This window comes from Salvelinus namaycush, chromosome 19 (genome assembly GCF_016432855.1).
Source record: "Salvelinus namaycush isolate Seneca chromosome 19, SaNama_1.0, whole genome shotgun sequence".
NCBI lineage: Eukaryota > Metazoa > Chordata > Actinopteri > Salmoniformes > Salmonidae > Salvelinus > Salvelinus namaycush.
Window position 1 is genome coordinate 41276141 of NC_052325.1, and position 143453 is coordinate 41419593.

At 42.3% G+C, this 143453-nt stretch overlaps 8 protein-coding genes and 1 pseudogene across 11 annotated transcripts in view; 5 read left to right on the forward strand and 4 right to left on the reverse strand.

The window, feature by feature from the left end:
* The first annotated feature begins 9499 nt into the window (after positions 1 to 9499).
* LOC120064430 (ASNSD1 upstream open reading frame protein-like) lies at positions 9500 to 17836 on the forward strand. The gene is made up of 4 exons (XM_039015008.1): positions 9500 to 9699; positions 17399 to 17452; positions 17554 to 17629; positions 17719 to 17836. The coding sequence occupies exons 1-4, from the start codon at positions 9622 to 9624 to the stop codon at positions 17748 to 17750; spliced, it is 240 nt and encodes a 79-aa protein (XP_038870936.1). The 5' UTR covers positions 9500 to 9621; the 3' UTR covers positions 17751 to 17836.
* On the forward strand, positions 17781 to 21273 carry asnsd1 (asparagine synthetase domain containing 1). The gene is made up of 3 exons (XM_039015006.1): positions 17781 to 19218; positions 19399 to 19580; positions 20814 to 21273. The coding sequence occupies exons 1-3, from the start codon at positions 17803 to 17805 to the stop codon at positions 21058 to 21060; spliced, it is 1845 nt and encodes a 614-aa protein (XP_038870934.1). The 5' UTR covers positions 17781 to 17802; the 3' UTR covers positions 21061 to 21273.
* On the reverse strand, positions 21160 to 23459 carry zgc:136439 (uncharacterized protein LOC678627 homolog). The gene is made up of 8 exons (XM_039015007.1): positions 22984 to 23459; positions 22688 to 22777; positions 22501 to 22580; positions 22304 to 22419; positions 21961 to 22058; positions 21641 to 21709; positions 21502 to 21560; positions 21160 to 21417 (listed from the first exon to the last, which is right to left on the reverse strand). Exons 1-8 carry the CDS (start codon positions 23173 to 23175, stop codon positions 21297 to 21299), a joined length of 825 nt encoding a protein of 274 aa, XP_038870935.1. The 5' UTR covers positions 23176 to 23459; the 3' UTR covers positions 21160 to 21296.
* Positions 23460 to 23749: 290 nt separating this feature from the next.
* On the forward strand, positions 23750 to 34355 carry ankar (ankyrin and armadillo repeat containing). The gene is made up of 22 exons (XM_039015010.1): positions 23750 to 24464; positions 24653 to 25090; positions 25875 to 26038; positions 26154 to 26269; positions 26460 to 26640; positions 26759 to 26981; positions 27157 to 27403; positions 27799 to 28007; positions 28152 to 28256; positions 28496 to 28743; positions 28930 to 29098; positions 29184 to 29425; positions 29669 to 29822; positions 31195 to 31356; positions 31625 to 31731; positions 31882 to 32004; positions 32290 to 32448; positions 32616 to 32733; positions 33252 to 33361; positions 33542 to 33738; positions 33824 to 33870; positions 33957 to 34355. The coding sequence occupies exons 1-22, from the start codon at positions 23834 to 23836 to the stop codon at positions 34175 to 34177; spliced, it is 4371 nt and encodes a 1456-aa protein (XP_038870938.1). The 5' UTR covers positions 23750 to 23833; the 3' UTR covers positions 34178 to 34355.
* Positions 34356 to 34379: 24 nt separating this feature from the next.
* osgepl1 (O-sialoglycoprotein endopeptidase-like 1) lies at positions 34380 to 39990 on the reverse strand. The gene is made up of 7 exons (XM_039015009.1): positions 39474 to 39990; positions 38946 to 39333; positions 38656 to 38860; positions 38140 to 38288; positions 36738 to 36868; positions 34612 to 34683; positions 34380 to 34540 (listed from the first exon to the last, which is right to left on the reverse strand). The coding sequence occupies exons 1-7, from the start codon at positions 39677 to 39679 to the stop codon at positions 34456 to 34458; spliced, it is 1236 nt and encodes a 411-aa protein (XP_038870937.1). The 5' UTR covers positions 39680 to 39990; the 3' UTR covers positions 34380 to 34455.
* A 3012-nt stretch (positions 39991 to 43002) lies between these two features.
* On the forward strand, positions 43003 to 45628 carry LOC120064027 (annotated as a pseudogene).
* A 318-nt stretch (positions 45629 to 45946) lies between these two features.
* On the reverse strand, positions 45947 to 53184 carry ormdl1 (ORMDL sphingolipid biosynthesis regulator 1). 3 transcript variants are annotated; one of them, XM_039015013.1, is made up of 4 exons: positions 53102 to 53184; positions 48173 to 48353; positions 47184 to 47366; positions 45947 to 46911 (listed from the first exon to the last, which is right to left on the reverse strand). In XM_039015013.1, exons 2-4 carry the CDS (start codon positions 48344 to 48346, stop codon positions 46771 to 46773), a joined length of 498 nt encoding a protein of 165 aa, XP_038870941.1. In that variant the 5' UTR covers positions 48347 to 48353; positions 53102 to 53184; the 3' UTR covers positions 45947 to 46770. The 3 variants fall into 3 exon arrangements, with proteins under 3 accessions (XP_038870941.1, XP_038870942.1, XP_038870939.1); XM_039015014.1 differs by having other exon boundaries at positions 47215 to 47366; positions 53094 to 53178; XM_039015011.1 differs by having other exon boundaries at positions 53094 to 53178.
* Positions 53185 to 58221: 5037 nt separating this feature from the next.
* pms1 (PMS1 homolog 1, mismatch repair system component) lies at positions 58222 to 116832 on the forward strand. 2 transcript variants are annotated; one of them, XM_039015015.1, is made up of 13 exons: positions 58222 to 58324; positions 59098 to 59252; positions 62975 to 63157; positions 63253 to 63355; positions 63478 to 63641; positions 67156 to 67266; positions 75981 to 76103; positions 76853 to 76999; positions 77527 to 78341; positions 93547 to 94023; positions 95072 to 95202; positions 114010 to 114170; positions 116471 to 116832. In XM_039015015.1, exons 2-13 carry the CDS (start codon positions 59121 to 59123, stop codon positions 116666 to 116668), a joined length of 2745 nt encoding a protein of 914 aa, XP_038870943.1. In that variant the 5' UTR covers positions 58222 to 58324; positions 59098 to 59120; the 3' UTR covers positions 116669 to 116832. The 2 variants fall into 2 exon arrangements, with proteins under 2 accessions (XP_038870943.1, XP_038870944.1); XM_039015016.1 differs by lacking the exons at positions 58222 to 58324; positions 59098 to 59252 and adding an exon at positions 62413 to 62837.
* Positions 116833 to 142279: 25447 nt separating this feature from the next.
* Positions 142280 to 143453, reverse strand: part of mstnb (myostatin b) — a 4579-nt gene continuing 3405 nt past the window's right edge. Inside the window, exon 3 of the mRNA XM_039015017.1 lies at positions 142280 to 143453. This exon is cut by the window's right edge and continues 422 nt beyond it. The gene's annotated coding sequence lies outside the window, so the exon portion shown is untranslated.

A 143453-nucleotide genomic window follows, 5' to 3' on the forward strand; every position in this document is an offset into this window, starting at 1 on the left:
CCAAGTTGGCTAGAATTTAAATATAAAGGTTAGCTGGCTACTCACTAGCACATGGGCTTGTGCTTGAGAGATTGTTCATGAGACCTGTGTTAATTTTCTATAATGCCTGCTACAAGAAGTTTGCCACTATTAGTGGATATGCATTGTGCATGGTTCAGGTTAAATTTGTAACAAAAATTGCATTTTCATAGACAGACTTGAAAGCCAGATCAGTGATCATTGCCCATAAGTTTAAAAAAAAAGCTGCAGTCTGATTTTTAGGCCATATCGCCCAGCCCTACATACATAAACAAAAGACAAACAGACACACAAATTTCAACAAACATCAATGACATCACACTTGTTCAGACCCACATGTTCTCACCACAACCAGTCACACCCGCTTCTCGGGCATTATCACTTAACTATGCCATATGGCCTCAAATTGCACTGTTCTACTTTTCTCTGTAGCCCAGTTTTTCAATATTTAAGTGATAATGCCTGAGATAATGCTGGTGTATATTGGCACGGGTATCCTCTAGACACCTGCTTCAAGGGATGATCACTTTTATACAAGTTACCAACATATTCAAATAGTGATTTACATATTTTCATGAAAAAATATATTTGTATGAATTTATTTATACTATTTAAAAATATATAATTTTAAATAAAACCTTTATGTAACTAGGGAAGTCAGTTAAGAACAAATTCTTATTTCTAAGAATTGGGTCGCCCTATGGTATTTCATCCTTCCACAAGATATAGTCCGAACACAAATCTAGGGTTGCCCAAGCCGGCTGGTCGTTCGTTCTATCGGTTCAGTTGCCAGAAACGCGGCAGTCGTTAAGTATTTTTGTTCTGTATCCAGTCGTATGTTCTAAGTGTTCTATTGCGATAGTGGCTGGCAATGTTCTTATCCCTTGCTTGCTAGCCAACTATGGCTAACTTACAGTCATGTCAACCAGTGCAGCCAGAATAATAACAAAGTATCTGCATTTGAATTTGTTTAAGCTGTTTTCTAGTGACATTTATTTGGATACATCCATAACAATGAGCTATTGATGCGCGATTTCACCTGGCATAGAAAATGTGCTCTCTCGACACTGTTGTTCAGAGGAGCTAGCCAACAACACAGCTCACACAATCACTTCAAACTCAAGCTGGAAAGACTGCAAACTAGTAGCACTTCGTTTCGTTTGACCTTTTTCTATTGATATATCTTTGTATACAGTATATCCATTACATTATGCTGATTCGGGATTTCGACTTGCTGAGGAAAGCTGCCTGCCTGTCTGTCTGTATCATTCCGACTCCCAACACGTTCATATCACGTCTACTCCCACTCTGGCGCTCAACGTCACCGTTATACTAACACCGGTCCTGGCAACCCACATTGAGCACACCTGGCAACCATCATTGCGCACACCTTTTCCCCATCGTTAAGCACACCTGGACTTCATCACCACCCCTCAGTCTTCAGGCAGTATTGGTTTTGGTTACGTTCAGTAAGCTTCTCTTGTTTTTGTATTATCGTCATGGTTATTATTAAACTCACTTTCTGCACCTGCTTCCTGACCTCCTGCGTATATGTTACAGTTCATTACAATGTGACAGCCAGAGATCGAATTTGTATATTGAAACAATGTTGCAAATGTCGGAGAGACAGCAAGGTTTATACAAATCTCCACTGTTGAAAACGAAATGTTAGTCTAAAAGAAATGTGAGAATGTCTAGATGCTTTTTATAGTGGAGATCAAGTTTATAAATTGCCTGGCTGGGCTGATGAGATAGTGAGTTGCGCCATCAGATGGAACAGAGTAAATAGGCATTTTAACGTCATAGATTTAACTTGTGCAATAGACACCGGCTGGAATACGGTTTTAACGAATCAGCATTCAGGATTAAACCCACCCGTTGTCGTAGTGTTGACAGGTGTTTCTGATCGATAAAGAAAACTGTTCATCTGGCAACAGACAAGTGAATCCAGAGTGTTTGTCACATTTCTGGCAGCTGAGAGCGGGGATTGTGTGCTTGACCTCTCATGCCGTTGCATGTAGATCAAAATCAACATTTCTTGCAAGTAATGGCAGAGCAAACAACCACAATCGTCAGCCATTTTAGAGTAAGCAGCACAGCAAATAATAGCGAACCACATATATGAAGGGGCTTTTTACACAAGTTGACTTTGAACTAAGTCATGGTATGATGAGATCACAATATATCTCCTCTTTTGCAAGCAATGTAGTTGTTGAAAGGGGAAGGTGAATTAGGGGTTAAATAAGCAGTTGCAGCTGTAGATATGGTTTCAAAGTCCTTGACTCAACAATCATGGCTGTGCATGCATCATTAATGAATGATTATAGCCAAGTGCACTTGTTGCTCTTTAGATGGACTTTTCATGTTTAAATTGATCAGTTACTGATTAATAATTCTGCATATCATAATAATAATTTGTAGAGGTAAGTTTATATATGAGCCATCCAAAGTTGTGTGTGGAACTTCCCTCAAGAGGTAGCCTAGTGGATTATAGGGGTAGATCTCCAACTTGGTACTATCTAAGGGCAGCAAGTCATGTGCCATGACAGGATTAAAGGGATAGTTCACTTAAAATGTAAATAATACCAGATGTTTCCATACTTTATATTCAACAACTCATTCACCCACTTATGAAAGGACAACCTGTGCAGTTTTAAATCTGACACGTCCATTAACTCACAATCAATTTAATGCCAATGTAGTCAGTATACAAGTGACCATATGTTGGTTTTAAATGCTTTAAATCAGCATGATTTTGGCGGTATTTCCCAGGACTCTGGATAAATATGAATATTGATATTGAATATAATATTGAAATATTCCCGCTATTGAAACTTGGTAGATGTTCGAGAAAATATTAATCTTTAGTGTGGGCGGACTGGAGCTCCAACATCATGTAAAATTACGTTTTATCAAAACTAAGTGTCCGCTCCACAGGCCACATACAGTATCTAGATAGGGATCAGTGAGTGGATACCTTTTAAATCTGGAACGCAATCCCTCTAATCTTTTCATCACTACTTTATTAGCTAGGTAAATTAAATAAACATTCTTATTTCAATAAAGAATAGTGCTGCACTGGCCCTTTAAGTTCCCATGTGCGCAACGTCATCAGTTCTCCAGTGTCGACGAAATGGAGGAAAGGTTGGAGAAACGAGCTGTGTTGGAATGTGAACAATATGGGTGTCAGTTCTGATGATATGGAGCAGGAGGATTAAGGTCAAGGACCTGAATGGTCTGTAGTGGAAAGACAGGAATAAGATACTGAAAGCAATGGAGTGTCTAGTAAAGAAAGCATAAAGAGGGTCAAGGTACAAAGCAAGAGTAATAATGTGTCGGAGTGGAAAGTGGTGATGGTGTTTGGTGAGACCACAGGATCTCATTTACACCCTATCCAACTAACTAAGCCGTAGAGGAAGAGATAGATGAAGTCAAACTAGCCCGGTTCATTGGAAATAGTAGATTATTAATACTTTGTGGTAGCTAAGCTCAGCAAGGGAAGATTCTGCAAATGGAAAAGCTTTTTTATTTTTTTTATTTAACCTTTATTTAACTAGGCAACCCAGTTAAGAACAAGTTCTTATTTACAATTACTGCCAAACCCAGACAACGCTGGGCCAATTGTGCGCCGCCCTATGGGACTCCCAATCATGGCCAGTTGTGATACAGCCTGGAATCGATCCAGGGTCTGTAGTGACGCCTCTAGCACTGAGATGCAGTGCCTTAGACTGCTGCGCCACTCGGGAGCCCAAAATGGGAAGCTTAATGGGAAGAAGATTAAAAGCCATGTCCCTGATGCTAGGTTGAGGGGAGTCATCACTGGGGTCCCAATATCTCAAATCAAATCAAATTTTATTGGTCACATACACGTGATTAGCAGATGTTATTTAATTGTGTGTAGCAAAATGCTTGTGCTTCTAGCTCCGACAATGCAGTAATATCTAACAAGTAATATCTGACAAATTACAGAACATGTACCCAATACACACACATCTAAGTAGAAATGAATTAAGACTATACAAACTCAGCAAAAAAAGAAACATCCCTTTTTCAGGACCCTGTCTTTCAAAAATAATTTGTAAAAATCCAAATAGCTTCACAGATCTTCATTGTAATGGGTTTAAACACTGTTTCCCATGCTTGTTCAATGAACCATAAACAATTCATGAACATGCACCTGTGGTCGTTAAGACACAAACAGCAGGGCCTCCCGGGTGGCGCAGTGGTCTAGGGCACTGCATCGCAGTGCTAACTGCGCCACCAGAGTCTCTGGGTTCGCGCCCAGGCTCTGTCGCAGCCGGCCGCGACCGGGAGGTCCGTGGGGCGACGCACAATTGGCATAGCGTCGTCCGGGTTAGGGAGGGTTTGGCCGGTAGGGATATCCTTGTCTCATCGCGCTCCAGCGACTCCTGTGGCGGGCCGGGCGCAGTGCGCGCTAACCAAGGGGGCCAGGTACACGGTGTTTCCTCCGACACATTGGTGCGGCTGGCTTCCGGGTTGGAGGCGCGCTGTGTTAAGAAGCAGTGCAGCTTGGTTGGGTTGTGCTTCGGAGGACGCATGGCTTTCGACCTTCGTCTCTCCCGAGCCCGTACGGGAGTTGTAGCGATGAGACAAGATAGTAATTACTAGCGATTGGATACCACGAAAATTGGGGAGAAAATGGGATAAATTTATTAAGAAAAATAAAAAATTAAAAAAATTAAAAAAAAGACACAAACAGCTTACAGACGGTAGGCAATTAAGGTCACAGTTATGAAAACTTAGGACACTAAAGAGGCCTTTCTAATGACTCTGAAAACACCAAAAGAAAGATGCCCAGGACCCCTGCTCATCTGCGTGAATGTGCCTTAGGCATGCTGCAAGGAGGCATGAGGACTGCAGATGTGGCCAGGTCAATAAATTGCAATGTCCGTACTGTGAGACACCTAAGACAGCGCTACAGGGAGACAGAACGGACAGCTGATCGTCCTCGCAGTGGCAGGCCACATGTAACAACACCTGCACAGGATCGGTACATCCGAACATCACACCTGCGGGACAGGTACAGGATGGCAACAACAACTGACCGAGTTACACCAGGAATGCACAATCCCTCCATCAGTGCTCAGACTGTCCGCAATAGGCTGAGAGAGGCTGGACTGAGGGCTTGTAGGCCTGTTGTAAGGCAGGTCCTCAGCAGACCTCACAGGCAACAACGTCGCCTATGGGCACAAACCCACCGTCGCTGGACCAGACAGGACTGGCAAAAAGTGCTCTTCACTGACGAGTCGTGGTTGTCTCAATAGGGGTGATGGTCGGATTCGCGTTTATCGTCGAAGGAAAGAGCGTTACACCGAGGCCTGTACTCTGGAGCGGGAGGTGGAGGGTCCGTCATGGTCTGGGTCTGGGGCGGTGTGTCACAGCATCATCGGACTGAGCTTGTTGTCATTACAGACAATCTCAATGCTGTGCGTTACAGGGAAGACATCCTCCTCCCTCATGTGGTACCCTTCCTGACATGACTCTCCAGCATGACAATGCCACCAACCATACTGCTTGTTCAGGAATGTCAGTGTTCTGCCATGGCCAGCAAAGAGCCCGGACCTCAATCCCATTGAGCACGTCTGGCACCTGTTGGATCGGAGGGGGAGGGCTAGGGCCATTCCCCCCAGAAATGTCCAGGAACTTGCAGGTGGAAGAGTGGGGTAACATCTCACAGCAAGAACTGGCAAATCTTGTGCAGTCCATGAGGAGGAGATGCATTGCAGTACTTAATGCAGCTGGTGGCCACACCAGATACTGACTGTTACTTTTGATTTTGACCCCCCTTTGTTCAGGGACACATTATTCCATTTCTGTTAGTCACATGTCTGTGGAACTTGTTCAGTTTATGTCTTAGTTGTTGAATCTTGTTATGTTCATACAAATATTTTCACATGTTAAGTTTGCTGAAAATAGACGCAGTTGACTGTGAGAGGACATTTCTTTTTTTGCTGAGTTTACATATGGATGAGCAATGTCAGAACGGAATGGACTAAGATACAGTAGAATAGTATAGAAAACAGTATATACATATGAGATGAGTAATGCCAGATATGTAAACATTAACATTATGTAAACAGACCGTACCACCCTCTGGAGAGCCTAGTACATAAAAAAACAAAATACTGCAAAGTTTCCTAAGAGCTAGTCGCGATGCTGCCATCTCCGTTGGCACCATATGTCCATAGATGATATTAAAGAAAATGTGAAGGGAGGCAGAGTGATTGTGAAAGAGAGCGACCCGGCTCTACTTATTTTACTGGTTTGTGACTTACTGACACCGCCCCAGGTCAAAGAGGAATAAAGTAGCCCAAGTATTAACACACACAGGAACTTTAATCACACAAAGGAGAGGATGAACATGGTGAACAACGTATACAGTGCATTCGGAAAGTATTCATGCCCCTTGACTTTTTCCACATTTTGTTACGTTACAGCCTTTTTCTAAAATGGATTAAGTAGTTTTTCCCCCTCATCAATCTACACACAATACCCCATAAGGACAAAAAACATTATTTTAGACATTTTTGCAAATGTATTAAAAAGAAAAACTGAAATATCACATTTACAGAAGTATTCAGACCCTTTACTCAGTACTTTGTTGAAGCACATTTGGCAGCGATTACAGCCTAAATTATTCCTGGGTATGATGCTACAAGCTTGGCACAACTGTATTTGCGGGGGTTTCTCCCTTTCTTCTCTGGAGATCATCAAGCTCTGTCAGGTTGAATGGGGAGTGTTGCTGGGCAGCTATTTTCAGGTCTCTCCAGAGATGTTTGATTGGGTTCAAGTCCGGGCTCTGGCTGGGCCACTCAAGGACATTCAGAGACTTGCCCAAAGCCAATCCTGCATTGACTTGGCTGTTGCTAAGGAATTGTGGTCCTGTTGGAAGGTGAACCTTCGCCTCAGTCTGAGGTCCTGAGCGCTCTGGAGCAGGTTTTCATCAAGGATCGCTCTGTACTTTGCTCCGTTCATTTTTGCCTCGATCCTGACTAGACTCCTAGTACCTGCCGCTGAAAAACATCCCCACAGCATGATGCTGCCACCACCATTCATCACCATAGGGATAGTGCTAGGTTTCCTCCAGACGTGACGCTTGGCATTCAGGCCAAACGGTTCAATCTTGGTTTCATCGGATCAGAGAATCTTGTTTCTCATGGTCTAAGAGTCCTTTAGGTGCCTTTTGGCAAACTCCAAGTGGACTGTCATGTGCCTTTTACTGAGGAGTGTCTTCCGTCCAGCCACTCTACCATAAAGGCCTGATTGGTGGAGTGCTGCAGTGATGGTTGTCCTTCTGGAAGGTTATCCCATCTCCACTGAGTAACTCTGGAGCTCTGTCAGTGACCATCGGGTTCCTGGTCACCTCCCTGACCAAGGCCCTTCTCCCCCGACAGTTTGGCCCGGCAGCCAGCTCTAGGAATAGTCTTGGTGGTTCCAAACTTCTTCCATTTAAGAATGATGGAGGCCACTGTGTTCTTGGGGAACAGGCCCCCATTAATATCGATGGGGCTGAAGTGGAGCGTTTCGATGTCAGGAAGCTTGGCCCCAGTGATGTACTGGGCTGTACGCACTACCTTCTGTAGCGCCTTACGGTCAGATGCCGAGCAGTTGCCATACCAGGCGGTGATGCAACCGGACAGGATGCTCTCGATGGTGCAGCTGTAGAACTTTTTGAGGATCTGGGGACCCATGCCAAATCTTTTCAGTCTCCTGAGTGGGAAAAGGTGTTGTCATGCCCTCTTCACAACTGTTTTGGTGTGTTTGGACCATAATAGTTTTTGTTGGTGATGTGGACACCAAGGAACTTAACTCTCAACCCGCTCCACTTTAGCCCCATCGATGTTAATGGGGGCCTGTTCGGCCCTCATTTTCCTATAGTCCACGATCAGCTCCTTTGTCTTGCTCACACTGAGGGAGAGGTTGTTGTCCTGGCACTACACTGCCAGGTCTCTGACCTCCTCCCTATAGGCTGTCTCATCATTGTCGGTGATCAGGCCTATCTCTGGCTGGCCTACTTTATAGTCACACATTCCATGCACATATGTCTACTCAAAGACTGGAATAATACCGTTCAGGTACGGGCAATATTACTTCCTTGGAGAGCATGGGTCAGGGTGGCTGGCCAATCAGGGCGTGCACAGGGGTGAGACACGTGGCTTGTCCGATTGAAAGAAGCCATGATCTGGAGGAGATAACGATCTCTATAGTGAGTGGGAGAAAGGGTGAGGATGGGTGAGAGTCAGACACTGCAGCTCCAGCCAGATATAAACAACAGCACGCGCTGGAAATTAGTCCTACAGCACCCTCGGCAGGGGGATTCTGTAAGATTGAGGCCAAAGGGTTGATCAGTAGGAAAGAGTGTCAAAGAAGTGAAAGTTTATCAGAGCTGCTGAGGTTTGAGAAGGTTTCGCTTGGAAAAGTACAGATAGGATTCTTTAGTTTCATTGTCAGAGAATTTCTCCCATCCCCAGTGTGGTGTTTTAAATGCCAAAGAATGGGAAATGTTCAGTGTGAAGGAAAGAAAAGATGTGCCAAGTGTCCTCCACAACATGATTATGGTGAATGTGGGAGCAATGTGAAGGTTAAGTGTTGTAATTGGGGGGGGGGGGACATAGTGCAGCATTTGGTGGATGCCAGGCACAGAGAGAGGGTCAGAGATATAGAATCAGTCATGATGTATCATATGCACAGGCTGTAAGACACATTGGTGGAACTACAGTGCGGACTGATGGCGCTTCCATGGCTGCTCCTGTGCTAAGTGGACCTACTGTTGGGGTTGGTGCTTCTGCTGGTCCTGGCATGTTTTCGAGACCTGTTCAGAAATCTTGAGATCATGAATGTGCTGTGTCAGAGGACACTTTGATAGTGAATAAAGTTAACTTCATAGCTTTCATTGGTAAGGTTATCAACATGTGGAAAGCAGAAATGCCAGATTGAAGGTCATAGTGGATATGGCAAAATAATTATTGGGGGTAACAGATGTTAATGTCGAAATGGTTATTGACATGCTGAATAATTCTAAGGGTGGATTGTTTCAGCATCAGTGGAGGCTGGTGGGAGGAGCTATAGGAGGACGGGCTCATTGTAATGTCTGGAATGGAGCCAACGGAACGGAGTCAATCTTGGTTTCCATATGTTTGATACCGTTCCATTCATGGGAGCCTTAGGGGGCTGAAGAAATTTGGCTTGGCCACTAAGATCCTCAGAAACTTTTACAGATGCACAATTGAGAGCATCCTGTCAGGGGCACACTGCCTGCCTTCCAGGACACCTACAGCAAGTGATGTCACAGAAAGGCAAAACAGATAATCGAAGACATCAACCGCCCAGGTGGGTAGAAGTTTTATTTGTTTTTTACATTTTATTTTCGTAGTAGTACAGAATTAGGCATAACATGATTGATCGCACACTCCAACACAGTAGGTGGCGGCATGCACCTTAAACGGTTGTTTGCGGACCGCCATGATATATACAATTACTCAGTCCTCGTTGACGTCTCTTGCTTGTACAATGTTTTTCGTCTGCTAGTGCTAGCTAGGTAATAAATACGATATTATCTTCGCTGTGTGTTACCTTATCAAAATGTCTGCAAAGAACCAGCGTGCGAACGAAAACATTGCTGAGGGAGAGTCTACGCTGAAGGAGGAATTAAACAAAAAGGTAACGTTAGATAATGCCAGATTGTTGGTGTGAGAAATGAGCAGATAGGCAGCTAAATTAGTCAGAATCTGAGTTTCTGGCAGCCAAATACTCCATCTAAACTCTCAATTGCCTCAATACACGTTACACGCTCGAACTTTCCAAGCCCTCTTACTGGGGGAGCCGTTTCCGGTGCGTCAGGCATTAACCAACAAGGAGGATATCTCGTTAAATATGGTTTAAATTCGTCAGAATTACTACATTTATATTCACATAATTTAAAAGCTACAATACTGCGCTTGTGAGAAATGTAAGGACATTTTAAAACGAGTGTTTCAACATAGTAGTAGTTATAACCACTACAAAGCTGATGCTAGCTAGCGAGCCTCTTCCATAGACTTGACTGGTTGCTAACATCAGAGCCTTCTGGCTAATGTCATAGACTGGATCTAACGTTGTTTTACAGAGAAATCGGTCGAAGTACTTATGTTATTGTTAAGGTGTATTTGGTTGGATTTGCTATCTAGTAATTTTAGATCTGTGCGCAAGTTGGTCCAATGTTTTGAAAACAGCTATATGTAACGTTATCCTAAGTAATGTTATTTCTCTGCACCGTTTTTTTTGTCATTGACACGCTCTACATTTACCAGCTTATTCCCTGCGGTTGTCCGTGTCATTTACGGATGCGCTCCGTTTATACATCCATGAAGTCACTCACTAATTCTCCCTTCCGCCAATATATTCCATATTGCCCACTTCACTTCTTCAAAAGACAGCAAAAACAAATATTAGAAAGTGTTAATTTCGTTTACAGATCATAATCTAATAAGGCTGTTTCAGCATCTACAAAGTAGATTTTTTGAATTTTAGCAAACATTTAAAAAAGCAACAAAATAATCCAGGTGGCTCGTGACTGCATAGAAACGTCCTCACTGTCAACTGCATTTATTTTCAGCAAACTTAACATGTGTAAATATTTGTATGAACGTAAGATTCCACAACTGAGACATAAACTGAACAAGTTCCACAGACATGTGACTAACAGAAATGGAATAATGTGTCCCTGAACAAAGGGGGGGGGGGGGTCAAAAGTAACAGACAGTATCTGGTGTGGCCACCAGCTGCATTAAGTACTGCAGTGCATCTCCTCCTCATGGACTGCACCAGATTTGCCAGTTCTTGCTGTGAGATGTTACCCCACTCTTCCACCAAGGCACCTGCAAGTTCCCGGACATTTCTGGGGGGGAATGGCCCTAGCCCTCACCCTCCGATCCAACAGGTCCCAGACGTGCTCAATGGGATTGAGATCTGGGCTCTTCGTTGGCCATGGCAGAACACTGACATTCCTGTCTTGCAGGAAATCAAGTACAGAACGAGCAGTATGGCTGGTGGCATGGTCATGTCAGGAAGGGTACCACATGAGGGAGGAGGATGTCTTCCCTGTAACGCACAGCGTTGAGATTGCCTGCAATGACAACAACCTCAGTCCGATGAGACACACAGCCCAAGACCATGACGGACCCTCCACCTCCAAATCGATCCCGCTCCAGAGTACAGGCCTCGGTGTAACGCTCATTCCTTCGACGATAAATGTGAATCTGATCATCACCCCTGGTGAGACAAAACCGCAACTCGTCAGTGAAGATTACTTTTTGCCAGTCCTGTCTGGTCCAGCGACGGTGGGTTTGTGTCCATAGGCGACGTGCCTAGGCCTTGCAACAAGCCTACAAGCCCTCAGTCCAGCCTCTCTCAGCCTATTGCGGACAGTCTGAGCACTGATGGAGGGATTGTGCGTTCCTGGTGTAACTCGGGCAGTTGTTTTTGCCATCCTGTACCTGTCCCGCAGGTGTGATGTTCGGATGTACCGATCAGCTGTCCGTTCTGTCTCCCTGTAGCGCTGTCTTAGGCGTCTCACAGTACGGACATTGCAATTTATTGCCCTGGCCACATCTGCAGTCCTCATGCCTCCTTGCAGCATTCCTAAGGCACATTCACGCAGATGAGCATGGACCCAGGGCATCTTTCTTTTGGTGTTTTTCAGAGTCAATAGAAAGGACTCTTTGGTGTCCTAAGTATTCATAACTGTGACCTTAATTGCCTACCGTCTGTAAGCTGTTAGTGTCTTAACTACCGTTCCACAGGTGCATGTTCATTAATTTTTTATGGTTCATTGAACAAGCATGGGAAACAGTGTTTAAACCCATTACAATGAAGATCTGTGAAGTTATTTGGATTTTTATGAATTATCTTTTAAAGACAGGGTCCTGAAAAAGAGATGTTTCTTTTTTGCTGAGTTTATACAGTTGAAGTCGGAAGTTTACATACACTTAGGTTGGAGTCATTAAAGCTCGTTTTTCAACCACTCCACAAATTTCTTGTTAACAAACTATAGTTTTGGCAAGTTGGTTAGGACATCTACTTTGTGCATGACACAAGTCATTTTTCCAACAATTGTTTACAGACAGATATTTCAGTTATAATTCACTGAATCACAATTCCAGTGGTCAGAAGTTTACATACACTAAATTGACTGTGCCTTTTAAATGGCTTGGAAAATTCCAGAAAATGTCATGGCTTTAGAAGCTTCTGATAGGCTAATTGAAGTCATTTGAGTCAATTGGAGGTGTACCTGTGGATGTATTTCAAGGCCTACCTTCAAACTCAGTGCCTCTTTGCTTGACATCATGGGAAAATCAAAAGAAATCAGCCCAAAAAATGTAGACTTCCACAAGTCTGGTTCATTCTTGGGAGCAATTTCCAAACACCTGAAGGTACCACGTTCATCTGTACAAACAATAGTACGCAAGTATAAACACCATGGGACCACACAGCCGTCATACCGCTCAGGAAGGAGACGCGTTCTGTCTCCTAGAGATGAACGTACTTTGATGCGAAAAGTGCAAATCAATCCCAGACAACAGCAAAGGACCTTGTGAAGATGCTGGAGGAAACCGGTACAAAAGTATCTATATCCACAGTAAAACGAGTCCTATATCGACAGAACCTGAAAGGCCGCTCAGCAAGGAAGAAGCCACTGCTCCAAAACCGCCATAAAAAAGCCAGACTACGGTTTGCAACTGCACATGGGGACAAAGGTCATACTTTTTGGAGAAATGTCCTCTGGTCTGATGAAACAAAAATATAACTGTTAGGCCATAATGACCATCATTATGTTTGGAGAAAAAAGGGGGAGGCTTGCAAGCCGAAGAACACCATCCCGACCGTGAAGCACGGGGGTGGCAGCATCATGTTGTGGGGGTGCTTTGCTGCAGGAGGGACTGGTGCACTTCACAAAATAGATTGCATCATGAGGGGGAGAAATTATGTGGATATATTGAAGCAACAGCTCAAGACATCAGTCAGGAAGTTAAAACTTGGTCGCAAATGGGTCTTCCAAATGGACAATGACCCCAAGCATACTTCCAAAGTTGTGGCGAAATGGCTTAAGGACAACAATGTCAAGGTATTGGAGTGGCCATCACAAAGCCCTGACCTCAATCCCATAGAAAATTTGTGGGCAGAACTGAAAAAGCGTGTGCGAGCAAGGAGGCCTACAAACCTGACTCAGTTACACCAGCTCTGTCAGGAGGAATGGGTCAAAATTCAGCCAACTTATTGTGGAAGGCTACCCAAAACGTTTGACCCAAGTAAAACAATTTAAAGGCAATGCTACCAAATACTAATTGAGTGTATGCAAACTTCTGACCCACTGGGAATGTGATGAATGAAATAAAAGCTGAAATAAATTATTCTCTCTACTATTATTCTGACATTTCACATTCTTAAAATGAAGTGGTGAGCCTAACTGACCTAAGACAGGGAATTTTTAGGTGTATGTAAAACCTCCAACTTCAGCTGTATATATTTAAAACATTCCAAAACCATAGACCTGCTAAATACTCACATTTAGCATAAAAGTCATTAGAAACAACATGTATTCTGTATTTATTTTCAAAGATGCCAACAATTGTCCATGAAGCAAACATTGGATGATTTGGTGGTGTTTTCCTACCCGTCCTTCATCCGTGATGCTTGTTCAACATAACATTTGTAGAGTCCTGTGAACAGTCATAAACATGCTTTTTGAACAGTACCGTCTTCCTAATTGAGAACTTTGACATATTGCCATAAATGAAATCTGATGGGCAACAGAATGACCCCCATAACCTCCATAAAGCCTATATACAGTGGGGCAAAAAAGTATTTAGTCAGCCACCAATTGTGCAAGTTCTCCCACTTAAAAAGATGAGGCCTGTAATTTTCATCATAGGTACACTTCAACTATGACAGACAAAATGAGAAAAAAAATCCAGAAAATCACATTGTAGGATTTTTAATTAATTAATTTGCAAATTATGGTGGAAAATAAGTATTTGGTCATCTACAAACAAGCAATATTTCTGGCTCTCACAGACCTGTAACTTCTTCTTTAAGAGGCTCCTCTGTCCTCCACTCGTTACCTGTATTAATGGCACCTGTTTGAACTTGTTATCAGTATAAAAGACACCTGTCCACAAGCTCAAACAGTCACACTCCAAACTCCACTATGGCCAAGACCAAAGAGCTGTCAAAGGACACCAGAAACAAAATTGTAGACCTGCACCAGGCTGGGAAGACTGAATCTGCAATAGGTAAGCAGCTTGGTTTGAAAAAAATCAACTGTGGGAGCAATTATTAGGAAATGGAAGACATACAAGACCACTGATAATCTCCCTCGATCTGGGGCTCCACGCAAGATCTCACCCCGTGGGGTCAAAATAATCACAAGAACGGTGAGCAAAAATCCCAGAACCACACGGGGGGGACCTAGTGAATGACCTGCAGAGAGCTGGGACCAAAGTAATAAAGCCTACCATCAGTAACACACTACGCCGCCAGGGACTCAAATCCTGCAGTGCCAGACGTGTCCCCCTGCTTAAGCCAGTACATGTCCAGGCCCGTCTGAAGTTTGCTAGAGAGCATTTGGATGACCCAGAAGAAGATTGGGAGACTGTCATATGGTCAGATGAAACCAAAATACACTGCTCAAAAAAATAAAGGGAACACTTAAACAACACAATGTAACTCCAAGTCAATCACACTTCTGTGAAATCAAACTGTCCACTTAGGAAGCAACACTGATTGACAATAAATTTCACATGCTGTTGTGCAAATGGAATAGACAAAAGGTGGAAATTATAGGCAATTAGCAAGACACCCCCAATAAAGGAGTGATTCTGCAGGTCTGCAAAAGCCCTGCAAAATGACCTCCAGCAGGCCACTATTCCATATGCTGCATGTGTCAGCATATGGTCTCACAAGGGCTCTGAGGATCTCATCTTGGTACCTAATGGCAGTCAGGCTACCTCTGGCGAGCACATGGAGGGCTGTGCGGCCCCACAAAGAAATGCCACCCCACACCATGACTGACCCACCGCCAAACCGGTCATGCTGGAGGATGTTGCAGGCAGCAGAACGTTCTCCACGGCGTCTCCAGACTCTGTCACGTCTGTCACATGTGCTCATGTGCTCAGTGTGAACCTGCTTTCATCTGTGAAGAGCACAGGGCGCCAGTGGCGAATTTGCCAATCTTGGTGTTCTCTGGCAAATGCCAAACGTCCTGCACGGTGTTGGGCTGTAAGCACAACCCCCACCTGTGGACGTCGGCCCCTCATACCACCCTCATGGAGTCTGTTTCTGACCGTTTGAGCAGACACATGCACATTTGTGGCCTGCTGGAGGTCATTTTGCAGGGCTCTGGCAGTGCTCCTCCTGCTCAAAGGCGGAGGTAGCGGTCCTGCTGCTGGGTTGTTGCCCTCCTACGGCCTCCTCCACGTCTCCTGATGTACTGGCCTGTCTCCTGGTAGCGCCTCCATGCTCTGGACACTACGCTGACAGACACAGCAAACCTTCTTGCCACAGCTCGCATTGATGTGCCATCCTGGATGAGCTGCACTACCTGAGCCACTTGTGTGGGTTGTAGACTCCGTCTCATGCTACCACTAGAGTGAGAGCACCGCCAGCATTCAAAAGTGACCAAAACATCAGCCAGGAAGCATAGGAACTGAGAAGTGGTCTGTGGTCACCACCTGCAGAATCACTCCTTTATTGGGGGTGTCTTGCTAATTGCCTATAATTTCCACCTTTTGTCTATTCCATTTGCACAACAGCATGTGAAATTTATTGTCAATCAATGTTGCTTCCTAAGTGGACAGTTTGATTTCACAGAAGTGTGATTGACTTGTAGTTACATTGTGTTGTTTAAGTGTTCCCTTTATTTTTTTGAGCAGTGTATAACTTTTTGGTAAAAACTCGTCGTGTTTGGAGGACAAAGAATGCTGAGTTGCATCCAAAGAACACCATACCTACTGTGAAGCATGGGGGTGGAAACATCATGCTTTGGGGCTGTTTTTCTGCAAAGGGACCAGGACGACTGATCCGTGTAAAGGAAAGAATGAATGGGGCCATGTATCGTGAGATTTTGAGTGAAAACCTCCTTCCATCAGCAAGGGCATTGAAGATGAAATGTGGCTGGGTCTTTCAGCATGACAATGATCCCAAACACACCGCCCGGGCAACGAAGGAGTGGCTTCGTAAGAAGCATTTCAAGGTCCTGGAGTGGCCTAGCCAGTCTCCAGATCTCAACCCCATAGAAAATCTTTGGAGGGAGTTGAAAGTCCGTGTTGCCCAGCAACAGCCCCAAAACATCACTGCTCTACAGGAGATCTGCATGGAGGAATGGGCCAAAATACCAGCAACAGTGTGTGAAAACCTTGTGAAGACTTACAGAAAACGTTTGACCTCTGTCATTGCCAACAAAGGGTATATAACAAAGTATTGAGATAAACTTTTGTTATTGACCAAATACTTATTTTCCACCATAATTTGCAAATAAATTCATTAAAAATCCTACAATGTGATTTTCTGGATTTTTTTTCTCATTTTGTCTGTCATAGTTGAAGTGTACCTATGATGAAAATTACAGGCCTCTCATCTTTTTAAGTGGGAGAACTTGCACAATTGGTGGCTGACTAAATACTTTTTTGCCCCACTGTACATGTTTTTAAAGATTTTCAGTCAAGCATGTTGCCATGATATGTAGAAGCTGTTATTGACAAAAGGGAATGTTAATCATAAATACATAGAACATTTTGCTGATCCATGTACAATATGCTGATTGAAGAGAAGTGTTCATTAGAAAAGTGGTGGTGGAGTGCATGTGGATGGTGGTCATTGATAATGATGGCTGTTAGTCATCCTAGAAAATTATTTTAATTAAAATGTAGTCCAGATCAGATAAACATTTACATTTTGCAAAATAAGGATATACAAACACAACACTCACTGTTCTTGTTACAAATGCATGACTATTGTTATGGTAGATATTCACACTGATGTGGGCAGCTTATACAGGTACATGGTGCACAGAGAAAAGCTCCTGGGCCCCCCACCAAGCTGCAACAGAGAGAAATGGAACTTGCATTAATCAGGACAGGTACATGTGGTACCAAGGCCTACAAACACTGTTCAAATTTATTTATATAGCCCTTCTTACATCAGCTGATATCTCAAAGTGCTGTACAGAAACCCAGCCTAAAACCCCAAACAGCAAGCAATGCAGGTGTAGAAGCAGTGGCTAGGAAAAACTCCCTGGAAAGGCCTTTTCATGAAAGTTCTCTGAACTGAACTCATTTCTATATTATCTATGTTTTTTTTCTCACTTAAAGTCATGTTTCTGCAGATCAAGGAACAGAAAATTGTGTTTGATGAGCTCTCCAATCTGAAGAAAAACAGGGTAAGAAGTGGTTAATAAAATGTAAAACCTAGCTGTTTAATTTCTTTAAGATGTGATGTTCCTGTGAAGGTAATGCTAATCTTGATGCATATTCCTTTCAGAGGGTCTATGTTCAACAGCCCAACAGTAACATATTCTTCTTGGCAGACAGAGGGCAGACTCTTGCTTCATGCAAAAGTAAGAATACCATTTTTGTGTACAAGTTTTGTTTTCTCTTAACCATTTTTTATGTGAGATACACTACATGTGAACTTCTCTTCCCTCAGAGGAACTCGACAGCATGAAGAAGGATATGTAGAATCTACTCAATCCGGGACGGAACTACAAATAAGGCCTTACTAGCTATAAATATGTGTGGTATTTGCTGTGTACTGAGCTTGTCCCCCTCCCAGCTTGTGCTGGAGAAGAGTGTGCATGAAAACCTAAGGAAAAGAGGGCCTAACTCGAGTTGCAACATCACCAAAACAGCTTCAAATCCCCACTACCAGTGTCTGTTCTCTGCTCACGTACTTCACATGAGAGGTTGCCTTGCCCCTCAGCCAGCACAAGACCGTAACAGCAATGTATTGATGTGGAATGGAGAGGTTTTTGGAGGACTGTTATTGAGACCAGAAGAGAATGACACTGACGTTCTTTCCCACCACCTCGCAGCCTGCCACAGCCCTACAGAGATCCTGTCTGTCCTCGGCAATGTCCGAGGACCCTGGGCTTTCACTTATTACCAACAGGCCGGACACTATCTTTGGTTTGGGAGAGACTTCTTTGGCCGGCGAAGCCTGCTTTGGCAATATGATGCTGAGGAGAAGTCTTTGACTCTGACGTCTGTGGCTGCCTGTCTCCCTGGCTCTGACCGACCACCACAGTGGCAAGAGGTTCCAGCAGTTGGTGTTTACAGGATTGATCTGAGGGCGTTTGCAGAGTCTGGCTGTTTGACCTTTGAGGTTTATCCATGGGTTCACGCAGGCGAGAATCTATCGTCTGTTAGTCATGAATCTAAGTGGGAGGGTATACCAAGTTACACCTCAGCAATGATGAACAATTCAGGTCTCTCCCTCACGTCTCCAGTTTGCCCACTGAACATGTCAATCCCTCAGTTGTTGGAGATGGAACATGATCCAAGCTCACAGTCCTCAGTTGAAGACCTGGAGGTGTTGCTAAAGTCTGGTGTGAGAGAGCCTGTGGTAAATCGTCTCATTGATGTTCTCAGTGAGGCAGTACGGAGGCGTGTGCAGTGTCTTCCCTTTGATACACAGATGACATCACCACTGACCAATGACAAGGCAGCAATTGCAATTCTTTTCTCAGGAGGGATTGATTCCATGGTTCTGGCTGCCCTGGCCGACCGCCACATCCCAAACCACCAACCAATCGACCTTCTGAATGTGGCATTCAAACTGCAGGAACCAAAAATTGTGAAGGCGTCTACCAAAAAAAGCAAAAAGCACAAAACAAAGCCAATGGATTCTAAAACTGACGTTCCTGATTCCAATGTGTATAACCCCTTCGGCGTTCCAGACAGGATCACTGGTAGAGCAGGTCTGCAAGAGCTTCAGGACTTGAACCCAGAGAGAAGATGGAATTTTGTTGAAATCAACGTTTCTCGGGAAGAGCTGCAGAAAATGCGCCAGGAGCACATCTGTCACCTGGTGCACCCATTGGATACCGTGCTGGATGACAGCATTGGATGTGCTGTGTGGTTTGCGGCGAGAGGAACCGGCTTCCTTACAGAAGGCAACGAAGAGAGGGGGTTCACATCATCTGCCAAGGTACAGTAGAGTATCAAATGGGTAAAATAATAAGGAACATGCCATTTACAAGTTGTTAATAAAGTCTGTTTCATATTCTAACTTTTTTTGTTGAAAATGTTTAGCTTTGCAGTGGTATAAATCAGACCCAATTAACAACCTTTCAAGTAAATTGTCTGTTCCACTGCTCTGTGACGGCAGGTGATTTTGACCGGTATTGGAGCGGATGAGCAGCTGGCAGGGTACTCCAGACACCGAGTCCGCTTCAAGACCTCTGGGCAAGAGGGTCTGGTCCAAGAGCTGGCCATGGAGCTGGGCAGAATCTCCACAAGGAATCTGGGTCGAGATGACAGAATCATAGGGGACCACGGGAAGGAGGCTAGGCAAGTCTCGGTCATTAGAAGCAAGCAGATTTTCCAGTACCAAAAATACACTACATGACAGTATGTGGACACCTGCTCGTCAAACATCTCATTCCAAAATCATGGGCATTAATATGGAGTTGGTCCCCCCCTTTGCTGCTATAACAGCCTCCACTCTTCTGGGAAGGCTTTCCACTAGATGTTGGAACATTGCTACGGGGTCTTGCTTCCATTCAGCCACAAGAACATTAGTAAGGTCGGGCACTGATGTTGGGCGATTAGGCCTGGCTCGCAGTCGGCATTCCAATTCATCCCAAAGGTGTTCGCTGGGGTTGAGGTCAGGGCTCTGTGCAGGCCAGTTAAGTTCTTCCACACGATCTCAACAAACCATTTCTGTATGGATATCGCTTTGTGCATGTCGAAATAGCAAAGGGCCTTCCCCAAACTGTTTCCACAAAGTTGGAAGCACAGAATCGTCTAGAATGTAACTGTATGCTGTAGCGTTAAGATTTCCATTCACTGGAACTAAGGGGCCTAGCCTGAACCATGAAAAACAGCCCCAGACCATTATTCATCCTTCAACAAACTTTACAGTTGGCACTATGCATTCGGAAGGTAGCGGTCTCCTGGCATCCGCCAAACCCAGATTCGTCCGTTGGACTGCCAGATGGTGCTGCTCCAGATTCGAATGGCGATGAGCTTTACACCACTCCAGCTGACGCTTGACATTGTGCATGGTGATCTTAGGCTTGGAAACCATGGAAACCCATTTCATGAAGCTCCAGACAAACAGTTCTTGTGCTGAAGGTGCTATCAGAGGCAGCTTGGAACTCGGTAGTGAGTGTTGCAACCAAGGACATGATTTTTATGCGCTAAAGCACACGCCGGTCCTGTTCCGTGAGCTTGTGTGGCCTACCACTTTGCGGTTGAGCCGTTGTTGCTCCTAGACGTTTCCACTTCACAATAACAGCACTTAGTTGAACGGGGCAGCTCTAGCAGGACAGAAATTTGACCAACTGATTTGTTGGAAATGTGGCATCTTATGACGGTGCCACATTGAAAGTCACTGAGCTCTTCAGTAAGGCCATTCTACTGCCAATATTTGTCTATGGAGATTGCACGGCCGCGTGCTCGATTTTATGCAACGGGTGTGGCTGAAATAGCCAAATACACTCATTTGAAAGGTGTGTCCACATACTTTTGTGTATTTGAATTAATTGTGATATGCTGGATGTTTTTGTTGGCCTTGTATAGGTTTCCCTATTTGGATGAGGATGTGGTGTGTTTCCTGAATGCCCTGCCAGTGTCTGATAAGGCAGATCTGTCCCTGCCTCGAGGTGTAGGGGAGAAACTGCTGCTGAGGCTGGCTGCCAAGAAACTGGGTCTGGGGGCATCTGCTCTACTGCCTAAGAGAGCCATGCAGTTTGGTTCCCGCATTGCAAAGATGGAAAACAGCCACGAGAAGGCCTCAGACAAGTGCAAGAGACTCCTCACACCTTAGATCAGCACAACATTTAATCAGGAATGTTTTTTTTTTTTACACTGTATTGACATAAAGCAACTAAGTCATCCTCTTAATTAGGGTCACAGTGAGCCACAATATGAACAGACATGTTTTATTTTCCGATAAATATACAAATACACATTTTGATTGTAATATAATTTGAATATTTTCAAGGCACAAATAAAGTTACCATTTTCTTCACATTGCCAATCTGAAACATGGCTCTGTGCACGCTACATCATGTAAGACTTCACATCTTGAAGATTTTCTCTGAAGTACCGGTCACATTCAACATAGGAGGGCAGGTTTCCCACATCAAAACGGCCAGAAATCTGATGAATATACACAGGCTTTCTGTGGTGGGAAAAGGAAAAGTGTACTGAGAGAATGCATTGTTTTTGCAGCCGTGAATGTTGATCATCAATTTTGAATTAGTACCTTGAAATGAGCCACGACAAAAAGTTTCCAGGTGCGTCCTTTTCTTCGATTGGTGCTTCCTTTGAAAAAAGAGCTGCTTTAGTTTAGATTAATATCAAGTGATGGATTACCAGCACAAATTAAGGAAATTACTGTTTACCTTATTTTCTTCAAGAAAGGCATCCAATAGATGAAGGATTTTCTTGGAAAATAAGTAGAAACATGGACACTGCAAAAAAGCATACACCATCAATAGGCGAATATGTAGACACGGTGGGAAACTGGGAGGTTTAGTAGCAAGTCGAATACTTCTTGCGCTTATCAGCAAATAGATTACTTGCTCCTAGTTTGAGCCCTTAAACAAAAGGTTTATCTGCTGTGTTTAATGTTACAATTTATAAACATTCCAAAGCAAGAAAAGTCTTAAGAGGTTGGGTATATATTCTAGGGAGGGACAGAAAAGTGTTAGTATGCACATACTGCTCTCCTTGATTTTGTCTCAGAGGGAAGAGGTTTCTCCTTCATACAGCGCACCCGAAGGTCTTCATCGACTTCCAAAATACCATACTTCTGTGTCTCTATGGGAGCAAATACAGAAATACAACTCATTAGGAAGGTGTTTGGTATACTCAGTATGTAATGATAATCGCTCACAAATGTTATCCAACTGGATGTGCTTTAAACAAGTCGTGTGATTAGTGCAGCATTTGAAAGATTTTAGTGTAAAAAACAGGATAGAGATACAAAATATATTTTCTTGAGTTCTTTGGGGCTACAGCTAGCATGACAACTTCAAAAGCACACAATCTGACATTTCACTCACCCTCATCTTTACATTGGTAGGAAAGAACCAGACTGCTGTCTTCACACATTGCTTGCAGGTCAGAAAACTTCTCTTTAACTTTAATGAGACTGAAATCTTCCTTGAACAAAGTGTCTCTGTGTGGAGAAGAGCCTGTCAGTATGAGTCAGTAAATGTTTTCTACATTGAGTCAAGCGAAGAAGCTTTTTCAAACATACCCTCCGATAACTATTACATGGTCTTCAATCTTGAAGTGCTTGACTGTTAGCTGAAGACAGGCGACAGCACCAAGACGGTCCTTGTGGAATAAAAATTGTCAAATGTATAATTCATATTTGACCTGGACAATGCACATGGATCAACATGACAACACTATCCCAGGGAAAATCATGCAAGCTGACGAACCTCATTGTTCTTTGTTCCATCACTTAGCACTTTGACATTAGGGAAGTCCAGGGCCCACTCCTCAAATGCTTTGTGGTGGAGGGCATTGGTCTGTTAAGGTAAAAAGATAGTCATCGTTGACATTATCACCACACATCAGTCCTTAAACATGAATTTAGGTATTTCGAAATTCTTAAAATATTTATTGGGTTTTACTTTCCAATGAACTGATGAATGTTCAAAATGTTGGCCAGGTACAGTTACATGTGGAGTAAAATAATTCACATAAAATACTCTTAATGTACTTTGATACTTACAATGACAAAGACGGTGTCCACGCATCCAGTGGTATTCAAAGCTTGGACCCAGTGAGATATCAAGGCACAGTGCCCCACAGGAAGTAGTGGTTTGGCAATGCCAGCCAGATGTTTGAATCTTCTGCTCGTGTCGTTATCAACATCTCTCTGCAACCTTGTTCCATATCCCGCAGCGAGAATAACCGCTTTCATTTAAACAACCGTGCCAGAGTAGGCTACTTAGCGTAAGTCACTTATTTAGCTAGGTGGCTAAATAAGACGCTAGTTCAAATGCTGCTGTAAACTGCTTGTGAGTTATAGGTCAAGTAAACGTATCAAAGCAGCAATTATAACATACGACTTCACATCTGTGTTCAATAGTGAATACACGAACCTGTGTCAATCAGAATATCATTCTTCCACGACGTAAAACAATTTTGGGGGGTAAACCGACCATACGCTGTAGGTTACGGTACAAAGTCTCAACAAAGCAACGTCTTCAAAAGTAATTGAACAGCGCCCCCATATGTCATGAATTGGAAAACTTTATGAGGAGATCAGGGGTGCGTTCGTAAATTCACTCTGGCTATCTACTACGATTTCAGAGCACTCTCTTTGAGTGTGCAAGATAGCAGAATAACTGACGAATTTACGAACGCACCCCAAGTCTGTCTAGACATCGCGCGCCCGTAACCAAGGCTGAGCGTCTTGGTTGCCAAGAGCACGGAATCTTACACATTCATTTGGACTTTGAGGCAACAATGTTGTGCTGTGATGGTACCAACAAGTTTCACCCGTTATTCTAAAACGGTCTATGCAGTCATTTAGAGTGTAAGCAAAGGTTAAAATAGCCTGCTAGCTAACGTAAACTATGGAAGTAATGGCGCGCTCACTGACATCCAGTTCTTCGTCCAGATTACAACATTCTTCTGTTGAAGAGGAGGAGAAGGATGACACGGCCTACCTTGCTGCATTGACAGCTCAAAGAAATGCCAACGCTTTCTTTGAGAAGTACGAAAAGGGCGAAGTTCAGGAGTTGCTGAGCCTGACCTCTTGTAACTGGTTTCTGGGTGGTGATGACTTCACTCAGCCAGTTGAAATGCCGCCGGGCATAATCAAACAAATGAGGAACTTCACCGAATCAAACTGCATCATTCTCGCACCTGTGGATGCGCGAGTCCCTCTTGATTACAAGGTGGTCCATCAAATAGTCCGAGAGCTCACAGTTGGCATCTATTGTTTCAACCAAGTGCCATTTATAAGTCTTGAGCCAAACTTTGACCAGAGCACCTCATGCCAACTGTCTCCAGCATATTACGATACGAAAGTAGGACAAATGTTGGTTAATATTGACTACACTATCAAGGCTCTTTGGCATGGAGCCAACATTCCCAGAGAAAATCGCATTCGCTTCTCTGAACTCTGGAGAAGCAGCATGGGTGTCGACTCAAATGGAGTACCGCAGACGAAGAAAGATGTGTTTGCAGAGTTTCTCACAGCAGGTATTTGGGTGACAGAGAGAGAAATGTAATGTAATGCAAGATGAATACTGACACAGATAAATGTATGGCCTAACTTTGAGGCAAAATTGTGTCCGTTTTTTAATAATGATGTTGATTAGATTCAATTGAACATGCCTACTTTAGAAATAGGATTCCCCTCAACTGATGATGCTTGTTGCATCCTCTAGGTCTTCAGGACATCTCAGAGGAGCCCTGTTACCAGGGCATATACAACATGGAAGTCAATGTGGATCCTACCTATGACCCCAACAGTGCAGAGGAGGAGAGGCTTTTTTCCCAACACCAGGAGAGCATCCTGCTTAAGCTGACATCCTACCTATCCTCTGCCCGACAGCACAGCAACCTGTTTGTGTTCGAGTGCGCCCACAGTCTGGCCAGTGTGGTGAGGCTGACTGAGGAGAGGCTGGAGCTGGCCACCTACCAGAGGCTGCAGCAGAGGCTGGGTCTACAGGCAGGCCTGGTTAGGAGCTGCTTGGAGAGGAAGGCAGAGGTGTGCAGAGACCTGGCTTACCTGCGCCTCCTCACCTTCCTGGTGCCCTTCCTGGTAGGGCTAAAGAAGAGGATGAAGATCCCAGACCTGGCGCAGATGCTGCCGGCTTACTCAGGTCGGTTGCTACAGCGCAAAAAATGAAATATAACTTACAGGATCTCCATGAGCAACACTAGCTACATCTCTGTGCTACTTACTTACTGCGTTCATAACGGTATTTGAATTGTAGACTGAGGCCAATTTTCTGTCACTGAAACAACTAGGTTCCCCATTGCCTAATAAATCAGACTTTTATACCAATACTTTAATATACAGTCTGAAACATAGCAATGCAAAATCAAAGTTTTCCTTATAAGCCAGAATGTTGACTACAATTACTTTTTAACTTACTCTACCGGTTGTGTGGTTGGTCCTTCAGCTGCTCGAAACTTTTGACAAAATATTCACAGTAAAGCGTTGTTTCACAACTTTTTTAGAGCGCCAGTACTGCTGTTGAAATGTATATCACCTGACGTGTAAACACCTGTAGACTTCGGTTACTGTATTTCTGTCTTGTGCACGTGCCTTTGGTCACAAGCAAACAAATCTTAATTGCCACACACAGAGATACGTATTTTGAAGTCAGGCTAATAACACTTTCCTTTGAATATTGCGTCACATTTCGACCAACTGAAGGACCAACAGCACGGACAATCGGCAGAGTAAGTTCAAATTATGTTTATTCAACATTCTGACTTGTAGGAACTGTTTGGAATGTTTTAACATTAATGTGCGTGGCGATGCCTACATAATTTGAAGGCATTGCCACGTTTTGTGCCTAGGTTCCCTATGGCTATCATACCATTATCTTTGAGGTTGCAACAGATGTGTTTATCGTTGTTTTCATTCTGTTTTTGTAGATGATAAACTGAAGACAGAGAGGGAATTACCACCATTGCTCCTTGGACCTGCGTTCGCCTGTAAACATTTTCCGTACAAGTCAGATGAGTATTTTCACCTTCACGGTGGGATTGAAGTTGACATCGGAACCCCTCAGCTAGAGGAAGTCTCTGAGGAAACAAAGGTGAGAGTTAGATTCACTTACTAGTGAGCCGTCACAAGCCACATAAGAGCTATCTACTTCCACAGTGAGGCCCTAGTTTCATAATGAAATCAGGTTGTCTTGTGGTTCCCTCCAGGAGGCCTTTGCTGCACTGCAGAGTCTTGCAGTGGATCACCTAAGAGACCTGCTAAGTCAGGACACCACCTACAAAGAGCACTTCCCCGTACCAGTCCACAAGGCCAACGGCAATAAGTATGTTAAGTTCACTTGCAGAGAAGCTGTCTTAACATGCACGCATAAACACACACATCTCACTTACATTGAGCTCGGAGGCCTTATACTCCACACACTCGCACACAGATGCACTTGTAAGAGAACACAAACCCATGCTTTTCAGTGTCCAATGGTCAGGCTCTTACACGCTGCTTGATGTCTTTGGCAGCTATCATGTGATCTCCATTGAGGTGGGCTCATTCTACCCTCAGCCTAACGTGGTTCCATGGTGGGAGACCCTCAACACTGCCATCAAAACCCTGAGAGGGAAGAGACTGCCACTCTCTGACGTCCAGCTGCATGAGCAGTTCAAGAAGACATTTGGCTACAAAAAGGCCATCAATTGCAAGGTGATGACGAAAAAGAAGATAGGGCAATATAAGAAGCTGTTCTTTTTTTTCTTTTTTTAGTATTAGGTAAATGTAAAAGGCTTGTATGACCGTGTGTGTTATTTCTCACTGGGGTCAGAGTGTGCCATTCGGCATGCGTGCTGCGGCAGAGCGCGGCCTATCCGCTGTGTTCTACTCGCTGTGCCGCCGGAACTCTCCATCTCACCTGGGAGTCCTGGACGAGCAGGGCTACTCCCTGCTGCACCACGCCGCCAAACACAACCACACATACATCATCTGCCAGCTGGCCACCACCGGGGTCAACCTCAACCAGACAAGCAGCGGCAGGTTCAGCCGCACAGGTCAGAGACATGCCTCTCTCTCCCTTACTCTCATTTACACACTGTCCTCAAAACTGTTTACAAACACCTTTATTTTGCAGTGAAATCTGGAGGTGGCGTTGGGCCCCCAAAAGAAGGAGCTGGTAAGCACATACCAGTGTGAACATGCCAGCCTCACTCTACTGTAACGAAATAGGGCTTTCAGACACGGCTTTCCACTGTTTGTTTGTACCTGTTCCAGGCTCCACTCCCATGCACCTGGCTGCTCAGTGTGGTTCCCTGGAGGCCATCAGCTGTCTGCTGGCTCTGCAGGCCGACCACCGGCTAGTGGACCGCAGGGGCTGGATGGCTGTGCACTTTGCTGCCTACTACGGCCAGGTGGCCTGCATACAGGCCCTTTGCAGGAAAGACCCAGAGCTGGTGGAGATGCAAACCACTGCCGAGTGAGTGAGGAGACACTTCTAGGTTTAGAATAGATGACATGTCTAACAGGGATCAATAGGATGCAACAGCAGGCCACTGGCACCGTTACACAGACGCTTTCAGTGTCATTTAATGTAACACTAGCATGACATTGCTCTGTAATCAGCACATACAACAGTGGAGGTTGCCGAGGGGAGGACGGCTCATAATAATGGCTGGAATATCAACACGTGGTTTCCATGTCGTCGATACCATTCCATTGACTCCATTCCGGCCATTATTATGAGCCGTCCTCCCCTCGGCAGCCTCCACTGACATACAAGTAACAGACACCACTAAATGCACTGGAGGCGGTACGGATGCATCTTCTTCTACGTGCACACAGGTTGACGGTGTTGTTTTTTTGTCTCCTCAGGTACCGCAGCTGCCCGTTGCTCCTGACGGCCACGTCGGGCTCCGTGGAGGCCCTGGACTACATGCTGTCCGCAGGAGCCGACTGGCGGAGGAGGGACAGCAAGGGCAACGACGTCGTGCAGCTGGCCGCCCTCTACTTCCACCCCAAAGTCCTCAGGCACCTCATCTCGCTGGGCCTGCCGGACCTGCCTGTCTGGAAGATCCTTGTGGGTACGCTGCCTGGTGGAAAAGATGGAGATGGGAATTAGCTAGCGAGCGAGGGTTAAGCGAGGCCAATGTTTGGAACGCAGGTTGTATCCGTTAGATGAGTCTGCCCTGTTACTGAGGCGTGTGTGTGTGTGTGTGATGGAGCAGAGATGCTGCACAGCGAGGACCACCGCAGGCTGGAGATGGCCATCCGCTGCCTGGAAGCTTTGTGTATCACGGCCAAGTCCTTCTGGAGGGATATCATGGATGCAGGTGAGTTGAGTTTTTGGAGAGTTTGGGCCTATATCAGACAGGAATGCCTTGTTTTATACTATAGCCATGAAAACTACCTTTGTATTGCCAATTTATATTTTGCCAATTTTCAACCATCCTTAGAGTTATACTCCATATTACAGCATTAAACATTTTTGGTACTACGGAATACAAAGCTAGGCCAATTGCAATAGAATCAAAATATCGAAGGACCCTAAAGCAGTTGACCTATTCTGTAGGAGGGATCCCGGCCCTGTTGGAGCTAATGCGCAGCACGAGACCAGCGCTGCAACGTATGGCTGCCGCCGTGGTGTGTCACATCTCGGAGAGGACGCCCGTGTGTGAGGCCCTGGTGCGCTATGGTGCCGTGCCGGTGCTGGTCAATCTGCTGGGCAGCCAGCAGGCCGAGCTCCACTCCCGCTGTGCCCTCATACTGGCAGACCTGGCAGGGCACAGTGACCAGTACCAGTCCCTCATAGCCCAGCAGGTTAGTACTACTGATATAATCAGTCTTTCCCATAGCCCATCTAGTTAGTATTGCTGTAACTAATAGGTGGGTTCAGTTATAACCAGTCTTGTGTGTGTGAGCGTGCACGTGTGTGTGTCTGTCTGTATTTGTGTATGTTTGACAATTCGTGCATACGTGTTTGACAGTTCATTCGTGTGTGTCCAGGGTGGAGTGGCCCCGTTGGTGAGGCTCCTGGGCTCGGACCTACATGATGTGCTGGTGAACACTGTGCGGTGCATCAAGGCGCTGTGTGTCCGTAGCCCTGGCAACCAGACGGCCGTGGCCCTGGCTGGGGGGATTCCACAACTTGTGGAGCTCTTGACTGTCAGATCAGGTACATTGTTAAATCATGAGTAAGACGATGATGATATAGAACATGATGATGATGATGAATCGTCTTTTTGGCCGTGTATCTCCAGAAGTGTTGCAAGAGGAGGCGTGCGCGGCTCTGGCTGAGCTGGCTAAGGGACACCGGGAGAACCAGGACACCATCTGTGAAGCGGGCGCCGTGGCCCCGTTGGTGCTCATACTGCGGGGGAGGAAGATAGCCGCGCAGGTGACGGCGGCCAGAGCCCTTGAGGCCATCGCCGATCACAACCCTGCCATACAGGCCCGCTTTCTGAAGAAGTCGGCCGCCAAGCACCTCCTACGACTCTTAAAGGTAGGACCTGAGCAAGTCAAATCATTGTTTCCCTCAATTTTAAATATGCTTATGGAATTCTTGAACATTTTATATTCATGTACTTTAAGTTGTGTCCCCTGGGCCATGTTCAGGGTTGAGTTCAGTAGGGCACGCTGTATCAAACTGTTTTGCAACAGAAAATTAACATCTGTGTTCTTATGGGACAAATTCAGGTAGTACCTCCCCATTTCAATATTTTTCTCCCTATTGAACGTGACCCAGGTGTTCCAGGTGGAGGCGAGGGAGCAGGGGGCCGTCTCTCTATGGGCCTTGGCAGGACACACTCTGAAGCAACAGAGACTCATGGCAGAGCACATCGGCTACCACTTCATTCTCGAGCTCATCCTCTCCTCCTCCGACAGGATGCAATACGTCGGTAGGTTCTCTCATTTCTCATATTTTTGTTTTAAATGCTACCCCTCTGTACTTGCTAAGTCTCTTACGCAAAATAGGTCTTTTACACCAAAGTAATCTCTCTCACAAGAGGAAGTTAAATGGCAATCATCGGTTCATGGACAGAGTTGGCTTGCTGACATCAAGCTTTTCCAGACATTTTATTCAGTCAAGGGGATGCCGTCTCCGGGGATCGATGAAACTAAACACTGAGTGTCGTAAAACAACAAAACTTCCATGCGTTGTTGACAGGCGATGCAGATAAATGATTGACTGTACCATAAACAGGAACCCTGAGGTTTGTGCTGGAGCGAGCCTCACCTCTGTCACCACAAGACCAGCCGCCTCCTACCCCCAGACGGCTTTCCTATGCTAGACTCATCACCTGCAGCCAGAGCACAGGAAGGCATGCAGTCAGGAATGCCTGTCTGTCTATCCCTCCATTGGGAATCCCAACACCTTCAAAATAAGAGGAACACAATCTCAAACAAAATTGAATGTGACAAACATTTCAATATCCCAAAGTTGTTTTGGAAGAACTGGGGTATCAATTGGAATGGGATGGGTCACTCCCCATACCTCTGTCATTCCTTGAACACGTGTTCCCGGGTAGTTTTTTGCTGGAACATGTTAAGAGCCTCTACTCTTCCCTCAGGTCCTCGGTCTGTCACACATGTCTACAGAACATCTATTCTGCAGCTTCTGAAATAGTTTCTTTCCAGACAAGACGACAGATGGTTCTTTCATTCCAGCCTTCTTTTTCACCCAAAAAATGCCTGTCGTTCTCTTAAAAGGGAGACGAACTGAGGTTAATGATGTGGAAATGGTAGGCCAGCCCCTGACCACAATAACACCCCGACCAATGGTTTAAAAAGTGAATGTACAGATTAAATTGTAGGTAACACTTTACCTGAACCGTCTGTCACAAAGTCTACATAACGCCATCATAGTAATGGCATAACAGTCATGACCGCTAATGTCAACTTATAGGCCTAGCAACTAACTTTACACCCTGCTAACCTAAAATTGTTATTAGGGCCAGCTAATTGACAGGTCATAACTCTAGCCAACTAGCTTACCTAGATAATATTTTCCGCCATAACTGTTTCATAAGCTGACAGCTGGCAGCAACTTATGCCTTCGTCCTGTCATCTTTACACTGATGGACACCACTGCTGGCCGATACTCCATAAAGGCATCACTCACTCACATCCCAGCACTGCCACCAATTGTCAGATGTGGTGTGGAGGTTTCAGATCTGGTGAGGCCAGAGAGGGCCCTTATGAAAGAATTCAAGTCAAGGTTTACATGCAATTTAGCTTGGTAAAGTGTAAACAAATAATATTGTGTTTCAGGCTGCCAGGCAGTTATAGCACTGAGCAGGGACAGTCGGAGCCACCAGGACGGGCTGTGTAAAGAAAATGGGGTGCCCCCACTGGTTCGTCTACTACGGGGGTCCCGGACCACAGAGAGTACCCTCCTCAGCGTTATACAATCCCTGGGCATTCTGTGTATTGGTTTGTACATTCTCACTGTAGCCTTAATCTTATCTTGAGAAACACAGTACATGCACTCAAAGGTTTGCATAAACCATGCATTGGTATCAATGGGAGATTTGAGTAAACCTTTGTCATGATACTACTTGACGATTTTGCACATTGATGTTTTAACAGTGCTACAGTAGTAACATGGCTTTCAGACTTGACTTGGAAACAGGTCATAGTATACAAGCTAATAATATACCATGACTTCTAGTGCATGCATGTTTCGTACATCTAATTTTAGGAGGGGCACACACCAATAACCCAAACAGCCAGAGGGTCATAGCTGAGGAGCAAGCCATTCCAACTCTGTTAGAACTTGTGAAGCACCAAGAATCACTGCAGGTCAAGGTAAATACATTGGAAATCGAAAAAAATTGGTTCTCTCTCCTCTTAAATGTCCTTGGTAATGCCACAAAAGTCCCACAAACAAGGGCGTCCAATACTAGAATTTTCCATTGAAAGAATTGAGGCTTGGATGACATGTTGATTCTCCCTCAGGTCCAAGTGGCTCAAACGCTGGCCTGTGTGCTGCTGGGAAACCAGGACCTGCAAACAACCTTCTGGGAAAAAGAGGAGTTTACCTATGAAACAGTTCTAGAGTTGCTACGAGTGCCAGATCAGGTAAACCATTTGAAAGGCTGTTTGTGGGCTACTTCATAACTTTAAACCAACTTTAGCCCAGAACCTTTCGGTATGTCAGCACAGTCACTAACAAGATGAGGTGGAACAAGATATGGGTCTAGTAGAGATTAGAAAGAAAAGCATCCAATATCCAATACTGTTATCTCAATGTGCAATGAACTACTGGCACCTAATGGTCAAGGACTGCTCAAGCACTAAGGGGTGTTGACACTCCGTAAAGTGCATTCCCCATGGCAATTTGTCATGTTTGCCTTTTCCCAGCAGGACATCTGCCTGGAAGCTGGTTACGCCCTGTCTCTGTTTGCCTACAACAACACCACCCAGCAGGCAGCCATCCTGCAGAATGGTGGCATTCCCATAGCCATGTACGAGCCCTTCTTGAACTCCAAGAACGAGATGGAGAGGGCCAAAGCTGCTTTTCAGGTAGCCATGAAGCAGATCATTAAAAAAAAAATCAACTGAGGGCCACAGTAATATCAATGAGTCATTAACAGCTGCTGATTTGTATGTGTTTTCCGACTTGACACGGAATTAGCGTTAGGTAATGTCTTTTATCGCTACCTTTTCGTTTCGTGGTAACTGCTCTCCAGATAGTTGTGCTGGCCAAAGTGATCACGGACACAGACCAGGTGACTCTGTCTGCCAGAGGGGTGACTGTCCTTGTAGACCTTCTGCAGTCCACTAATCCCAACACTGTGGTCCTGACAGGTAACTTCAGCCCAGTACTATGTATGGGAAGAACATTATATTCACTGAGCAAAAATATAAACGCAACATGTAAACTGTTGGTTTCATGAGCTAAAATAAAAGACCCCAGAAATGTTCCATACGCACAAAAAGCTTATTTCTCTCACATTTTGTTTACATCCCTGTTTAGTGAGCATTTCCGCCAAGATAATCCATCCACCTGACAGGTGTGGCATATCAAGAAGCCGATTAAACGGCATGATCATTACACAGGTGTACCTTGTGCTGGGGACAATAAAAACCCAGTCTAAAATGTGCAGTTTTGAGTGCACAGAAATACGTGATGAGATCCTGAGGCCGATTTTTTAAAAAGGTATCTGTGACTAACAGATGCATAATTTATTTATTTCGATTGACTGATTTCCTTATATGAACTGTAACTCAGTAAAATCTTCAAAATTGTTGCATGTTGCGTTTTATATTTTTGTCCAGTATAGAAGAACACTAGTCTTGCCTTACTGCATACATTTCTGCCATAGCTCAGTTGCTAGCCAGTCTGGCTCACACCCGGGCAGGTATTCCTGATGCTATTGTCACCATGGGAGCTGTTGGTCACCTATGTGCTCACCTGTATTCTGAGGAGGAAGAGGTAAGGATGGGACTTGTGGTATGGGGGAGCATTCCTGTCTATGACTATTGTCTGAAATCTAACAGACTATCAAGATAATTAATTCTACAACCATCAAATGCTATCCAACTTTACATATTTCTGGTTACGATGTGCAGATTTTTGATACAAGCATGGTGGTAAAATGTTGAATATTTTCAGGTGCGAACGGCATCTTCAAGTGCCCTCGGCTACCTCACCTTTAACCGTCACGCACATCGCCTCTTGTTGGTGGAATGTCGAAACACTCCATCTATGTACGACCTTTTGACCCAGCATCTCATCGAGGACGCCAAGATCTCACACATTTTTACTGCGGAGTTTGAAAGGCAGAAAATAGTGGGGCTGCCATCACTAAGGTATGTTCGTTTTTTTTGCCCTAAAAAGCAATGCTTTCATATTTCTAGCTGGGATAACATCAATAATTTCTGTCCTTTTTAACAGTTTGGAGATAAATGGTGGCCCACCTGTTCCTCAGCGCAACAAAAAAGGTACATTTTGTTATGCTGTACATAATTATTTGAATCTATTTCATATAAAAAGTCTCAATCGTCTTTGTCGCCTCTACCTACGTCAGGTTTGACCAAAAAGACAAGCCGCACTCCTGGCCTGTCAGTGTCTGCAGGCCACTTTGGGAGGACCAGCTCGGCTCCAGTTCTCCAGCTTCAACCCCAGAGGAGCAGGACAGCCAACCCCAAGGTTAGGCTGCAGGGAGAGGGGCCAACCCATAGCTCTCAGCCCACCCTGGAGTCACTGAGGCTGGATAAGGACAGCCAGCGGCCCCAGCAAAGGCAGTGACCCTGGAGGTCAGCCTAGGATCTAACCTGACTGGGCTAGCTTAAAGTAGTAGTTAATTTATGACTCAGGGAGCCATTCTATTTATGTTCAAGATGAATATATTACATTTATATTATTAATGGAAATGACTGACTTAATGGTATAATATATTGGAAGTCGATTGAATAAAAAAACGAAATTAAACGCTTAACACAGAATGGAGTCCTTTCTGCCAGGATGTATTTCAAAAGTTTAATGGTAGGAATTATATGCATCATGGATATGCACATAAGTGAACCTCAGTCCGTAATCCTCAGCTTTAATGGTGGAAGTTTGATAGCTGCCTCCTTCACTTCTGCTGTTATGTTCACACCCAGGGGAGCTCTAGAACACAAAGAGCAACAATTAAGCTATAGAACTGTTATCAATAGAAGTTAGTCATCTTTTTTACTTACTTGGGCTCATAGTTGACCTCCTCAGTATGGGACAGGATGCCCTTTCCTTCCCTCAGTCTCTCAACTCCATTCCTGAAATAAAGTGTGGTTGAATGCACTGGACTCCAAAAGCTCCAAAGCCAAATATATACTATTTGCCAGAGTCCCACTCGACCTGTCACAACGCTCCTTCCCTGGCCATAGAGAACAGTAAAACTCCAGCCAACACGTTAAAAAAGGTCAAAGGTGATGCAAAATCTCCCAGCATTCCCTCTAACCATTTCCTAAATTCCTGTGTATTATAGCTTACTATCTTTTTATTATATATAGTACCAGTCAATTTTGGACACACCTACTCATTCAAGGGTTTTTCTTTGTATATGATTCCTGATTAAACTGTACAATATATTTGAGGGGTTATTTTGCAAAAACATATCTCCGTTTGTATTTATCCTAAATCACGTTTTATTTGTGTGCACTCCAGGGAACTCACATATGAAGTGAGGTAATATTTCGATTTATTTGACACAATGGTATCAATTTCAAAGCGTTTCTCGAGTTTCATCCTTCTGCCATCGGAGTCGCAGTTTCTCATTTCTCCAAGTTATGTGCGTACGTATGGGTCAAAGTGTCTGTGGAGGACCGCACATTCTCCCGTCAAGTTTGTTTTTTATAAATCCCAAAAAGTTTGCTTAGAAAGTGACGTACGCCTTATTTTGTGCCTAAACAGTGTTTATAAATGAGGCCCCTGGAATGAATTTCAATTAACAGGTGTGCCTTGTTAAAAGATAATTTATAGAATTTCTTTCCTTAATGCATTGGAGCCAATCAGTTGTGGTGTGACAAGGTAGGGATGGTATACAGAAGATAGCCCTATGTAGTAAAATACCAAGTTCATATTATGGCAAGAACAGCTCAAATAAGAGAAACGACAGTCCATTACATGAAGGTCAGTCAATCCGAAAAATGTCAAGAGCTTTGAAAGTTTCAAGTGCAGTCGCAAAAACCAAGCGCTATGATGAAACTGGCTCACATGAGGACCGCCACAGGAAAGGAAGACCCAGAGTTACCTTTGCTGCGAGGATAAGTTCATTAGAGTTAACTGGCACCTCAGATTGCAGCCCAAATAAATGCTTCACAGAGTTCAAGTCACAGACACATCTCAACATCAACTGTTCAGAGGAGACTGCGTGAATCAGACCTTCATGGTCGAATTGCTGCAAAGAAACCACTACTAAAGGACACCAATAAGAAGGGACTTGCTTGGGCCAAGAAACACGAGCAATGGACATTCGACCGGTGGAAATCTGTTCTTTGGGAGTCCAAATTTTAGAATTTTGGTTCCAACTACCGTGTCTTTGTGAGACGCAGAGTAGGTGAACGAATGATCTCTGCATATGTGGTTCCCACCGTGAAGTATGGAGGAGATGGTGTGATGGTGCTTTGCTGGTGACACTGTGATTTAGAATTCACGGCACTATGCGAGGCGATAGGCCATCCCATCTGGTTTGCGCTTAGTGGGACTATCATTTTGTTTTCAACAGAACAATGACCCAACACACCACTAGGCTGTGTAAAGGCTATTTGACCAAGAATGAGAGTGATGGAGTGCTGCATCAGATGAACTGGCCTCCACAATCACCTGACCTCAACCGAATTGAGATGGTTTGGGATGAGTTGGTCCGCAGAGTGAAGGAAAAGCAGCCAACAAGTGCTCAGCATATGTGGGAACTCCTTCAAGACTGTTGGAAAAGCATTCCCGGTGAAGCTGGTTGAGAGAATGCCAAGAGTGTGCCAAGCTATCATCAAGGCAAAGGCTGGCTACTTTGAAGAATCTCAAATATAAAATATATTTTAATTTGTTTAACACATTTTTGGTTACTACATGATCCCATATTTGTTATTTCATAGTGTTGATGTCTTTACTATTATTCTACAATGTAGAAAATAATAAAAATAAAGAAAAACCCTTGAATGAGTACGTGTGTATATATATATTTTTTAAATGAGTTATACTATTTTGATATTGATTACTGCACTGTTGGGTAGAACATGCAAGTTAAGCATTTCACTGGAGTTGTGCATGTGACAAAAAAACTTTACCTATATATTTTCAAAACCAAAATAACTAAGAGTCTTCGACATACCATGCGATCATGACTCCATTGTCAGTACAAAACTTGGATGGAGGACAAAGTAAATGTAATCCAGTGGTGTCTGTGACAATCTTCAAAGTCTTTCGGATGTACTGGTTACTGGCAACTCCTCCTGACACCACCTGACAGAGCAAAACATTGAGGACACCATAGGACACCGTATGGACACCACACCATTGTTTGTAGAAACACTGTGCCTTCAGAAAATATTCACACCCCTGGACTTTTTCCAAATTTTGTTGTGTTCCAGCTGGAATTTAAACTGGATTAAATTGAGATTTTGTGTCACTGGCCTATGCACAATACCCCATAATGTCAAAGTGGAATTATGTTTTTCAAAATTGTTACAAATTATGCAAGCCTAAATAAATTCAGGAGTAAACATGTGGTGCTTAACAAGTTGCATGGACTCACTCTGTGTGCAATAATAGTGTTTAACAGGACTACCTCATCTCTACCCCACACATACAAGTATCTGTAAGGTCCCTCAGTTGAGCAGTGAATTTCAAATACAGATTCAATCACAAAGACCAGGGAGGTTTTCCAATGCCTCGCAAAGGGCTGGAGTACAGAGCCAAAACAAACAAAAAAGTGTTATTGCCCCAATACTTTTGAAGCTCATTGTACACTGAGTATACCGAACAGTAGGAGCACCTTCCTAATATTGAGTTCCTCTTGGCCTCAAGACAGCGTCAATTCATCAGGGCAAGGACTTTACAAGGTGTCAAAAGCGTTCCACAAGGATGCTTTTCCATATTGACTTCAATGCTTCCCACAGTTGTGTCAAATTGACTGGAAGTCCTTTGAGTGGTGGAACATTCTTGACACACACAGGAAAATGTTGAGCGTGAAAAACCCAGCAGCGTTGTAGTTCTTGACACAAACCAGTGCACCTGGCACCTACTACCATACCCTGTTCAAAGGCACTGAAATATTTTTTATTGCCCATTCACCCTCTGAATGGCACACACACACACAATCCGTGTCTCAATTGTCTCAAGGCTTAAACATCCTTCTTTAACCTGTCTCCTCCCCTTCATCATCTACACTGATTTGAAGTGGATTTAACAAGTGACATCAATAAGGGATAGCTTTCGTCTGGATTCTATGTCATGGAAAGAGCAGGTGTTCTTAATGTTTTGTGTATATTAGTGTTTTATTCTTATTCATTTTTTTTTTTTTTTTTTTTTTACAAATGTTAGTATTTCTTCTTCCACTTTGACAGAGTATTTTATGTAGATCGTTGACAAAAAATGACAATTAAATCCACAACAAAGTGGAAAACGTCATGTGGTGTGAATACTTTCTTAAGGAGATAATTCAATGCAATATTGTGGATTAGATCATCTTGATAGCTGTGAAAACCACTATCCAATGATGGGATTTCACTCACCAGTGTTGGATTGCAGGAAGGCAGAAGGCCTTTGGCCTTACAGAACAAAATGGCACGATGTGTGCGCTTGGCAATGTGAGAGGCCACTGTGTGCTGCGTAGCAGCAGCTATGTCATTAACACATGACAACAAAGTTCCCTGCTCCACACCTTGGATGAAAAAAAACAAGTAGGTGCATTTTCACACAAAACTTGTCTTTTGGTATTTGTTTCATTAGTCCATTGTTGATATAGTCCCAAAATGTTTTGCATATCAGCGATCAAGATATAACTTTCAAAATAAAGAAATATAGCTGGGATTTCTGTATTTTTAAAGTTATATATCTTGAAACCTTGATGGCTGGCTGACATGCAAAACATGTTGGGCCGATATCAACAATGGACTAATGAAACAAATACCAAAAGATTGTTTTTTTGGGTGGAATTGTCCTTCAATTTAAGTGATCTGATTCTATTAGTTGATGAAGGAAAGGTTATGATAAAAATGTATATTATATCTTTATGAATTATTTATTACCTTCCTCTACCTCTTTTTTCTGTATTGACATCGTCACCTGATTTCGCAGACCAGCGAAGGAGAAGTTACAGTCATAGTGCGCTCCCATTGGTGGCTTGAAGAGAAACTTCAACCTGTCTCCATCTCGAGCCAGAAGCTCTATTGCTTGACCCCCACTTATCATGGAGCACTTTGGGTGTTTGATGAGTGACAAACGTCTTGCCACCTGTGAACACACAAATGTCACAAATTCAAGGCCAAGAAAACCCACCGGCCTCTGATAAGTGTTTCCTCAAAGTTATACTCTTTACCTTGTCCATAGTGTCCCCTGGAGCTTCATCCAGTGTTTGACCCAGGAGAAGAAAGTCATCGATTCCTCTGGCCAGAGCCAAGAGAGAGTGACCCCCGGAGACTAGGAGGACGAGGAAGGGGAATACTACAGGCTGGAACATCCTGACTGTCAGGGCATGGGCCTCCATGTGGTGGATGGGGATGAAGGGCTTCTGGTGTAGTTTTACAAAGTTCAGGCTAAAGTCCAGGCCTATCCCCAGACTCAGGGCCAGGCCCGGCTTCACTGTGGTGGCTACAGCAGACAGTTGACTCTGGGTGACGCCACTCCTCTCCATGGCCTCCTGGACGACGCGGCCTATGTTCTCTCTGTGGAGCCGCTGGGCAACAGTGGGAATAATCCCACCAGTCCTACAATCAAATACAAATGGAGAACATGATGTCATTTGCAAGGTTTTATCTTGATTCTTGACCAAGGAGGGCATTGCACTGATAAATAAGACAATCACTTTTATTGAATGAACATTAAAAAAATACAAGATTGTACCCACTTCATGTGCACCTCTTTTTGTGAATGAAGAGATTCTCCAAGGATTAAGCCTGTTTCATCCATTACAGCCGCACCTGTCTCGTCACAGCTTGTCTCAATACCGAGAACAAGCCTGGAACTAATTTTTCTTCTAAAAACACATTTGCTTAAAGTCTTGACTCTAAACATACGTGTGCCCTGTTGAGCCGAAGCTTTAAATGCAAACATTTTATTTCACTAAACCCGATTTTCCTGCACTAGCCAAAATACATGCTTAAATTACTGAAATTTGGTAAGCACCGCTATCCGTAGAGAATCGCAAGAGGCGAGGAAAATAGCTCTGCTACCAGGGACCATTACGATGGTCTATTAGTATTTTCTAAAGGTATGTCATTCATTAATAACTTTATTTTAAGTCTCACGACAATGCCACTGTCAAGTGACAATTAAATACGTTTGCATTTGTCGCAAAAGCTAAAATTGCGATGCTGAATTTTTTTTGTGCGGAGCTCCACGACCTTACGCTTGTACCTCTGAGGAGCTTGTGTCACATATAAACAATTCCTCCATGAAACATCAAATAGTTTTCTAGTTAGGTGCAGTTACAATTTTCCGAGTTGAAAATGTGAAAGAACATTTTAAAATGTTTTGCGGATATCGACTGGAATATGTTTTAATTGAATAACGACTTTTTTTTATTAACCTAGCAAACAAAACTGTGGGTGTCTCTGAATAGTGATAGCCTTTGTTTCAGGGGGAAATTATATGCAGTTGGACATCTAATCAAAGCTGGTCAACAAGGCACATTTAATTCGGCAATCAATATGCGATAGGAATTCAAAATGTGTACTTGTTGAATTTTGTTCGTCTGATGTTAAAGTATCCTCACATCTTTGCGGCATTGCATCCAATGTTTATCTTATTTGGATGATTTTGCAACTACGGGCACTTCTATGTCCTCGGGGTAGTACATTTTTTGAATTTTATAGAATTTTTTATTTTTTAATTCTTTATATGTTAAGTTCACACGACAATTACCCCATTCTTTTTTAACACCTCTCTATCAATTATTTTAGCATTTTTTCAAATGAATTTTATACCTTCATTTCACTTTTGCCCTTGTCCCTGACCCAGAATGTTGAACTTCTACTATGTTTTTCTATGGGAAAACATTGTATAATGTGTAATTATTAATGTTAACTACTAGTGAAAGAGTCAATGAAATTACATCTATATCAATATTTATTATGCGTATGCCCTTTTATATTGTTTTTTTACACAAAATATACCTGTCCTTTGGTAGTTGTGTAATTTCCAACACTGAGGACAAATTCCTCATTAATAAAGTTTTTTCAAAAGACTTAATTTAGTTACCATGGAAACTTATTGTGACACTGAAGCACATGGCTGCAGCTTACAGTTGTTCCAGATGTGATGTCCAGAAGTTGAAGAAAAATCTAGGTAAATATTGCTTGTGTAGAGAATATTTTTATTGTCAGTCATTTCCAAACAGGCTATACTTAAAAAATATATATATTTATATTTTCTTTTTATATTTTATGTATTTAGTGTAAACTATATGCTAGCTGTAATACTAGCGAAAGCATGCTAAGCAGCCTGTCATTTTTCTCCAAAAACTTTAGAATCATAATTTCCATCAGTCATTTCTATTACAAACTTAACAGTGGTGGAAATGACAAAAAACATTCTCTTATTCGTTTTAAACTTTAGGCTTATTTAATCCTGTTTTAAATTGGTTTAATCTCGAAAATTCTCTAAGGTGTGTATTTTTCTTTGTTTTTAGAAGATGCCACATAAAACAGCACAGAGGTCACAGACATGACAAAAAAAATATCCTATATGATACCAGGAACATTTGCAATAAGACAGGGAGAGATGCTGGAGGAGAAAGGAGAAGTGAAATCTATCTCTGAGCTGACAAAGCGAGATCAAAGAAGCAAGAGAAGGCAATGGAAATGCAACCAATGGAATAGAAGACAGGCTTGAAAGAGAACAGTTGCAATGGAGACCTACCTATCAGGCAACACAACACCTCAGTCAACAGATGACTTGCAGCCAGAACATGAGGCCAACATACCTGCCCCTGATGCACACCATTATACCCCTTCCTCATCGTCTGCAACAGGAATGAGAAGTCAAACACTTGCTGGAAGTAAAAAGGTTGGAAGAGGTCGCTCAAAAACATACACAGATCTTTGCATGACAATGTCAAACTTGATAATGCATTACGGAAAGCTGAGAAAAACTGATGAAGAAAATGGGGAGAAAGATTCCCCAAAGACAAAAAGAAAGGGAACTGAAGGGAACTCCGAAGAACTTGAGAAGGATTTTATTTTATTGTTTCAAAATGCCATCATTGCAGAGTTAAAGCAAAAATATCAAAAAATGTGCATTACCAAGGACAAACAAGTGGCTTAAAAAATGCTCAGAGGCAACATCCTGAGAAAGTATGACCTGGTCAAAGCCGCAAACGGATCATTTGAATTTTCAGCAAAAGCAATGAGGGCAAATGAAAACAGGCCAACAAGTCTTCAGTACTCCAGGAAAAGCAGTGTAACAGAATTAGCACAGCCACAGAAGAGAAAATCACCTGATTTTATGAACGTGATGACAACAGTAGAGCAACAACAGGGGAAAAGGACACACTAAGAAGAAAAAGCAGAAGCACTTCTTTAATGGCATAATTCAGAACCTTTTCCTACTATGCATTCTGCAAAATACGTCCTTTTTGGGTTGTCAAGCCAACAATCCAGGATAGGGACACATGCCTCTGCAAAACCTACGCCAACCTCCAGTTCATGGCAGACAAACTACAGCATCACAAAGTGATCAGCTGCAGCAACATTGAGAACCTTATTGAGTCTTGTGCTGTGAGAACCCAAAGAAAGAGTGCATGTACACAGTGTGCTCCCTTTGTCTAGCAAAATAGTTAAAAACATTTTACTTTGATTCTGGTGATCAGACATGGTGGTTTGAGTGGAAAAACAATGCTGAAGAGAGAGAGAAGAAAAACAAAGACATTTGACAGTAAAAGAAAAGGTGTGTGGCACACTGCAGATTCTACTGGAGGACTTCTCCAAAGGATTGAAAGAGAAGTTGGCGAAACACGTGCACAACATTTGACACCAATACTCAAAACTGAGAGAATTAAAAGTGAATCTGGAGAAAGAGGAGATCATCATGCATATTGACTTTGCAGAGAACTACCTGTGTAAAGACACCAGTGAAATCTAGGCAGTTCACTTTGGTGATTCATACAAGCAGGTGACCCTCCACACCTGTGTTGGATATACCACAATTATACTGTTTCACTTTGCTCACTGAGCTCTTCGATAACCCCTCTGCTATCTGGGCCCGTCTCTCAAAACACTGGCCTACTTTCTTGAGCTCTGCCCATCGGCTACTGCTGTACACTTTGAGTGATGGGCCTACAACCCAGTATAGGTCAACATTTCTTTTATACTATCGCTCCACCCTTCCGTTTGAAATGGGCTTCCAGAGAGTCACATGGAATTTCCTAGAAGCCGGACATGGAAAATGCCCAGCTGATGGGGTAGGAGCATCTGTGAAACAAAGAGCAGATGGAATTGTGGCACAAGGCAAGGACCTCCCAAATGGAAGAACTGTATTTGAGGAATTGTCAAAAGTTCAGTCGGCTGTCAAGCTCTTATATATCTCAAAGGAGATAAAAGAGCATGGAGGCCCTCCCATCAGATCACCTGGAGACAATCTGTGGGACAATGAAGATACACCAGGTAATAGTTGTGGGTTATTTTATGTCAAATCTCACATTTGTTATACAAACATTATCACTAGACTATGTATCACTAGACTATGCTATCATTACATATTTTGAATGTGCATAACTTTTAGAATAGATTTTTTCCAGATCGTCAGCGACAGTCCAGAGGATACTCAGTTGCCTCTGTTCCTTTCCACATCACTGCACTCCACAGACTGTTCCTTTCCACATCTCACAGCGCCTTCCAGCCCATTGAAGATCTAAGTGAAGCATTGATTGGAAAGTGGTGTGTGATGGAGTATGATCAGGACGTTTACCCTGGTATCGTGCAAGACGTTCACACAGAGAGTGGTGCTCTTGTTAAAACCATGAGTCGCGTTGGCCCCAACTGTTTTTTTTTTGGTACAGACCACAACATGTGCTTGGACTTGCCCCTGAACCCGTTCCCGTGACCAAAAGGCACATGGAGCTGGATGGTTGGTCTGAGAGGAACGTGGCTCTATTTCTAAGCCTTAGATACTCATATACAGTACAAAGCAGGACATAAAATCATGCCGTAAATAAAACATGTGCAGCTCTCAATTAACTTTTCCATCAATATATAGGTGCTGGAAGTTCTAGTTGTTGCATCTAAGTGTAGTCAAAGACAAAACAATGTTCTCATGTTAAAAAGGTGCTAGTTCCAGTGTTTTAGAATCTTACTTTGTCTTATATTATTTAAATGTTTAACAACGGTTGTGGTTCAAAATGTTAGCAATAAAATATTGTTTTCCTACGTTATTTTTTTTTACATAGATGTCATTTCCACCACAACACATATTTCTGAGGTAAATGAGTATATTATGTATAATTTACATTGATTTGTTTTAGATAGGGAAATCATATGGTTGTTATCATAATCTCACAAAAAGGTTGGGTGGAAATATCGTATTTTTCATGATAAACGTTTTCAGCTGTCACCAAGGCAAGTTCATACATTCAGGCGTCGTGTTGATTTATTAATTTTAGGAAAACCTTAATCACTTAAAATAATATTCAATACAAGTTCATGTACCCATAAGAAATGTGTTAAAAATAAGTTAATTTCATTTTCAACTGAAATGGATGATTAATGACATGATGGAAATTACATTTGTCTGGCTGTCTGGGGAAAATGACAAAAATAGTACAAATGCAGCCATTATCAGATATTGTTTCTAGACAAATCAAAGACAATTGAAATACTGGTAAAATGGTGTTTGAATAAGTTTAACACAGCCAAAGTGCCCAAAGTTGCAGAATCACCCATTTATGTAAACATTGTCTAGATCCGAGTTCTTTGACCAGATTTGTGGTTGAAAATCTTTTTAACACAGGTACTATGAAATGGAGCCACAGTCCAAACGCATCAAATAATCTGAGTGTGACATGGACTCCTGGTTCGCTTATCCTGTGCTGTCCAACTTTCACTCACATGACGCTGAGCTAATCGAGGCCTTTGCAGCTCCCATCGTCAACAAGAAAGAAACCTCTCGTTTGATAAAGGAGTTAGCCACAGTGTACCCGTTACCTGGACTGACACACATCGAGAGTACGGGCATGCAAGGATAAGGGCAACCCTCACCCTCTGGAGATCATTGTATGCCTTGCCAGTGATGCAGTAAGGACATGCACATATCTGATCTGCCGTCCTCAGGTAGAATAAACTGTGTTGGTCTAGGGGACCTTTTCCTGGTCAAGACACCAGCATGCCCTCCTTTGACCAGATCAAAGTTTGAGCAGGCCAGGAAACACTGGCCCACCTATTAGGAGGACAAGCAACTGACGGTGGCACTGAAAGGCCAGCTGTTCACCTCCTCTATGAAAGCCAAGATGCAGGACTACATGATGGCTGCTGTGGCTGCAGCAAGAGCAGGGCAGGCGAGATGCATGGAGGCTGTGGGGGCTGCGGTCGTTGAGCCAGAGGCAGTGAGGATTGTCGCTGTGGGACATGACTGCTGGAAAGGCGTTCACCCACTTAATCACACTGTCATGGTCTGCATTGACCTTGTGGCACGTGGGCAGCATGGTGGGGCCTACACCCATGATAAGTACCCCGCCTGCCAGTTTGTTTTGCGGGACATTTCGGGTGACTCCTCACCCTCTGAAATACATGGCGCCACCACCATGCCAACCTGTGGTGTCCTGCGGGACAAGGACAGTGCAGAGGAGAGCGGTCAGCCGTACATCTGCACCCGGAACAACCTGTATGTAACTTGAGAGCCTTATATTATTTGTGCCATGCTGCTAGTCCAGTCCAGGATAGGCAGTCTTCTATGGAACAGCCTCTACCGATGGGGCATTTGGGACTAAATATAAAAATCGATGCTCAAAAATATCAGACTTACCGCTTTGAGGTTTTCCTAGGAGTCTTGGGCCAACAGTACCAAAATTAATTCCTAAGGTTCACATATTGTTACAGGAATGCTCTACCTTTATAATTGTATAGTCTCACATGTCAGATTACTATGCACACACGGTTTATGAATGAGATCAAGGTGTAACGACATTTTGGATTACATCAATTGTTTTACTTTATTGCATTTCATTTTAAATTGTAACAAAGCTTTTGCCACTGTGACATCACTTAAAAAGCATTCACAGCTTGTTTTTATGCTTATCTCCCACTGTAGTCAGTGCATGTCAAAATATGGTTTCCATCCATTTCCCTCAAGAAATTTTGCCAGTTAAGACATACACACTGCTTTTAAGGGCACAAATGTTTTAATGATGTTAGATACAGGGGCTGACAAAGCTCCAAGAATATCGTGGATAAGCCATGACCAAACAAAACAGGACTAGCTGCCTTGGTAATACCGTCCAGGAGATCTCCTAAACAAGTACAGCTACATGAATATAGGTACATAGGCAAGCCATAGACCCGTCTCAGTAAACATTTTCATCTGACAAAACATCTTATGAAAAATCATCAAGAAAGACATGAACCTATACATACAACTATATACACTGAAAAAAATAACTGCCCTATAGAACTGAGTAACAATGAGAAATGATTCATATACCAAGGAAATCATGCAAAATGTGTATTTCATATTGTTCAGTTCTTTTCAGCAATGATAACCCATCTAAAAATAAGTGTCCAACATTGAACCATAGGCCCCTACTTTTATGGAGAAATGATCTTTAAAAATGTATCTGATATTTCCAAGGCTTTCGGTTACGATGAGAAACATTTATTGTAACAAGGAGGAACGCAATCTGTGTCACTGTGTGAAGTGGGGGCAAACAAAAACAGAACAAAAAAAGCTCCACTTTTTAAACATGGGCCAGCCCAGGTCTATGTAGATAAAAAAAATAATTAAATATAAGTTAGTAATGCACATGGAATTATCGGCGCTCTCTATGTCTCCCACTATAGTTTAACCTGGCGTATCTAAACAATGAGTGACAATTACACATACTGTACAAAACTGCTCAGTACAAACTCCAGTGGTACAGAGTAAATAGGGTTAACTATTCATCTTGCTATGAGCCAATAGCTCCTTTGAGAGTTTATCCAACCACTGACCCTCAACACTCAGCTTAATACTTGTTGATGCCAAAGATGCGGACTCCGTGTAGTTGTGGCAATTTGGGGATCAGCACACTCAAAAGGGAAGCAGTGTTTATGACAAAGTGTGTTGTGTCGTACTTCGTGTAGAAACTTGCAAGAAAATATCTAGGGGGAGAAACAAAATAAGACAAGTTAGCAAATATGTCAGTTAAAAAAAGCTCTGCAACATGGTCAACAGTTGGAATTTATAGGGCCGGTTTCCCCAGACACAGATTAAGCCTATCCTGGACTAAAACGCATTCTCAATGGAGGATTGAAGTGTTTTTTAGTCCAGGACTAGGATTGAACTGTGTCCGGGAAACCGTCCCATACAGTTTGCAATTATTTCTGCATTGGATGCTAAATGGGTATCTAAAGACAATGGACAAAAATGTAACCTCTTGTTCTAAATGACGGGAGGCGACGTACAAAATGATTGGGGAGATGGTGAAGAATTTTCTGGATGATGTGAACTGCACGCCATAGTCCAACTGTTCCCAATGTGTCAGGAGCCGGGCTTTGCCTTGGTCTGGGGTCTCAAACGGAGTGCCTTTCACTGCATGCATGAAGACATACATCCCCTGCAAGACAGACACATAGTGAATGAGTCCAAATCTTGATGGCGAGAGACAGTCCACTAAGACAAGACAAACTAATCATAAAGTAGCAAATGGTGCCTGAGACTGAGGGTAGATGTTGCAGCACAACTACGTGTCCTTTTGGTTCATTTAAATTAAATATTTATTTTAATTCATCCTTCCTTGGAAGGAGCTGGGATAGAATCGGAACTGTATTTATGATAAGAAGCGGAGTGCGTGTGAAATCTGCTTACTGGTGCAAAGCTGACCAAAGCCTCTCACAATTACCTCAACTGATACTTTATTAACTACTAGGTCATAAGTGGGACATTGGAGTGAGTATGTTCTGGTTAATCACTTCCTAAGTTCCTTCACAACACTTGGCACTGAGAACATCAGGTCATTTGAATGAGAATGCTACATTCGATGAAATAACAGGGTCTGTGAAAAGTCTTCATATACCAGCTGAACTAGCAGTTAATGGCAAGCAAAAGATACAGTAAACAATAAGCTGTTGAACTAAAATAGCAGGATATTGTGGTTGCCTTTTAATGGCCTTCCTTATGGCTATGATACAGAAGACTTTTCCAATATGGGGACAACAGTAAACTTAGTGAGTTGTCATGTCACTGACCTTGTTTCTTTATTCAACAGAATGCGCAAGGAACAATGAGAGGCCAGTGCATTGAGGAAGCAACAATTGTCTAGGCACCAACTTTGAAGGGTGGGGGGGTTACCATGAAATGGCTGAAAGTAAGAACAACAAACTGGTAATAGGTTATTAAAGCATGAGAAGAAAAATGACTTACAAAATTGTGTATAACATTTGTGAGAGTCCACACCACAGGTACACTGAAGAAGGGTATGCTCAAGAGCACAATGTGAAGCATTCCAACACCAAGGGCATAGGTGAGCCAGATCCCTCGACTGTTCATGACCCGAGTGTTGGGGTTCACCTCACTGTGCGCTACGCCAACATTCATTTTGTTTCTGTGAACGAGAGGAGTATGAGGATTGTGTTACTGATGAATACAATTTATTCCTTTGAAAACATCACAAAAATGTGTCACTCATAAATGATCCCAACAGGGAGCCAATTACTACTGCAATACACAAAGTTCATAGCCTGCAGGTACAAGAGAGATTACGCAAATAAAATGAACATGATCTGCTTAGGCTATGTAGTACACTTTCACCTTTCTTGCACAACAATACCTCTTGCTGTTGTTCAGACAAATCATTACATTACGCTTTCCACAACATGACATATGTAACCTATTTGGACTTTAATTGTCTGATAGTTGCTTTTCAGACCATTGGTTGGCTTGAGATTGAAAGTTTGAAGTTGAGTCATAATTTCTCAAGATTTCAAGCTCTTGATAATGGTGATGTCGAAAAACGTAACTGTGGGCAAGTAGCTATCCTTGTTTATATACCAGTATGCTTGGAATAGGGTTAGCTGGTATCGAAGCCATTTGGAGAAAGTGTAGCATTTTCGCTTTCAAGCATCAAAAGGGGAACCACCAACCTATTCACTTGCAAATGTCCCATGAGGGTCATGCATTCAAAAGCAGCTGCACTGAGGCTTTTCATTTGAAAAGTGCAGCAACAATGCTATGGCAGACACTTGCTTGCTCTGATGACAATATTCCCTAAAATGTTCCCTAAAACCCGTAATATTATAAGCTAAGATGGACTCTATAAAGCACATACAGTGCATTCAGAAATTATTCAGAACCCTTTACTTCTTTTAAGTTTTGTTACATTACAGCCTTGTTCTAAAATTGATTAAATTGTATTTTTTCCCCTCAATCTACACACAATACCTCATAATGACAAATCGATTACAGCCTTGATTTTTTTGACATTTTTGCAAATGTAAAAAATAAATAAAAATGAAATCACATTTACATAAGTATTCAGACCATTTACTCAGTACTATGTTGAAGCACCTTAGGCAGCGATTACAGCCTTGATTCTTCTTGGGTATGACGCTACAAGCTTGGCACACCTGTATTTGAGGAGTTTCTCCCATTCTCTGCAGATCCTCTCAAGCTCTGTTAGGTTGGAAGGGGAGCATTGATGCACAGCTATTTTTAGGTCTCTCCAGAGATGTTTGATCAGGTTCAAGTCTGGCTGGGCCACTCAAGAACATTCAGAGATTTGTTCCGAAGCCACTCCAGCGTTGTCTTGGCTGTGTGCTTAGGGTCGTCCTGTTGGAAGATGAACCTTCGCCCCCAGTCGGAAGTCCTTAGCGCTCTGGAGCAGGTTTTCATCAAGGATCTCTGTACATTGCTCCGTTCATCTTTCCCTCGATCCTGACTAGTCTCCCAGTCCCTGTCGCTGAAAAACATCCCCACAGCATGATGCTGCCACCACGCTTCACCGTAAGGATGGTGCCAGGTTTCCTCCAGACGTGACACTTGGCACTCATGCCAAAGAGTTCAATCTTCGTTTCACCAGACCAGAGAATCTTGTTTCTCATAGTCAGAGTCTTTAGGTGCCTTTTGGCAAACTCCAAGCGGGCTGTCGTGTATTTTACCGAGGAGTGGCTTCCGTCTGGCACTCTACCGTAAAGGCCTGATTGGTGGAGTGCTGCAGAGATGGTTGTCCTTCTGGAAGGTTATCCCATCCCCACAGAGGAACTCTGGAGCTCTGTCAGAGTGACCATGGGGTTCTTGGTCACTTCCCGGGACCAAAGCCCTTCACTCCCGATTGCTCAGTTTGGCCGGGCGGCCAGCTCTAGGAAGAGTCTTGGTGGTCCCAAACTTCTTCCAGTTAAGAATGGAGGCCACTGTGTTCTTGGGGACCATCAATCCATTTTTCTGGTACCCTTCCCCAAATCTGTGCCTCGACACAATCCTGTCTCGGAGCTCTGCGGATAATTCCTTTGACCTCATGGCTTGGTTGTTGCTCTGACATGCACTGTCAACTGTGGGACTTTATATAGACAGGTGTGTGCCTTTCCAAATCATGTCCAATCAATTGTATTTACCACAGGTGGACTCCAATCAAGTTGTAGAAACAGCTCAAGGATGATCAATGGAAACAGGATGCACCTGAGCTCAATTTCAAGTCTCATAGCAAAGGGTTTGAATACTTATGTAAATAAGGTATCTGTTTATTCTTAATAGATTTGCAAAAATGTCTAAAAACCTGTTTTTGCTTTGTCATTATGGGGTATTGTGTGTAGATTTGAGGGGGGGGGGGGGTTATGTAATCCATTTTAGAATAAGGCTATAATGTAACAAAATGTGGAAAAAGTCAAGGGGTCTGAATACTTCCCAAATGCACTGCATAAAATGCTTGGAGGATTGATTGTACATTAAACTTCCTCCATTTCCATAGAAATAACAGGCATTGTTGACATTGAGTGAATGTGTTCAATGTTTCTTTTGAAGGAGAGCTAACTTGTTGCCAATGATGGTTCCTAGGAATTTGTAGTCCTCCACTCGCTGAATGATCTGTCTGTTAATCTCCAGTGGTGGGGATGGTAGGTTGGTCTCTTCTGTAGTCAATGACCAGGTCTTTGGTTTTGGTTGCATTGAGGTCCAGGTAGTTCTGTATACACCACAGTAAAAACCTGTCCATTTCAGCCTGGAGGTGCCCCTCTGAGTTGCCTGCTGTGTCCATAATTACTGTGTCATCTGAATACTTGATGAACATCATCTCTGGGTCTGAGCTCCTAAAACAGGTGAGATGACGGAGCCTTGTGGTGATCCTGTAAAGATGGTTCTGGACAAGCTGCAATGAGACAATTGAATCTGACCAGCTGTTCTCTATTTGTCAGAAAGGAGAGGACCCAGAGAACCAGATGTCGATTGACATTCATGTTCTGGAGCTTTTAACCCATTAAGTGAGGACTATATTAAAAGCCACTCGAGAAATCCACAAATACCATCCTGACGCATGTCTTGGGTTTCTCCAGGTGGGTGTAGGCACAGTGCAGTAGGGACAGAACTGCATCATCAACACCCCTGTGACGCTTGTAAGCAAACTTGAGTGGGTTTGTATAAGAGCATACCTCCTTTTGTAGCTGAGGGAGAATCAGCCGTTCAAAGCTCTTCATCACCAAATATGTTAAAGTTACAGGGCGGTAGTCATTGTTGCAGTAGGGGTTGCTCTTGTTAGGTACTGGGTATATGGTGGATGATTTCCATATTGAGTGTTCTGCCAGAGTGCGGTTAAAAATCTCACAGAAAACACCTGACAGTTGCTTATGGCAAAGCTTTAGTAGGCAACCAGTAATGTTGTCTGGCCAAGGTACTTTGTCCTTTTAAATATGTATTTATATTTTAAATAAATATGGCGTCTTCATCTTTTGGTTGAAGCTCAACATTTGTTACAGTGTGTGACATGTTAGATAGGTCAAGAGATCAGCTCCTTCTTTTCCATTGCAAAGTCATATTGGTCAAATCTACAAAAAATCTTGAGATTCTCTGCAAAGTCAACACAATCTTTTTATTTTGGAGCAAGGGACAGTTGGGTGTTGTTAAGGCCTGCCAGTGTTCACACCCCTCCAAGCACCTCTGGCTTTACCTTCCTGAAAGAGCCTTCCACCATCTCTCTTGGCCCGATTCATCTGTTTATTTAATTTGGATTGAATTAGTTTACCTTCAATCTTGTTGCCAGTGGTAAATGCTATTTTCTTTTCATTTAGAGTCATTTTTAGATCCTTTATGATCATGGGTTTGTTGTTAGAAAATAACTTTTAAGTTTTGGAAGCAACAATAATATCCTCACAGAATTTCTGGCCTCAAGACTTGCTCCCTCTGAACACACTCCAGTCTGCACAGTCAAAGCAGCCATCTAAGGTCTCACTGGCATCATTCTCCCATTTTCTGACCACTTTCTTAACCACATCTTCCCGTTGTAGTTTGGTGCAATAGGCTAGGATTAGATGTATTGTGATCTGCTGTACTAAGGGGTGTTTTTTTTTTATCGCTTTGTACGCACTCTTTTATTTTTACATTTTACATAAACATATTAAGTCTTATGTATTATAAGTATATGTCCCTCATATTTCATCGGCGATAAACAAAATCCTTCAAATAAAAGATATTGTGGCAGTTTTGCACAGATCCATACAGCTATGGGTGCCTCCATCCGATCATGCTAACATTAGATAGCGAATTAGCACAAGTGGTGCCTAAACAAGCGCTGTAACATGGAAATATGGCCATGTGGGAACACTAACCATATAAAAAAGGTGTGTATCAACTTAAATACTTTTCAAAAAAACAAAAGGTTCTCACTGATATGAAAGATAAGATCCGTATGCTTCCAAAACCGTAGCGCAAGCAATGCGTGTTACTGTTCAGACCGAGCGTCGGGGCTCTTAACAAAACGCCCCCGTACAGAAGATGCCTTCATTCAATGACTTATGTTTAATGCAATGGAACTGAGAGTCGCGATCAATGGCCAATTTCTAGTTAGCTTAGCTAGCGAAGCCGCGCTAGGTAACTACCATTACTTTCACATTTTCTTAAGTGCCTAATGATTCAGCTGAAAACTAAGTAGCTAGCTTACGTTAGCCAACAGCCAAGCTCCAGCTACTTTCAACAAGTCAAGTGAAGTATTGTATGCTTGAAACAACACCAGTTGAATTGCTAACTTGCTAGCTAGCTATTTTTCGTGAAAATAGGAATACATAAGTCACAATATTTGCATATCAATAGTGTTATCAAATATTTTAACAAACAGTCAACATAGATATGGCCATGTACTTACTGGAGTACCTTGTTATGAATCGGTTTTTAAACGTGGCAGTAAGAACGACAGAAGGCCAAGCTCCCCTTCACTAGCGGCACAAACGATGACGTCACTTTTGAGTTGAAATTAGGAATCCTAAAAAAAATAAAAGCCAGCCTTTCAAAACATTGCAATGTGGATAACTCATTAAAAGATATTACATTTTAATCAATGTCAATTTTTTATTGTTCGTATAAGCAAATGCAAGAAGGACTTTATGGAAACAATTATACAAATATGCTCCTAAATAAAATAAAAAATAAGACCACTATCGAAAAATACAATGTTCAGATTGGTATGTTCAAAACATTGGGCTGTAGAGAAAAAACGATTCTATGTGCTGAGGTAAAAGTGGTGTTGGGAATACTTAGTTGGGTCTGTAGTATCTATATATGCAGTTCTTTCATGGGGACTGAGGTCTAAATACCCAGCAGCACTTTCTACTCCACTCACTCCATTGGTCCCAATGCAATACACTTTGGGCCTATAAATTACATATTGGCTTATAGAGAAAAAAAACTATTCTATGTGCCGAAGTAAAGGTGGGGTTGGGATTACACAGTAGGGTCTGTAGAATATATATATGGTGTTATTACTTGGGGGACTGAGGTCTAAATACCTAGCAGCACTTTCTATTCCACTCACTCCATTGGTCCCAAGCGAAACACTATGGGGCCGATTCCGACCCTTGTTAAGCAGTGCATAAATGGAACATAATTAACTTTTTATGCACTTTTCTCTATGGCCCTGATTCCGACCCGAGTTAAGCGCACGTAAATGGAACGTTATTCCCTTTTATGCACTTTTCTCTCTGAGTATTCTGCCCTTGAATTTAAGTATGAGTTATTCACCCGCTATTCATTCGTGGTGGAGATCTAAGAATTTAAGGTGTGGTGGATGTGTCTTCAGATAAGTCGTATTCTGACCTTGACTTAATGCCCTCATAATTCCACCACCTTTACACGCAAGGAAACCATGAATAAGGTAGAGGGAACCGTCCGGTTCCAAGTGGGAAAAGGTATCTACTTTTTTTTTCTGATATAAATAACAGCATTCTCCATGCACCTTAAGAGCTATTGATAAGAGCTAGGTAAGTTAGTAAGGTAAAGGGGGTTGTAAATAAACATAGCAATTATTCCTTATAATTTCTGAAGACGAATGGGAAACCAGCCATATGGAAGCAAATTTTAAATAATATCAACATTGCAGCCCCTTTTCCACAGTGAAATAGGCTGTAAATAGCTGTGCCGTTATTCAGAATTTTAATTGTGTGCCCTCATAATTTGCCTGGATAAAATTTGGACACCCAAGCTATAGGCTTCTGTTGGGCTGAACCTGATGAGAGGATGTATGCACATTAGAATGTTTTAATTATAGCCTATTCCCAGGCTTTTCTCTATTTTATGTGACAAATTGTATCATGTTAAATGTTAGCCACTTTCGGAAGCCACCGTCAGTAATACCCACATACATTTATAACTGTCACTTTAGTGTTTGTTTTCTTCAATTTGTAGCTTATCTTTTTGCATCATTCTATTCTATTCCATTTACCTGTCTTTGTTTAACCTGCGGGTCGCTAGCGTTAGTGGATCATATTATGCTAACAGTGTGCAATAATTTGGGACATGCAGCCAATTTGAATCATTATGGAATCATTATGAAACCTGGTGCATGGTTCACAACTACACCGTTGTCATACAGTTCTATGATTAGTGACAGATAGGTTCGATTTATAGGACTATTGTTCAACCCCTATTGTGCACTTTTATCCACCTTCCAATGTTCCATGGATTGAACTTGAATATGACAAAAGTCTGGATGAATTCAAACCACTGTATTTTTTATTCCTCAATATATTATAGTGTATAAAGGCTCTCCAAATATTTCCTAACCCTTAAATTTGCCTAAATAATCTACAAAATCAGAGTATTTTAAAATCTACCAGTTGGTACTGAGGCGGAGACAAAATGCATATATTTAGATGGCTTTCTTTCATTGATCCCTATATTCTGACACTGTTCTCTCAATGTATTCTAGTGTCTGTTGACAAACTTCAAATTAAAGGTACACCATATTTATAGGGATGGCTTAAGATAAATGTACTGAAAACCCTATTGAATGAAAATGCCACAAGAAAATCTGTTGGACAGCAAGTGGGGGGTTTTCAGTGATGAATGAAATGTCTTCAGCACGGAAGGGAACCACGCCTGCAAAGCCCGTTAAGCACCTGCATAAGGTGTCTGAATACTAACTACTGAGAAGTGCTGAGGAAAGGCGTGCATAGAAAAGGCTTACATTTCCTTAGTCGGAATCGGCCCCTACAGGCCTATAAATTACACATTGGGTGAAAAAATAAACTACTATTATATGTGCCGAAGTAAAAGTGGGGTTGGGAGTACTTAGTAGGTTCTACAGAATCTATGTATGGTATAAATGACATATATAGAAGTGCTCCTGAATAGAATGGACCCCCCCACAGGCAATGATGTAATTGTGTATGGTGAAATATGTATGTTCAATATGAAAAAAAGTACTGCATTTAAACTGATTGGCAAAATCAGCAGCAACGCTCCTAGGGGTGTAAACTCTGTGGATTTGGAAACTACAAGTGCACTGAGTAGAATGGAACCCCCTTTTACTGTGACACAATGTAGGTGCAATAAATTATAGAAAATACACACACACACAAAAAAAAACATTGTGACCATTTAGGCTTGAAAAAATATACAAATGAATCACATCATATCTTATGGAAATACTTTCAATTATTCTTTGTATGATAGCTATAAAATATATCAGTAATTGTGCACATTTGTCATTTTATTAATTTACAAAGTATACAGGTCATAACTCTTACTCTGAAGGAGTTCAAAAATCCATGACCCGGATGTACTTAGGTATCCTTGCTTCCTTCACAGTGGGGATGCAACGAACTTTCCAAACAGCCAATCACATGCCAAAGGTGTGAAGGCGCTAATTTGACCTCTTCCACCAGCAAGAATAAGGCCGTGACCTCCGCGATTTTCCTTCAAAATAAAAGTCCCGCAATGAAGATCGTAAAAAATTTATAAAAATGGTCGAATTTCATTACATTTTATGTGGAAATGTTAGCAAACTTAGAATTTTGTTTAACAATATGAAAAAAAGGGAAAAGTGAATTGCCTTTATAGCACAAATAATATTATAGCATTGATTTTATTGTTAACAGCTTTAAAAGTAATCATCCATTGCAACATCCATTTGACTTAATTGTGTGTGCAAACGCCCATTTTGATTCTTGACGATTAACTTATACATACGGCATGTGTTTAGTTCAACTGTCGTACCCCATCAGAACCCAAAATAAAAGCTTGTTTTACTCCAATGTTTAAACACTGTCTCAACGCTGTGCGTTACAAGGAAGACATCCTCCTCCCTCATGTGGTACCCTTCCTGCAGGCCCATCCTGACATGACCCTCCAGCATGACAATGCCACCAGCCATAATACTCGTTCTGTGCATGATTTCCTGCAAGACAGGAATGTCAGTGTTCTGCCATGGCCAGCGAAGAGCCCGGATCTCAATCCCATTGAGCACGTCTGGGACCTGTTGGATCGGAGGGTGAGGGCTAGGGCCATTCCCCCCAGAAATGTCCGGGAACTTGCAGGTGCCTTGGTGGAAGAGTGGGGTAACATCTCACAGCAAGAACTGGCAAATCTGGTGCAGTTCATGAGGAGGAGATGTACTGCAGTACTTAATGCAGCTGATGGCCACACCAGATACTGATTGTTACTTTTGATTTTGACCCCCCCATTTGTTCAGGGACACATTATTCAATTTCTGTTAGTCACATGACTGTGGAACTTGTTCAGTTTATGTCTCAGTTGCTGAATCTTATGTTCTTACAAATATTTGCACATGTTAAGTTTGCTGAAAATAAACGCAGTTGACATTGAGAGGACTTTTGAGTTCATTTAAGGACCGCAAAATGAGCAGCACGCTCCTCTGGGTGAAACTCTGTGGATTTGGAAACTAGAAGTAGTCCTGACTAGAATGGACACCCTTTTACTGTGACAAAATGTACAGAAATTGTGTACATGGTGCAATAAATTATAGGGGTACACACACAAAAAACATTGTTGACGATTTAGGCTTGAAAAAAAACAACTAATCAATCACATAATATCTTATAGAAATAATTTGTATCATTCTTTGTATGATAACTATACTGAAAAAAATATAAACGCAACATGCAACTATTTCAATGATTTACTGAGTTACAGTTCATATAAGGAAATCAGTCAATTGAAATACAATTCATTAGGCCCTAATCTATGGATTTCACATGACTGGGCAGGGGTGCAGCCATGAGTGGGCCTTGGAGGGCATAGGCCCACCCACTTGGCAGCCAGGCCCACCCGCTGTGGAGCCAGGCCCAGCCAATTAGAATTAGTTTCCCCCCCCAAAAAGGGCTTTATTACAGACAGAAATTCTCCTCAGCACCATCCCACCCTCTCTCAGATGATCCCACAGGTGAAGAAGCCAGATGTGGATGTCCTGGGCTGGCGTGGTTACAGGTGGTCGGCGGGGTTGTGAGGCTGATTGGACATACTGCCAAATTCTCTAAAATGAAGTTGGAGGTAGCATTCAATTATCCGGCAACAGCTCTGGTGGATATTCCGGCAGTCAGTTTGCCAATTGCATGCTCCCTCAACTCGAGACATCAGTGGCATTGTGCTGTGATAAAACTGCACATTTTAAAGTGGTCTTTTATTGTCCCCAGCTCAAGGTGCACCTGTATAATGATCATGCTGTTCAATTAGCTTCTTCATATGCCACACCTGTCAAGTGGATGGATTATCTTTGCAAAGGAGAAATTCTCATTAACAGGGATGTAACCATATTTGTCCACCGAATTTGAGAGAAATACACTTTTTGTGCGTACATTTCTGGGATTTTTTAATTCAGCTCATGAAACCAACACTTTACGTATTTTTGTTCAGTGTAGTATACAATATATCAATAATTGTGCACATTTTCCATAATGTTCGTCCTAACTATTATTTACTAAGTATACTGGACGGGACTCTTATTCTGAATGATTCAAAAAATTCGTGACCTGGAAATACTTAATTGTTCTTGCCTGCTTTACACACTGAACGACTTCACAGTGTCTAATTTTTTAGCACGTGTATTTGCGTTATTGTTATTGAACCAGACCGGACGCGGAGGTAGGAGACAGCTGTCTTTCAAATAAATAACTACACAGTCCACCAGTTAGTCACTATTGTGTTAAAATGTATTGTAAATGTATTCATCGTTTCGAGAGTTCATGGCTGTCAGGTAAGGTTAGTTAACTAGCTAATGTTATTCACTCAGCCAACCATGGGTATAATAATTAGCTGCAACTAAAACGATAATTTATATTGAACAAATTAATTTAAGTCCCCCTCCGTTCCGTTTAACAAACTTTTAGCAACAGAATCTGCGGAATGAATACACCCTTGCTAGCTAATTTAACCCTAATCAGCCAACCAGTTAGCTAGCAATTGTGTTGTGAGTGACGTCTCATTGGACTACAATCAAAGATTGTTATAACTAAACCAAGATAGACCACAGCCTGTCGTTTCCAATTGGAATAGATGAGTCATAGTGGCAGAACAAGCAAGGAGGTGGGCAGAGCCAAGCGAGATCCTATTGGCCCGTTCTTGCATACACTGCATATTTCCGTTCGGGAACGCCTACTCGTGAAATGTGCGTGTACAATAAGTCAATTCGACTTTACACTCCTAAACAATGTGATTTTTAAAGACGTTCATCGATGAGAACATTTGCAGGTTGTAGGCCAAAATCAATCTCGTTTCATCTTCTCCCACTGCCCGCCATATTTGGTAGTGAGTGGAAACGCCAAGCGGATGCTTCATATTTTATATTCCAGTGAAATATCTCTCATTGTTCTATCTGTGCTACAATGTGATATCAGTTTTTTTGCTCCATATTGCAGGTGTCCATAAACAGTAACAAATCATGAAACAGCTGCCTGCAGACACCGTGAGGCTTCTGTCCAGCTGTCAGGTCATCACCTCTGTGGTAAACGTGGTGAAGGAGCTGCTGGAGAATTCCTTGGATGCTGGTGCCTTGAGTATCGACATTAAACTGGTAAAATATTATTTTAACCATTACTGTGGCCAGGGAAGCACATGAAAATCCCTAATGGCATGATGAAATTGTCACATTGTAAAGCACATATTTGACTTGTTTTCCCTGGTGAGAATTAGGCATACTTAAAGGGCAATTGCACCACTTTTCAACCTAATTTTCATTATCTCCAGCACAATAAGTGTCTTCATATGTGAAAATGATGTTTTTCTACATGGGGTGGCAGGTAGCCTAGTGGTCCGCAGTGTGCACAGTTCCTAAGCAGTTTTAATGAACTTTTATGACTAGAAGGAACTTTTAGTTTGGAACACAACCCTGCATCCCTGCCATCACAAAATTAATGTTTACGCGATCCAAAAACAGTCCATTATATTATAAATTGCAATCTATCATGATTTGAAAGCTTGTTCTATTGCCAACTTGACTAGCTAAGTTATAAAATACGATCTTACAGTGTTAGGCTTTCACAATGCAATTCAGAAAATAGATCGTCATTTTGGTGCGCATAGAAAGGAGTTATGAGTTCATTCAGGTAGGTTTGCCGTGGTAATTAAAAAAAAAAAAAAACGGGTAATTCTGTTCAGAACAACCCAGGGTATGACACCATGTCATCTTGTAACTGTACATCAAACATAGTCTTCATAAAAGTTGACACTGTATATGACATGAGTTTGATGATTTGGAAATATGAAGTGCACATTTGGACTCATGGCTTACTTTTATGACATCAAAGCAGTATTTATTATAATACTCAACGTCTCATCTGTCAAAATACACAGTCATCTTAATTTACAGCATTTCATTCTTGCAGACAACAAAAAAATGTGCAAAAATTGCTAGGAGGGATGGGGGTAACTTCTTGTTGCTCGCAGTGTTCAAATTCAGAACGGCTGTCAGTCAACCATACAGCACTGTGAAGCGCAGAGCCAGAGCTCTGACGTCATGTATAGCATGTTACTGTACAGCCACTACGTTCCAATTTAGGAGGCTTATAATTGCCCAAATCTGCCATTTTCAAACCGTATACGAGAACGAGCGTTAAGGGTTACTCCTACCCTGCATTTTTTTTGTACCTTGTCTTTTTAACCACAGATCATAGAAACGTTTTCACATACAGTGCAATCGGAAAGTATTCAGACCCCTTTGACTTTTTCCACATTTTGTTAAGTTACATCCTTATTTTAAAATGTATTAAATGTTTTTTTCCCATCAATCTACACACAATACCTCGTAATGACAAAGCAAAAAACATTTTTGGGAAATTTGTGCAAATTTTTACAAAATGAAAAACGGAAATATAACATTTACATAAGTATTCAGACCCTTTACTAAGTACTTTCTTGAAGCACCTTAGGCTCGCTGCAGCCTCCAATCTTCTTGGGTGTGACACTACAAGCTTGGCACAAGCTCTGTAAAGCTGGATGGGGATCGTTGCTGCACAGCTACAGTACCAGTCAAAGTTTGGACACTACTCATTCAAGGGGTTTTCTTTATTTGTACTATTTTCTACATAGTAGAGTTTAGTGAAGACATCAAAACTATGAAATAACACATATGGAATCATTTAGTAAGCAAAAAAGTGTTAAACAAATCAAAATATATTTCAGGTTCTTCACAGTAGCCACCCTTTGCCTTGATGACAGCTTTACACAGTCTTGGCATTCTCTCAACCAGCTTCATGAGGTAGTCACCTGGAATGCATTTCAATTAACAGGTGTGCCTTGTTAAAAGTTAATTTGTGGAATTTCTTTCCTTAATGCATTTGACCCAATCAGTTGTGTTGTGGAAGGTAGGGGTGGTATACAGAAGATAGCCCTATTTGGTAAAAGACAAAGTCCATATTGTGGCAAGAGCAGCTCAAATAAGCAAAGAGAAACAACGGCGCCCCGGAGCAGGTTTTCATCAAGGATCTCTCTGTACTTTGCTCTGTTCATCTTTGCCTCATCCTGTAGTCTCCCAGTCCCTGTCGCTGAAAAACATCCCCAATGCATGATGCTGCCACCACCATGCTTCACTGTGGGGATGGGGCCAGGTTTCCTCCAGACATGACGCTTGGCATTCAGGCCAAAGAGTTCAATCTTGGTTTCAACAGACCAGCGAATCTTGTTTCTCATGTCTGAGAGTCTTTAGGTGCCTTTTGGCAAACTTCAAGCGGGCTCTCATGTGCCTTTTACTGAGGAGTGGCTTCTGTCTGGCCCTCTACCATAAAGGCATGATTGGTGGAGTGCTGCAGAGATGGTTATCCTTCTGTAAAGTTTTCTCATCTCCACAGAGGAACTCTATAGCTCTGTCAGAGTGACCATCTAGTTCTTGGTCACCTCCCTGCCAAGGCCCTTTTCCCCCTATTGCTCAGTTTGGCCTGGCGGCCAGCTCTAGGAAGAGTCTTGGTGGCTCCAAACTTCTTCCATTTAGGAGTGATGGAGGCTATTGGGTTTTTGGGGACCTTCAATGCTGCAGAATTTTTTTTGGTACCCTCCCCAAGATCTGTGCCTCGACACAATCCTGTCTCGGAGCTCTGTGGACAGTTCCTTTGACCTTATGGCTAGGTTTTTGCACTGACATTTACTGTCAACTGTGAGACTTTATTTAGACGTGTGTGCCTTTCCAAATCATGTCCAGTCAATTGAATTTACAACAGGTGGACAATCACTTTGTAGAAACAGCTCAAGGATGATCATTGGAAACAGGGTGCACCTGAGCTTAATTTTGAGTCTCATTGCAAAGGGTCTGAATACTTATGTAAATAATGTATTTCTGTTTTTTATTTTTAATACATTTGCAAAAATGTCTAAACCTGTTTTCACTTTGTCATTATGGGGTATTGAGGTAGATTGCTGAGGAAAATAAAATATTTGATCCATTTTAGAATAAGGCTATAATGTAACAATGTGGAAAAAGTCAAGGGGTATGAGTACTTTCCGAAGGCACTGTATGTAGACAATGGTTTTGTGTTGGAGATAATGAATATGAGGTTGAAAAGTGGCAGAATTGCCCTTTTTTTAAGGTATGATGTTTAACCTGTCATGATAAAATTAATGTAGCTAGCAATACACACTGTCTCCAACTCCCAATTACTGTCTGAAATGGTTGTAGTGTACTCCTGGTCATGTCATCTGAATTCCTAAGATATTTTCCCATTTCGAGTGGGCTCAGCTCACCTGCTCTCAGTGTGAGCTTGTTTTTCTTGGCATGGCGGAATACTTGAGTTCACTCTCATCAATGCAGTCTTTGCCCACTTCAAAGCCATTTCTTAATGAGCTGTCAGCAGTAATACTTTCAAGCAGCACAGCCAGCCTCTGAGGACATAGTGAAGCTTTTTGATTGGACTAATATTTCTAACTCTTCTCCTATATTGCCAAGAGGAAAGCAAATCCACTTATGGAGAGGAAAACATTTTCCCGGAACTGTGAACACCACATCATCAATATCAAAAGCCTCCAAGCATCTAGCACATACACCTGCCTGTATGGAAGGAAGCTATTGTTTTATTGAAGCACAATTGATCATTTTCTTGTACTTCCTCCTCTTCAATTGGAAACTAAGCTGCAGTGGACACTAAAATATTATCATATCAACCCACAAAAGGTACTTGTAAGAACTTAGCTGTTAATAGGACACAAAACTAAATCTGCTTTTGAGACACTTTTGAAGGGACTACACTGAACTGACTTCAATTTCGTATGAACCGCATTCTCTGTTCTTTTGTTTATGTCATGTCTTAGGAGAATTATGGTTTTGATCGAATAGAAATCAGAGACAATGGCTCTGGCATCAAAGCTGCTGATACTGCTGTGATGGCTGTGCAACACTACACCTCTAAGATCTGCAGCCACGATGACCTGGAGCACCTGGCGACATATGGCTTCAGAGGAGAGGCCCTGGGCTCCATCTGCGCTGTGGCAGAGGTCAGATACATCTGTCTTTTAGACAATTCTGCTCCAAAAAGTCCAAAGCGGAACTAAGTTAGCTGTGATAGATTTGTCCCGTTGACTCCCACCAGGTAGCTGTCACGACAAAGACGTCAGAGGACGACTTCGGGACCCAATACACGCTTGACCTCACGGGAAGTGTTGTTTCCCAGAAGCCCTCTCACCTAGGGCAAGGTTTGGCTTTTTCCTTTTTACTGAAACAGACGATCCAGTCCGTCTGTTTCCAACAATATTTATTATGTGTGCGTGACAGAGAAAAATGTTATGGGTAGACATGAGCTTTGATGTCTTTTCAGGTACCACAGTCTGTGCGCTGAAGCTTTTTAAAAATCTCCCAGTGAGGAGGCAGTACTATGCCAACACGAAGAAGTGCAAGGAGGAGTTGAAGAAGGTGCAGGACCTGCTCATGGCCTACGCCATTTTAAAACCAGAGCTGAGACTCACCCTCACTCACAATAAGGTACAACTTCTTTCTCATTATTTATGAATCTTATACTTCTTACCACAAGGTGTCCTCATCTGTCTGTATATTCCATGAAACCAATCCCTGCATACCAACTCCAGTAATCACTGTTTAGAGTGTTGTTAATGCTGTGTATGATTTGATACGTTAGTGGTGTCTTGATGGGACTTAAAATGGTAGATCATCTTATTTCAGGGATGTGTTTCTCTCCTTACAAACACAATTCGATACACATCTAGTTACATGGGCTCCGATACTATACAGGAACGATACTTTTAGTTTGAAATTATTGGATCTGTCTCAGCTGACTTCTGAGCTGTGTGTGTGTTTGTATGATGTAGTGTGTGAGCTGAGCCATAGGGCAGACTGAGCATCTACCACAATCAGATGAGGGTGGGGGGGGGGGCAATTGATCTGAAATTCTCATCACCCAGTGATTAACTTGTCATTCATAAGATACAATTGTTTTGAGCTAGTAATATGTCAATATTTATCTTTAGAAATGAGCAATGACATACATAGCCAATTAATATAACACAGCTTTGGATTTCACCCCTGTCACAAAAGCAAATGTTTTTGACCGTTTGGAACTTCATGGAGGAGAGCTGCTCTCTTCTCCCGTTCAGACCAGTGCAGCTCACTAAAATTATTGCTGTCCTTGTTATGAAACAACAGTTTTACCCTGTTCATGTAATGGCCGAAAAACCCCAATTAGCAATAACATGTTCAATCAGCAAGATGTGAGTTGTGTCCACCCCGGTAGCCCACACAGCTCTGCCGGTAAAAACACAATTTTCTACAGTGCATTTGGTAACAATGACCCAGCAAATTACATTGGTTGTCCCGCATTAAAGCCTATGATTTTAATATTGCGAAAGCCATTTTACATCTGAATGCTGAAGGTGCAGCACAGGTGTAGCCTACGAATATTAGAACAGGGATAGGGTAGGCCTAGCTACCTCACAGCTGCTCACGCCAGTGAGTCTCTTGCACTGTGCGCACGTCTGACTTGTAGATCAGTGTCATACGCAGGTACAGTGTCTTAAGAAACTATTCATACCGCTTGACTTATTCCATATTTTGTTGTTACAGCCAGAATTCAAAATGGATTACATTTTGTTTTTTCTCACCCATCTACATACAATACCCCATAATGACAAAGTAAAAACATGTTTCTTGACATTTGTGCAAATTTATTGAAAATGGAAAACAGAAATGTAACTGACACTGAATGAAAATATAAACGCAGCATTCAACAATTTCAAAGATTTTACTAAGTTACAGTTCATATAAGGAATCAGTCAATTGAAATAAGGTCATTAGACCATAATCTATGGATTTCACATGACTGGGAAGATAGATATGCATGTGTTGGTCACAGATGCCTTAAAAGGTAGGGGTGTAGATCAGAAAAACAGTTTGCATCTGGTGTGTCGCGATGCATTGGTCACATCTCCTTTGCATAGAGTTGATCAGGCTGTTGATTGTGGCCTGATTGCCGCCTCCAACGTCATTTTAGAGAATTTGACTGTACGTCTAACCGGCCTCCCAACCGCAGACCACGTGTAACCAGGACCTCCACATCCGGCTTCTTCACCTGCGGGACCGTCTGAGACCAGTCACCCGGACAGCTGATGAAACTGGGTTTGCACAGCAGAATATTTTTTGCAGAAACCGTCTCCGGGAAGCTCATCTGTGTGCTCATTGTCCTCACCAGGGTCTTGACCTGACTGAATCCCGGTTTCAACTGTACCGGGCAGACTGCAGACCGTGTGTATGGTGTCGTGGGCAAGCGGTTTGCTGATGTCAACATTGTGAACAGTGCCCCATGGTGGCGGTGGGACTATGGTATGGGCAGGCATAAGCTACGGACAACAAAAACAATTGCATTTTATTGATGGCAATTTAAATGCGCAGAGATACCGTGACGAGATCCTGAGGCCCACTGTTGTGCCATTCATCCGTCGCCACCACCTCCTGTTTCAGCATGATAATGCATGGCACAAGGATCTGTCACAAGGATCTGTACACAATTCCTGGAAGCTGAAAATGGCCCAGTTCTTCCATGGCCTATATACTCTCCAGGTGTGACCCAATGAGCATGTTTGGGATGCTCTGGATCGACGTGTAAGACCAGTTCCCACCAATGTCCAGCAACAATTGAAGAGGAGTGGGACAACATTCCACAGGCCACAATCAACAGCCTGGTGCACTTTATGCGAAGGATATGTCTCGCTGCATGTGGCAAATGGTGGTCACACCAGATACTGACTGGTTTTCTGATCCACGCCTCTACTTTTTTAAGGTATCTGTGACCAACAGATGCATATCTGTATGTAAAATCCATAAATTAGGGCCTAATGAATTTATATCAATTGACTGATTTCCTTTATATGAACTGTAACTCAGTAAAATCTTTGAAATTGTTTCATGTTTAGTTTTTTAAATAATTTTTTCAGTGTGTGTGTATATTTATATTCCAGACTCTGACATTGCTCAGTCTTTTGGGGTTTGTGTGTGTTTTGTTAGGTATTACTGCACTGTTGGACCTAGATACACTATTTGCAGATGCTCAGTGAAATGCTTTTGTATGCCGCCAATACAATTTGATTTGAGATTCAGTTTGTCAGTGTCCACTTGGAATAAAATATTAGGGTAGGGAGTCAGAGGAGTTACTCGACCGCCGTATACTTTTCATTGAAATCACTCGGAGATCATCAAGGGAGGAGTGTGCCCCCATTTCATGGCATTAGCACTTGGGAGACATATCCCGTATCCCGAACTTTGCACTTCAGCCTGTGTTGGGTTTCATGGCTTCTCCAAGTGCTTTTTACGAGAGTGATCCGTTTACAGTCACTAAATTGCATATTTCATTGCATAGATGTGTGCTGCTGCGGGCAGCATGCTTACAGAAATCAACACCCTGGAGATGTACTCGCTGGTGGACACCAATGACAGGGCCACCCGTGGGTGTGAATGTGTTCGCTTTTTCTCCTGGACTACTTTCCTCTCATACATCTGACACGAAGGAAAATCTGAGGAATCCATGCCTCGGTGGAGGTTGCACAGTGATGAGGAAGATTGTGTAACCTTGTGGCCACTGTGGTCAACTTTCATTATGCAGTGCACATTGATCCATTGGGTTGAATAATATGCTCAGACAACGTGCTGATTTGAGAATGTGAACTAGTGTCTGTTTTACAAGCTCCAAGGTGCTAGCACAGACTCGCTGATTCAGTAGAACTGCTCTCACAGTATGTGACCTGACATATGCACCGGTGTTCACTAACTTGTTCTCGAGCCTTCCCCAAACCCCCTGGTCTGGTTCAGGTCTAGAACAGTTGACACAGTAAACCTCTCTCTTTGCCCCTCTTGTGCCACCACACAGGTAAGGGAAGTGCTACAGGAGAGGCTTTGATTGGTGGTCAGCGTCTACTGTCTTGATTTCGAGATCTGGCAGGTGGTCTTTTTTTTAGCCAGACTGAAAATAAGCTGCTGCGTGTTGTTGCAGGTGGTGGTGTGGCAGAAGGCCAAGGTGTCCGATCACAGGATGGCTCTCATGGCTACACTGGGGCCCAACGCTGTGGCCCACCTGCTCCCCATCCACCATCAACAACCAGAGGTCAGTCAAACACTCACACCAGCATCACTCTGTCATGGGACTGATCCAACCAAACCAGTAATCATAGATAAAACGCTTCTGTCGTACTGCAATAATGCAATTTAACTATGCTAAATAAGTGAAAAACAGAAATTGGATATGAGTTTTACAACACTGCTTAGGACCAATGTAGTTGGCCTTACCCCAGAAACCCCCCATCTGTTTTGATTGAACCCTCTTTCGAGTGGCTATTATAATGTAGTCTCATGCACCACATGGAATTGTATCAAGGAAGGCTACACATTAGCCACAGTCAAGGGCTTAAATGTTATACCTCAGTCCTGAAATATGTGAGCAGGTGGCTGTTCTTGGAGGTGTCCACACAGAGCTTGACTTAAACATTGCTGATTTTGCAGTACTGTCCCCTCCTGCAGTGCTCAATGACACCAATTACTATTTTATTGACTTCTGTATCTCCCAAAAGTACACATCAGTCACTTTAAAAAACATTTGTATATATTTTTTTTTACAATAAGTGCCCTGCCTTCAAAATAGAAAAAGAGGACATGTAAAGAGCACCATTTGACTCGAATGACGTGTGATGCAAGTGGAAGGGGCAATCATGAAACGATACACCATAACTGTCTTTACAAGAAAAAGCCATTCGAACCCTTGTGACAAATGTGGCACTGAACTCAATTAGAAGAGATTGTGTGACCCGTAGTGCACGTGGATGGCCCAGTGTCATAGAGAGACATGGCACGGCTGCGTTGGCACCCAGCCACTCGTCCTCCCACTGCCAACACCAGGTTTCCCAGAGACCCTCTTTCCATATCCTGGGTGTGTTCCACAGTGCATGGACCTTGCACTGGATGGTGGTGGTTCAGCTGCAGAACGGACAGGTCCACTGTGTGTGTGTGTGACTGACTGCAAGTGAGAAACCCAAGAAATACTAGACGGCAAGCTTGGTAAATGACTGCACCAAGAACTCCTGATTTCAAGCCAGTATATGATGTTGGTTGGTTGTTCGGCAGCTACGTCTATGCCCTTTTCTCCTTGTGTGAGATTTGCTTTGTTGCTGGTAATTGAGTTGGCTGTGGAGCGTTAAGTTTCTGCTTGGTCATGGTAGGTGTTGTGTGGCTGCTACCTGCCGTGCATCTCTCGGCTAATGTGGCCTGACAGATACGGAGCACAAGTTCCTTTTCCTTGTTTGCTTTGTTGTTATTTTTCAGCAGGACTCTGGGTCCTAGTTATGAGAAGGACCGTTGGCCTTTGTCCACCCGGTAGCAATGAAAGAACACTTATTGGCTCCCCCTTCATTCGCCGAAGCTTAGCGATCACGGAATCCAGTTCAAAGATTCCACACGCAATTCTGGAAAGTTGATGTAGGGGCCATGCCTTTTGTGGAACAAAATGTGACGCTCATTTTGGCAACGTGACAACACGCAACCATGCCCTTTGGTGCAAAGGTACCATTGGTGCTCCCATAACTTATTAGATAATGAGTAGAACAAGAGGAAACCACATGTACACTGCAGTTCAAAAGTTCGGGTTCACTTAGAAATGTCCTTGTTTTTGAAAGAAGAACAACTTTTTTTGTCCATTTAAAATAACATCAAATTGATCAGAAATACAGTGTAGACATTGTTAATGTTGTAAATGACTATTGTAGCTGGAAACGACAGATTTGATTTTAATGGAATATCTACATAAGCGTACAGAGGCCCATTATCAGCAACCATCACTCCTGTGTTCCAATGGCATTTTGTGTTAGCTAATCCAAGTTTAGCATTTTAAAAGGCTAATTGATCATTAGAAAACCCTTTTGCAATTATGTTAGCACCGCTGAAAACTTTTGTGCTGATTTTTAAAGAAGCAATAACACTGGCCTTCTTCAGACTAGTTGAGTATCTGGAGCATCAGCATTTGTGGGTTCGATTACAGGCTCAAAATGGCCAGAAACAAATAACTTTCTTCTGAAACTCGTCAATCTATTCTTGTTCTGGGATGCTGGCCTTCTAGGCAGAGTAGCAAAGAAAAAGCCATATCTCAGACTGGCCAATAAAAATAAAAGATGGGCAAAAGAACAGACACTGGACAGAGGAACTCTGCCTAGAAAGCCAGCATGCTGAAGTCGCCTCTTCACTGTTGACGTTGAGACTGGTGTTTTGTGGGTACTATTTAATGAAGCTGCCAGTTGAGGACTTGTGAGGCGTCTGTTTCTCAAAGTAGACACTCTAATGTACTTGTCCTCTTGCTCAGTTATGCTCCGGGGCCTCCCACTCCTCTTTCTGTTCTGGTTAGAGACAGTTTGCGCTGTTCTGTGAAGAGAGTAGCACACAGCGTTGTATGAGATCTTCAGTTTCTTGGCAATTTCTCACATGGAATAGCCTTCATTTCTCAGAACAAGAATAGACTGACGAGTTTCAGAAGAAAGTTATTTGTTTCTGGCCATTTTGAGCCTGTAATTGAACCCACAAATGCTGATGCTCCAGATACTCAACTAGTCTAAAGAAGGCCAGTTTTATTGCTTCTTTTAATCAGGGCATTTTTCAGCTGTGCTAACATAATTACAAAAGGGTTTTCTAATGATCAATTTTCCTTTTTACAATGCTAAATGTGGATTAGCTAACACAACGTGCCATTGGAACACGGGAGTGATGGTTGCTGATAATGGGCCTATGTATATATTCCATTAATAATCCGCCGTTTCCAGCTACAATAGTCATTTACAACATTAACAATGTCTACACTGTATTTCTGATCAATTTGATGTTATTTTAATGGACAGAAAGTGCTTTTCTTTCAAAAACAAGGACATTTCTAAGTGACCCCAAACTTGTGAAAGGTAGTGTACTTGCAAATCCTCAAACAGCGTTGCATCGATGAACTGGCTTCTCATTTACTATGTGTTAAGTTATGAGAAGTTTTGCGTTGCTCATTTAAAATGATCAGTGTGCCAATCTAAAACCAAAACAATGTGTCCCTGGAACTACATCTTCCATGTGTGAGGATAGTGTGTTCTTTTGTTTTGTGGTACCGCATTACATATAGCCCAGCTACATCGATAGCTTTGCAATAACATTAACATTATTAACATTAACATTAGCTCATGAAACTCATTATCCAGATAAGGAAATGTTTTTGTCTACCAATTTTGTTTTTTTCTCTCAACATTCTTAGAATGTCCTATAGACCCACCCTTTTAATTTATGCGGTGCGAGGTCTGCTTGAGTAATCAGTCATTAGCCAGGGAGAGATGATCACTCATCGGGTAGGACACCAAGCCAAGATGTGTTCCAGTTCCGCGCTCATGGGTGTGACACGTGAAGATGTGTGCAGACAGACTGGGGAACACAGCCAGGCCTGCTGCTCAGGTCACCTGAGAAAAGTTTGACTCAATCTTAGGACCCTGGCCTGTGTCAATCCTAGGACCTCTGTTTTTCAGATTTAGGTAGGTTGTCTTGCAGATTTCATATCAGACAGGTCTCACTTGGTTTGTTTATTTATTTTCCTTTAACTTTGGTGCCTACTAATATAAGTATTTCATCATCTTTGGCAAGACATTTTTTGACATATTTTGTATAAAAATATACTCGCGGTCACTCCTTGATTGAGTGGACGCATCGAGGTTTTTTTTCAGGAGGCTTAGCTGCAAGTGTGTCAACGAGTATCTGCGGGGAACCTGGGTCAGTTTTGTTTCTGTACTGCTTTTGTAATTACAAGAGCGGGGTCCTGTGGCAGTGAACACTGCTGCCAATGAGGCCCAGATTACCTCTACACGACTCAGCCTCGAATAATCAAGCTCATTTATGGCCAGGTAGTCAGTGGGCAGGATCACCTGCATCACAGTAATTGACAAATATTTTAATGGGAAAGTATATGTAATATACATGGCTGTTGTCAAGGTCTCAATGCCAGTAATTAGAGTTAGTTTAAACTCCAATTATATGGCCCTAATGCTTGTCAACTGCGGAGCTTGTTATTTTAGAATTGTTTGCCTGAGTTATGCAGTACACAGTGGATCATTTGAGTAATTTGGAGCTGGTTCTCTTTTCACCAACACTTTTGTCTATCACATGCCGCCAACAGAAACTGTTTCCTAGAATTAAGAAGCTTGGAAACAGCAGTTTGATGTCATTGGTTGTCCAAACAGTTTAAGTGTGAACACGTGTGATGTTTCTGTTAAAAAAACATGTGAATCCTTAAAGGGATATTTCACCCAAATCACAAAAGGACTTTGGTTTCCTTACCCTGTAAGCAGTCTATGGACCAGGTATGGCAGCAATCCATGCTTTTGTTTAGTTTCCCTTAGCACTGTTTCCGCTTTCTAATGTTTTAGCATTTGTGGCAAAAATCCCATTCAAGTCATGGGACCGATATGGGCATTTTTCAAGTATTATGTCCAAATCATCCGAAATTATCTAAAATTGATTGTGAAGCTCAACAAAGGCACTTAGATGATTTGAACATGTGAGAAAATGTTAATATCAGTCCCATGACTTGAATGGGATTTGTGCCACAAATGCCAAAAAGTTAGCATATGGAAACCGTGCCAGGGAAACTAAACCAAAGCATGGATTGCTGTCATGCCTTGTTCATAGACAAAGGAAACCAATATGTAATTTGGCTGAACTATCCCTTTAAAGATGTGAAATCGTTAAGGATCCGGCATGAATCGATTTGATAGTGTACTTTTTTAAATCTCAAAGTCCCTGAGACTAGATTGTTCAAAGACTTGGTTTGAAGTTATTTTTAAGATTTTGGCGAGAGATGTATAACATTCTAATGTTGGGTAACTGATTTTTGGTTCGAAAACACTAATGTAAGCTGTATTTGTTTTTGCCCTAGCACTACACTGCTGATTCAAGTAATCAACAAGCTTTGATTATTTGAATCGGCTGTGTAGTGCTAGGGCAAAAACCAAAACGTGCTGGCCTAGGTAAACAAAAAAAGCATAGACTACTGTCTCTCCTTGTCCATTGAAGGAAACAAATAAGTATGTTTTTAATTTGGGTGAACTGTACCTTTTTTTTATTTTACCTTATTTTTACATGGTATTTAAATTACAGATGCATTGTAAGTACAGTATCGGTACATATTGTTACAAATTTTGCAAAAAGCATGTTTGTTACATAGCTGCTGTAGTTAATGCGTACATCACATCATGATGATGATGATGATAGAAAAACAAATTAAATGAGTACTACTAACAGATTTAAATTACTTTTGCCCAAGGGATCCATGGAATATGTTTAAACTGTGTAATACAATGTACTATTACTCATCTACAATTTATGTTCATATCACTGGCCAACATGGGCCTGGGAGGCTCAGAGATATTGGTATCCACAGTACTCCACCAATTATATATTTTTCAACTCAGTACTATAAATGCACTGTAATATAAGCTTTAAAACAGCAATCTTTTCTTTCTGCCTCATGGCAAAATGTGTAGAATTGCAGGATATTAACTTGAAAAATGCAACATTTTCTTTGCGATGCTGAGGCTAGCCTTTGTAAGTGTTATTAACCCAGGGGGCGAGACTTGGTTCGTCCAGCCGTGCACTGCAGACGTTATAGTAAAACTCCTCGTAGGGCTGGGCGATATATTGAGTTAATTAGATTGTATTAAAACAAATTTGAATGAATGTTCCAAATGCCTGTATCGCAAGAATCGAGTAATTTTTTTTCTACTTCTGTTTGTGAGTGTTTGTCTTTTTGGTCTCGTCTCCTTCATTCCTTCTGTACTGTGCATGTTCCCACACGCACACAGACACCAAGCCCCTCCCCCACAATAACAATGCAAAGAAATATAACTTATAAATATAAACAAGCAGTTTCAACTTGCTATTTGCATTTGAGGTTTGGTTCAACGTAATCAGTCATATGGACCCTCACCCTCCATTTGGAAAATCCAACTATAATTCTATCCTGATTACTGCTTACAAGCAAAAACTAAAGCAGGAAGTACCAGTGACTCGCTTAGTACGGAAGTGGTCAGATGACGCGGATGCTACACTACAGGACTGTTTTGCTAGCACAGACTGGAATATGTTCCAGGATTCATCCAATGGCATTGAGGAGTATACCACCTCAGTCTCCGGCTTCATCAATAAGTGCATCGACGATGTTGTCCCCACAGTGACCGTACATACATTTCCCAACCAGAAGCCATGGATTACAGGCAATATCCGCACTGAGCTAAAGGCTAGAGCTGCCGCTTTCAAGGAGCAGGACACTAATCCGGACGCTTATAAGAACTCCCACTATGCCTTCGGATGAACCATCATACAGGCAAAGCGTCAATAAAAGACTAAGATTGAATCCTGCTACACCGGCTCTGATGCTCGTCGGATGTGGCCGGGCTTGAAAAATATTACCGACTACAAAGAGAAACCCAGCCGCGAGCTGCCCAATGACGCGAGCCTACCAGACGAGCTAAATGCCATTTATGCTCGCTTCGAGGCAAGCAACACTGAAGCATGCATGAGAGCACCAGCTGTTCCGGACGACTGTGTGATCACGCTCTTTGTAGCCGATGTGAGCAAGACATTTAAACAGTTCAACATTCACAAAGCCGTGGGGCCAGACGGATTACCAGGGCGTCTACTCAAAGCATGCGAGGACCAACTGGCAAGTGTCTTCACTGATGTTTTCAACCTCTTCCTGACCGAGTCTGTAATACCTGCATGTTTCAAACAGACCACCATAGTGTGCCCAAGAGAAAGCGAAGGTAACCTGCCTAAATGATTATCGCCCCGTAGCACTCACGTCGGTAGCCACAAAGTGCTTTGAAAGGTTGGTCATGGCTCACATCAACACCATCGTGCCGGAAAACCTAGACCACTCCAATTCGCATACCGCCCCAACAGATCCACAGATGACGCAATCACACTCCGCACTTCCCTTTCCCACCTGGACAAAAGGAACACATATTTGAGAATGCTCTTCATTGACTACAGCTCAGCGTTCAACACCATAGTGCCCACAAAGCTCATCACTAAGCTAAGGACCCTGGGACTAAAAACATCCCTCTGCAACTGGATTCTGGAATTTCTGACGGGCTGCCCCAAGGTGGTAAGGGTAGGCAACAACACATCTGCCACACTGATCCTCAACACTGGGACCCCTCAGGGGTGCGTGCTTCGTCTCCTCCTGTACTCCCTATTCACCCACGACTGCATGGCCAAGTATGACTCCAACACCATCATTAGGTTTGCTGACGACATAAGTGGTAGGCCTGATCACCGACAACAATGAGACAGCCTATAAGGAGGAGGTTTGAGATCTGGCAGTGTGGTGCCAGGACAATAACCTCTCCCTCAACATGAGCAAGACAAAGGAGATGATCATGGGCTACAGGAAAAGCCCATAAAATTGTCAGACTCCAGTCACCCAAGTCATAGACTGTTCGCTCTGCTACCGCATGGCAAGCGGTACCGGAGCTCCAAGTCTAGGACCAAAAGGCTCCTTAACAGCTTCTACCCCCAAGCCATAAGACTGCTGAACAATTAATCAAATGGACACCCGGACTATTACATTGACACGCACCCCCCCCCTTTTGTTTTTACACTGCTGCTACTCGCTGTTTATTATCTATGAATAGTCACTTTACCCCTACCTACATGTACACAATACGTTTACTAACCTGTACCCCCGCACATTGACTCGGTACCGGTACCCCCTGTATATAGCCTCGTTATTGTTAATGTGTTACTTTTTCTTTTACTATGTTTACTTAAGAAAATATTTACTAAATACATTAAACTCTTTCTTGAACTGCATTGTAGGTTGAGGGCTTGTAAGTAAGCATTTCACGGTAAGATCTACACCTGTTGTATTCGGAGTATGTGACAAATAAAATTATTATTTGTAAGGTCCCTCAGGTGACCCAGGAATTTCAAATACAGATTCAACCACAAAGACCAGGGAGGTTTTTCAATGCCTTGCAAAGAAGGGCACCTATTGGTAGATGGGTAAAAAATAAATAAAGCAGACATCGAATATCCATTTGAGCATAGTGATGTTATGAATTACTCTTTGGATGGTGTGTCAATATACCCAGTAACTACTCAGTTGCCGGAGCCGAAGGAAACCGCTCAGGGATGAGGCCAATGGTGACTTTAAAACAGCTGTAATCGCTGCCAAAGGTGCTTCTACAAAGTATTGACTCGGGTGTGAATACTTTATAGAATGTAAATGAGATATTTCTGTATTTTATTTTCAATACATGTGAAAACATTTGTAAAATAAGTTTTCACTTTGTCATTATGGGGTATTTTGTGTAGATGGGTGAGAAACAAAATGAATTTAATCAATTTTGAATTCAGGCTGTAATGCAACAAAATGTGGATTGAGTCAAGTGCTATGAATTCTTTCTGAGGGCATTGTAATTGTGCGACAAAGCTTATTTAGAGAGGTTTTAAAAATCGATGTGAATCACCCATAAGTAGGAAAAAATCTAGATATTATTTTTAGGCCATATCGCCGAGCCCTAACTCCCTGTAATACATTTTTATCGCACGAGAGTTGTTCTGATTATGAGGGGGGTCCCTGATGAATTTGCTATCACAAAAGGGAACCGCTGTATTACATTCTACCTGCCTGTGTAATATGCATGTTAATAGGCAGGGCCACTTGGTATGAAGTGAGATCAAAATATAACTGTAAAAAATGTTTTGCACTGATAAATTATTCCCCAGTTATTATGTTGATTTTATTTCTTTTAACAGATCGTAATTGATGGATTCTTTCCCAGACCTGGTATGGATTGCTCTTTAGCAAGCTCCAGTAACCCCGACAAAACATTTATCTTTGTGAATGATCGACCTGTCCACCAGAAGGATATCCTGAAGGTAAAAACCATTTTTTGTGTTAATGAAATGTACATATGTTTGTTTTTGTTTGGCTGCCGGTTTTCTTTACCTAAACCAATGGGATCGAGGTGTTCTATAAACAAGAGCTTTTGAAGTTGCTTGGACAAAAATATTTGTTGTCTTCCTGTAATTGTACAGTGCGTATTCACTAGACCTGGGAGGATAAACCAAACATCATTGATCATACCGATCACTTATCGGTGGCATTTTGCTGATTTTAGTTCATGATGTTAAGTAGCCTATACTAGAGAAATGTGAAGTTTGAAAATAAATAATTGTTGTAATATGGGTGATTGTTAATGGGACAATTGGTGGCTACAACCAGCAAACTATTACTAGTAGTTTCAAGGATAATATATATTTTTTTAAACAGTGGTTCATATTAGTGTTATAAACCTATCATTATATTTCTCTTTATCACATCAATTCAGGCACTAGAAGTACACCCAGTAGTATTTTTATTTAACCGAAGATTTAAAAAAATTAAAATAAATACAAAGTCGCTCCAGCTGAAGACAATGCGTACAGAATAAAACCCAAAAGCTTATTTCCATTACGGTCCTCTAAATTATCACTTTGTCATCGTATAGGCCTGTCTATTATCCCCAATGTAGCTCTCTGTCATTGATACTGTCACTTTGACAGTGTTGTAGCGTTTACATAACAAAGTGAAGCATTGCTCATAGTATCATTGCAGTTCATATACCTTCTCTCTGCTTGACCATCAGGTGGTCCGGCAGCACTTCCTGGCTCAGTACCCGGCAGACTCTGCCCTCAATCGTTATCCCACTATGATGCTCAATATCACTGTTCCCGCATCCACTGTAGACGTCAACCTGACACCCGACAAGACCCAGATTCTGTTCCAGAACAAGGTGCCGTTTTCTATTCTTTTATCCTTTTCCTTGCAGACAGGTTGAAGGATTAGAGAACTAAGGGGAAACCGAATATGATGGGGTAGCTGCAGAACCAGTTACCAGTCAATTTAGACATTTCGGCTTTCAGACTGATTCAACTGCAAATGTGCAATGCAAGCAAATTCCATTTAGCTAATTCACGATTTCCTTACGTGTAACCTCTACGGTACAGCAAGGAATCCATGTACTTGGTTTGGCTAGTAAACGTTAGTCTCTTAACTTTAACTTCTCTTAAATGTAACTCCTCAAAACAACTTGATTTTCTTTTATAAAAATAGAAAGTGCTGCCCGTAAACAGTAAGTTGACAATCAGTTCTGCACCCACCACCATTTGAAGTAAGAGGAGCTGACCAGTGCTGTAATTAACCACAGAAATGAAATTAACAGTTACCTGGTTGCACAGCCATTTCCTGTGAAAGGGAAAAGTGAACAGCATGGGCATTAGTGTGTGTGGTGTTTTTTCTCACTTAGACTTTGACTCTCAGGTGGCTGTGCTGGCTGCAGTGGAGACGCTGTTGGTTTCCTTCTATGGCCCTGGGTTGGGGTCTGCCGCTGAGGCTCCACCAGTCACTGAAGAATATGATGGAGGCAGCGGCCTGCATGCTGGCCCATCACTGGGCGACTGTAGGGGAAACGCTGACTTAGAGGACAGTCTTGCGGAGCACAGTGTCAGAGTGGCCAAAGCTCCATCTGACTGCAGTGATGGCCCTCCATCCAGGGTAGTGGCTGGGGAGCAGACAGCAAACACTAGCTCCTCCTCTTCCTCTGAAGACTGGATAGTCAACCTAAATCCAGGGGACTTTGACCTGGCATTTCCACAGTTGGAAGATTACATGGCTTCGACTGGCACCGGGACAACAAATCCAGGCACGGCCAAAGGCCTGGAGAGGCTCGACAACCACGACCAAGGTCATGACAAAGGCAAAGACGTCGAGCAGTTATCAGCAGTGAGTTGGAGCCGAGGAACGGCTCTGACGGACCCCTCCACAGGCGAGCCGTTGCAGCCCGTCAAGGTCCACCTGGCCACCGGATGGAGCAGTGACCTTGGCCAGGTCAAGGCCAAGGGTCAGAGCAGCCCTGGCAAAAAGGTGTCCAACGCTATAACGGAGAAACGGGCGGCGCTGACGGCCTACGACTTGATCAATAACCGTGCCATGAGGACCCCCCTGTCCCCTGCCGCCCTGTTTGAGAGGGAGACCCGGGCATCGGTTCTCCAGGAGAAGCCCACAGCCAGCCTCCAGGACATCACCACTGCCGTGCAGGAGAGATGGAAAAACCTGGGGGAGGAGGACCGAAAGAAGTGGGTTTCCAGACTTCACTTTCGAAGCAGTTGTTTCCATTTGTTATTATTAGCAAGGCAAAAAAAAGAAAGGTTGACCTGTCACTTGCATGTGTAAAATATGGCCCAGGAAATTTTGCTTGGCATATTCATGTTGCTACCCAGACAGAGAATTGTTGAGATGAGCTATGTTTATATTTTCCAGACAACTGAATCTGATTACTAGGTTACATGGTCAATATTTTCCACTGTAAAACAGGTATTCTGCATGATGAAATATCTCCCCTTTTTCCAAAGTATGCCATGCATCTTAGGCACTCAAAAGTATTTTGCTAGTCAGACGCATTTAACTTAATATTCTGTAGATACATTTAACTTAATATTCTGTATGTGGACACGCACTAACTCTCTCCTCTGTCTCGCCCGTCTGGTCCGGCTTGTTCCTAGTTGAAGACGTTGTCAGAAAGATCTTAATCAGCAACTGCAAAAGATGGGCCACATTTCAGATGCATCAAAAATGTCTTGATTTATGAATATGTTCTAGTATTTCGATTTGTTGCGTTTTCGACAAATAATAAGATGTAGGCGAACGAAACGGATGATATACACTGTATACAAAACATTAAGAACACCTGCTCTTTCCATGACATAGACTGACCAGGTGAAAGCTTTGATTCCTTATTGATGTCACTTGCTAAATCCATTTCAACCCGTGTAGATGAAGGGGAGGAGAGACAGGTTAAAGAATGACTTTTAAGCCTTTAGAGAATTGAGACGTGGATTGCTGTGTATGTGTGCCATTCAGAGGGTGAATGGGCAAGACAACTTATTTAAGTGCCTTTTGAACAGGGTATGTTAGTAGGTGCCATGCACCTTTGTCCAGAATTGCAACACTGCTGGGTTTCTCACGCTCAACAGTTTATCTTGTGTATCAAGAATGGTCCACCACCCAAAGGACATCCAGCCAACTTGACACAACTGTGGGAAGCATTGAAGTCATGGGCCAGCATCCTTGTGGGACATTTCAGCACCTTGTAGAGTCCATGCGCCGACGAATTGAGGCTCTTCTGAGGGCAAAATCAGGTGTTCCTAATGTTTGGTGTATGAATATAGTTTTAGAAAATATAGTGGATCATTTTGTTAGCACTTTATAATAACACCACGTAATAAAGCATTTATATTGGATTAGTTAAATAGTTTACTCATCATTTACCAATCATTACTCCATTCATACGATGTTTAATATGGGTCCTTTATAAACCATTTACTAATCATTAGTTAAGTATTTTTGCTTGGCCTCAAGTGTGGGCTATTTATGCTTTATAAATACTTTATAAGCTGATGCTCCTTAAGTTCTCAAAATAGCCAAGCGCATAACCAATGGTTAAAGAATATGCATTCAACACAGAATGTTAAAGGAAATATATCAACCATTTTATTCACAAACAGTGAAACTGTTGCAAGGACTTGAGGGAGAGTTGTAAATGTAACTGTTTTGCTAATGTCAACCTAGTGAGTGCTAATTAATCATAAAACGGGGAGATGTAGCTTACAACTAGTGGACTTTTTATTCTTTCACTACTATGTGATTGAGGTAGAAATGTTACATGTACAATGCATGACCAAAGGTATGTGGACACCTGCTTGTCGAACATATCATTCCAAAATCATGGGCATTAATATGAAGTTGGTCCCCCCTTTTGCTGCTATAGTATATTTGTTTACATCGCCAGCGAACAAGATGCTTGTTTTTTCCCTGTTTCTACCGATGCAATTCATTTGGAAACTGGCCCAGCTTCGTAACTAATCAACTAACATTGTCAAACTCTGTAGTTAGTCTGTCAGGCAAGAAAGCAAGAGTTGATTGGAGGAGACTGAGTTTTTGTGTGTGGAATGGGATGGAACCCCTTATTAGGAAGAGAGTATGTGTATGGTTGAGGAAAAATAAAGAGCAGAAGGAAGAGGGAGATTATGTTCCTAACCACAATTGTATCCTATTTGTTGCTCCTCTCCCTCTGTTACTCTATTGTCAGTGTTAGCCCTGAATCTCCACATCACTTCCTTCTCTAAGCAGCCAAAGGCAGGGAGGAAGAGGAGTTAGAGATGATGGGAGGGATAGAGATGTGGAAGGAGGAGTGGAGGGAGAAAGGAAGAGGAGAGTGAAAAGGAGGGGAGGAAGAGGAGAGTGAAAAGGAGGGGGGGGAGAGGAGGGCACACATGAGGGGAGCCTATGTTTTCATGGAGTGTGTCTGACCCAGGTCCAACCATTCACCCTTGTACCACACAGCCTGGGCCTGAAGTGACAGTGGCAGGGGTTTTGGAGTGATCTTTAAGTGGTAGGAACTTATCAGTCGCGTGGACCAGGTTGTAACTCTTTTGAAAGCAGGTGAAGTTTTAAGGGTGCAAGAGGGTGTGTGGTGTGCATCCTGAGTGGACATGGGGCATAAAGTGTGAGATGTGTAGAAACCTCTTTTAAGGTGTTCTGTGCCACTTTGCAGGATGGGGCCGTGCTTCCAGAAGTTCCATGACATGTTGCAGACTAGATGGAAACACTAAAGTGACTGTGTGAAATATGAATTGTCCTACAAATCTTTAATATGGAGTTGGTCCCCCCTTTGCTCCAATAACAGCCTCCACTCTTCTGTTAAGGCTTTCCATTAGATGTTGGAACATTGCTGCGTGGACTTGCTTCCATTCAGCCACAAGCAATAGTGAAGTCGGACACTGATGTTGGGTGATTAGGCTTGTCTTGCAGTCACCGTTCCAATTCATCTCAAAAGTGTTCGATGAGGTTGGTCAGGGCTCAAGTTCTTCCACACCAATCTCGACAAACCATATCTGTATGGACCTCGCTTTGTGCACGGGGGCATTGTCATGCTGAAACAGGAAAGGGCCTTCCCCAATCTGTTGCCACAATGTTGGAAGCACAGAATCGTCTAGAATGTAATTGTATGCTGTAGCATTAAGATTTCCCTTCACTGGAGGACCATGAAAAACAGCCCCAGACCATTATTCATCCTCTACCTATCTTTACAGTTAAAATAAATAAATATGTATTTCACCTTTTATTTAACCAGGTAGGCCAGGTGAAAACAAGTTCTCATTTACAACTGCGACCTGGCCAAGATAAAGCAAAGCAGTAGACAAAAACAACAGTTACACATGGGATAAACAAACGTACAGTCAATAACACAATTGAAAAATATATGTACAGTGTGTGTAAATGGAGTAAGGTTAGGGAGGTAAGGCAATAAATAGGCCATAGTGGTGAAATAATTACAATTTAGCATTAACACTGGAGTGATAGATGTGCAGATGATGATGTGCAAGTAGAGATACTGGGGAACAAAAGAGCAAAACAAATGAACAATATGGGGATGAGGTAGTTGGGTGTGCTATTTACAGATGGGCTGTGTACAGGTGCAGTGATCGGTAAGCTGCTCTGACAGCTGATGCTTAAAGTTAGAGAGGGAGATAAGTCTCCAGCTTCAGTGATTTTTGCAATTTGTTCCAGTCATTGGCAGCAAAGAACTGGAAGGAAAGGCGGCCATAGGAGGTGTTGGTTTTGGACATGACCAGTGAAATATACGACGAATATGTAGCGGGGCCCAGCCAACAAGAGAATACAGGTCGCAGTGGTGGGTAGTATATGGGGCTTTGGTGACAAAATGGATGGCACTGTGATAGACTACATCCAATTTGCTGAGTAGAGTGTTGTAGGCTATTTTGTCAATTACAAAATAGTTGGCATAGTTGGCACTATGCATTGGGGCAGGTAGCCCTCTCCTGGCATTTGCCAAAAACGGATTTGTCCGTCGGACTGCCAGAGGGTGAAGCGTGGTTAATCATTACAGAGAACGCGTTTCCACTGATCCAGAGTTGAATGGCGGCGAGCTTTACACCACTCCAGCCGGCTGCTCGGCCATGGAAACCCATTTTCTGAAGCTCCAGACGAACAGTTCTTGCGCTGACGTTTCTTCCCGGAGGCAGTTTGGAACTCGTTCTGTGAGCTTGTGTGGCCTACCACTTTGTGGCTGAGCTGTTGTTGCTGCTAGATGTTTCCACTTCACATTAACAGCACTTACAGTTGACCAGGGCAGACATTTTACGAACTGACTTGTTGGAAATGTGGCATCCTATGACGGTGGCACGTTGAATGTCACTGAACTCTTCAATAAGGCCATTCTACTGCCAATGTTTGTCTATGAAGATGGCATGGCTGTGTGCTCGATTTTATTCACCTGTCAGAAACGGGTGTGGCTGAAATAGCAGAATCTCCTAATTTGAAGGCGTGTCCGTATACAGTTGAAGTCGGAAGTTTACATACACTTAGGTTGGAGTCATTAAAACTAGTTTTTCAACAACTCCACAAATTTCTTGTTAACAAACTATAGTTTTGGCAAGTCGGTTAGGACATCTACTTTGTGCATGACAAGTCATTTTTCCAACAATTGTTTACAGACAGATTATTTCACTTATAATTCACTGTATCACAATTCCAGTGGGTCAGAAGTTTACATACACAAAGTTGACTGTGCCTTTAAACAGCTTGGAAAATTCCAGAAAATGATGTCATGGCTTTAGAAGCTTCTGATAGGCTAATTGATATCATTTGAGTCAATTGGAGGTGTACCTGTGGATGTATTTCAAGGCCTACCTTCAAACTCAGTGCCTCTTTGCTTGACATCATGGGAAAATCAAAGGAAATCAGCCAAGACCTCAGAAAAAGAATTGTAGACCTCCACAGGTTTGGTTCATCCTTGGGAGCAATTTGCGAACGCCTGACGTTACCATGTTCATCTGTACAAATAATAGTACGCAAGTAAAAACACCATGTGACCACGCAGCCACCACGCAGCCGTCATACCTCTCAGGAAGGAGACGTGTTCTGTCTCCTAGAGATGAACGTACTTTGGTGCAAAAAGTGCAAATCAATCCCAGAACAACAGCAAAGGACCCTGTGAAGATGCTGGAGGAAACGGGTACAAAAGTATCTATATCCACAGTAAAACGGGTCCTATATCGACATAACCTGAAAGGCCGCTCAGCAAGGAAGAAGCCACTGCTCCAAAACCGCCATAAAAAAGCCAGACTACGGTTTGCAACTGCACATGGGGACAAAGATCGTACTTTTTGGAGAAATGTCCTCTGGTCTGATGAAGCAAAAATAGAACTGTTTGGCCATAATGACCATCGTTATGTTTGAAGGAAAAAGGGGGAGGCTTGCAAGCCGAAGAACACCATCCCAAACGTGAAGCACGGGGGTGGCAGCATCATGTTGTGGGGGTGCTTTGCTGCAGGAGGGGCTGGTGCACTTCACAAAATAGATGGCATCATGAGGCAGGAAAATTATGTGGATATATTGAAGCAACATCTCAAGACATCGGTCAGGAAGTTAAAGCTTGGTCGCAAATGGGTCATCCAAATGGACAATGACCCCAAGCATACTTCCCAAGTTGTGGCAAAATGGCTTAAGGACAACAAAGTCAAGGTATTGGAGTGGCCATCACAAAGCCCTGACCTCAATCCAATAGAACATTTGTGGGCAGAGCTGAAAAAGCGTGTGCGAGCAAGGAGGCCTACAAACCTGACTCAGTTACACCAGCTCTGTCAGGAGGAATGAGCCAAAAATCACCCAACTTATTGCGGGAAGCTTGTGGAAGGCTACCTGAAATGTTTGACCCAAGTTCAACAATTTAAAGGCAATGCTACCAAATACTAATTGAGTGTATGTAAACTTCTGACCCACTGGGAATGTGATGAAAGAAATAAAAGCTGGAATAAACCATTCTCTCTATTATTCTGACATTTCACATTCTTAAAATAAAGTGGTGATCCTAACTGACCGAAGACAGGGAATTTGTACTTGGATTAAATGTCAGGAATTGTGAAAAACTGAGTTTAAATGTATTTGGTTAAGGTGTATGTAAACTTCCGACATCAACTGTATATGTGTGTGTGATTTGCGGGTAGAGATGTTCACATGTTTAACCTTTTTATTGTCTCCATTGCTTCAGTCTTTTAATTGCGGACTTTGGCTAAGAGTTTCCTTTTGCGAGGGCAAACCGGAACTCCCAATTTCTAACACTTATGGACCCAGAACTTAATCGCACACCTGACCAAATTATGTGAGAATCTAGTTCTTGGTTGATTGCAATCCACACTTTTAGTTTTTGTAGAAAAGTCACTGCCAAGAAACACTTGTGTTAGTATTTATAAAGTATAAATAGCCCACACTTTAGTTGAGACCACACAAAAATAATGATTAGTAAATGTTTTATAAGGAACAATATTAAACATCTTATTAAATACTTTAAAAGTTGTTTATAAACGTGGGAATAACTAGGTTACTAACATTTACAAATGAGTAATGATTAATCATTTGTGAATAAATGATTTACTAATTATAAATATTTTATTATGTGGAGTTATTATAAAGTGCTACCAATATTTTGAACATTTTGCAACTTTGGGGAATTACACATTGCATATCTTACATTTTGTGTCCTTTGTTTAATTGCCTTTCCACAACTGAGAGGATATGATTTTTCAGCAGTATCTATACCACAGCACACTGTAATAGGGTCTGCATGACTCATGATTCAGCACAAGGCAACTCACCTTTGTGCTTTCCTAACAGTGTAGAATTATTTTAATCGGACGGATCAAAGATGAGCAATACATGTCGTACTACCATTCTCTGGACTTCTAACAACATCCAGATAAGCTTTCACAGGCCAGTAAAACCATACATAAACGGCGTTATTTTCCGATCTCAATCCACCGAGACCGAACAACATGGAATAACATCATTACCCTCTACTGAATTTATCGTAGATTACTGCATACCAATTGAAAGGACGGAAAATGTGTATCAGCATTAGCCTACGTGTGGAACCTATGTACGGTATGGACGAGTGTATGGAAAAAGACATCTGTTTAGAATCCCGCCTTGTGTTAGTGCTGTCTTATACATGAAATAAGAGGAGGCAAATATTTGGCTCCTTTCGACGCTGCTGTTAAGTGGCACACTACTTCTAGGAATCGTTATCACTCTCACATGAACTTTAGTAACACAGGTCAGTTGCATGTGTGGATGCAGTGCCATAAACCCATAGGATTATTTATATGGAAGCGTGTAGAAGTTAGCAGACCCCCCCCCCCCCACGCTTGATGTAGCTCTTGCAATGTTTTATTTGTTGTGATTATATGAAGCAATAGACTGAGGAAAGATAACAAAAACCCTGGCTGTCTTCCAGCTAAATGTATAGACCTGATCCTCCTCCAGAATCCCTGTGCTAGAGAAGCACTGACTTCTTATTGCACGCAGTATATACTTTTGATCCTCTTATGAAAGCCAGGCTCTAAATGCAAACATTGTGTTACCTAATAATGCAGTAGCTTGAAACATTGAGTATAGCACGGTCCACTGTGGCCTGCTGGAGATAATTTTGCAGGGCTCTGGCAGTGCTCCTCCTGCTCAAAGGCGGAGGTAGCGGTCCTGCAGCTGGGTTGTTGACCTCCTACGGCCTCCTCCACGTCTCCTGATGTACTGGCCTGTCTCCTGGTAGCGCCTCCATGCTCTGGACACTACGCTGACAGACACAGCAAACCTTCTTGCCACAGCTCGCATTGGTGTGCCATCCTGGATGAGCTGCACTACCTGAGCCACTTGTGTGGGTTGTAGACTCCGTCTCATGCTACCACTAGAGTGAGAGCACCGCCAGCATTCAAAAGTGACCAAAACATCAGCCAGGAAGCATAGGAACTGAGAAGTGGTCTGTGGTCACCACCTGCAGAATCACTCTTTTATTGGGGGTGTCTTGCTAATTGCCTATAATTTCCACCCTTTGTCTATTCCATTTGCACAACAGCATGTGAAATTTATTGTCAATCAGTGTTGCTTCCTAAGTGGACAGTTTGATTTCACAGAAGTTTGATTGACTTGGAGTTACATTGTGTTGTTTAAGTGTTCCCTTTATTTTTTTGAGCAGTGTATTTTCTACATTGTAGAATAATAGTGAAGACATCAACATTATTATATAACACATATGAAATCATGTGGTAACCAAAAGTGTTATAAAATATATTTAGATTTGTTTATTTCAGATTCTTCAAATAACCACCTTTGCCTTGATGACAGCTTTGCACACTCTTGGCATTCTCTCAACCAGCTTCACGAGGAATGCTTTTCCAACCGTCTTGAAGGAGTTGCTGAGCAGTTGTTGGCTACTTTTCCTTCACTCTGCAGTCTGACTCATCACAAACCATTTCAATTTAGTTGAGGTTGAGGGATTGTGGAGGCCAGGTCATCTGATGCAGCACTCCATCACTGTCCTCCTTGGTCAAATAGTTCTTACACAGCCTGGATGTGTGTTGGGTCATTGTCCTGTTGAAAAACAAATGATAGTCCCACTAAGCGCAAACCAGATGGGATGGCGTATCGCTGCAGAATGCTATGGTAGCCATGCTGGTTAAGTGTGCCTTGAATTCTAAATAAATCTGACAGTGTCACCAGCAAAGCACCTCCACACCATAACACCACCACCTCCATGCTTCATGGTGGGAAATACACATGCAGAGATCATCCGTTCACCCACACCGCGTCTCACAAAGACACGGCGGTTGGAACCAAAAATCTCAAATTTGGACTCCAGACCAAAGGACAGATTTCCACCGGTCCATTGCTCGTGTTTCTTGGCCCAAGCAAGTCTTCTTATTGGTGTCCTTTAGTAGTGTTTTCTTTGCAGCAATTCGACCATGAAGGCCTGATTCACGCAGTCTCCTCTGAACAGTTGATGTGTCTGTTACTTGAACTCTGAAGCATTTATTTGGGCTGCAATTTCTGAGGCTGGTAACTCTAATGAAATTATCCTCTGCAGCAAAGGTAACTCTGGGTCTTCCATTCCTGAGGCGTTGCTCATGAGATCCAGTTTCATCATCACGCTTGATGGTTTTTGCGACTGCACTTGAAGAAACTTTCAAAGTTCTTGACATGTTCTGCATTGACTGACCTTCATGTCTTAAAGTAATGATGGACTGTCGTTTCTCTTTGCTTATTTGAGCTGTTCTTGACATAATATGAACTTGTTTTTTTACCAAATAGGGCTGTCTTCTCTATACCCCCCTACCTTGTCACAGCACAACTGATTGGCTCAAACGCATTAAGGAAAGAAATTCCACAAATTAACTTTTAAGAAGGCACACCTGTTAATTTAAATGGATTCCAGGTGACTACCTCATGAAGCTGGTTGAGAGAATGCCAAGTGTGCAAAGCTGTCATCAAGGCAAAGTGGCTATTTGAAGAATCTCAAATATAAAATATATTTTGATTTGTTTGACACTTTTTTTGTTGTTGGTTACTACATGATTCCATATGTGTTATTTCATAGGTTTGATGTCTTCACTATTATTCTACAATGTAGAAAGTAGTAAAAATAAAGAGAAACCCTTGAATGAGTAGGTGTTCTAAAACCTTTGACCGGTAGTGTATTAACATCATTCCCGTTAATTGGTTCAGATTAATTGGTTCCCGTTAATTGGTTCAGATTAATTGTTTCTGACTGAATAAATCAGAACTTATTGTAAAAGATTAGGGCTTTATGACTAATAATAAGCTGAGCTTGCAAACTGATATGCAGTGTGTAATTAAGTATTTGGACCAACTGGCTCGATTCGGCCTTATGTAGCAACATTTTAAATTGTGTTTTTTAGATTGGATAAAAGTACACTCAGAGCTAGACAATGATATATCATACACTACAGTTGAGGAACAATGGGAAAGTAATTCTGCTTTGAAAGTTGATTTAATCTCACTTCTGAGAAAAATCCAATCTGTAGTGTCAGAGTGCGCTCTCGGCATTTGTAAACGCAGAGCACTTTCAGATTGTCCATTCGTAAATTTGGAGCGTTCAGAGCGCACACTGTACGCTCTCGTTGAGGATTAGGGTTGATCCGAGTGTTCTGACCTAAAAGCAGTCAAGCACCCAAGCTAACTGGCTAACGTTGGCTAACTTGCTAGCTACTTCCAGACACAAATGAGAGAACAGCTCAGTCAGACCATTTTACTCGCCCTCTCAGCTGGTTAGGCTGTTTTTATGTTATCCAGCGCGTTGTTGACTAACTGTGCTGCTGGCAACAATTTAATTGCGCTTTTTTTGCCAACATTTACTGACAGTGGCTATATTCAACGGGTGCTGAGCGTTCAAAAATGTGTCAGTTATTCTGCGCTCTGGCGCTCTCAGATGAGTGCTCTGAATTTGGGGTAGATAGCCAGTTGTCGCAGTGACATCATGAACATTCTATTGAAATGGTTACTTGCATAGTGGAGTCTTTTTGTTTAGACATGTAACTAGCTAAACAATGAACCATAATCCCAATTGTCAGGACGCTGTTGTTCAGAGGGTTACAACACAGCTAACACGATCACTTCAAACTGAAGCTGGAAAGACTGCAAACTAGCTGCTCTTCGTTTTATCTTTTTTTTAATTTACATTTCTTTGTATTGTTAGGGTTGCGTCAATTCAATCCGGTATAAGGATAAGTATGACAATGAGTCACCAATTGTATGCTATGTATTTTTTATTAATTAAGTAATAAATGGCAAATGCAATTTTCGTATATACGGGTTCAATGTATCATCACGCAGGATAAGACAGAGAATTGTGCAGTGAGATGGATCAAAGTAAATTGAAATTTTAACGTCAAAGATTTAGACGGTGGTAACTTGTGGAATAGACACTGGCTGGAATGCGTTTTTAACCAATCAGCATTAAGGATTAGACCCACCCGTTGTATAATGCACAGTAGTTTACAATAACCTGTTGAGGACAGAGGGCGCTGTTTTCACTTTGGGGGAAAATCGTGCCCAATTTAAACGGCCTCGTACTCAATTCTTGCTCGTACAATATGCATATTATTATTACTATTGGATAGAAAACACTCTTTAGTTTCTAAAACCGTTTGAATAATATCTGTGAGTAAAACAGAACTCATTTTGCAGCAAACTTCCTGACAGGAAGTGGAAAATCTGAAATCGATGCTCTGTTCTAGGGCCTGCCTATAAATGTCCTTGATATTTATTAGTATAGATGCACTTCATACGTCTTCCACTAGATGTCGACAGGCAGTGAGAGAAGAAATGGAGTGTATAACTTGATCTGGGGTCGAATAAAAGCTCTCGGCATGACGTGTCACCAGTTTCCTGTTTTCTGGAGAGCGCGTGAAGGGACCTGGTTTTGCCTTCTGAAAAGCTGCCGTTATAGACGACTAATATCTCCGGCTTTGATTTTATTTGATACATGTGACAATATCATCGTAAAGTATGTTTTTTCAATATAGTTTTATTAGATTATTGAAATTTATTCGGGACGTTAGGCGTGTTGCGTTGTGTGCCTTTGTTCAGGAAGGAGAGCTTCGCGCCACTTTGCTAGCTTTCCGTGCTAATTGACTGGAGAAGAGGACATTCTAAAACCAAACAACGATTGTTCCCGACAAAGGACCCCTTGTACAACATTCTGATGAAAGATCATCAAAAGTAGGACCCATTTTATGATGCTATTTCATATATCTGTCGAACATGTGAAATAGTCGTTTGCGCCCAGATTTTGGGTACTCTCGCTATAACTAAGCTGGATGTCGTAATGAAGTTATTTTTAGAATTCTAACTCGGCGATTGCATTAAGAACTAGTGTATCTATCATTTCCTATACAACATGTATTTTCTAGTAACGTTTATGAATAGTTATTTGGTCAGAATAGTTGAGTGTCATAAAAATATCCGCACATTCTGGGAAAAAGATGCTACGTTAGCACAATGTATAACCACTGATTTCAGCTCTAAATATGCACATTTTCGAACAAAACATAAGTGTATGTATAACCTGATGTTATAGGACTGTCATCTGATGAAGGTTTATGAAGGTTAGTGAAAATTAATATCTTTTGCTGGTTTATTCCCTATCGCTAACGTGCCTATTGCTATCGCTAACGTGCCTTGATGAATGAATGCGGTAGTGTGGTAGGCTATTGTAGTAAGCTAATATAATGCTATATTGTGTTTTCGCTGTAAAACACTTAAAAAATCGGAAATATTGGCTGGATTCACAAGATGTTTGTCTTTCATTTGCTGTACACCATCGATTTTTCAGAAATGTTTTATGATGAGTATTTAGGTATTTGACGTTGGTGTCTGTAATTACTCTGGCTGCTTCGGTTCTATTTCTGACGGTAGCTGTGATGGTAGCTGCAATGTAAAACTGATTTATACCTCAAATATGCACATTTTTCGAACAAAACATAGATTTATTGTATAACATGTTATAAGACTGTCATCTGATTAAGTTGTTTCTTGGTTAGTTTGGTTGCTTCTTGGTTAGTTAGGTTGGCTTTGTGCATGCTACCTGTGCTGTGAAAAATGTCTGTCCTTTTTTGTATTTGGTGGTGAGCTAACATAAATATATGTGGTGTTTTCGCTGTAAAACATTTTAAAAATCGGACATGTTGACTGGATTCACAAGATGTGTATCTTTCATTTGCTGTATTGGACTTGTTAATGTGTGAAAGTTAAATATTTCTAAAAAATATCTTTTGAATTTTGCGCTCTGCCTTTTCAGTGGAATGTGGGAGGAGTTCCGCTAGCGGAACACCGGTGCCAGACAGGATAACTACCTTTCTGAGCTTGCTCAAATTTGTAGATAGTTCTGAATCTGAATTCTCAGATTGACAATTTAAAGGGTATATTAGTGTTTAAAAAGCACTTTCTCATTGATTTGAACAACTAAAAAAAATCCTAGGAATAAGCATTTTTGAGTGCAGTACTCCTTTTAACATTACATTTACATTTAAGTCATTTAGCAGACGCTCTTATCCAGAGCGACTTACAAATTGACCAAACATCTTAAAGATGGTTTATAACCCAGTGCAACTTTGTGCTGCGTCTAGTGAGGTGAAGTAGGAGGAATCCTGAATGTGATTGCTGACCAGATCTGGGATAACTATAGTTTTAACTCTGCTTTGTGGAAAGTAACTATTTTTTCAGGGGCGACCAAATGGTTACTTTGGAGGTGACTACAACTATTTGAATACAGATCCCCAAAAATTACTTGAATACAGAGCTGAGAAAGCAACTAGTTTTCTAAAACTATTAAATCGAATGCTACCGTCAACTAAAGGCAGGACTGTATCTTTATTAGGACTCCCGAGTGGCGCAACGGTCTAAGGCGCTGCATCTCAGTGCAAAAGGCGTCACTAGTCCCTTTGTCGACTCCAGGCTGTATCACATTCGGCCGTGATTGGGAGTCCCAAAGGGCGGCGCACAATTGGTCCAGCGTCGTCCAGGTTTGCCCGGGGTAGGCCGTCATTGTAAATAAGAATTTGTTCTTAACTGACTTGCCTAGTTAAATAAAAATGTATACAAATCTGGAACTGCATGTTGAAGATCGAATGAATAGAGCACACACAATCTCCTGACAGAAATGTATTGTGTTCATCAAATATGACTATCTGAACATTTTGTAAATGTCCATTCTCCTGATTGTCCATAGCCCCAGGTGTACATAATCAATTCAAACCAATTATATTTTGTAAGGACAAGTATAAATAAGATGTTATGCTCAGCTACTGTATGACTCTTTCAACATGCCGCAAACAATTTTTTTGATACCTAAAAATGCTGCTGAGTAATTCAAATCCATTTGCAAACAGCATATTGGATGCTTAGCGAAAACAACTTCGATCCTCTGTCCTTCTGAGGGTAAGTGTTCTTGTCGTCTTTCTTGTCATCTGTCGTCTTTTTTAAAGGGATAGTTTCCTCAGAATACAAACTAACAATTGTCCACATACCTTGGATGTAGTTTATTCAAGAAGGAAGTTTTGAGTGTTTCCTTTTAACACTTAATAGCCATATTTTGTTACTGTTAGCATTCTCAGTAACACTTAACATTAAAGAGTTCTTATAATAAAATGACTTCTGGAGCAATATTTTATATTAGCAAGTTGTTACATAATACTTTCATAATTGCATAGCAATGAGCTGAGAGTTAACTAATGTACACGAGGAATAGGTTCTGTTCCTTGTTCCGCTTATATTATGCATTATAAATCAATTTCCAAAGTACTATGTAAGGAAAATGTTGCTATAGTAATAATCAGTTACTACACATGCATAAGAACTTGATGCCAAGTGTTAGTTTATTACCTTATGTCTCATTCATTATGAACATGTATTCCATGTCCCTTATGTATTTAAGTCTAGGCTATAGACAGTTGATTGTTTAGCAACAAAACTGACACGTGTGCAAATGTGGGCCACAACAGACTGGGTTGGCAAAGACTGTTGATAACATGTAAACTATATTTTATCTCCAAATGTTTATTGAAAGCATAAATACATTTGCATAATGAGCACCCTTTGTCTCTCAAATACATGGTTACCCTTACAACAACAACAAAAATGTTTTGAAACTGCAGTCGACTGGTATTTTAGGTGCAGTAATTGCAGAATAACTGCAGTGTAAAAAATATTGTTATTTTGGATAACTGCAATCTTTTTTAGTAAGGGTAGAGTTGTTGCTTAGATAGCTAGCTAATTTTAGCCATATTAGCATAGACATGACATCAATCAAAAGACCTCAAAACAAGACATTATCAATGGCAGCTTCTTGTCATTGTTGCGAGCCATCTGTCAGTTAAGAATCATAACCCACGCCTTCCGGCCTCATCGATGCGCTTGAGTCATTTTCGTGACTGTCTGCCAACCCGTCGATATGGGTGTATACTAAGATTAATCTCTAAGAGCCCTCCAAACCATGTGTTTATGATAATATGCAGTATTTAGACTAATTCAACTAACTGTTGTAGTTTTTGGTTAATCAAATATTTGGCAGCCATAAAATATATATTTTTTGTTTTCAAATAACTTGCATATATTCAAATACCTTCAAATATTATTTGGTTTCCTGAGAGTTATTCAAAATACTTTATAAATAGTTTTTCTTAGATCTGTATTTGAATGTCAAAGAAAATAGTTTTAGTTGAAACTCTATATAAACTATATTCGACTACCTCGAGTATTTGAAAAGTTGGCATTTTCAAATAAACTACTAAATGCAATTATGTCCCGTCCAGGTCTGTTGCTACATTTTTACAGAGACCTTGAGTGAGATACCTTTGTGTTATGTTGTAGATGATAATATACCATTTCTTAATTGGTTTCTGGTCCTTGCAGGTATGAGGATAAGGCAAAGAAACACCTGGAACGCTACGACCTCCAGACCAAGCTGGCCTCTGATCGAGATGTGAGAGAGCCCGAGAGGCGGCTCTGTCTGGCCTCCCCGCTGAGTCGGCCCCAGGGCCAGAAACGCAAGGTCCTGCCTTCTAACCAGCCGGTCCTAGACCAGCTCTTCTTTTCCCAGCCCCAGAAAAAGAGGAGCCCTGGGCCAAAGCCCTCACAACCCCTACCGTTCAGTGTGGTTACCCTCAGGCAGCGGCTTCATCGCCTCTCGTTCCAGAGCAGCCCAAGACCTCAGGGCCTCCGGCTTGTAAACCGCTTGGCCTCTCAAAGCGCCTGGGTCGTTTTATGTGGTAGAAAGCTCATGTTGTTAAATCCATTTCGGGTGGAGGAGGCCTTGCTGTTTAAGAGACTTCTGGAGAATAATATACTTCCAGCAGCGAGCCTGCAGAACCCTATACAGTTAACAGATAGGTGAGAAATCTGAGTGATACGTTACCCAACAGTGAAATGTGAACATTGACACAATCTGGTTCTTAGCTCATAAGTTCAGAGTGATTTCATAATGCATTATATAATCTAGTCATTATGTAACACCATATGTTACACTTCATTTTACAGCTTTCTATTTATCTGTTACCTGCTATACAGTACTTATAAATTACTGGGTAGAATGGTAATTTTATAATTATACTGAACAAAAATATAAACGCAACATGCAACAATTTCAAAGATTTTACTGAGTTACAATTCATGTAAGGAAATCAGTCAATTGAAATAAATAAATAATGTCCAAATCTATTAATTAAACATGACTGGGCAGGGGCATGGCCTGGGAGGGCATTGGCCCACCCACTTGGGAGCCAGTCACACCCACTGGGGAGCTAGGCCCAGCCAATCAGAATTAGTTTTTCCCCACAAAAGGGCTTCATTACAGACAGAAATACCCCTCAGCATCCTGCAGGTGAAGAGCCCGGGTGTGGGCTGGCAAGGTTACACGTGTTGTGAGGTTGGTTGGATGTACTTCCAAATTCTCTGGAGAGACATTGGAGTTGGCTTATGGTAGAGAAATGAACATTACATTATCTGGCAACAGCTCTGGTGGACATTCCTGCAGTCAGCATGCCAATTGCACGCTCCCTCAAAACTTGAGACATCTGTGGAATTGTGTTGTGTGACAAAACTGCACATTTGCTTGTAGATTTGTATTGTCCCCAGCACAAGGTGCACCTGTGTAATGATTATGCTGTTTAATCAGCTTATCTTGGTAAAGGATAAATGCTCACTAACAGGGATGTAAACAAATTTGTGCACAAAATTTGAGCGAAATAAGCATTCTGTGCGTATGGAACATTTCTGTGATCTTTTGTTCCAGCTCATGAAACATGGGACCAACACTTTATATGTTGCGTTTATATTTTTGTACAGTGTACATAATTAATTTTTGGATCACTGTCCCATGTGGTACCAGGTATAGATTTGGTGTCCTTTGTTAATGCAATATGTGCTTGTCTTTTTTTAGTGTCCTAGGGGGTGCAGAGTATACTCAGGCTCTCTGTACAATGGAGAAGGGAAGTCCTGAGCTGAGAGGAATGGCCATCTTCTCAGATCCCAGGCTTGTGGCCAACGGGTTTCAAATCACACTCACTCCAGGTAGGGTAGAATATGAATTAAAAAGATTTTTCATTATCATTGGTTGGTTAGTTAGTTGAGCCATATTTAAGTAGGACATGTAATCTTGAGTTGATAAAGACAAATGTAAAACATTCACAACAATACATGGGACCCAGCACTGAGCCCTGAGGGACACCTGTTGCTTTCATTAGCGGTGTGTGGCTAAAATCATTGGGGAAGACAAGCCAGGGAAAAAATGACATATTACAACCTTGTGTTGTGATAATTGCGTTGTGTGTGTGCTGTAACCTGTTAGTTCATATGCCTTGTGACCGTGATATAGGCCTAAGGCTGAGACAATAAGAAGACAGTGACAGAAAAAATTCAGCCACACCTTTGTTTCATCACAACCTGAGAGAAATCTCTGTCCAGTGAAGTCCACAAAGCATATTGCATGTAACACAGTTAAATTACCTACAGCATGGTCAAGCAAGATAATGTTTCTGACATTTTCAGACTACTAAACAACTATTTGCAAAGAAAGCAGGAGCTACATCCACTGTTCCAGCACCATTTCAACTTCAACATTATCAAATCACCTATGCTTAATCTAAATACAGTGACAGCTAAAAGATACAAAACACAATTTAGTCCGAACAATGTAAGCTAAATATTATGTAGCTGACCATGGTTCTGATTTTTCACAGTGTGTGTGTGTGTGTGCAAGTTTAAAAAAAACATGTTGACTCACCCTACTAGTAGAGAAACGCCAATGCCATCCTCTATTTCATGTTGACGAAAAGGTCTATGACTGTCATACAGTACACGCTTTTATTTTTTGATATCCTAGGCTACCTGGCTAAAATGCTTGCTCGCTAGCCTAACTTCATTTCATGGGCAACATTAGCTAGCCTTCTTTAACATTAGCCTTCTACATCTAGCTACATATTGAACTTCCATCCTCTCAGGCCAGGGGCACAATGTATGAATTTTCAGTGCATTCTGAAAATATTCAGACCCCTTTACTTTTTCCACATTTTGTTACGTTACAGCCTTATTCTAAAATTTATTAAATAAAATATTTTCCACATCAATCTTCCAACAATACCCAATAATGACAATGCGAAAACGGGTTTTTAGATTTTTTTTGTCTTGAGACTCGAAATTGAACTCCGGTGTATACTGTTTCCATTGGTCATCCTTGATATTTCTACAACTTGATTGGAGTCCACCTGTGGTAAATTCAATTGAATGGACATGATTTGGAAAGGCACACACCTGTCCACAGTTGAAGTCGGAAGTTTACATACACTTAGGTTGGAGTCATTAAAACTCATTTTTCAACCACTCCACAAATTTCTTGTTAACAAACTATAGTTTTGGCAAGTCGGTTAGGAACATCTACTTTGTGCATGACAAGTAATTTTTCCAACAATTGTTAACAGACAGATAATTTCACTTATAATTCACTGTATCACAATTCCAGTGGGTCAGAAGTTTACATACACTAAGTTGACTGTGCCTTTAAACAGCTTGGAAATTCCTGAAAATTATGTTATGGCTTTAGAAGCTTCTGATAGGATAATTGACATAATTTGAGTCAATTGGAGGTGTACATGTAGATGTATTTCAAGGCCTACCTTCAAATTCGGTCCCTCTTTGCTTGACGTCATGGGAAAATCAAAAGAAATCAGCCAAGACCTCAGAAAGAAATTGTAGCCCTCCACAAGTCTGGTTCATCCTTGGGAGCAATTTCCAAACGCCTGAAGGTACCACGTTCATCTGTACAAACAATACAACGCAAGTAAAAACACCATGGGACCACGCAGCCGTCATACTGCTCAGGAAGGAGACGCATTCTGTCTCCTAGAGATGAATGTACTTTGGTGCAAATCAATCCCAGAACAACAGCAAAGGACCTTGTGAAGATGCTGGAGGAAACGGTTCAAAAGTATCTATATCCACAGTAAAACGAGTCCTATATCGACATGACCTGAAAGGCCGCTCTGCAAGAAAGAAGCCACTGCACCAAAACTGCCATAAAAAAGCCAGACTACGGTTTGCAACTGCACATGGGGACAAAGATCGTACATTTTGTAGAACTGTCCTCTGGTCTGATGAAGCAAAAATAGAACTGTTTGGCCATAATGACCATCGTTATGTTTGGAGGAAAAAGTGGGAGGCTTGCAAGCTGAAGAACACCATCCCAACCGTGAAGCACGGGGGTGGCAGCATCATGTTGTGGGGGTGCTTTGCTGCAGGAGGGACTGGTGCACTTCACAGAATAGATGGCATCATGAGGCAGGAAAATTATGTGGATATATTGAAGCAACATCTCAAGACATCAGTCAGGAAGTTAAAGCTTGGTCGCAAATGGGTCTTCCAAATGGACATTGACCCCAAGCATACTTCCAAAGTTGTGGCAAAATGGCTTAAGGACAACAAAGTCAAGGTATTGGAGTGGCCATCACAAAGCCCTGATCTCAATCCTATAGAAAATTTGTGAGCAAGGAGTCCTACAAACCTGACTCAGTTACACCAGCTCTGTCAGGAGGAATGGGCCAAAAATCACCCAATTTTTTGGGAAGCTTGTGGAAGGCTACCTGAAACGTTTGACCCAAGTTAAACAATTTAAAGGCAATGCTACTAATTGAGTGTATGTAAACTTTTGACCCACTGGGAATGTGATGAAATAAGTAAAAGCTGGAATAAATCATTCTCTCTACTATTATTCTGACATTTCACATTCTTAAAATAAAGTGGTGATCCTAATCCTTTTTTACGAGGATTGAATGACAGGAATTGTGAAGAACTGAGTTTAAATGTCTTTGGCTAAGGTGATGTAAACGTCAACTGTATGTAAGGTCCCACAGTTGACAGAGAATGTCAGAGCAAAAACCAAGCCACGAGGAAGGAATTGTCTATAGAGCTCAGAGACAGTATTGTGTCGGCACAGATCTGGGGAAGGGTACCAAAAAATGTTCGCAGCATTGAAGGTCCCCAAGAACACAGTGGCCTCCATCATTCTTAAATGGAAGAAGTTTGGAACCACCAAGACGCTTCCTAGAGCTGGCCGCCTGGCCAAACTGAGCAATCGTGGGAGAAAGGTCAGTCTGACAGAGCTCCACAGTTCCTCTGTGGAGATGGGAGAACCTTCCAGAAGGACAACCATCTCTGCAGCACTCCACCAATCAGGTCTTTATGGTAGAGTGGTCAGACGTAAGCTACTCCTCAGTAAAAGTTACAGCCCACTTGGAGTTTGCCAAAAGGCACCTAAAGGACTCTCAGACCAGGAGAAACAAGATTCTCTGCCAAAGCCTGAATGCCGAGCGTCACGTATGGAGGAAACCTGGCTCGATCCCTACGGTGAAGCATGGTGGTGATGGCGTCATGCTGTGGGGATGTTTTTCAGGGACTGGGAGACTGGTCAGGATCGAGGAAAATATTAACAGAGCAAAATACAGAGAGATCCTTGATGAAAGCGTGCTCAGGACCTCCAACTAGGGTTAAGGTTCACCTTACAACAGGACAATCGCCCTAAGCACACAGCCAAGACAACGCAGGAGTGGCTGAATGTCCTTGAGTGGCCCAGCCAGAGCTCGGACTTGAACCCGATCGAACATCTCTGGAGAGACCTGAAAATAGCTGTGCAGTGACGCTTCCCATCCAACCTGACATAGCTTGAGAGGATCTGCAGAGAAAATGGGAGAAACTCGCCAGATAATTCAAATCAAATTTTGTTGGGCAAATATGTGTGATTAGCAGATAATATTGCGGGTGTAGTGAAATGCTTGTGCTTCTAGCTCCCACAGTGCAATAATATCTAACAAGTAGTATCTAACAAATTACTCAACATATACCCAATACACACACATCTAAGTAGGAATGAATTAAGACTATATACACTACCGTTCAAAAGGATCACTTAGAAATGTCCTTGTTTTTTTAAGAAAGCAAAAAAATTGTCAATTAAAATAACATAAAATTTATCAGAAATACAATGTAGACATTGTTACTGTTAGCTTTTTTTCCCTCTTCACAGAACAGCGTAAACTGGCTCTAACCAGAATAGAAAGAGCGGGAGGCCCCGGTGCACAACTGAGGAAGAGGACAAGTACATTAGTGTCTAGTTTGAGAAACAGACGCCTCACAAGTCCTCAACTGGTAGCTTCATTAAATAGTACCCGTAAAACACCAGTCTCAACGTCAACAGTGAAGAGGTGTCTCCGGAATGCTGGCCTTCTAGGCATAGTTGCAAAGAAAAAGACATATCTCAGACTGGCCAATAAAAATATAAAGATTAAGATGGGCAAAAGAACAGACACTGGACAGAGGAACTCTGCCTAGAAGGCAAGTTTCTCAAACTAGACACTCTAATGTACTTGTCAAATCAAGTTTATTTTATATAGCCCTTCATACATCAGCTAATATCTCGAAGTGCTGTACAGAAACCCAGCCTAAAACCCTAAACAGCAAGCAATGCAGGTGTAGAAGCACGGTGGCGAGGAAAAACTACCTAGAGAGGCCAAAACCTAGGAAGAAACCTAGAGAGGAACCAGGCTATGAGGGGTGGCCAGTCCTCTTCTGGCTGTGCCGGGTGGAGATTATAACAGAACATGGCCAAGATGTTCAAAATGTTCATAAATGACAAGCATGGTCAAATAATAATCAGGAATAAATGTCAGTTGGCTTTTCATAGCCGATCATTAAGAGTTGAAAACAGCAGGTCTGGGAAAGGTAGGGGTTCCATAACCGCAGGCAGAACAGTTGAAACTGGAACAGCAGCAAGGCCAGGTGGACTGGGGACAGCAAGGAGTCATCATGCCCGGTAGTCCTGACGTATGGTCCTAGGGCTCAGGTCCTCCGAGAGAGAGAAAGAAAGAAAGGAGAGAATTAGAGAGAGCATACTTAAATTCACACAGGACACTGGATAAGACAGGAGAAGTACTCCAGATATAACCAACTGACCCTAGCCCCCCGACACATAAACTACTGCAGCATAAATACTGGAGGCTGAGACAGGAGGGGTCAGGAGACACTGTGGCCCCATCTGATGATACCCCCGGACAGGGCCAAACAGGAAGGATATAACCCCACCCACTTTGTCAAAGCACAGCCCCCGCACCACTAGAGGGATATCTTTAACCACCAACTTACAATCCTGAGACAAGGCCGAGTATAGCCCACAAAGATCTCCACCACAGCACAAACCAAGGGGGGGCGCCAACCCAGACAGGAAGATCACGTCAGTAACTCAACCCACTCAAGTGACGCACCCCTCCTAGGGACGGCATGAAAGAGCACCAGTAAGCCAGTGACTCAGCCCCTGTAATAGGGTTAGAGGCAGAGAATCCCAGTGGAGAGAGGGGAACCGGCCAGGCAGAGACAGCAAGGGCGGTTCGTTGCTCCAGAGCCTTTCCGTTCACCTTCACACTCCTGGGCCAGACTACACTCAATCATATGACCTACTGAAGAGATAAGTCTTCAGTAAAGACTTAAAGGTTGAGACCGAGTCTGCGTCTCTCACATGGGTAGGCAGACCATTCCATAAAAATGGAGATCTATAGGAGAAAGCCCTGCCTCCAGCTGTTTGCTTAGAAATTCTAGGGACAATTAGGAGGCCTGCGTCTTGTGACCGTAGCGTACGTGTAGGTATGTACGGCAGGACCAACTCGGAAAGATAGGTAGGAGCAAGCCCATGTAACGCTTTATAGGTTAACAGTAAAACCTTGAAATCAGCTCTTGCCTTAACAGGAAGCCAGTGTAGGGAAGCTAGCACTGGAGTAATATGATCAAATTTCTTGGTTCTAGTCAGGATTCTAGCAGCCGTATTTAGCACTAACTGAAGTTTGTTTAGTGCTTTATCCGGGTAGCCGGAAAGTAGAGCATTGCAGTAGTCTAACCTAGAAGTAACAAATGCATGGATTAATTTTTCTGCATAATTTTTGGACAGAAAGTTTCTGATTTTTGCAATGTTACGTAGATGGAAAAAAGCTGTCCTTGAAACAGTCTTGATATGCTCGTCAAAAGAGAGATCAGGGTCCAGAGTAACGCCGAGGTCCTTCACAGTTTTATTTGAGACGACTTTACAACCATCAAGATGAATTGTCAGATTTAACAGAAGATCTCTTTGTTTCTTGGGACCTAGAACAAGCATCTCTGTTTTGTCCGAGTTTAAAAGTAGAACGTTTTCAGCCATCCACTTCCTTATGTCTGAAACACAGGCTTCTAGCGAGGGCAATTTTGGGGCTTCACCATGTTTCATTGAAATGTACAGCTGTGTGTCATCCGCATAGCAGTGAAAGTTAACATTATGTTTTCGAATGACATCCCCAAGAGGTAAAATATATAGTGAAAACAATAGTGGTCCTAAAACGGAACCTTGAGGAACACCGAAATGTACAGTTGATTTGTCAGAGGACAAACCATTCACAGAGACAAACTGATATCTTTCCGACAGATAAGATCTAAACCAGGCCAGAACTTGTTCGTGTAGACCAATTTGGGTTTCCAGTCTCTCCAAAAGAATGTGGTGATCGATGGTGTCAAAGGCAGCACTAAGGTCTAGTAGCACGAGGACAGATGCAGAGCCTCGGTCTGAAGCCATTAAAAGGTTATTTACCACCTTCACAAGTGCAGTCTCAGTGCTATGATGGGGTCTAAAACCAGACTGAAGCATTTCGTATACATTGTTTGTCTTCAGGAAGGCAGTGAGTTGCTGCGCAACAGCTTTTTCAAAAAATTTTGAGAGGAATGGAAGATTCGATATAGGCCGATAGTTTTTTATATTTTCCGGGTCAAGGTTTGTCTTTTTCAAGAGAGGCTTTATTACTGCCACTTTTAGTGAGTTTGGTACACATCCGGTGGATAGAGAGCCGTTTATTATGTTCAACATAGGAGGGCCAAGCACATGAAGCAGCTCTTTCAGTAGTTTAGTTGGAATAGGATCCAGTATGCAGCTTGAAGGTTTAGAGGCCATGATTATTTTCATCATTGTGTCAAGAGATATAGTACTAAAACACTTAAGTGTCTCTCCCGATCCCAGGCCCTGGCAGAGCTGTGCAGGACAGCTAAGCCCTGGAGGAATACGCAGATTTAAAGAGGAGTCCGTAATTTGCTTTCTAATGATCATGATCTTTTCCTCAAAGAAGTTCATGAATTTATTACTGCTGAAGTGAAAGCCATCCTCTCTTGGGGAATGCTGCTTTTTAGTTAGCTTTGCAACAGTATCAAAAATAAATTTTGGATTGTTCTTATTTTCCTCAATTAAGTTGGAAAAGTAGGATGATCGAGCAGCAGTGAGGGCTCTTCGATACTGCACGGTACTGTCTTTCCAAGCTAGTCGGAAGACTTCCAGTTTGGTGTGGCGCCATTTCCGTTCCAATTTTCTGGAAGCTTGCTTCAGAGCTCGGGTATTTTCTGTATACCAGGGAGCTAGTTTCTTATGACAAATGTTTTTCGTTTTTAGGGGTGCAACTGCATCTAGGGTATTGCGCAAGGTTAAATTGAGTTCCTCAGTTAGGTGGTTAACTGATTTTTGTCCTCTGACGTCCTTGGGTAGGCAGAAGGAGTCTGGAAGGGCATCAAGGAATTTTTGTGTTGTCTGAGAATTTATAGCACGACTTTTGATGCTCCTTGGTTGGGGTCTGAGCAGATTATTTGTTGCGATTGCAAACGTAATAAAATGGTGGTCCGATAGTCCAGGATTATGAGGAAAAACATTAAGATCTACAACATTTATTCCATGGGACAAAACTAGGTCCAGAGTATGTTGTCCTCTTGCTCCTCTTTCTATTCTGGTTAGAGACAGTTTGCGCTGTTCTGTGAAGGGAGTAGTGCACAGCGTTGTACGCGATCTTCAGTTTATTGGCAATTTCTCGCATAGAAGAGCCTTAGTTTCTCAGAACAAGAATAGACTGATGCGTTTCATAAGAAAGATCTTTGTTTCTGGCCATTTTGAGCCTGTAATTGAACCCACAAATGCTGATGCTCCAGATACTCAACTAGTCTAAAGAAGGCCAATTTTATTCCTTCTTTAATGACCACAACAGTTTTCAGCTGTGCTAACATAATTGCAAAAGGGTTTTATAATGAGGAATTGCCTTTTTACCATTTTAAACTTGGATTAGCTAACATAACATGCCATTGGAACACAGGAGTGGTGGTTGTTGATAATGGGCCTCAGTACGCCCATGTAGATGTTCCATTAAAAAATCAGCCGTTTCCAGCTACAATAGTCATTTACAACATGAACAATGTCTACACTGTATTTCTGATCAATTTGGTGTTATTTTAATGGACAAAAAATTTGCTTTTCTTTAAAAAACAAGGACATTTCTAAGTGACCCCAAACTTGTGAACGGTAGTGGACATCTATGGATGGGCGATGTCAGAGCGGAACGGACTAAGATACAGTAGTATAGAATACATTATATACATATACATATGAGATGAGTAATGCCAGATATATAAACATTATTAAGTGACTAAGATACCATAGAATAGTAGAGATAGAGGTGTGCCAAGCTTGTAGTGTCATACCCAAGATGACTCGAGTCTGTAATCGCTGCCAAAGGTGCTTTAACAAAGTACTGAGTCAAGGGTCTGAATACTTACGTAAATGTAATAGTATTTTTTTGTTGCAAAAATGACTAAACTTTTGCTTTGTCATTATTGGGTATTGTGTGTAGATTGATGAGGGGGAAAAAATATTTTAATTACTTTCAGAATAAGGTTGTAATGTAACAAAATGTGGAGAAAGTCAAGGGGTCTGAATACTTTCCGAATGCTTTGTAAGTTTGGATCAGAATCGCTGTTATAATCATTGGCCAGTACGGAGAATTAAGTTAAACCACCAGTTCAAATCCCTATCTCCATCCTTGGCTAATTTAGGAAAGGGACAATTTTCGCTAGCTTCCAGAGGAAGACAACACGACGAGATGCAATAATTCAAGTTGTTTCTGTCAATGGCGTATTGCTCTCGATGTGATACGATTGGAGGGAAGCCAAATCCAATCTATTGGTCCTGGCATACCAAAAAAGTGTCATTCACAGTTGAGCTCACTCAGTTTAGCTGAATGCTGATTGGCTATTTTATATTTTTAAATATTAAGGGAGGCCAAATTCTTGCTGGCTTCCATTGCATTCAATGCTACTGCACCAACAATGTCATACTCTTTTTGACCAGAGAGCATCTGATCGATGGCCTACACATACAGACAGAGGGGTGCTGTTTCACTCGCTCGAATGCTTTCTCCGGGGAGATACATTGAGCCTCATGCGAATTGAAAGAACATTTTGAAACGCGGAGAGACGAAAGATACAATTTAAAATGTTTGTAAAATAGATTGGTCAGCATTTCCCTGGTCCTGGTGATGCAGTTGGACACAGTGAAAGTTTATTGACTTGTTAAAAGGATTTAAACTTTTTTTTTTTTTTTTTTACCTGTTCGATGACTTCACTGTTTTCTTGTTTTCCTGGTCTGGTCCTTTCATCTTACTTACCTTCTCTCGCTGGTACATAAAACAGTGCATTTTACAGCCCACCCTTTCCTTATGTTAGAAAATGGGCCTTTATTATTCCTTGATTCAAGCTGTTTAAAGGTCTGAAGGATTGTGCAATTCGATTTAACAAAGGTTGGGCTCATTGGACGTCATTAATGTCATAGTTCACAAATAATTTTGAAATGTCAAACATAAGAGCTGGAGTAACAGGATTATGGTAAATTATTTCTGACAGAGTTGCTGTGTCAGTATTGTTTTAGCAGTGGATGAGAGAAAAAAAATATAAAATTTTCCACCCAAAATGCTTCCATCATATGCAACATGTTTAAAGTTATTCAAGGTTCCGCGTTACTTTGTATGAAGTGGGTTTTCAGTGTTCAACAATTTCAAGTACCTTGTCTAGGTGCTGACTTGGGACCGAATTCCCTCTGGGGGGAAAACGATAAAAATCCATCCCATTATCATTAGTCGTAGTTGTAATCCCTAGCTTTTCAATGTTTCGCTTTTCAGTCAGTATTTGTGTATATTTTTGTTTTACATCCACACAGATTATCTGCATTGTAATGTGTAAATGTGTTCACTATTAATAGTGTTTGGTGTTAGATGGTACTGAACAGTCTCAAATACCTTGAATGGCTGTGAAAGCTAAAGCAAACTACTCCCCATCCCCCTTGTCTTCAGTTGGTGTGACCTTATTTTTTCTTGCGGTTGAAAAGTGCAAAAGGCCTTCTCCAAATCCTGGTTGTTTTTAGTGCCGGTATGGGTCACCTTAGTTGACTTTGGCATTTTGCCAGGCACTGTGCCCTCACAGTGGGTTTGTACCACAGAGTGCAGGTGAAGATAATGGCTGCCCTTTAGAGAGGGAAGAATTTCCAAGTATTTTTGTTGCCAATCCCAGCAGGTGGGTGTGAATGTGAGACTAGGTAGCCAGGATGGAGCGATTGCCAACGATAGTAGCAATATCAGATTTTTAACAGTAATGTAATATTGCTCACATTTCTGGTCATAGGGGAAATGAGAGCTGGTATTATAATGGTCACAGTGGTTGTTGTCTCCGAGGTCTCTTAGAACTTAAGTTGTGCTATGTTTTATCCTACAGAATAGCTGAGTGGCGGCTTATTGGCCCAAATTTGATCCTTTACCAGTGCGGCCCCTATTACATTTGCTTTCCTTTCGCCAATGTTTTTCCTCATTACTGAGTGATTAATGCAGGGCGACTGTATTGTCTTGAGTCACCTGCCGCTGCAAGTAGTTAACCCATATCATCTGGATGCAATAGAGAAATGTGTATCGTGATTATTTGTTCACAGGCAAGGGTTTTGCCTCATAATAGTAGCACACAGGGTTGGGGAGTAACTGATTACATGTGTTTAAAGTTACATGGGATCTGATGGAAAGATGGCGCCAACAGAGAAGGGCGACATCTTAAGAGTTCCAACCCAACTTTGCTATTTATTGACTTTTTTTGTGTTCATTTTAACTTTTTTTGGACAAAGTTCATACTAGTATCACATATGACCGCCACACACTTCTTTACATCAGATTGACAGTTACTAACCTCGATTTCAACTTCAAATCCGACTCTGACTCAGCTGTTTCCTTGTTCATACTGGACCCCATTCCTTTGTTTCATGGGCTACCAAAACACAGAAGGCGTGGACACGGTAGACGAGCCGGCATCCTGGTGAGATTGAGACGAAGAGAAAACCGACCGGCACGCTCTGTTGGCAAATGTCCAGTCACTCGAGAATAAGATGGATGAGCTTCTTTCAAGAGTCCTATCAGAGAGACTTGAAAGAGACGTGGCTGGATGACTCTATGTACATAGAACTCAGTGGTTTCTCCATGCAGCGGCACGATCGGATGAAGGCGGCCTTGGGCAAGTCCAAAGGGGAAGAGGTGTGCCTCTTCATAAACAACTGGTGCACTGCTTCCAGTGTGAAGGAAATCTCTAGCTTTTGCTCACCTGATATAGAATACCTCATAGTAAGCTGCAGACCCTTTTATCTACCAAGAGAGTTTTCATCCGTAATTATCATGGCTGTCTACATCCCTCCACAAGCCCACACCTCTGACACTCAACAAACTGAATGGGGGCAAAAACAAACAAGAAACCACTCAACCAGAGGCAGCTTTTCTGGTGGGCGGAGACATTAACGAGGGCAGACCTTAAAACCATTCAACCTAACTTTTACCAACACATCTCCTGTGCCACTAGGGGCACAAACTTTAGACCACTTTTATTCTAGACACAGAAATGCACACAAGGCCCTCCTTCGTCCTCCCTTTGCCATATCTGACCACGACTTTATTCTCCTGCTTCCTGAATACAAACAAAAGCTCAAACAGGAAGTACCAGTGACACGCTCAATACGGAATTGGTCTGATGAAGCAGAAGCGAGGCTACAAGACTGTTTTGCTAGGGTCAATGCTATCCGAGATCCTTGGGACGTCACTACCCTAAACCTAACGTTAACCCCTACCCTAAACATAAAGATAAGGAAACCATTATTAAAAACATTTTGGCATGTATTTATCACCTTAGTTTAGTGCCTAAAATATCTCCATGTCTACTTCAATTCATTTTTTTTAACTGGTACCGGGGACCTTCAGACGAGTCTTGTGAGGCTTGTGGGCGTATTAGAGCAATAGATTTGTAAAATGTAATAACTTCACGAAAAAGGGAAGGGGTCTGAATACTTTCCGAATGCACTGTACATGGCCATTAAGGCAAAATCTTTCTTCAAGATGAAGTAAAAGCAGGGTCAAATAATAAGCACAGTGTTTGAGGGTGCAACAGGTCAGTACCTCAGCAGTGAATGTCAGTTGGCTTTTCATAACCAAGCATTCAGAGGTCGAGGCAGCAGGTGCAGTAGAGCGAGAGAGAGGGAGGTTGTCGAAACGGCAGGTCCGGGATAGGGTAGCACGTCCGGTGAACAGGTGCAGGGAGAACAACAGAAACTGGATCAGCAGCACGACCAGATGGACTGGTGATGAGGACAGCGAGGAGTTGTCAGGCCAGGTAGTCCTGAGGCATGTTCGTTGGGCTCAGGTCCAACGGGAGAGATAAGCGAAATGGGAGAATTAGAGGGAGCATACCTAAGATCATGCCTGACACCAAGTAAGACAGGAGAATTGCACCAGATAGGACAGACTCACCCTAGCTTCCCTGGCACATAGACTATTGCAGCATAGATATTGGAGACTGAGGCGGGGGGTTGGGGAAACTGTGGCCTCGTCCAAAGTTACCCCAGACAGGAGATAACCCCACCCACTTTGCCAAAGCACAGTCCCCACATCACCAAAGGGATATCAACAGACCACTAACTTTACTACCCTGACACAAGGCTGAATATAGCCCACGAAGATATCGCCCTACTACACAAGCACGAGGGGGTGCAATGCCGGACAGGAAGATCATGTCAGTGACTCAACGCACTCAAGTCAAGTATAGTGACTAAAGCCTGGTACGTGATGCACCTCTCCTTGGGAGGGCATGGGAGAGTGCGAGCAAGCCAGTGACTCAGCTCCCTTAGGTTCAGAGGCAGATAATCGCAGTGGAGAGAGGGGAGCCGGCCAGCAGACACAGCAAAGGTGGTTCGTCATGAGCCAGACTACACTCAATCATAGGATCTACTGAAGAGATCGGTCTTCAGTAAAGACTTAAAAGTTGAGACCCACTCGGTGTCTCACATGGATCGTCAGACCATTCCATAAAAATGGCTTTTCCACAAAAATGGCTTCCACATGTTTCATTGAAATGTACAGCTCTTTTTAATTTTTTAATTTCACCTTTATTTAACCAGGTAGCCCAGTTGAGAACATGTTCTCATTTACAACTGCGACCTGGCCAAGATTAAGCAAAGCAGTGCGACAAAAACAACAGTTACACATGGGATAATCAAACGTACAGTCAATAACACAATAGAAAAATCTGTATACAGTGTGTGAAGTAAGGAGGTAAGGCAATAAATAGGCCAATAGTGGCGAAGTAATTGCAATTTAGCAATTTACACTGGAGTGATATATGTGCAGAGGAGGATGTGCAAGTAGAAATACTGGTGTGCAAAAGAGCAGAAAAACAAATATGGGGATGAGGTAGGTAGTTGTTTGGATGGGCAATTTACAAATGGGCTGTGTACAGCTGCAGCGATCGGTAAGCTGCTCTGACAGCTGACGCTTAAAGTTAGTGAGGGAGATATAAGTCTCCAACTTCAGTGATTTTTGCAATTCGTTCCAGTCATTGGCAGCAGAGAAGTGGAAGGAAAGGCGGCCAAAGTAGGTGTTGGCTTTGGGGGTGACCAGTAAAATATACCTGCTGGAGCGCGTGCTACGGGTGGGTGTTGCTATCATAACCAGTGAGCTGAGATAAGGGGCTTTACCTAGCAAAAACTTATAGTTGACCTGGAGCCAGTGGGTTTGGCGACGAATATGTAGCGAGGACCAGCCAACAAGAGCATACAGGTCGCAGTGGTGGGTAGTAGATGGGGCTTTGGCGACAAAACGGATTGCACTGTGATAGACTGCACCCAATTTGCTGAGTAGAGTGTTGGAGGCTATTTTGTAAATGACATCACCGAAGTCAAGGATCGGTAGGATAGTCAGTTATACGAGGGTATGTTTGGCAGCAGGAGTGAAGAAGGCTGTGTTGCAAAATGGAAGCCGATTTCTAGATTTAACTTTGGATTGGAGATGCTTAATGTGAGTCTGGAAGAAGAGTTTACAGTCTAGCCAGACACCTAGGTATTTATAGTTGTCCACATATTCTAAGTCAGAACCGTCCAGGGTAGCGATCGGGCAGCGATCGGTTGAAGAGCATGCATTTAGTTTTACTAGCATTTAAGAGCAGTTGGAGGCCACGGAAGGAGTGTTGTATGGCATTGAAGCTCGTTTGGAGGCTTGTTAAAACATTGTCCAAAGAAGGGCCAGATGTGTACAGTATGGTGTCGTCTGCATAGAGGTGGATCAAAGAATCACCCGCAGCAAGAGCGACGACATTGATATATACAGAGAAAAGAGTTGGCCTGAGAATTGAACCCTGTGGCACCTCCAGAGACTGTCAGAGGTCCGGACAACAGGCCCTCCGATTTGACACACTGAACTCCATCTGAGAAGTACAGTGGAAGTCAGAAGTCTACATACACTTAGGTTGGAGTAATTAAAACTCGTTTTTCAACCACTTCACAAATTTCTTGTTAACAAACTATAGTTTTGGCAAGGCGGTTAGAACATCTACTTTGTGCATGACACAAGTCATTTTTCCAACAATTGTTTACAGACAGATATTTCACTTATAATTCACTGTATCACAATTCCAATGGTTCAGAAGTTTACATACACTAAGTTGACTGTGCCTTTAAACAGCTTGGAAAATTCCTGAAAATTGTCAGAAGCTTCTGATATAGGCTAATCGACATCATTTGAGTCAATTGGAGGTGTACCTGTGGATGTATTTCAAGGCCTACCTTCAAACGCAGTACCTCTTTGCTTGACATCATGGGAAAATCAAAATAAATCAGCCAAGACCTCAGAAAAAGAATTGTAGACCTCCACAAGTCTGGTTCGTCCTTGGGAGCAATTTCCAAATGCCGGAAGGTACCACGTTCATCTGTACAAACAATAGTACGCAAGTATAAACACCATGGGACCACGCAGCCATCATACCACTCAGGAAGGAGACGTGTTCTGTCTCCTAGAGATGAACGTACTTGGGTGCAAAAAGTGCAAATCAACCCCAGAACAACCGCGAAGGACCTTGTGATGATGCTGGAGGAAACCGGTACAAAAGTATCTATATCCACAGTAAAACGACATAACCTGAAAGGCCGCTCAGCAAGGAAGAAGCCACTGCTCCAAAACTGCCATAAAAAAGCCAGACTACAGTTTGCAACTGCACAAGGGGAGAAAGATCGTACTTTTTGGACAAATGTCCTCTGGTCTGATGAAGCAAAAATAGAAATGTTTGGCGATAATGACCATCGCTATATTTGGAGGAAAAAGGGGGAGGCTTGCAAGCTGAAGAACACCATCCCAACCGTGCACGGGGGTGGCAGCATCATGTTGTGGGGGTGCTTTGCTGCAGGAGGGACTGGTGCACTTCACAGAATAGATGGCATCATGAGGCAGGAAAATTATGTGGATATATTGAAGCAACATCTCAAGACATCAGTCAGGAAGTTAAAGCTTGGTCGCAAATGGGTCTTCCAAATGGACAATGACCACAAGCATATTTCCAAAGTTGTAGCAAAATGGCTTAAGGACAACCAAGTCAAGGTATTGGAGTGGCCATCACAAAGTCTTGACCCCAATCCCATAGAAAATTTGTGGGCAGAACTGAAAAAGTGTGTGCGAGCAAGGAGGCCTACAAACCTGACTCAGTTACACCAGCTCTGTCAGGAGGAATGGGCCAAAATTCACCCAACTTATTGTGGGAAGCTTGTGGAAGGCTACCCAAAACGTCTGACCCAAGTTAAACAACGACTTGCCAAAACTATAGTTTGTTAACAAGAAATGTGTGGAGTGGTTGAAAAACTAGTTTTAATGACTCCAACCTAAGTGTATGTAAACTTCTGACTTCAACTCCAATACTTCGTACCCCTGCACATTGATCTGGCACTAGGAGTCCCTGTATATTACATTTACATTTAAGTCATTTAGCAGACGCTCTTATCCAGAGCGACTTACAAGTTGGTGCATTCACCTTATGATATCCAGTGGAACAACCACTTTACAATAGTTCATCTAACCCTTTAAAGGAGGGGTGGGGGGGGTTAGAAGGATTACTTTATCCTATCCTAGGTATTCCTTAAAGAGGTGGTGTTTCAGGTGTTTCCGGAAGGTGGTGATTGACTCCGCTGACCTGGCGTCGTGGGGGAGTTTGTTCCACCATTGGGGTGCCAGAGCACCATATAGCTCCATTCCTGTGTATTTTAATTTATTCCTTGTGTTAGTATATCTTTTTTTCATATAATTTTTTAACTGCATCATTGGGAAGGGCTCATAAGCAAACAAGCGTTTCACAATAGTCTATACCCGTTGTATTCGGTACATATGTCCAATACAATTTGATTACAAAAAGACTAACTGTAAACAGTTACAAATCAAATGTTATTGGTCACATACACATGGTTATCAGATGTTATTGTGAGTGTAGCGAAATGCTTGTGCTTCTAGTTCCGACTGTGCAGCAATATCTAACAAGTAATATCAAACAATTCCACAACAGATACTTAATACACACAAATCTAAGTAAAGGACTGGAACAATATATGGATGAGCAATGACAGAGCGACATAGGCTAAGATGGTATAGAATACAGTATATACCTATGAGATGAGTATTGCAAATATATAAACATTAAAGTGATTAGTGTTCCATTTATTATTGGGGCCAATGATCTCAAGTCTGTATGAAGGCAGCAGCCTCTCTGTGTTAGTAATGGCTGTTTTAACAGTCTGATGGCCTTGCGATAGAAGATGTTTTTCAGTCTCCCTGTCCCAGCTTTGATGCACCTGTACTGACCTCGCCTTCTGGATGGTAGCGGGGTGCACAGGCAGTGGCTCGGGTGGTTGTTGTCCTTGATGATCTTTTTGGCCTTCCTGTGACATTGGGTGCTGTAGGTGTCTGGAGGGCAGATAGTTTGCCCCCCTGGTGATGCGTTGTGCAGACCGCACCACCCTCTGGAGAGCCCTGCGGTTGAGGGTGGTGCAGTTGCCGTACCAGGCGGGTGATACAGCCCCGACAGGATGCTCTCAATTGTGCATCTGTAAAAGTTTGTGAGGGTTTTAGATGACAAGCCAAATTTCTTCAGCCTCCTGAGGTTGAAGAGGCGCTGTTGCGCCTTCTTCACCACACTGTGTGGGTGGACCATTTCAGTTTGTCCGCGATGTTACAATTTTGGACAGGTGACTAGTAACTAATGGATTACATTTAGAAAGTAACCTACCCAAGCCTAGTAGCACATTGTTTGGTGTATGCAAAACATTTCTCTCCACTGTGGTAATATTTTTCATATATACTGAACAAAAATATAAATTCAACATTCAACAATTTCATAAATTGCAAATAAATTCATTAGGCCGTAATCTATTGATTTCACATAAATGGGAATGCAAATATGCATCTGTTGGTCACAGATACCTTTTTTTTTTTTTTTGAAAAAAAAGTAGGTGCGTGGATATGAAAACCAGTCAGAATCTGGTGTGATCACCATTTGACTCATGCGGCGTGACACATCTCCTTCACATAGAGTTGATCAGGCTGTTGATTGTGGCCTGTGGCATGTTGTCCCACTCCTCTTCAATGGCTGTGCGAAGTTGCTAGATATTGTCGGGAACTGGAACACGCTGTCGTACTCGTCGATCCAGAGCATCCCAAATGTTTGTTTCACTCCTGCACGGTCTTAGCAGCTTACAGGAAATGTGTACAGATCTTTCCCACATGGGGCTGTGTATTATCATGCTGAAACATGAGGTGATGGCGGCGGATGAATGGCATGACAATGGGCCTAAGGATCTCGTGACGGTATCTCTGTGCATTCAAATTGCCATAGATAAAATGCAATTGTGTTCGTTTTCCGTAGCTTATGCCTGCCCTTACCATTACCCCATCGCCACCACGGGCACTCTGTTCACAATGTTGATATCAGCAAACCGCTCGCCCACATGACGCCATACACATGGTATGCGGTTGTGAGGCCGGTTGGAGATACTGGCAAATTCTCTAAAACAACGTTGGAGGCTGCTTATGGTAGAGAAATTAACGTTACATTTTCTGGCAACTGCTCTGGTGGACATTCCTGCAGTCAGCATGCAAATTGCACTTTCCCTCAACTTGACATCTGTGACATTGTTGTGTGACAAAACTACGCATTTTAGAATGGACTTTTTATTTTCCCTAGCACAAGGAGTACTTGTGTAATGATCATGCGGTTTAATCAGCTTCTTGATATGCCACACCTGTCACGTGGATAGATTATCTTGGCAAATGAGAAATGCTCACTAACAGGGATGTTAACAAATTTGTGCACAAAATTATACAAGCTTTTTGTGCGTATGGAACATTTCTGTTATCTTTTATTTCAGCTCATTAAACATGGGACCAACACTGTATACTTTTTATTCAACAACATTGTATGCCATTAGGATCATTTTCCGCCTCAATATTTTGTTTCCAGTCTGCAAAGACATCGTAATAGTCATTTAGCACTCTATTTGGCCCCTTGGTTGTTTTACTTGGACCCCAGTATGGGTGTAAATCACAATATTTATTTATTATTCTTTCCTGGAGATAGTTGTTAGTGTCTGGAGTATATTAATCCTTGTTTTCTGCTTTCTTTGGCCAGGGTCCTCGTCCACTGAGAGACATCTGGAAGTGACAGCGATGGCCGAGTGCGTGCCTTTCCTCGGTATGGAGGACCTCAGGGAGATCCTTACAGCTGTTCTGCACAGGAATGCTAAGACCGTGCAGGAGTGCCGGCCGCTAAAAGTCACCAACTACCTTCAGGTAAGAAATAAACATTGATTCATGTACCTGAAAATAAGGCTCACTTACACAATAACAAATATATGTGTGAATATGCAGTGCCTTCAGAAAGTATTCACACCCGTTGACTCTTTCCACATTTTGCTGTTAAAGCCTGAATTTAAAATGTATTCAATTTAGATTTTTTGGGGGTAAAACAAAACAAAAAGCAGACATCGAATATCCCTTTGAGCATGGTGAAGTTATTAATTACACTTTGGATGGTGTATCAATACACCCAGTCACTACAAAGGTACATATGTCCTTCTTAACTCAGTTGCCGGAGAGGAAGGATACCACTCAGGGATTTCACCATGAGTCCAACTGTGACTTTAAAACCGCTACAGAGTTTAATGGCTGTGATAGAAGACAACTGAAGATGGATCAACAACATTGTAGTTACTCCACAATACTAACCTAATTGACAGAGAGAAAAGAAGCCTGTACAGAATACAAATATTCCCAAACATGCATCCTTTTTGCAACAAGGTACTAAAGTTATACTGCAAAAAAATGGCAAGGCAGTTAACTTTTTGTCCTGAACACAAAAAGTGTTATGTTTGGGGCAAATCCAATACAACACATTAAAGTACCATCTCCATATTTTCAAGCATATTAGTGGCTGCATTGTGTTATGGGTATGCTTGTAATCGTGAAGGACTGGGGAGTTTTTAAGGATAAAACATTTACGGAAAGGAGCTAAGCACGGGCAAAATCCTAGAGGAACCCTGGTTCAGTCTGCTTCCCCCCCAGACACTGGGTGACGAATTCAACTTTCAGCAGGACAATAACCTAAAACACAAGGCCAAATCTACACTGGAGTTGCTTACCAAGAAGACAGTGAATGTTCCTGAGTGGCCGAGTTACAGTTTTGACTTAAATCTGCTTGTAAATCTATGGCAAGACCTTAAATGGTGTTCTAGCAATGATCAACAACCAGTTTGACAGAACTTGAAGAATTTTTAAAAGAATAATGGGCAAATTTTGCACAATCCAGGTGTGGAATGCTCTTAGAGACTTACCCAGAAAGACTGTTGCAATCGCTGCCAAAGGTGCTTCTTCAAGGTATTGACGTGTGTGCGTGTGTGTGCGTGTGTGTGCGTGTGTGTGCGTGTGTGTGCGTGTGTGTGCGTGTGTGTGCGTGTGTGTGTGTGTGTGTGTGTGTGTGTGAATACTTATGTAAATGACATTTTTCTGTATTTCATTTTCAATAAATTAGCAAAATGTCTAAACATGTTTTCACTTTCACTGTCATAGAGCAGGGGTGGGCAACTCCAGTCTTCGAGGGCCGGATTGGTGTCACTTTTCCTCCATCCCTAGCAAACGCAGTTGATTAATCAAATTGCATTCTAAACTGAAGATCATGATTAGGTGATTATTGTTCGCTGGAGCTGGGGGAAAACTGTGACACCAATCCGGCCCTCTAGGACTGGAATTGCCCACCTCTGTTATAGAGTATTGTGTGTAGATGGGTGAGAAAAAACATTGATTTAATGCATTTTGAATTCAGGCTATAACACAACAAAATGTGGAATAAGTCGAGGGGTATGAATACTTTCTGAAGGCACTGTGTGTGTATGTGTAAGGTTCCTATACCGTACTTTCCTGTGGGTAAATGTATGATGGTTAAATTGATGTGAAGGTCTTGAAAGCCCTTTATCATGTAATGAAAGTGGAGATGGAGTCAAGACTGGAACACTCACAGCCAGAGACCCATTGAGACCTAGACCCTGTATATTGACATCATGAGACCAAGACCAATTCATTGTGATGAAACGAGACCAAGAGAAATAATACATTCTCTCTAAACATTTTGGTATCCGGCTTCCACGTTTAAGAAGCAAGGTAAGTAAGAGTAGCCATGTCCAAACCAGAATGGCCCATAGGGCAAAGCCTACCTCTTGTTTGTATCATAAAACAGCTTGATGTACAAGTACACACCCTGGACAGGTTGCTAGTCTATCACAGGGCCTTACCACAAATCCATCTCCCCAACCTTCCAATCTCAGGGCAGATACTCTTACCCCACGACCACTGAGTTGGCCAGAAAGCAAGGTGGTGCATCTTGACCACATGAGTTTAGAGACTACAAAAAACAATGGTATTTTCTGATACTATGAGCCGAGATCAAGACCCAGACCAGGATAGTGGTGCCAAGAAGCAGACACCTTTCCAAGACCCAATGTCGACATCAAGACCACTAGATCAAGACTATCTCTAGGTGAAAGCCAAATATACTGATTATGTTGCCTTTAATGCATGATGGTGTGTTCCGCTTGAAGGGAGAAGCTGTTCGACTGGCCCGTCAGCTGCCTGTGACCCTTGCCAAAGAGGATGTGGAGGACACACTTTTGCGGATGCAACAGCAGCTAGAGGAGACCAGCCAAGCCTGCATCCATGGACAAGCCTTTTTCCACCACCTTTCTGATATTCCTGACACCGAACAAGAGGCGCTGAAGATCATGTCCAATATTTTGTAGCTTTGTTACCTTTTTGTTACCTTTTCCATGGAAGTATAGAGCTAGTTAAAACAAACCCTGGATAAAGTGCATTTGGAAAGTAATCGGACCCCTTGACTTTTTCCACATTTTGTTACGTTACAGTCTTACTCTAAAAGGGCTTAAATTGTTTTTTTGTTCATCAATCTACACACAATTCCCCATAATGACGACGCAAAAACAGGTGTTTAGACATTTTTGCAAATGTATTCAAAATAAAACATTTACGTAAGTATTCAGACCCTTACTCAGTACTTTGTTGATGCACCTTTGGCAGCGATTACAGCCTTGAGTCTTTTTGGGTATGACGCTACAAGCTTGGCACACCTGAATTCGGGGAGTTTCTCCCATTCTTCTCTGAAGATCCTCTCAAGCTCTGTCAGGTTGGATGGGGAGCGTTGCTGCACAGCTATTTTCAGGTCTCCAGAGATGTTCGATTGGGTTTGGGTTCTGGCTGGCTGACATTCAGAGACTTGTCCCGAAGTCACTCCTGCATTGTCTTGGCTGTGTGCTTTGGGTCGTTGTCCTGTTAGAAGGTGAACCTTCGCCGCCCCAGTCTGAGGTCCTGAGTGCTCTGGAGCAGGTTTTTATCAAGCATCTCTCTGTACTTTGCTCCGTTCATCTTTCCCTCGTTCCTGACTAGTCTCACAGTCCCTGCCTCTGGAAAAACATGGTGCCAGGTTTCCTCCAGACGTGACGCTTGGCATTCAAGCCAAAGAGTTCAATCTTGGTTTTATCAGACCAGAGAATATTGTTCTTCATGGTCTGAGAGTCCTTTAGGTGCATTTTGGCAAACTCCAAGTGGGCTGTCGTGCCTTTCACTAAAGAGTGTCTTCTGTCTGGCCACTCTACCATAAAGGCCTGATTGGTGGAGAGCTGTAGAGATGGTTGTCCTTCTGGAAGGTTCTCCCATCTCCACAGAGGAACTGTGGAGCTCTGTCAGACTGACCATCGGGTTCAATGTCACCTCCCTGACCAAGTCTCTTCTCTCCCAATTGCTCAGTTTGGCCGGGTGTCCAGCTCTTGGAAGAGTCTTGGTGGTGCCAAACTTCTTCCATTTAAGAATGATTGAGGCCACTGTGTTCTTGGGGACTTTCCTTGCTGCATTATTTTTTTGGGCACCCTTCCCCAGATCTGTGCCTCGACACAACCCTGTGTCGGAGCTCTACGGACAATTCCTTCCTCGTGACTTGGTTTTTGCTCTGACATGCACTGTCAACTGTGGGACCTTATATAGACTGGTGATGTTACCACAGGTGGACTCCAATCAAGTTGTAGAAACATCTCAAGGATGATCAATGGAAACAGGATGCACCTGAGCTCAATTTCAAGTTTTATAGCAAAGGGGCTGAATACTTATGTAAATAAGGTCTTTCTGTTTTTTATTTTTAATACATTTGCAAAAATTTCAAATCTATTTTCTCTTCGTCATTATTGGGTATTGTGTGTAGATTGCTGAGATTTTTTATTTATTTAACCCGTATTTGAAGATCTGCTTATAATTAAGAATAATTAAGATGTGGTGTTCCTGATTTATTAAAAAAATGCAGGTCTTCATAATAAATGGTTTTATGTGTGTATTTACTAATGTTAATGAAAGTGAATAAATGCATGGTATACAATTAATTATAATTTTTTACATAGTTTAGTTAAGCAGGTCTTATAAGGTTACAAGAAACGTCCATATTCAGCTTATCGACTATCTAATATATGCATTATATTTCGATTTTGCACAACACTTTTAATTCAGTCTACAAAGTAATAATAAATATGCTGAATAAGTTTTTGTTAATGGATGAATTGGTCATCAAATTTGATCTGATCTTCATCTAAGTCACAACAATAGACACAGTGTGCTTCAACTAATAACACACAAATTATTGTATTTTTCTTGTATATATTGAATAGATCATTTAAACATTCACAGTGTAGATTGGAAAAAGTATGTGAACCCCTAGGCTAATGACTTCTCCAAAAGCTAATTGGAGTCAGGAGTCAGCTAACCTGGAGTCCAATCAATGAGACGAGATTGGAGATGTTGGTTAGAGCTGCCCTGCATTATAAAAAACACTCACAAAATGTAGGTTTGCTATTCACATGAAGCATTGCCTGATGTGAACCATGCCTCGAACAAAAGAGATCTCAGAAGACCTAAGATTAATAATTGTTGACTTGCATAAAGCTGGAATGGGTTACAAAAGTATCTCTAAAAGCCTTGATGTCCATCAGTCCACGGTAAGACAAATTGTCTATAAATGGAGAAAGTTCAGCACTGTTGCTACTCTCCCTAGGAGTGGCCATCCTGCAAAGATGACTGCAAGAGCACAGTGCAGAATACTCAATGAGGTTAAGAAGAATCCTAGACTGTCAGTTAGACTTACAGAAATCTCTGGAACATGCAAACATCTCTGTTGACAATTCTACGATACGCAAAACACTAAACAAAAATGGTGTTCATGGGAGGACACCATGGAAGAAGCCACTGCTTTCCAAAAAAACCATTGCTGCACGTCTGAAGTTTGCAGAAGTGCACCTGGAAGTTCCACAGCGCTACTGGCAAAATATTGTGGACAGATTAAACTGAAGTTGAGTTGTTTGGAAGGAACACAACACTATGTGTGGAGGAAAAAGGCACAGCACACAACATCAAAACCTCATCCCAACTGTAAAGTATGGTGGAAGAGCATCATGGTTTGGGGCTGCTTTGCTACCTCAGGGCCTGAACAGCTTGCTATCATCGACGGAAAAATGAATTCCCAAGTTTATCAAGACATTTTGCAGGAGAATGTTAGGCTCTCTGTCCGCCAATTGAAGCTCAACAGAAGTTGGGTGATGCAACAGGACAACGACTCAAAACACTGAAGTAAATCAACAACAGAATGGCTTCAACAGAAGGAAATGGCTCAGTCAGAGTCCTGACCTCAACCCGATTTGAGATGCTGTGGCATGACTGTGGCATCACACCAGACATCCCAAGAATATGTCTGAACTGAAACAGTTTTGTAAAGAGGAATGGTCAAAAATTCCTCCTGACCGTTGTGCAGGTCTGATCCTTAAATACAGAAAACGTTTGGTTTAGGTTATTGCTGCCAAAGGAGGGTCAACCAGTTATTAAATCCAAGGGTTCACATACTTTTCCCACCCTGCACTGTGAACGTTTACACTGTGTTCAATAAAGACATGAAAACGTCTAATTGTTTGTGTATTATTAGTTTAAGCGAACTATGTGTGTCTTGTTGTGACCTAGATGAAAATCAGATCAAATTTTATGACCAATTTATGCAGAAATCCAGGTAATTCCAAAGGGTTCACATACTTTTTCTTGCCACTGTACGTTGTAAAATATGATACTTTACATTGCTAACAATATCAGTTTAGGGACATGTTGAAAATCATGTGTTGAATAATCTGTGTCATCGTGGGTGTAGTACTTATGCTTATCTGCAGAGCTCTTCAGAATTTTGGGGGGAGACAACAAACACCCTTAGGCGTTTGAGTATGTTGGCCACAAAGTAGAGAACAATATTCATCACACATCTGTCACGAACCGGCTCAGAGCCCGTAACAAAAGGGAGACCACGTGGAGATAAGGAGTAACAAAATATATTTATTAAATAACGAAACTAGGTATAATATACAATGGTGTGTGTAATCAGTAATCAGTAGTGTAAGTGAATGTTTTGCATGCATGAATGTGATAATGCAGAGTGTTGAAAGATGCTAAAACAAACAACCAAAAAGCACCATGAAACATAACCGAATCTATCAAGGTGTCTGCCTGGAGAGAGTTTCCTCCATGAATGGGGAAGTGGTGTATTTATCCTGGGAGAGTGGGCCCAGGTGTTTCCCATGTAGCTGACGACCCTCCCAACTCCGCCCACCGGCATCCTAATAAGGAAACAAGAGCAAAGAGAGAGAAAACGGTAGACAGAGTGGGAGGGTCGTCACACATCCCCCAACTCAACTCTACCCATCAGGAACTCACATTCTTATGCAGTATGCTAGCCTACTTCTAAGAACTACTTCCTTCATGAGCAAAAAAACACAGCCTTGTCCTGTGTTACATGTAGGCACCGACAGTTGAAGTCAGAAGTTTACATACACCGTAGCCAAATACATTTAAACTCAGTTTTTCACAATTCCTGACATTTAAACCGAGTAAAAATTGCCTGTTTTAGGTCAGTTAGGATCACCACTTTATTTTAAGAAGGTGACATGTCAGAATAATAGTAGAGAATGATTACAGCTTGTATTTCTTTCATCACATTACCAGTGGGTCAGAAGTTTACATACACTCAATTAGTATTTGGTAGCGTTGCCTTTAAATTGTTTAACTTGGGTCAAACGTTTCATGTAGCCTTCCATAATAAGTTGGGTGAATTTTGGCCCATTCCTCCTGACAGAGCTGGTGTAACTGAGTCAGGTTTGTAGGCCTCCTTGCTCGCGTACGCTTTTTCAATTCTGCCCACAAATTTTATTTTTGGATTGAGGTCAGGGCTTTGTGATGGCCACTCCAATACCTTGACTTTGTTGTCCTTAAGCCATTTTGCCACAACTTTGGAAGTATTTTTATATTTGACCTTTATTTAAACTAGGCAAGTCAGTTAAGAACAAATTCTTATTATCAATGACAGCCTATGAACAGTGGGTTAACTGTCTTGTTCAGAACAGCAGATTTTTACCTTATCAGCTCGGGGATTCGATCTTGTAACCTTTTGTTTACTAGTCCAACGCTCTAACCAATAGGCCACCTGCCGCCCCATATGCTTGGGGTCATTGTCCATTTGGAAGACCCATTTGTGACCAAGCTTTAACTTCCTGACTGATGTCTTGAGATGTTGCTTCAATATATCCACATAATTGTCCTGCCTCATGATGCCATCTATTCTGTGAAGTGCACCAGTCCCTCCTGCAGCAAAGCACCCCCACAACATGATGCTGCCACACCCGTGCTTCACGGTTGGGATGGTGTTCTTCAGCTTGCAAGCTTCCCCCTTTTTCCTCCAAACATAACGATGGTCATTATGGCCAAACAGTTCTATTTTTGTTTCATCAGACCAGAGGACATTTCTCCCAAAAGTACAATCTTTGCCCCCATGTGCAGTTGCAAACCGTAGTCTGGCTTTTTTATGGCGGTTTTGGAGCAGTGGCATCTTCCTTGCTGAGGGGCCTTTCAGGTTATGTCGATATAGGACTCGTTTTACTGTGGATATAGATACTTTTGTACCGGTTTCCTCCAGCATCATCACAAGGTCCTTTGCTGTTGTTCTGGGATTGATTTGCACTTTTCGCACCAAAGTAAGTTCATCTCTAGGAGACAGAACGGCGTCTTCTTCCTGAGCGTTATGACGGCTGCGTGGTCCCATGGTGTTTATACTTGCGTTGTATTGTTTGTACAGATGAACGTGGTACCTTCAGGTGTTTGGAAATTGCTCACAAGGACGAACCAGACTTGTGGAGGTCTACAATTCTTTTTCTGAGGTCTTGGCTGATTTCTTTTGATTTTCCCATGACGTCAAGCAAAGAGGCACTGAGTTTGAAGGTAGGCCTTGAAATACATCCACAGGTACACCTCCAATTGACTCAAATTATGTCAATTAGCCTATCAGAAGCTTCTAAAGCCATGACATTTTCTGGAATTTTCCAAGCTGTTTAAAGGCACAGTCAACTTAGTGTATGTAAACTTCTGACCCACTGGAATTGTGATACATTGAATTATAAGTTAAATAATCTGTTTGTAAACAATTGTTGCTAAAATTACTTGTGTCATGCACAAAGTAGATGTCCAAACAGACTTCCCAAAACTATAGTATGTTAACAAGAAATTTGTGGAGTGGTTGAAAAATTCCAACCTTAGTGTATGTAAACTTCCGACTTCAACTGTATGTGGCTATTTCTTATGATGAAAAGAAGTGAATACAGAATCAAATTATGCAGCTGGATTGTAAATGACATATGCAGCTTTTCAACCTTCCGCGGGTGGATTTCTAGGCCTTCCTTGATGTACAATATTTTCTTTGTAATATGCACCAATATCGATACCGACATATATCTTCATTTTGATGGCCTTTTTAAGCATGTTAGCACAGATACAAACTGCAACAAAGTCTTGATTTGCATCACAGAGTAAATTAAATGCATCAAAAGTATTGGAAAGTTCCGGAAAACGTCTGAAGATCATCAGGTAATATTTGTGTGTGGAAAAGAATATCTGCATTTCTTTCAATTGCGGTTTTGTCACAGTCCCTTTTAACATGTCGTAGAGGGAAACAGAGGACACGTACGTGTTCTGGAGTCAGCTTTCATGGGGTCATAATAGCTTCAACTGTTCAAAAGCTGGAGCCGAAATTGTAGGAAGAAGACAGACACCACTCTGTCCCAACTGCTAATAGCGGACATCAAAGGTTACTCACGTAACAATGGTTCTATGATCTAAGCAGCGCATTCGGTTGACTACAGACCACTCCGTTTGTCTCCCCCGATATATTTTTTATATTACCGATATGGTCACCGATGTATCGTGCATCTCGCGACAATACTGAGAAACATATTAGTCATATAGCTCTATAGAAAACACTTCTTCTTCTTTTTTACAGTGAGTGATGACAATTACTGGTAAATGTGGGATGTGATCCAGTATTTTAGTTGTGATGGTATTTTTTTAAATCGTTAAACAATGAGCTGAAAAAGGGCTTACTATTAGTGAGATTATCACTATACAGAGATACAGTAGACACTGAGAGACCAGAGTTTTAAAAATCGAATTTTAACAATAGGCCTTGTTGTCCTCTGATTTGAACTCAAAAACAGAAGAATCAATGACCCCACAGAAAGTGCCATTGACCCATGAAATGAAATGTGTGGCTGTAAAAAATTTCCCACTGCTACAAACCAGTGCCTTTAACACCCATGAGATTAGTGTGCGCTTGATGCCCATGAAATCGAAGTAGTTGCTTTTCTGTGGTTGGCCCAAAAGTGCACAGTCACTGTGAGGCACCTCCAGTTACCTTGCTGAAAATAAAGCTCAGATGCAGTAAGGATTTAACAGTTGGTGCCCTGTGGACATATGGTTTGTGGCTTTAAAATGTTTTGATCAACTCCACATGAGCAAGGTGGTGGTGGTTATCATGGAGTTTGGCAGCGGGGACCTTAGGGGCAGGCTTCCCCAATAGGCGGCTTGCGAGCCAAATTCGTCCCGCGGGTGATTTTATTTGGCCCCCCATGTTTTCTTAGCAAAAATAATATACATATTTTGGGGGGTTTTCGTTGTTAGACATAAGACTAAAATCACCAGGAAATCAGCTCAAAGTGATTTTAATTGAGGAAATCTGTTCCCATGTATTCCCACATATAAACAGAGGTGGGGTCCAAAATGATTGACACCCTCGATTAAAGATAAGCAAAAATGACAAAAATAACTAATTGAAATAGTGAGCTACAGGTAACTGCTAAAATAAAGGAAACATCAACATAGTGTTTTAGGGGTGTGTGTGGCCAAAGAGCTCTATTTTCATGTCATCCAGCAAATGTAAATGCCTGGAGTTGGCTAAACGACTTTGGCGCTTGGATTGGAACTAGTGCTTGGGTCAGATGACATGAAATTAGAGCTCTTTGGCCACGCACACCAGTGGTGGGCTTGGAGTTGAAATGAGAATGAATGAGCAGAAAATAACCCCATACCTACTGTAAAATATGGTGTTGGATATTTGTTATGGGGCTAATTTGCTTCCACTTGTCCTAGGGCCCTTGTTAAGGTCAATGGCATCATGAACTTTACCCAGGATATTTTAGCCAAAAGCAAGAATGCTGAAACTTGGCCCCGGATGGAGCTTCCAGCAAGACAATAACCCCAAGCATACATCAAAATCCCAAATCATGTTACTGAATGTATCCAGTGTATTTTTAGATTTCATTATCAACAAATGCAGCGAAAGGCACAGTAAATGTAAAGTGCACATAAAATCAACAGTGTAATGTTTGGATTGTCTTGTGTCAGGTGAAATGTTGTCCTCACCTTTGGTCTAATCAGTTATCCATAATCTCCAAACAGTTCCCTTTCAATTGAGCCCTATCCATATATTTATTTTATTTATTTTTATTTCACCTTTATTTAACCAGGTAGGCTAGTTGAGATCAAGTTCTCATTTGCAACTGCAACCTGGCCAAGATAAAGCAAAGCAATTCGACACATACAACAACACAGAGTTACACATGGAATAAACAAAACATAGTCAATAATACAGTAGAACAAAAGAAAACAAAAAGTCTATATACAGTGAGTGGAAATGAGGTAAGATTAAGGGAGGTAAAGGCAAAAAAAGGCCATGGTGGCGAGGTAAATACAATATAGCAAGTAAAACATTGGAATGGTAGATTTGCAGTGGAAGAATGTGCAAAGTAGAAATATAAATAATGGGGTGCAAAGGACCAAATAAATAAATAAATACAGTAGGGGAAGCGGTAGTTGTTTGGGCTAAATTATAGATGTTTATGTACAGGTGTAGTAATCTGTGAGCTGCTCTGACAGCTATATATAGGCCAATTCCTGCGAGTGTGAAGGGTTAATAAGCTCTTGCCCGTTTTTCCTTCCGTAAAGGAAATTGCATTGGGTGTTGACAAGCTGAAAAACTTGTCTGGAGAGAATCACATTTTTCTATGAGGTGTTGCGGAAAGCATCTTGAAATGCTGCTCTCTAAAAACCACAGCAAATTGAGAGCCAACTTGTTATTTTGGCAAGCTAAATACAATGCCGCTTGAGGGTGGCAAAGGACTTGGAACTTCTCTGCAGCTGTCTCATGAGCATTAAGAGCATTTTAAACTAATGGCATCAGTACTCTCAAATGAAACCGATGCTAAGGAACATGCTGAGCTTTTTGAATAGTGTCCTAGTAAGGCATATAAATATATAAGGATGTGTCATAACTGGGTCCATAGGGACTGGAGGTGATGGAGAGGTCACCCAATGCCAGAGGCAGACTCTGGCAGTGCTGAGGCCTGGATCAGGTAGTGGTTCCTGGTAGGATCTCTCGGGACTGCTTGCTCCAGCCTTGTATGGGCATTTCATTGGGGTGGTGACATTTTTGATTTTGTCAGGACCAGAGTGGTAATGGCAGGAGAGACTGAGAGCGGCAGGTGGTAATTCAGGTGGATACAGCTCATGTTTCATGGGGTTAGATTGATTAGTGAAAATATTAGTTTCGCTTTTGGAGTACCAAACATGAATAGAAATGAAATGATTCTAATTGTATCCTCAAAGCCTTTTGATGGAGACTTGGCTGCACTGTCAGTCATTGTGTAATTTTGTTTCTTTATCCATCATCACTGATCCATATTGAAATGTCAGAACAATTATTGTGGAACTGCTATGCAGATGTAAGGTTTGTACATATGAAATGCAGCCATAAGTAAATAGTGAACACTTTTTGTGTGATGTTGAGTCATCTCAGAAATTTGCTAGCAGTTTGGTAGGTGGGGGGGTAACAAAGACATCCTTGAGTGGCAGTGGTTGAATCCGTGTGTGGTTCTTGGCCTGTTTTAGTTTTGTAATCCTACCCATGCTCTAACCTTATACCCCTAACCTACTAGCTAGCATGCCTAAACGTAACTTACCCTAACTGTTAACCCTAACCAGTTGAATGCTTAACCTTAACGTTACCCTAATGTCAATCACTCGCTAGCATGCTTAAACTTAACCTTACCCTATCCTTAACCACTCACTAGTATTCTTTAACGTAACCTTGTTAACGTACAACTGCTTGCACCAATTGTCCTATTATTTTAAGGACTTTATTCGATTTTTGACATAAGCAAAGTGTTCTCTCATATCTAACTAATACCGGTGCCAATAGTGTACTTTATACATTTCTGGAAATCTACTTGTCATTCCCTACATCCAGTTTCCTGTTCCTTAACAGAAACAGATGGTGCCCCTAACCTCTGTCTGTACTGCTAGGTATGTGTGGATTTCTCATTGCCGATCCAAAAGTAGTGGGAAGGTGGGTAAATATATAGCACATGTCATTTTATTTAGGCCTTGATGACTATGTTAATGGGGTTACGTTACCGGGCTGCAAAAGAAGTATGCAGTTACCCCAGTTGTTGAGTACAACCTGAGGAGCAGAGGCCTCGCACGTTGGAGCAGTGATCCAAAAGTAGTGGGAAGGTGGGTAAATATATAGCACATGTCATTTTATTTAGGCCTTGATGACTATGTTAATGGGGTTACGTTACCGGGCTGCAAAAGAAGTATGCAGTTACCCCAGTTGTTGAGTACAACCTGAGGAGCAGAGGCCTCGCACGTTGGAGCAGTGATATGAGGTATTATATAACTTGATAATGTTCCATCTGGACAGTCCATTGCGTATAATGAGGAGGAGCTAGCAGTATATAATACATTATTGGATGCACTATGCTAATTGATGCACTAACTATTGGTAAAAAACTCTAGGCTCAAAAAAAACAATACATCAAAACATTTCAGGTGGTTTGAATGACAGCTGGTAAAATAAGTAATGACTGACCTTTTTAACTGTCACATGTTTAAAAGATGATAATCAGTGAATCCCCGCTAATCACCCTGATATGACCCCAATGTGCCGAAGGCAGCACACATGGGGCAGATTCTGCTGCGGCAGCTCTGGACACGAGTGCATCAGGGAATTGCGTACCCACGGCTCTAATCGAAGTTTCAAACAAGGCAGGATCCAGGGCCAAGATGATGGCACCTCTGGGAAGGCTGCCAGCCCTCCTCTTGTACCCCCCCCCCCCCCCCCCATAGGCTCTTAAGATAATTTTTGCCTTGCAGCAATGCTGAAGCCATCTGTGGAGTCACAGCGGAGGCCATGAAAGCCAAGACGTGTGCTGTGGTTTGACCTTTCCCTGTGGCAACTATAATATTATCATAGGATGAGCTATTGAGTTGCACTCCTCGTGTTTGGATTCAGCATATAGATATAAATGTGTGTGGGGGAGGGGGTCTTTTTTTTCAAGAAATTCATGTATCCATAAGCATGTTTCTTAGTTTAGTGTAATTTGGTTCCTTATTTTTCTTTTGATTATTTATTCAGACTCATAAGCGAGCATGAAGGTAGGGGTGCAGTGAATCACGTGTCAGATTTAGTGGCACATGCTTACACAACTTTTTCACTGGTGCATCCTGGGATATATGTAAGCATATTAGTAGTCTTTAGAAATTAGTGCCTTCAGAAATTATTCACACCCCTTTTGTTGTGTGACAGCTTGGATATAAAATTGATTACATTGAGATTTTGTGTCACTGATCTACACATAATACCCCCATAATGTCTAAGTAGAAGTTTGTTTTTAGAAATTTAAAACAAATTAATTATTGAAAATCTGAAATGTTTTGAGTCAAAGTATTCAACCCCTTTTTGTTATGGCAAGCCTAAATAAGTTCAGGAGTAAACATTTGCTTAACAAATCCCATAAGTTGCATGGACTCACTGTGTGCAATTAATAGTGTTTGCAACAAGGCACTAAAGTAATACACATGGCAATGAAATTACCTTTTTGTCCTAAATACAAAGTGTTAGATATTTTTGGCAAATCCAATACAACACATCACTGGGTAGCCCACTCTAAATTTTGCTTGTCAGGATAAAAAGAAACGGAATGTAGCTGAGCACAGGTAAAATCCTAGAGGAAATCCTGGTTCACTGCTTTCCACCAGACACTGAGAGATGAATTCACCTTTCAGCAGGACAATACCCTTAAAACACAAGGCTAAATCTGCACTAGAGTTGCTTACCAAGACAACATTGAATGTTCCTGAGTGGCCTACTTACAGTTTTGACTTAAATCTGCTTGAAAATCTATGGCAAGAGTTGAAAATGGCTGTCTAGCAGTGATCAACGACCAACTTGAATTTAAAAAAGAATAATGAGCAAATATTGCACAATCCAGGTGTACAAAGCACTTAGACTTACCCAAAAATATTAACAGCTGTATTTGCTGCCTACGGTGTTTCTAACATGCATTGACTGGGGGGGATACTCTAATCAACATGAGTGTTTTATTTTTCCTTCCACTTTGTCATTATTTTGTGTAGATTACTGACAAAAAATTACAATTCAATCCATTTTAACCCCACTTTGTCACTAACATAACAAAATGTGGAAAAATTCAAGGGGTGTGAATACTTTCTGAAGGTATTGTATTATGACAGATAGTTGTGCATAGTCCCAGGATGTAAAAGGCATTAATACTGTACTGTCACTTAGCTGGTGCTAATTTGTGTTGTTGGTTCTTGCTGTTAAATTACATTTGACCAAGCAGGTCATACTGTTATAATGAATAGTTCCTTCTGTAACTAATTGTAACTATAAGTTGAATTGTAATGGTAAAAGTGCTTAGCTATGCTGTGTCTACAACAGGTAGCACCACCAGAAATTAGCACAGTGTGCAAATCTCTGAGCCATCTTGTGTATCCAGAGACTATACACAACTATCTGTAATCAATAAAGACCTCAGCAGCTGTCACTAATTAAGGGAAGGGAATTGTGCCAGCAGCTAGCACCCAGTGGGTTACTGCATGTCCGAGTGGAGAAACCTGCCAAATAAGATTCATTCCAACAGTGCCACAATGACGCTCAGAGCTGGCAGGCTTCTGGAGCTGTTTGGATATGTGTGACGAGTCAGACGTCACGCTCTGCTGCTTGGAGACCAAAGAGCAGCACTGGTAGACAAATCCAATTACACTATATATACAAAAGTATGTGGACACCCCTTCAAATTTATGGATTCAGCTATTTCAGCCACACCCGTTGCTGACAGGTTTATTAAATCGAACACACAGCCATGCAATCTCCATAGACAAACATTGGCAGTAGAATGGCCTTACTGAAGAGCTCAGTGACTTTCAATGTGGCACCGTCATAGGATGCCACCTTTTCAACAAGTCAGTTCGTCAAATTCCTGCCCTTTTAGAGCTGCCCCGGTCAACTGTAAAAGCCAACCGTCGGCTGGAGTGGTGTAAAGCTCGCTACCATTGGACTCTTGAGCAGTGGAAACAAGTTCTCTGGCTTGATGAATCACGATTTACCATCTGGCAGTCCGACGGATGAATCTGGGTTTGGTGGATGCCAGGAGAATGCTACCTGCCCAAATGCATAGTGCGAACTGTAAAGTTTGGTGAAGGAGGAATAATGGTCTGGGGCTGTTTGTCATGGTCTGGGATAGGCCCCTTAGTTCCAGTGAAGGGAAATCTTAATGCTACAGCATACAAGGATATTCTAGGCGATTCTGTGCTTCCAACTTTGTGGCAACAGTTTGGGGAAGGCCCTTTCCTATTTCAGTGCCCCCAGGCACAAAGCGAGGTCCATACAGAAATGGTTTGTCGCCTCCCGGGTGGTCTAGCAGTGCTAGCTGTGCCACCAGAGACTCTGGGTTCGAGCCCAGGCTCTGTCGCAGCCGGCCGCGACCGGGAGGGCCATGGGGTGACGCACAATTGGCCTAGCGTCGTCCGGGTTAGGGAGGGTTTGGCCGGTAGGGATATCCTTGTCTCATCGCACACTAGCGACTCCTATGGCGGGTCGGGCGCAGTGCACGCTGACCAGGTCGCTAGGTGTACTGTGTTTCCTCCGACACATTGGTGCGGCTGGCATCCGGGTTGGATGCGCGCTGTGTTAAGAAGCAGTGCGGTTTAGTTGGGTTGTGTTTCGGAGGACGCATGGCTCTTGACCTTCGTCTCTCCCGAGCCCGTACGGGAGTTGTAGCGATGAGACAAGACAGTAAATACTAACAAAAAAAGAAAAAAATGGTTAGTTGAGATTGGTGTGGAAGAACTGAGTGGCCTGCACAGAGCCCTGACCTCAACCCCATCGAACACCTTTGGAATGAAATGGAACGCTGACTGTGAGCCAGGCCTAATCGCCCAACATCAGTGCCTGACCAGTCGTTCGTTCTAAATGTTCCGTTGCCATGATGCCAGGCAGCGTTCTTATCCCTTGCTTGCTCGCTAGCCAACTTCAGCTAACACAGTCACGTCAAACAATCTAGGAAGAATAACAGCAAAGTAGCTGCCTTTGCCGTAAAACACCAGTCTCAACGTCAACAGTGAAGAGGCGACTCAGGGATGCTGGACTTAAGGGCAGAGTTCCTCTGTCCAGTGTCTGTGTTCTTTTGCCCATCTTCATCTTTTATTTTTATTGGCCGGTCTGAGATATGGCTTTTTCTTTGCAAGTCTGCCTAGAAGGACAGCATCCCGGAGTCGCCTCTTCACTGTTGACGCTGAGACTGGTGTTTTACGGGTACTATTTAATGAAGCTGCCAGTTGAGGATTTGTGAGGCGTCTGTTTCTCAAGCTAGACACTCTAATGTACTTGTACTCTTGCTCAGTTGTGCACCGGGGCCTCCCACTCCTCTTTCTATTCTGGTTAGAGACAGTTTTCACTGTTCTGTGAAGGGAGTAGTACACAGCGTTGCACGAGATCTTCAGTTTCTTGGCAATTTCTTGCATGGAATAGCCTTCATTTCTCAGAACAAGAATAGACTGACGAGTTTCAGAAGAAAGTTCTGTGCTTCTGGCCATTTTGAGCCTGTAATCGAACCCACAAATGCTGATGCTCCAGATACTCAACTAGTCTAAAGAAGGCCAGTTTTATTGCTTCTTTAATCAGAACAGTTTTCAGCTGTGCTAACATAATTGCAAAAGGGCTTTCTAATGATCAATTAGCCTTTTAAAATTATAAACTTGGATTAGCTAACATAACGTGCCATTGGAACACAGGAGTGATGGTTGTTGATAATGGGCCTCTGTACGCCTATGTAGATGTTGCATAAAAAATCCGCCGTTTCCAGCTACAATAGTCATTTACAACATTAACAATGTCTACGCTGTATTTCTGATCAATTTGATGTTATTTAAATGGACAAAACTTTTGCTTTTCTTTCAAAAACAAGGTCATTTCTAAGTGACCCCACACTTTTGAACGGTAGTGTATATTTGAGATTGTTTAAAGTAGCCACCCTTTGCCTTGATGACAGCTTGGCACACTGTTGGCATTCTCTCAACCAGATCGTGAGGTAGTCACCTGGAATGCATTTCAATTAACAGGTGTGGCTTCTTAAAAGTTAATTTGTGGAATTTATTTCGTTCTTAATGCGTTTGAGCCAGTTGTGTTGTGACAAGGTAGGGTTGGTATACAGAAGATAGCCCTATTTGGTAAAATACCAAGTCCAGCTCAAATAAGCAAAGAGAAACGACAGTCGATCATTACTTTAAGACATGGCCAGTCAATCTGGAAAATTTCAAGAACTTTTATAGTTTCTTCAAGTGCAGTCGCAAAAACCATCAAGTGCTAGGATGAAACTGACTCTCATGAGAACCGCCACAGGAAAGGAAGACCCAGAGTTACCTCTGCTGCAGATGATAAGTTCATTAGAGTTACAGTGGCTTGCAAAAGTATTCACCCCCTTGGCATTTTAACTATTTTGTTGCCTTACAACCTGGAATGAAAATACATTTTTGGGGGGTTTGTATCGTTTGATTTACACAACATGCCTACCACTTTGAAGATGCAAAATATTTTTTATTGTGAAACAAACAAGAAGTAAGACAAAAAAACTGAAAACTTGAGCGTGCATAACCAAGTCAATACTTTGTAGAGCCACCTTTTGCAGCAATTACAGGTGCAAGTCTCTTGGGTAATGTCTCTATAAGCTTAGCAACTGGGATTTTTGCCCATTCTTCAAGGCAAAACTGTTCCTGCCATTTCAAGTAGGATGGGTTCCGCTGGTGTACAGCAATCTTTTAAGTCATACCACAGATTCTCAATTGGATTGAGGTCTGGGCTTTGACTAGGCCATTCCAAGACATTTAAATGTTTCCCCTTAAACCACTTGAGTGTTGCTTTAACAGTATGCTTAGGGTCATTGTCCTGCTGGAAGGTGAACCTCCGTCCCAGTCTCAAATCTCTGGAAGACTAAAACAGGTTTCCCACAAGAATTTCCCTGTATTTAGCTCCATCCATCATTCCTTCAATTCTGACCAGTTTCCCAGTCCCCGCCGATGAAAAACATCCCCACAGCATGATGCTGCCACCACCATGCTTCACTGTGGGGATGATGTTCTCAGGGTGATGAGAGGTGTTGGGTTTGCGCCAGACATAGCCTTTTCCTTGATGGCCTAAAAGCTCAATTTTAGTCTCATCTGACCAGAGTACCTTCTTCCATATGTTTGGGGAATCTCCCACATGCCTTTTGGCGAACACCAAATGTCTTTACTTATTTTTTCTTTAAGCAATGACTTTTTTCTGGCCACTCTTACATTAAAGCCCAGCTCTGTGGAGTGTACAGCTTAAAGTGGTCCTATGGACAGATACTCCAATCTCCGCTGTGGAGCTTTGCAGCTCCTTCAGCGTTATCTTTGGTCTCTTTGTTGCCTCTCTGATTTATGCCTTCCTTGCCTGGTCAGTGAGTTTTGGTGGATGGCCCTCTCTTGGCAGGTTTCTTCTGGTGTCATATTCTTCCCATTTTTTAATAATGGATTTAACGGTGCTCCGTTGGATGTTCAAAGTTTCTGATATTGTTTTATAACCCTGATCTGTACTTCTCCACAACTTTGCCCCTGACCTGTTTGGAGAGCTCCTTTGTCTTCCTGGTGCCGCTTGCTTGGTGGTGCCCCTTGCTTAGTGGTGGTGCCCCCACTAATGGTCTTGCAGACTCTGGGGCCTTTCAGAACAGGTGTATATATTCTGAGATCATGTGACAGATCATGTGACACTTAGATTGCACACATGTGGAATTGATTTAACTAATTATGTGACTTCTGAAGGTAATTGGTTGCATCAGATCGTATTTAGGGACTTCATAGCAAAGGGGTGAATACATATGCATGCACCGCTTTTCCGTTTAAAAAAAAATACATATACATTTGATAACGATACATTTTTTAAATTTCACTTCACCAATTTGGACTGTTTTGTGTATGTCCATTACATGAAATCCAAATAAAAATCTATTTGAATTACAGGTTGTAATGCAACAAAATAGGAAAAACGCCAAGGGGGATGAATACTTTTGCAAGGCACTGTAACTGCACCTCAGAAATTGCAGCCCATTTAAATGCTTCACAGTGTTCAAGTAACAGACACATCTCAACATCAACTGTTCAGAGGAAACTGTGTGAATCAGGCTTTCATGGTCAAATTATTGCAAAGAAGCCACAACTAAAGGACCCCAATAATAAGAAGATACTTGCTTGGGCCAAGAAACACGAGCAATGGATATTAGATCGGTGGAAATCTGCACTTTGGTCTGGAGTCCAAAATTTTGATTTTTGGTTCCAACCGCCGTGTCTTTGTGAGATACAGAGGTGAACAGATGATCTCCGTATGTGTGATTCCCACCGTGAAGCATGGAGGAGAGGTGTGATGGTATGGGGGTGATTTGCTGGTGACACTGTCAGTGATTTAGAATTCAAGGCACACTTAACCAGCATGGCTACCACAGCATTCTGCAGCGATACGCCATCCCATCTGGTTTGCGCTTAGTGGGACTATCATTTGTTTTTCAACAGGACAATGACCCAACACACATCCAGGCTATGTAAGGGCTATTTGACCAAGAAGGAGGGTGATGGAGTGCTGCATCAGATGACCTGGCCTCCACAATTATCCAACCTCAACCATTGGTTTGGGATGAATTGGACCGCATAGTGAAGGAAAAGCAGCCAACAAGTGCTCAGCATACAGTATGTGGGAACTCCTTCAGGACTATTGGAAAAGCATTCCAGGTGAAGCTGATTGAGAGAATGCCAAGTGTCCCATCATTGCAACTCCCATACAGACTCGGGAGAGGTGAAGGTCGAGAGCCGTGCATCCTCCGAAACACAACCCAACCAAGCCGCACTGCTTCTTGGCACAACGCCTGCTTAACCCGGAAGCCAGCCGCACCAATGTGTCGGAGGAAGCACCGTACACCTGGCGACTGTGTCAGCGTGCATTGCTCCCGGCCCGCCACAGGAGGGCGGTGCGCGATAGGGCAGGAACATGTCGCTAGTGCGCGATAGGGCAGGAACATCCCTGCCGGCCAAACCCTCCCCTAACCCGGACGACGCTGGGCCAGTTGTGCGCTGCCCCATGGGTCTCCCGGTCACGGCCGACTGCGACAGAGCCTGGACTCAAACAAGGTTCTCTAGTGTCAATGCAGTGTCTTAGACCACTGCGCCACTTGGGAGGCCCTACAGCATTATTATAAAATGGATTCAATTGCAATTTCCCCTCATCAGTCTACACATAATACCCCATAATGACAAAGGGAAAACAGGTTTTTAGAAATGTTTGATAACAGAAATACCCTATTTACAGTATTCAGACCCTTTACTATGAGACTCGAAATTGAGCTCATTTGGGAAACTCCAAGTGGGCTGTCATGTGCCTTTTACTGAGGAGTGGCTTCTGTCTGGCCACTCTACCATAAAAGCCTGATTGGTTCTTGGCCACCTCCCTGACCAAGACCCTTCTCCCCCGATTGCTCAGTTTGGCCGGGCGTCCAGCTCTAGGACGAGTCTTGGTGGTTACAAACTTCTTACATTTAAGAAAGATGGAGGCCACTGTGTTCTTGGGGACCTTCAATGCTGCAGAATTGTTTTGGTACCCTTCCCCAGATTTGTGCCTCGACACAATCCTGTCTTGGAGCTCTATGGACAATTCTTTCGACATCATGTTTTTTGCTCTGAACTGCGCTGTCAACTGTGGGACCTTTATATAGACAGCTGTGTGCCTTTCCAAAACATGTCCAATCAATTGAATTTACCACAGGTGGACCCCAAGTTGTAGAAACATCTCAATGATGATCAATGGACCTGAGCTCAATTTCGAGTATCATAGCAAAGGGTTTGAATACTTATGTAAATAAGGTATTTCTGTTTTCGCTGTGTCATTATGGGGTATTGTGTGTACATTGATGAGGAAAATGTTTGATCTATTTGAGGCTGTAACATAACAAAATGTGGAAAAAGGGAAGGGGTCTGAATACTTTCCGAAGGCATTGTATACAGTGCTTAGGAAAGTATTCAGACCCCTTGACTTTTTAGATTAAGGCCTAATGAATGTATTTCAATTGACTGATTTCTTTATGTAAACTGTAACTCTATGAAATTGTTGCATGTTGCGTTTATATTTTTGTTCGGTGTATATACAGAATATGAACTGACACTGTTCTATACAGGTAGAATGTGTAAGTGTAACTGCTCCTGGAGCAGAATTCATGACAGCCAGGGGGGTGGGTATCTGTTAATGTTCTTCCAAAATAAATGTTTAAAAATGAAACAACAGATTGAGATGAAGTAACCAACTATTCCATAATGGCTTGGGAATTCCGCTCATGATTTGGAATATTTGTTTTATTCTGTACAGGCTTCCTTCTTTTCACTGTAATTTAGGTTAGGATTGTGGAGCAACTACAATGTTGTTGATCCATCATCAGTTTTCTCCTGTCACAGCCATTAAACCCTAACGGTTTTAAAGTCACCATTTACCTCATGGTGAAATCCCTGAGCGGTTTCCTTCCTCTCCGGCAACTGAGTTAGGAAGGACGCCTGTATCTTTGTAGTGACTGGGTATATTGATACACCTTCCAAAGTGTAATTAATAACTTCACCATGCTAAAAGGGATATTCATAGTCTTTTTTTCTTTTTTTTTACCCATCTACCAATAGTTGCCCTTTGCGAGGCATTGTGGTTGAATCTGTGTTCACTGCTCGACTGAGGAACCTTACAATTAATTGTATGTGTGGGGTACAGAGATGAGGTAGTCATTCAAAAATCATGTTAATTATTATTGCACACAGAATGAGTCCATGCAACTTATGTGACTTGTTATGCACATTTTTACTCCTGAACATATTTAGGCTTGCCATAACAAAGGGGTTGAATTCTTGAATTCTTGAAACATTTCAGCTTATAATTTTCTAAGAACATAATTCCACTTTGACATTATGGGGTATTGTGTGTAGGCCAGTGACACAAAATCTAAATGTAACCATTTTAAATTCAGGTTTTAACACAACAAAGTCGAGAGGTGTGAATACTTTCTGAAGGCACTGTATATACTGCGTGTTTGTGTCACACCCTGACCTTAGAGAGCTTTTTATGTCTCTAGTGTGGTTTGGTCAGGGTTTGATTGGGTGGGCATTCGATGTTCATTTTTCTATGTTTTGGTATTCCTTTGTTTTGGCCGGGTATGGTTCTCAATCAGGGACAGCTGTCTATCGTTGTCTCTGATTGGGAACCATAGGTAGCATTTTTCCCACCTGTGTTTTGTGGGTAGTTGTTTTCTGTTTAGTGTTCTGCACCTGACAGGACTGTTTCGGTTTCGTTTATTCACTTTGTTATTTTGTTCTAGTGTTCAGTTTAATAAAATCATGAACACTTACCACGCTGCGCTTTGGTCCGATTCTTCCTCTTCAGGCGACGACACCCGTTACACTTTGGTTCATAATCAATAGACTTACCTCATTACAACACAAAACCCTTAGTTTTAGTATACCAAACTTTCTAAATGGAAACTGTTGATCTGTCACTGTAGTGGGGTAGGCACATTCTCAGAAAATAAACCTTGCTAACGGCGCACATATTATTGCCCAATGAGGAGGCTAATTATTAACAGGGATGTCCAGTGAAATTTTGTCGGGGCTGTATATATTTAGCTCTGGAAATGACTGGTTGTCCGTTTATTGTACATTTTACAGCATTATTGCTTCTGGACATTTCACTCAACCCAGAGTTTTCCGTATAATTAATTGTATGTAATAATCTCTCTAAAAAACATTTCATAAATATTGTTCTGAGACATGTCAAAACATATCCCCCCATCTGACAGATAGGTGATATTCTTCTTCATCCGGCTGTCGGAACTGCACAGGAATGACACTGGGAGACATGAGGTTTCCATAATCCAGACTTCTCCCAGTCTCCTTAGAGAAACATCTATCCTCCATCACTGTCAGCCCACGGCCCCTGAGAACACTTGCTTCATTGCCTTGGGCTTTGGCTGTCTTTTAGCCACATTTATGTCAGTCACTGTCCTCCTCGTAAACCAAGACAGATATTTAGATGTGTTGTAAACACGATTGTTGCAGCGGATGTAACTCCAACTGTCATGTCACACAAAAGACAAAAAATAAGTAATTTAAATGTATCTTGAATGGACACCAAAAAGATCCCATCTCCCAACTTCCAGTAGCTTTACAATGTCATTAATCATGTGATAGTTTCACAGAGGTCAGTATAGTTTAGGGATGGGAGCGCTGATTCCTCCCCTAAGTGAAAAAGCAAGCAGCGGTGTGGACGGGAAGGATAAATCATTGTGGCCTGACGACAGGTAGCCTCCAGCAGCTGCACATCTGGCTCCCCTTGTCCCAGACTGGCTCCTTTTATTGCATTTCATTGCTTTCTTTGGACCCGAGAGAGACTTTAACAGATTACCTTTCAGCTGGCCCCTTATTCTCATCCTTTCTTGGTTATTTTAGTGATTACTACATATCTGCAGGTACCTGGATGCCTAGCAGTGTGAGGATTGAGAGGCTTCCCAGGATTGAGAAACTTTCCCAGGCTTCTCTGTGGGGTTGATTGGCCCATCTCTTGCTGCACTTTTATGCCAGTGTCTATCCTAGCTACTTTGATTTAGTTAATTACTCACACTTGCGTGATGAGCAACCTTCTTGAGACTTGAATACTTTCTGGCATACAGGAGACCCGGGTTCAAAACCCAGTCTGTCACATTGGTGCCGTGACCTGGATGCGTCTCTGCGAGGGGTGAAGTGTAATGGAGGTGGTTCCGTGGTTCACTTGTGTGACGAGTAACCTTCCTGAGACCTGAGGACTTGTATTAGCTCCCCAAGTCACATTAGCACAAGTCTTAGCTCCTGGAGGGCCACATACCTGTTGATTTAAATCCTTGCCTTTTGAATCAGTGTTTGATTAATGAAGTGCAAAGTTTACACTTTGGCCCCTGCGGACTGGAGTTGACACCCCTGTTGACACCCCTGTTTCAGACCTTCTCATGTGTTCAGGGAGTAGGGGTCGATAAGTAATTGGTCAATGGGCAGTCAAGACTTCCCATACATAGTCACCAGATAAATAGACAGGGCAGGAGCACACAGAGGACCAACTCCATACCAGTTACTAAAGACCCAAAACACTTGTACCTCCTCTGGTATGGCTTCCCAAAACTCTCCAACACACCTGACATAGTAGTGATGATCCAATGATGACCCCTCAGCTATTACACCAGGGGTGGGCAACTCCAGTCCTTGGGTACCTGATTGGTGTCACACTTTTTCTCCATCCCTAGCAAACACAGCTGATTAATCAAATTGCATTATAAACTGAAGATCATGATTAGGTGATTATTGGAGTCAGGTGTGTTAGCTGGGGCAAAACTGTGGCACCAATCAGGCCCTCGAGAACTGGAGTTGCCCACCCCTCTATTAGACTTTCCTCAATCAGTTAGAAGAACACATGCAGCACAGAAGGGTTTTCGTCAAGTGCGACAGCTTCATCCATCCTAATCTCTATCAACCCATGTACGTTACAAGGAAGTCCTTCCTTCCCACAGAGGGATCTGCCAGAGTGTTTCTCCAGATGTTTTTTTTTTCAGACTCCGTATGTCTTGCACGTCTGCCGAAGGCTCCAGATGTTGGACTGCCCCTGGCAGCCTACCCCTTCCCCTTGTTTGTGGCTCTCTGCCCCGTCCGGGAGCGGGATGAGGTGGAGCATCCTAATACCAGACGGAGGGGAATCCTGAGCGCAGCAACCAGAACTGTCTCCCTAGCCACCTCTAGGGGTTTCCCCCTCCTTCCCCTTTTCTCACTGTCACATCCTCACCTGTCAAGCACGGAATGTTGTTGGCAGTGTCACTTCTCTGGAAATGCTAGTCTTGCGGTGACAGATGTAGTGATGATCAGTCAAAGCGTTTCCCTGCTGCTGTTCATTTAGCAGCAACACTTACCTGGCACAGACCAGGAAAACAATCCAACATGTGGAGTACTATTGCTACCTTGACAGATATTTTTTGGAGAATGGTGATTTTGGAGAATGGTGCTGATTTGGAGGTTTATCACTTAAGCACACCTACCTGATGATTAGATTTGAAAGTTGGAGGTGTTCAAGAAGTGCTACTTATTTATGAAAAATCTGATCTGGCTGTTCCAGTAGCCATGACAGCTGTTACAGTAGACTTCCAGTCATTGCGCTAATGCTAGTTAGCAATGGCTCGCAAAACTACCTTCAACTTTCTTCAAACTGCACGCAGGAAGGAATTGCTAAATCTCGCACTATCACTTTAATACTTAGATAGCATTAACTAATACCCGATTAACAAACCATTTACTTACTAATACTTATGTACATGCCATTTATTGCCATTTTCACCTCTTTACTCATTTATTAAAAGTCTATATTTTTTCACACACACAAATGGCAGACAATATACGATTACAGTTATGTTACAAGTCCCTTCCCTTCCACCCTATGAACACACCCTCCCGGTATTACCTTCATTAGCTTAATGATGTATTCATGTTAATTACTGCATGAACTCATTAACTAAATAATCAACATGAGTAATGAAGCTGTATTCTAAAGTACTGCCGATTAGGTATTAGATCTACATTGAACTAGATTCAACAAATATTCATTGTAAACATAATGGAAAATATGTGATGTGGGCATAAAGAATACTTAATGATTTGTAGCACTATTACTTAATCATTTATTTGCGCTAACTGCTGCATTAACTAACGTTAATTAATCTCTTATTAAGTCTAAATTGTAAAGTGTTACATTGGGTATTTTATCAACTGAACTAGATGTGTAATTTTTCAACAATCATAAACATTGTGGAAAATTGTCATGTAATGTTGTCATCATGTTTATAAGTTTCAATGTAGTGTAATTTGTGTATATGTCATTGATTACATGGTTTAATTGAATTGATCGCTTCTACCTCTGAGAATGATTTGGAAGTAACTTGTTTTTTTATTTTTTATTCTACCTACTACTATTCGTTGGGCTTTTCTAGAACTTCCTGCCATTGCTATGTAGCTTAAAGGCATGATATGTGTAGGGACCACGTAATGTGTAAAGCTCGCACCCATAGTGCTTTACTTCCTGAAAATGCACCTGTTACGTGTCCGTATGCATTAGTAGGGATGGCAGTGGGCAAGGAATAACTTTGGGGGAAAAGAATACTCTCAAGGAAAGCTGTTCTGTGAATCTACTGCACCTGTCTGCTAGGCTTCAGGGTTTCCCAAACTGTCATGGGACCCCCTAGGTGCCCATTTTGTTGTGTTTTTTTGCCCTACACAGCTGATTCAAATAACCAACTCATCATCAAGCTTTAATTATTTAATCAGCTGTGTAGTGCTAGGGGGAGAAAAAACAAAACATGCACTCGGTGGGGCCCCAGGACCGAGTTTGGGAAACCCTGTGCTAGAGCCCCACCCGACTGTCATGGCAGGCCTCCAGCTCACAGCAAGAAAGGATGTCACTCTGGGCCAATGCTCAGTTCGCCCTCTACCGGGCGGAAGTGAAGCCTCATGAAGCCATCAGTTCAATAAGTCATGCTGTCAGAACGCAACAGAGTTCACTTCCTCTCTCATTAGACTGCAATGCCTACAGCCCTGACTGACTGCTAGACCCCTAGCTGGAAAAGCAGATTGAAAGACAGTTGGCATGAATGATGTCCACAATAGGTATGATATAATGTTATCAGTGAATGTTGATCTTATTACTTTTCTGTACATCCATGCATGGGTGCATACACAAACACAAGCATGCACAAACTCACACACCTCCTGTTGCTTATCCATCAGTAGACGACATATGTTGAAAGAATAAGGGTGGATAAACTCAAGTGAATGAGACATGTTGTCCAGACTACTCTGATCACTGTATGTTGTTTTGGTGATGAAACGAAATGGTAACACCACGGCTGGCTGGGTCCGTGTGATTGGTCAGCTGGTCCAATCGTTTTAATGGGGTATGGTAGGATCCATGCTGTTCCTTAGCCTGGGCACACTTTCTGTGACCATGGACAGGAGGGTTTTGGGTCTTGCGCTATTTGGCTGAATTGCCTGTGTAGTGGATGAGAAATTCAGGTCGCATGTTGGCTTGATTATATCGCTGACGTCACCTTCCTTGAGATCTGAGGCCAATTGTCGCTCATGGAATGACAGACATGTCTCTTGCTCTGTTGGCTATAAGTGGTGTTGTGCAAAGTATTTTGAGTTTGAGCCCTGTTCAGGGGAACAGAATGAACTATATTGCGGTCTATAATTCACATGTCATTTTATGTGAATTGGAACCGTAGGGACGCATTCGTCTCCATGTGTTTATCACAAGAACCTTCCTCTTCTGATTCCGTTTACATGACTGAGGCTTGTGACCAAATGCACATGAACAGGAATGTTAGAAATGACCTTTAGATGATTCCACATGGCACTTGTGTCATTCAGAACTCATTGCTGAATGAGCACACCGTCCCTTGTTTAGAATACATGCACAGCTCTAGTATTCCTAGGGCAGTAAAATACCATTACTAAGCTATTGGATGAAATAACTGAACTTAACATATAAGCAAGCACCTTTATTTGATTAACAGGTATATAGTCGCATTTGTACTGTTTTCTTGCTAGTTTGTGGTCTTATACATTTACTAACAGTGGTTTAGAAAGGCAACTGCTAATGGAAACAATGGCATATGTATACAATACAAATTAGCAAACATATCAAAATCAGTTTTTACAACTTTTGTAGCAACCAATTCTTTCTATTGGTTTGCCATAGTGCAAACTGTGTTATTTGTAAGACAGAGTTTAAACGTGGTTTTAACATTCATACTTTTCAAAATATATTTATCTGTCTTAAACACATCTCAATGTGTAGACTGCATTCATTGTGCCTCCGGTTCAAGTCCTCCTGTCCAGTAATGTTGATTTACAATAAGAATAATTCAAGTGAGTAGGGCCGTACAGGCAGTTGAATGGTGGAAAAGCTATGATTAAAAGTTGAATAAGAATGCACTGTTGCTGTGTGTGTGCATGGCGTGTATGGCATTATGCATAAAGGCCAGTTCAGACTGAGACCTCAGCTATAGTTTTCCAAGCCCTTTCAAAAGTCGTTGAGGATTCCCGGTTTCACTCTCAAACATTGCTTATATGATTATCACACTGATAGGTAAGCGTAGCTGTAAAATCTTGGGGGGAAATTAGTCTGTGTGTGTGTGCACCTATGTTTCTGACCTGGGTTGAAATATGATTTGTTGTCTTTCCAGTACTTAAGCTGTGCTTGCCTGGTGCAATGGAACCAATGGATTATTCCCCAAAGTGCAAACCCCACCTGTCTCCATCAAACAGTCAAAGTATTTGAAAGAAAACAAATACTATTTGAACCCAGGTCTGGTGTATGTGTGTCCATCCATGTCTGTATGTTTGAATAACTGGACGGAGCGTGTCACATTTAAACGTTTTGTGGGAAAATGTGGCGTACTTTGGGCTACTACGTCCACTCCCAAGTCCAACAGGCGTCGTGTTCCTACATCCATGTGATTTTAGGCCATTGTGGCTGCGAACATGTGATTGGAGGAGGGAAAAAAAAAAAAAACTGAACGAGACATGTCCGTGGTGGAAGCGCTGCTCAGCGAATGGACGGGCATTTCTTTAGCCGCTATTCTGGCTCTATTGCACCGTGTTCTGCAGAAAGCACTGGTAGTGGTGGATGGATCTGTCCCAAAGTCCAGGGTGGAG

Bases quoted from the DNA above. Each gene is read 5' to 3' on its own strand.
- LOC120064430 (XM_039015008.1), top strand. From the start codon at position 9,622: ATGTCTGCAAAGAACCAGCGTGCGAACGAAAACATTGCTGAGGGAGAG. The intron at 17,453-17,553 runs GTAAGAAGTGGT...TATTCCTTTCAG, and splicing joins CCAATCTGAAGAAAAACAGG to AGGGTCTATGTTCAACAGCC. The intron at 17,630-17,718 runs GTAAGAATACCA...CTCTTCCCTCAG, and splicing joins GACTCTTGCTTCATGCAAAA to AGGAACTCGACAGCATGAAG.
- asnsd1 (XM_039015006.1), top strand. From the start codon at position 17,803: ATGTGTGGTATTTGCTGTGTACTGAGCTTGTCCCCCTCCCAGCTTGTG. The intron at 19,219-19,398 runs GTACAGTAGAGT...CTGTGACGGCAG, and splicing joins GGTTCACATCATCTGCCAAG to GTGATTTTGACCGGTATTGG. The intron at 19,581-20,813 runs GCAAGTCTCGGT...GGCCTTGTATAG, and splicing joins GACCACGGGAAGGAGGCTAG to GTTTCCCTATTTGGATGAGG.
- zgc:136439 (XM_039015007.1), bottom strand. From the start codon at position 23,175: ATGAAAGCGGTTATTCTCGCTGCGGGATATGGAACAAGGTTGCAGAGA. The intron at 22,778-22,983 runs GTAAGTATCAAA...TTACCTTAACAG, and splicing joins TGGACACCGTCTTTGTCATT to ACCAATGCCCTCCACCACAA. The intron at 21,561-21,640 runs GTAAACAGTAAT...CTTTTTTCAAAG, and splicing joins CCTTTCTTGAAGAAAATAAG to GAAGCACCAATCGAAGAAAA.
- ankar (XM_039015010.1), top strand. From the start codon at position 23,834: ATGGAAGTAATGGCGCGCTCACTGACATCCAGTTCTTCGTCCAGATTA. The intron at 26,641-26,758 runs GTGATGACGAAA...CACTGGGGTCAG, and splicing joins AAAAGGCCATCAATTGCAAG to AGTGTGCCATTCGGCATGCG. The intron at 29,099-29,183 runs GTACATTGTTAA...GTGTATCTCCAG, and splicing joins GCTCTTGACTGTCAGATCAG to AAGTGTTGCAAGAGGAGGCG.
- osgepl1 (XM_039015009.1), bottom strand. From the start codon at position 39,679: ATGTTTGCATTTAAAGCTTCGGCTCAACAGGGCACACGTATGTTTAGA. The intron at 34,684-36,737 runs GTATGTCGAAGA...ACTTTATTTCAG, and splicing joins AATGGAGTCATGATCGCATG to GAATGGAGTTGAGAGACTGA. The intron at 34,541-34,611 runs GTAAGTAAAAAA...TTTGTGTTCTAG, and splicing joins GAGGTCAACTATGAGCCCAA to AGCTCCCCTGGGTGTGAACA.
- ormdl1 (XM_039015013.1), bottom strand. From the start codon at position 48,346: ATGAATGTTGGCGTAGCGCACAGTGAGGTGAACCCCAACACTCGGGTC. The intron at 47,367-48,172 runs GTAAGTCATTTT...TCTGTCTTGCAG, and splicing joins CAAATGTTATACACAATTTT to GGGATGTATGTCTTCATGCA. The intron at 46,912-47,183 runs GTTACATTTTTG...TTCTCCCCCTAG, and splicing joins CCCGTCATTTAGAACAAGAG to ATATTTTCTTGCAAGTTTCT.
- pms1 (XM_039015015.1), top strand. From the start codon at position 59,121: ATGAAACAGCTGCCTGCAGACACCGTGAGGCTTCTGTCCAGCTGTCAG. The intron at 59,253-62,974 runs GTAAAATATTAT...GTCATGTCTTAG, and splicing joins TGAGTATCGACATTAAACTG to GAGAATTATGGTTTTGATCG. The intron at 67,267-75,980 runs GTCAGTCAAACA...TTCTTTTAACAG, and splicing joins TCCACCATCAACAACCAGAG to ATCGTAATTGATGGATTCTT.